Raw genomic sequence first — 144,179 nt, 5'->3', positions numbered from 1 at the left:
TCTAAGAAAATAAAATATTCTACAATTCTAAGAAAGTAACAATATAAATACTGAATATAAACTTTTTCAAGAGAATTTTATATAAAACCAGTTCCATGGTTTTAAATGAACATGAAATGAAGTATTGGGAAGTATGAGAGTCTCATTTTAAGTAGTTTGCAGTCTTGACTAAGGTGATATGACAACAACAGTAAACATGGCAACAAGAATAATAATAGCTAAATTTAAATAATGGTTTAAGATTTGCAAAGTGTGTTGCACAGATTATCTCATTTGATTCTCACAACAACCCTTAAGGTACATGCCATTATTATAAATGAGGAAAATGAGATTGAGAGAGATTCAATGACTTTCCCTGAGTTACACAATTAGTAAGGATCTGGGAAATGATTTGAACATAGGTTTTCTTGACTCCAAATCCAACACACCTGGAAAGACTTATAAGCTTCAGGGGAAAAGGTTGACAATCTAACTGCCCAATGAGAGATGGACCAGACCAAGTACAAAGTAGAGTAGATGGAAATCATATGAAACAACTAAGGAGAAATCCAAGATAATGAGCAACTGGGACTATGTGTGTGCTATGTGCTGGGTAGCTTGAAAAACACCAAGTTTCCTTAATCCTCCAGTTCCTAGGAGGACACTCTACACAAAATAGATGTTTGATTTTTTCATATATATATATATACATATACATATGTATATATAAATGTATTTATTTTAAGTATTTGTTTGCTATATTAAAATACCCAGTTAACTCCCTCACTCCCTTCCCTACCCACATTAAAGAAGGCATCATTTGACCAAAAAGTGTTATATGCATATATAAAGTTGTGCCTTACTTATTTCTATTTATCAGTTCTTTCTCTGGAGGTGGATATACACAAGTTGTTTTGTAAATAATATTCCTCTTGCTCTATGTAATGTTCTATTTGTTCTGCCCATTCTACTCTTCATAACTTCATGTAGGTCTTTCCATGTTTTTCCAAAATTAATCTGTTTGTAATAATTATTTCTCAGATAAATATAAAAAGATGATCACCATAAAAACATGTGCAGTCCTTGCCTGAACCATTCCTTTGTTGCCAAGCAGACTCTGATTGGCTCTTAAAGTTCTTCACGATCTTGGTCCAGTCTACCTTCACTCACTCTTTTTCAGCCAAATCGACTTGCTTCTCTTTTAACTGTTATGATATTCCATTGATATTCCATCTCCCATCTCTTGCACAAGCTGTTCTTCACACGTGGTATTCTATAAGGCAGAGGTGAGAAAGAAGGTCAGTCTAAGTTTCCTTCCAAATTCATTACTACCAACTTATAAGAAACTTACGCTAAGCCTTTGACTTGGTGTCACCTTTCCCTTGGGCAACTACTTTGCATATATCTTACTTCCATGTATATATTGTTCCTTCTACTCTGCAGGAAATTTTAATCAGGTACTATTTCATGTATATTTTCATAGCCTCTGTGCCTGGCACACAGTAGTACATGGCACATAGTAGACTTTTTTCAAACTTTTTAATTCTAAACTTAAATACTAAAAATATATTTCCTTATATAGATGGAATTGTATATTAAACTACAAATATCCATTTAACAACACTTGTTTCATTTTTTTGAAAGTATATAATAGATTTTACATGTACTTTTGAAACTATTCTGCTTATTTTGGATTTTATCAAAATTTCATTCTGTTATCTTCTAGATATTTTTAAAAGATTAAAATGGCATTCTCTTTTTTCACATTATTATGTCTAACCTCCCCTCCAATACCTGTTCAATTCCCTATTAGTTGAAAGAATGTATGCAAGTTGTGTCTGTCACCTCTCTATCAGGAAATATGGTCAGTTCTTGCTTTGTTCACAGTTGTTTTTTCTTTAAAATATTGTTATATTTTGTATGATTTGTCCTCCTATTTTCAACTCACTTCATGCTTTGTCAGTTTATACTAACGAAGATTCTCAGAAATGATCTTTTTCATTATTTATCATACCTCAAAATTCTGTTATATTTGTATACAACAATTTGTTTAGCCATTCCCATGTTGTCTAAAAGTTAATCTAAGCCATCTTACATTCCATGTGTTTTTTTTCTCTTCCATTTTAAACCTTTGTAGAGCTAAATTAATTAGGTAAATAAATATCACATGAATTCAGAGAAGGTGGAATCTCCAAGCACTCTAGTGATAAGGGGATCTCTGTATATAAGGAAACTGAGGTACACAAAGGCTAGGTGATTTATTCAAAGCCATAAATCACCTAACCTTTGTGTATCTCAATTTCCTTATATTTAAAATAATGGAGATGGTCTAAATTTCTTCTATGAGTCCAGTCTCTTCCTACTCTAGTTAAAAGGTGATTGGAATAAATCACAGCTGGATTAGCTCAAAGTAATGATAATATGAATGGAAAGGAAGGAAAAGATGAAAGAGTAAAGCAAAACTAAACAGATCTACATGATTTTTTGGAGTCAAAAGAGAAAAAGAAAGTCAAAAATAATTTTCAAAATTGCCAGTTAGATAAATGTAATGGTGACAAATGGGACAAATGTATGGTGCAGTGGAAAGAGCCCTGGACATAGAGTAAAGAAGATGTGAATTAAAATCCTATCTTAGGCACTTACTGGATGTGTGACCCTGGGCAAATCATTTAACTCTGTTTGATTCAGTTTCCTCATCTGGCAAATGAGCTGGAAAAATGACAAACCATTCCAACATCTTTGTCACAATAACTCAAATGAGATCATGAAGAGTCAGACATGATTTGAAATGAGTGAACAACAAACAATAGCAACAAGCAGTGATAAAAGGAAAACTTAAAATAAACATGGAATTCTAATTCAACTACAACTGATGCTACTGATGCCTACAAGTGTCAAGACCAAATTTAATTCTTTTGGCTCTATGCCTTTGCAATTTGCTCAGCTAATTTTGTCCCTTGAGTGAAGTCTTTGGGAAAAAGATGAGAAAAGCATGAATGTCCTGGAGATCTTATAATACTGGGATAATGGGTAACGACCCTCAGCCTCTATCTTGATTAGATTTAGGCAAGGATAGAATATTGGCCTTGGGATTTCCATTTACCTAATTACATAATCAGAATGAGATACTTTATGTTGATAACTGTACTTGTTTTAGAGGTTCTTGGGAAATTAAATTAAAGAGAAAACTAGGTTTTATTCCTTTATGAAAAAAAAAAACAGGAAAATCTACCAAATTGGCTAAAATTGGGGTTGAGATAACAGAGCTATATTCATAATTACTCATAATTCTGCCAGTGCAATGGAGTTACTTGTTTTAAACTCTGTGCTAAAGATTATTATCTCAAGGGATGATGGCATGTAAATGATTTCCAATGAAGTGGAGTAAACAAGTGTCAAGACAATAAAGTCTTTCTTTCAGTTCTAATAATGGAATGCAGTCATCCTAGGTGCCCACAGGCCATACCAGTTGAGTAAAAGCTCTGGAAGTTTCTACCCCTTCGATTTAGAAAAACAAGTATAACAATAGTTTCTATCCTCAAGATTACATTCTACTGGTGGGAGAGTGTGACAAGGAAATCACTTTAAAAGACTGATATATATTAATTTAAGGTCGCCAAGGAATTCAGCTATGTAATTCCTAAATGAAAACTCAAGTCAGCAGTCAACCTTTTTATGGAGTTTAATTACAAACAGGAAGAAGAAAGGTATTAGAGAGAGAGAGAGAGAGAGGGAAGGAGGGAGGGAGAGAGAAAGGGGAGAGAAGGGACTAGGGCTTAAATACCCCTTCTGTTTAGGCTGGGTCAAAAGGCCCAAGCCCTTAGATAGCTGAGGCAAAGAAAAGAGATCAGTCCCTATCACTCACGTGACCAAAATGGAGAAACAGTCTCAGGGGCCTCCACCTCCAGCTTCCTTCAGAGCCGACTCCCAAAGCACCACCTCTCAGACCAAAAACCTCTCCAACCAACCACCTCCAGTCCTCAGACCCCTCTCTCTTTAAGGAAACCATCCAAGTTCCCTCCCCTCAGTTCTCACATCTACCAATCACTGTCCATGTCTTCCCTGTGCCAATGGTGGCTCTAGCTTAACCCAGGACCTCCCAGAGGTCTGTGGCTTTGCACATGTCTGTTGAAGGTCATATTCTCAAATAATTAAATCTTGATCCTTTGCTGCAGCCCTTCCTAAATCCTGTTACCCTGAGTAGGGTGGAGATTGGAATAATTAAATTTTGATCTATGCTACAGCCCTTCCTAAATCCTGTTAGGACTGAGTAGGGTGGAGATTGTAAGTTCCAAGACCTGGTTCTGTCATTCCAAGTATCTCTATTGTATCAATTCTAAAATCAATCATGACTCAAAGAACTTCCTGTTCTATGCTTAAGCATAGGTCAAAGCCCTTTCCATTGTTTAGCAAAAGGTTTCTGTCCTAAAGTAATCTTAAGAAGGGAGGAGGAGGAACCTCCCATGCCAATGGGGTTCACATTCCAATAGAGTTCCCACTATCAGTAGGAAATTTTCCAAGTATGAAATTTCCCAATGGTGAAATTTCCAACATTTATAAGTCTAAGAAATTTAAGGTTTATAAGAGTAAGTGAAGAATGAATTCAGTATATAGACAAGAAAATATAAAGTAAATGGGGGTCATGGCCCCTAGTAGCAGAAAAGGACTAACCTCTGTGGGATTGTAAACTGGGCAAATCCCTGCTCATGATGCTGCACTTGGAGAAAGTTTTAGAGAATTCTTAGGAGTCCAAGAAGTAAAAATCAGAAAGGAGAGCATTCCATTCATGAATGGAGCAAATATAACATCTTATTAAGAAATAGTAAGCTGGAGAGGTTTCATGTACAGGCTCACTGACCAACTGTGTGTCAACTGTTTGAAAATTAGACTAGCTAAAGTCAATGAGTACCATCAACAGATTGTTAAAAGATAATTGGCAATAGGATGGTGTATTAAGGACATTTTCCAGGGCACTTAAATTTAAGTGATGAGGATAGCCCTTGAAGCCTAGAAACATAGAAATCCTAGCTCTAGCAGCACAGAAACAACTATGTTAAAAACAATAATTAGCTAAAATAGAAAGAGGCTGGATTCCAAGCAAGCTCTTCCCCAGCCTACTACTGTCCTCCTTGCCCCAGTAGTATACCATTTTTCTATACCACTTGACCCAGATATCATATAAAACACAGAATCAGAGCTAGAAGGATCAGTCTAACTCCTTCAGACTCCAAATGCTGCATACTTTCCACTGTAATTGATTCAGTTAGTGTTATCATTCTATTGCTGATCTTTAAGAGTTACCATGACTGAAACAAAACATTATCAATTTTGACTCAGTAAAGGGATTGTTAATATTAATGATATAGCATATTCATAGTTAATATTTCAAACCATTTCCTGATTAGTGCAAAAAGGAAACCCATATAGTGGCTATAACTATTAGAATTCATACTATTTGAAGCCATATTTATGTAAAATATGGGTCTTTTTTCTAGACCAACGTAAATATGGAATGTGAATTCAAAAAATTCAACCAATTCATGGGATTCACTATTCATACTAATTTGGGCCTAGATATATAGCATTTTTAGGTTTTTTATTTATATTTATATATTAATTTATATTAATAATTTATATAGTCATTCATTTGATCCTCACAACAATTTTGGAGGGTAAATGCTATTACCCCCATTTTACAGAAAGGAAACTGATGATGTGAGAAGTGACTTGCCCAAGGTCACACAGCTAATTTAGTGCCAAAACTAGGAAGATTCAAATTTGAATTGGGTCTCAAAGTCCCACATTCTATCCACCATGCCAAAGAGGTCAAGAATGCTTCACATTCTTAAAGTGTAAAAAGTATTAATCTGGGGTCTCCACCAAAACATTAATTTCTCACCATGGGTCCCTGAAAGCCTATGTCTTTGAATGTTCATCTCTGAGAAATCCTACTGGAAGGATTTGATTCTAGAAAGACTTCTCATATGATTCTGGTGATAGCAAGGTTGATTTGGGGATGAAAGATAGTCTAAGTTTCAACAAACTGTACATAAAACCTTTCCAGCTTACTGTTTCCTAATATAATTCCTTATATTTATGCATCATGATCACAGGGTGATCTATTTTTCAGCCATAGCAACTCTCAAAGATCAATTTCTACATAAAAGAGAGGCTGAGAGCTATGTTTATAAAGTATCCACACCATCGAAGTCCTGGATCTTTGAAGAATTGAATTGAAATAATAATTTGATATTCTGCACTATAAAATTTAAAAAAAATATTGTGACTTTTCCCTGGATTGCTAAACATTGTTAAAATTACATATATATATATATATATATATATATATATATATATATATATATGTATATATATATCACCATTAATCTAAAGATGTCGCATCATGTTTAACCCTATTTAAATGGATACATTAATGGTGTCATAATTTGGTGGTTAAACAGGTTTATTTTCTCCACATTAATCAGTACCTAAATTCTAACATATCCCAGGATAAATAAGTTTCAAATGCCTTTTTTGCCAACAAGACAGCATCAAGTTAATGAACATTTAATCACTTGTAATAAATCATTTAGTTACATATCACTTTCAGAAGCAATTTCATGTGAAAAAAATTTTTAATTATACTTGAACCTCTCTAATCCTCACTGTATATATATCCAGCACTATATGCTGAAGATTTCATGATACATGTATCCCCTAACAAAAATCCCAAGAAAGCTACTGTAATTGAATCCTCAGTTGTCCAATTGTCAGACCACCATGACATTTTGTTCACTTGTTTCAGAGAATGCCACTTAAATTTAATTATTGATGTCCATTTTTATATTGTACACTAGTAAATAAATACCCTAGAGAAGACCTTGGAAAAATAATGAAATCTCTGAAATGCAGGCTTTTGCCATAGCTCATTGTTAGTAAAGCTAAAGCTATTTGACATTTGTGTGAGAACCATTAGATTTATAGAAGAGCAGCATTGGTGATGGGGGAATGGAGAGGGGAAGAAAACATTTTTATTTGGGATGAAGGTTTTAACATACTTCATCATTTACATTTTGTAGAAAACAGAAATCAGTGGCTGCAAATTTCAGGGGTTGCCTAGGAGTGTATGTGTAACTATTTCAGGAGACACTCCGCTAAGCCAACACAAATTCATGTTAATAATACCTGTCATGTACTGTTTCACAGGACTAATTAAATAACTTCATATTATGCCTGCCATGGTTGATTATTACTCACCACAATCTGACTAAAAGTTAAAACTGTAACCTAGAAAGAAGCAGGCTGGACCCCATTTCCATGTGCCCCACAAGTGCCCCCAACAAAGAATGTACTTCTACATCTATTGCCAACTATTTATATACTTGCTAATTACCCCCTTGATGACATACACAAATCAAGTAATTATATGAATAGTCTTAAGAAGCATAAATGTGGGTTTTATGATTGTTTCTTATTTCTGCAACCCACTTCAGTTACTGCTGTGATGCAATATTTTAAAGACAATTATTTAAAATAAAATCAATCTTTCCTTTAAATCTCATTATTTTCAATAGGAAAGAAAAGTTAAAATCCAAAGATTTCATTTCTTTAGTGGCTCCTCCTCTCTCTTGTATATAAAAAATACATTCTCTCCTGAAAATTATGGTCTATTACTCAATGACTGCTTCAAAGGAATCATGATGAACTGCTGTCAAATCCCACTGAATCCAGGCTGAAATTAGGTATTGTTTGAAAGGTTTTCCCTAAAATGAAAGCCCAGTATTTTAGTGACAACTTGTAGCCATGTAGCATCACCTGAAAAAGTATTATTTGAATAAATAAATTTGAGTATTACCCAAAGAGCAATGGAGAGGAGCATGAGTAAGCTTGAATACATCCTCAACAAATAGTTATCCAGGTAACATGGTGCAGAGGAGGTTGGTCATCAGAGAGATGAATGATTGAAAAAGAAGTAAGACCAGTCATATGGCAAGAGCATGACCCATTCTCCATTGGTTATCCCTGTAAAACCAAGAGGACTAGAGAAGGACACCTGGTATATTGGGTCGATCTATTACGAGTGATCCTACAGGAAAAAAAAATGGACCGAATTCATATAGCGTAACAGGGCATGGATAAGTTGAAGTCTGCATTCCTGAATGGTAATACCAATGTTGATGAGATCAGAAATACATCAAAATTGACAGAATCTCAACACTTCAACTGATTTTGGTTTTATTGCATAAAAGGAAAGAAACTGAAAATGTCATCCAAAATAGAATCTGAGTTTTTCCACCATCGTCACTCATGAAATGAGGAAGGTTGAAGATTTATTTGTGGACAGAGTGCCTGTATCTGAATATATCAAAATATAAAAAGAATTACCAGTGGTCATAACTGGTGAGGAGTTTTTGCTAGATTCATCTAAATTGGTTGTTTTCAATCCTATACTCAAAAGTCTTCATACAGTTTCATAAGACTTGTCAAAGTTTGTGCTCCTCCAACAAGTTGTTGTTGTTCAGTCAATTGAGTTGTGTCTAACTCTTATTGACCCCATTTGGGATTTTCTTGGCAAATATAATGAAGTGGTTTTCCATTTCCTTCTCCATCTCATTTTACAGATGAAGAAAACAGAAGCAAACATGGTTATAGGTGACTCCCCCAGGATCATACAGCTAGTGTCTGAGGCCATATTTGAACTCAAGTTTTCTGGTTTCAGGCTTAGAGTTTTATCCACTGTGCCACCTACCTGAGTTGCTAATCTGGAAATGTTTTTGACAATTAGGGTGATTTCATATTCCTTATAGCAAGAACATATAGAGAGATTTAACAGAAAAAAGAAAGTTATGTTGCATTTTTATCTTCTCTACCTTCCCCTGGCTTAATAATTAAAAACTCAATGTACATGCCTAGCAAATCAGACAAAAAGATAGAAAAATTCAGACTGATTGCCTCCAATGCCAATGGCTCCAGATGTCTTTGACATCTGAATCAAAATTATTCTCTTCTACCAAAATATCATGCTGCTTGAGCCCATTTTCTCAGGTTTTTCTCTAATAGAATGTAGGACCTTCTGATTATTTCTCTCTGATATACCTCTAACATTAGTATGCAGACATTTTAATAACCAAAAACGATGGCATATTTTATCTGCAAAATGTATGTCCATAAATTCACAATTTAATCAGTTTTGCAGTTCACTTCTATTGCTGAAACATTATTTTGCTCTCTGGTTGTACCTATATAAATCTTTTTTCCTCTGTTGGCTGTTTCCATAAAGTTTGCTGCAACATACAAACACATAGCACCACTGCCAATCCATCTCTGTGGTTCATTCTTTTTTCCACATGATCAAGTTCTTGTTCTAGATTAGAACTTGGGGGTCACACAGCAGACCCTGGATCAGTGAGAATGGAGAACATGTGGTATCTCATTATTGAAAATGTTGCTGAAAAAACCCTGCTAAATTAAGGTCATAGCTTGCCTGATTTCATCTGATTATAATTCTTTCCTTCATACCCCAGTGCAAAGGAGGATGTAAGAATGAGAGTGCAAGAAGAGAAAGCTAATACAAGAGAGGTCTCTTCATTCTTTCTTAAAGGGTTTCTTTAAGGTTCCCAAACTAAGATTTCATTACAGGAGGGGCCATACACCACTGAAGTTGTTCATTCAATTTTATCTGATCTCAGACCCTGGATAGTTCTATTGCACTAAAGCAATAAAGTTTCTGGATTCTACATTCATTTCTTCTCTGCAGTATTCTTATTTCCCAAGCTTCATCCAAAACAGACAACTTGCTATTAACTTGACATTACATCATATTCTTTTTTATTTTTTCTTTATTTTTTTATTTTATTTTATTATTTATTTATTATTTTATTTATTTATTCTTTATTTACAGAATTATATACAGAATATATTTTTACAGAATATTTGCAGAAGTATTACAGGTCTTTATTTACAGAAAACATTTGCCAAGCCCAGATAATGATTTACAATGCTGAGCAACATTTGATACAACAAAAGCTCAATACAGCAAAAGAATCTGGTTGTGTCCTTTGAGGTTCCTTGCTACATAATATGGGTTAGGAAGCCATATCTGAGTATTAAGCAAAATTGTTTTCTTGCTCCTATAGGGTGAAAACTTCACAAAGTTCCACTCCTAAAATTGACAATAGATAGTAGATAGGGATGAAAATATAATTATTAAATGTGAATATTCTATAGGGAGATTAATAATCAATATATAAGTGGAAGTCAATTTTACATATGTTACCTAAAGACTAGCATTTCCAAATTCTAGGTTCCCTTATTCCTAGGATTCAGCAAATATATTGCCTTATTCATTCACTTATTTAGTACTAATTTTAAGACAGAAGGCAAGGATTTAAAGGTGTCAGTTCTAAGACAGAAGAGCAGTAAGGGCTAGGCAATAGAAGTTAAGTGATTTGCTTCAGGTCACACAGCTGTATCTGAGGTCAGATTTTAATGCAGGACCTTCTAGCTCTAGTCCTGGCTCTGCTGAACTACCTCACTGCCTATAGTTAACTTCCTTTTCAGGAAGTACAAAAGAATAACTCACACATAGGTGATATTAGAAATACCTTCATACCAACTCCATTTGTGGTAAATGAAAAGCAATCTTCCTACTCAAAAAGAATGAAGAAAGATTTGAATAATGCTGTTCTTTATTCCATCTGGCTAAAGTAAAGATGCTGAAATCCTAGACAGAATTATACTCTGTCCGAGTCAGATATCTAGATTATTGTGTTCATTTGTGGGTAATCTAGTTTGGACATTGACAAACTCGACAAAATATTCAGGTGGAGCAACCGGGGTGGTGAGAGGAATGTGCCCCTTGAAGACTTAATGAACATATAGCTACTCAGATTTGAAGTGCTGTCATATGAAAAAAGAAATTAAATTTGTTCCACCAAGTCCTAAAGGAAAAAAAAAAGAAAAAACTGGGAGCAACATGTATAAATTCCAAAATGAGATTTTGCATGTATTAATTGCAAAATGAGATCCTAATCTTACAGAAAATTTCCTACCTTTATAACCTCATCATCTTGCAAGATCACATCTACCTTGACTCTCAAACTTCAACAATACCCGATACCCCTGAGAAAACTCTCATTGGAAAAATAAAGTAGAAAACTAATTCCAAACCCTTCATTTAAGAAGGGAGTCCATGCTCCGATTGAGGAATGGCTGAGCAAATTGTGGTATATGTTGGTGATGGAATACTATTGTGCTAAAAGGAATAACAAACTGGAGGAATTCCATGTGAACTGGAACAACCTCCAGGAAGTGATACAGAGAGAAAGGAGCAGAACCAGGAGAACATTGTACACAGAGATGAATTCACTGTGGTACAAGTGAATGTAATGGATTTCTTTATTAGTAGCAATGCAATGATCCAGAACAATTTGGAGGGACTTATGAGAAGGGATGCTATCCACATTCAGAGGTAGAACTGTGGGAAAAGAAACACAGAAGAAAAACAACTGCTTGATCACATGAGTGGATGGGGATATGATTGGGAATGTAGACTCTAAATGATCACCCTAATGCAAACATCAATAATATGGAAATAGGCTTTGATCAAGGACACATGTAAAACCAGTGGAATTGCTCATCAGCTATGGGAGGGGGTGAGGAGAGAGGAAGGAAAGAACATGATCCTTGTAACCAAAGAAAAATATTCTAAATTGATTAATTAAATAAAATTTTCAAAAAAAAAAAAGAAGGGTATACAGTTCTCTCCTCATTGCCCACTTGGCTGTGTACTCCTTCAAACTTAACCATTATGCCACCAGAAACTGCATCATCCTTAAAGATCAAATCAGTGCCTTTTGATTGGAGGGCAGAATGTGGAACTCTTCCTCAAACTTCCATTTAAAAAAGGTACTCAAGCTAGCCATCACCTCATTTCCCACCTGGCTAAATTCCTTTGAACTTTTCATATAGTGTGGCTGAAGACATCAATAATGTTTGTTTGGAAGAAGCAATTTATGAAAAGTCTTAGAACCAGAGTCTTAAAACTAATGGATAATTTACACTGAGGCAGGGCAGCACTACCACAACTCTCACACTGGGATCCCTTTCAATGGGATCACAGGAATTGGGCTGGTATACTTGATACAGTAGAGAAGCTTATAATAGGTCTGTATAATAACTTAATCATATTTTGGTACTGAAAGTTACTTTGATAAAGTCACAATCAAAAGGTAGTAGCTCAAAAATAATTCTATTTTCTTTTTGGGCTCTTGCAAGCTTCTCATGTTCATAATATTAAACTTTGTTTTTCCAGTCCTAAGCCTGCCATCCATCATCATGTGATTTTGCTGAATCCTTAGAGAGGGGGCACAAACAGGTAGCTATAAAATTGCCCTGAAATATTCCCCAAGAAATGTTGACAGAAATTTTGTTCTCCTCTTATACTATTATCAGAGGATCATGGCCCAGCAGAGCTGAGTATAGAATCAGGAAAATCTAGGTTCAAATCTCGGCTCTCACATATTGACTATGTTTCCCTGGACAAATCACATGGTTTTTCAATGGACAAAGCAACTCTCTAAGACTGTTTCATAACAGTTATCAATCTGCATCAGTGGACATTTTTCTTACGAGGTGCTCCCAATTCCATGAAATGATAGGTCTAGACCAAAAATGTCAACTACTTCTGAAATTTATATAGTACTTAAAGTTTGCAAATCATATTACATTTATTTGATTTAAGTCTCACAATGATCCAGAAATTGGGGGGGGAGGGGAGATACAGAAAAGCATCATTTCACATTTATTTTGTCAATTCCTATATGAAACCAGGTGAAATCCATTAATATAGCTTAGAATGTGGAGGAGCCTTTCTATTCCAAAGTTTTGTCTTATCTAAGGCAGACAAAATTAATTCCCATGCTTAAGACATCAGAATGGGCAAAAGACATGATATTATTTACTGGATTTTATTTCTAGTTTTTAACAGAAATTTAACTAAATTTCTGGTACACATGAAATAAGTAAAGAACATTTAAATGTCTACTTTCTCTGTTGACTAGAACATTTGCCAGTCCTCCCACAGGAACTGAAGAGCTACCATCTTAATAGACAGATTTGGAAATCTGCTCCTGAAGCCACAAAATGCTGGCTCTGTAAATTAAGAAGAGAATTTCAGAGACACCCTCTATGAAACACATTTTGTTTCAAGTTCTCTGGATACAGAAACCTCCTGATCACAAACACAATTATTCTAGTTAATGGGGATTGGGGGGGGGGGAAGGAGGAGAAGAATAAAAGACACAGAGACATACAGAGAGAAGCAGAAAGACAAAGTTAGAGATAGAGACACAGACACAGAGTAAGATAAAGAAATAATGAGGACCAGACAGAGAGAGTCAAACAGATACAGTGAGAGATAGACACAAAGAAATAGAGATAGCGACAGACAAAAAAGGGGGAAGTGAAAGAAACATATTTAAGATAATATTTCTACTTTGTAGCAAAGGAACAACACTAGCATATTGATCACACATATGACCAAATAAAGGATGAACTTAGGATCACATTTAGTAATGCAGGAAAGATTTTCAAAAACTAAAATTTCAAAGTAATTTTAAGTACTTACTATATGCCAGGGACTACACCAAGGCTACTGAAACAAAGAAGAGGATAGCTTTAAAGGTATCTCGATAAACTTATTACAGGTTTAAAAAAACAACTTTCTTTAGCATTCTTCTGTACAGCTCTCTCACTCTGACATATGAAAGTTCTCATTTAAATTGATGTCAAAGTTGAGAATATTTTTAGAAGTAAGGGGGTGGGGGGAAGCAAGCAGGATCATCCTGCTTTTAGGCAAGTTGTACTTTAAGGGAGGGGGGACAACACATAAAGACTTGAAAAGAGAACAGAACATGGTGTGGAAGAAGCCTATATATCATAAATAGCCTGACTGGGGAACAAGATGACCACCAGATAACTCAGGAGGCCACCCAAAGTCATCATAGATGGACTCTTTGGTATATTTGCGATTATCTAGGGCTTCCAATGCATATTATTAAAGGGAAGGGACCATCTCAGATTCTTTACACAGTAAAGAATAGTAAAGCCTAAACTCTGCTTCAAGAATTATATGCTCATATAGGCATGATTCCACTGAAGAGTACCTTATCTACCACTTGTTTGGGATAGGTACCACACATTATTTTGTTAAACAAGTTGCCTTTGCTGGGGAAGAAGAGGCCAGAACACCTAGATATATCATCAAGAGAATCTCCAGAGAAACTCCCATAGTCTCCATATCTCTCCTAAGCTCTACTTCCCTAAATCTACTGAGTAAATGCCTCTCTCTAATGAGAAGTCAATTCAAATACAACAGAACTGTGGCTAGCTTTATAACCAGGAATAATACTAGAATTCCCTTTCTTCTTATTAAATACTCCAGATGTGTGCTTGGCCTTCACAATCTGGAATGGTGGTTTCCTTAGTTGTGATATCACTCAATTATTCTGCATTTCTCCTCTAGGTTTTCCTCTAGTTTAACACTAACAATGGAATTAAGATGAGAAAGTTATCCTGTCCAAAGTAAAATCTGCATTTTAAAAGACTTCTTTTCTAAAGATACACCATCAAAAATAATTTTTTTAGATTCTATTAAACTATTAGGGAATGCATTATTATTAATATAATTCCTTTGTTATCAATGAATGTAATAAGTCTTATAATCTACTTATCAGACTATAATTTTTGTTGGAATAACCTACATCACAAAAAGGGGTGGGGAGGATATATAGGCTATAGTTAGGAAGAAAATAGAAGGGATGGGGATATGGAATGTTTAATCCTAAAGTGAAATTCCAGAATAGACTTGAAATAAACAAAGATCTATGGGCAAATTTCTAGAAAGGAGAAGTCCAAGGTGCTTAGTCTTCCTTCATTTTATGAAGTGTTAACAAGCTTGCTAGAATTGGGGCAAAATCCTCAAATGGAGCTATCATTGAGACAGTTGTACCCCAATAATCTTTTAGGGAAAAATAACTCTTGAGATTATTAGCCTTTGGCTCTAGTAGCACTGGCAGATGAATCATATAAAGGAGACAGTTGTACTGTAGAGATGAGTTATTTAGTAGGAAATATGAAACACATGAACTATTTAGGAAATTCTTAGTTTGTAACAAACACAAAAACCTATTATAATTTGAATAACCAAGCAATATCAAATGACCTACTAAGTTAACAACAAACATGAAAATGTATTAAAATTGACTTCTACATGGTGAAAGACAAATTCTCAGGACCAAGGACACCTGGATTCACACCCAGTATCTGATACATACTGGCTGTGTGGCCTTAAGCAAATTACTTAGCCTCACCCTGGGCAACTCTCCAAAGCTATAAATTATAAAAAGTTGCCAACCTGCATTGTTAAAAGGATTATCGTCATCCGGGTGGTTTCTTATACCAATTAAATTATAAGTCCAATATCTAACTCTTTTTTCCTAATAATAACAGGTCACCATCCTCTTTGCAAATTAAAAATGTACAGTTTTTCAGAGCAATGAATTTTAATTTACCCAGGGTGATATATCCAGCATGCAGGGTAAGACTTAAACCCAAATAATTTTAGTTTTAAGGATAATTCTATATCCACTATGCTATGCTGACTCTAAAGAATAATACTCAACAGTGACTATAAAATATATTTAAGAAAGATGACTACCATAGATTATAGTCAATATTTGTCCTAGATTCCATGTACTCAGACTGGGGATGAAACTACTTGAATTTCCCATTGCTGAGAGAGATGGTAAAAGGCAGGTGAGAAGGAAAGAGAAGGAAGGAAGGAGAGGAGAGAGAGAGAGACAGAGAGACAGACACAGGGACAGAGAGACAATAAATAAAGAGAATGGATTAATCCTCCACTCAAATCTAGGAAAGGGAATGGAGGAAGTCATTACTCCTCTTTTCATTCTGAGAGAGAGGAAATATTGGAATATAGCCAAAAAACGAGTCCCTATTTATCATCTAAAAAAAAAAAGATACAAGCAACAGAGCCAAGATCAAGTAAGACCCATATGAAGCTAATTGGTTTCAGTTAAATTAGACCACTTACTTCTAATCACATAACTTCAGTTGGCTTCTCAATCACTTCCAAGTGATTGAGGACAAGATGGGGACAGTACCTGACTACATGGTAAGATCTGCCAGTCAGCAGTTTGGAAGAAAGAGGTTCTGATCTGTTTTATGAACAGAAAGCCATCTCCTTTCATGCAGTTCCTAGGATTTCCTTGAGAACCACATTTTTGCATCCACATTTATTATAGAAAGTTATCTCCTTAAAACCTCAATTCTGTGACCCATTTGGAGACCATATCTGTACAGATGCAAGGCAGTTTGGTGAAAGCACACTATCAAATCCCTTTGTAAATAGATACTCAAAATCCTAAATAAAGGAAAGACAAAGCAAAGGAGAATCTTAATATTTAGTTTTCCATTTTAAATGAATCCCTTTCAAATTAACTACAACAATTTATCCAAAAAATCATTTTTTATTATGAAGTTGTATTCATCAATGCAAAGATGTTTGAAAATAAGGAAAATTTGCACAATTGTAATTTTTAAAAAATTCAAAAATTACAGGATTTCTCAATAAATATCAAGAAAAACCTTTGACAAAGTAAAATACTCATTTGTGCTATAAAAATAATAAAGCATAGAAATAGATTTTGAAATATAAAAAGTATCTAAAAATAAGCATCTTCTACAACATGGATACATTAAAAGCTTTCTCAATAAATATGAATAAAACAAGGATGTCCATTCTCTCTTTTTAATATATTTCTTTAGAACATTAGCAAAAAGACAATAGAAAAATTAAAAGTGTAAAGATAGTCAAAAAGGAGATAAAATCAACCTGATTTGCTGCTGATCATTTAAATATTAAATTCCAGGGTATTAGCAAAGAAACTAATTGAGAAGATAGCTTCAAGTCACAAGCTACAAAATAAACCCACAAAAATCAACATCATTTTTATAAGATAATAACAAAATCTAAGAAGCATTAACTGAAAGGAAAATCCTATTTGCAATAATTTCACAATGCATATAATATTTGGAAGTCAATCTATACATGAATAGATTCAATTACAAAAGCATTCTTTAAAGAAATGAAGACAAACTTAAGAGGCTGGAGAAATATTCAGTGTTCTTAATCAGGCCATGCCCATATAATTTTAAAAAATAGCATTTCCTACCAAAGGTAATTACAATTTTAATCCGAGGGCAATTAAACCAACAAAGGGATATTTTACAAACCTCAATAGAATAACAATAAAGCTTATGTAGAGGAACATAAGATATTAAGGGAAAGGATGAAAAAGAGTATTTATACATTCCTTGTAATTCTAGATCTCAAATCAATATTCTAAGGTAGCATCCTTTAAACACTTTTTGTATTTTCTTTGAAAAAATGGAAGTTTGTCAATGGAACAGACAAACTCAAAGAGAATTAGAAACAATGAAATAATAATCTAATGTTAAATAAACCTAAAAAATAAATTACATGGGGGAAATCTCCCTATTTATCAAGAACTGGAGAGGGCACTAGAAATGTGTCTGGAAGAAATTAGTCTTGGGAGAACATCTTACACTATATTATACAATAAAATTTTTAAAAGATATAAAACCTTAATATTAAAGATCATATAAAAATTAGAAGAGAAGCAGACCATATACATACTCCAACTATGTGTAGTGTATATATATATATATATATATATATATATATATAAACATATAATACAATCAAGTAAGGGAAGGACACAATTACAAAATATGAAACTCATAACTTTCATTACATGAATCCCAAATGCTTTTGCAAAGACAAAATTAATGCATTTAAGAAGAAAGGAAGCAATTGAATTAGGAAATTTTTCATAAAGTGTCTATAATCAATCAATAAATATTTACAAGTGTCTACTATTTGCCAAGCCCTGTGCTAAGTTCTGTAAGTACCAAAAGAGGCAAAAGACAATCCCTGCTCTTGAGCTCACAGTACAAGTGGAGAAATAATATGCAAACAGATACAAAGATATATATATATATACAGGATAAATAGTTAAATAAGAGAAGTAAAGCATTGAAATTAAAAATGGTTATGTAGAATTTCCTATAGAAAAATGGGGCTTTAATTAGAGGTAGCCAGAGATGCCAATAGTCAGAGCAGAGAAGAGAGAGCATTCAAGGCATGGGACACAGCCAGTGAAAAGAACTAGTGTTGAGAGTTAAGAGTGTCTTGTTCATGAAACAATCAGGAAGTGATAGTCACTGTAATAAAAAGTATGTGATGGGGCAAAGGGTAAGAAGACTGGAAAGGTAGAAGTGGGTTAATTTATCAAAGTCTTTGAATCCAAAAGAAAGCATATATTTTCTATTTGTTCCTGGTAACAATAGGAAGTCATTGGAGTTTTCTGACTATGAGAGTGATTGGATCAGATATATATTTTAGGAAAATTGCTTCAGTGACTGTATGGAGAAAGCAGGAAGGGAAGAGACACTTGAGGCAGGCATTCACCAGCAGGCTATTATAGTAATCAAGGTGTGAGGTCATGAAGCCCTACAAGGTTGAAGTGTCAGATGAAAGAAGGGAACATATTCAAGTTTTAAAGGTAAAATCATCAAGCCTTCCCAAAAGATTGAATTTAGGGTTAAGAAACAAATGAGAAATCCCAGATAGCTTCCAAGTAGTGAGAGTCATCCTACATTCACTCCTAAGGAACTAGGAGAATAGCATTGCCTTCTCTAGTTATAGAGAAAGTGGAGAGGAGAGTTTAGGGGGAAAGATGATGAGTTCTCTTTTGGATATATAGAGTTTAAGATATCTACTGGACATCCAGTCCAAGTTGTCTGGAAGGCAATTGGAGATGCAAGATTGAAAATCAGCAGAGAACCTGGGACAGAATAGGTAGATTTGAGAATCATCAGCATAAAGATGACAATTAAATTAATGGGAATTAATGAAATCATTAAGTGAAATAGTATAGAGGGAGAAGAAAAAAGGACCCAGGACAGGATTTCTTATCTACAAACACACACACACACACACACACACATGCACAACTAACAGGTATTCCTCAAAGAATAAATGATCAAAAGATATGAACAAACAATTCACAACCACATAAAAGAATGCCTGAAATAACTAATAAGAGAAATATAAATCAAAAGCAAAAAAAATTCATAGCACATCCTTTAAATTGGCAAAGATAATAAAAAAGGCAATGATCAATGTTGAAGGGGCTATAGAAATATAGACACACCATTGGTGGAGATGTGAACTGGAACAATAATTTGGAAAGCATTTTGGAAATGTGTAATTAAAGTACCTAAAATATCTATACCTTCAGACACATGTTTCATGACCAAGAACATATCTTAAGCATAACATTAACAAAAAGAGTGGTTCCATAGAGGCAAAAATATTTACAGCAGTACTTTTTGGGTCAACAAAGAACTGGAAATAAAGTAGATGTCCCTCAATTATAGAATGACTAAGCACAATATATTGCATTTCTTGTCAGATTTTTCAATTTACTGATCAATTTTGATGATGATTATTATTCATTTATTATTACATATTATGCTATTATTCATATTTTTCTTTTTTAAATTATTTGTTACATGGAATGACTGGCAGAGGAGAGAAAAAGGGATACACAGGAGGGGTCAGATTATATAAAAACTAAAGATATCAATAAAATTTATTTTTTAAAAAAGGCAGAGGTAGGAGATAGAATGTTGTATAAGGAAACAATGTGTAGGTCAGTTTAACTGGAATGTAGTGAGCATAATGGAAATGTATAATCAGACTAGAAAAACTGGGAAAGGAGCCACAGGTGAAAGGTGAATGAAAGGTAGACACTAGAGGTGACTGAGTAACCCTGAAAGGGCTTCTCTCCTAGGTAACTCCCTCTATAGGACCATTATTTTAGAAATATCCCCACTCTTACTTCACCTTAACTCTCTCCAGAATGCTCTTCCTTCTCCTCGTCTCCATCCTTCCCTATATCCCTCTTTAAAGGTAAAGATTATCTAGTTTAATTGTATTTGTATCCTCAGCACTTAGGACAAGGTATCTGGCACATAGTAAGAACTTAATAAGTGTTTAATTGGTGTGTATATGTATATATATATATATATATATATGTGTGTGTGTGTGTGTGTGTGTGTGTGTGTGTGTGTGTGTGTGTGGTGTACATTTATGTGCATATGTGTGTCCCAAGCCTCAAAAACTATATGTGGGGCCTCTCCTCATTGGTGGAGACTGATTATTAAATAGTCTATACATGAGTGAAGATCTGAATTTGATGAGACCTTGAAAGAAGAGAGATCTTGGTCTTCTGGCTTTTCTCCCTTCCAGATTGTGGTTCCAGATACTCTAAGAATGCTTGAAGGAAGAGAAAGACTCTAGAAAAGACCCAAAATGTATAGAAGTGAGCACCTTGATCATATTCATATTCCTATACTCTAGAAACCTCAGACAATATCTCCTTGGGTGAGGCATGAGACCTCTGTCGGTTGAGCTACCATTTCAAGCCCAATTGGAGAGTTCATTCATCCTGTTCTCATATATCTCTACCTTTTCTGATTCTGTTTTGCTGGCAATTTGGATAAATGGATTTCCTCACTATATATACCATGTATGTTTATTGTGAAATTGGCATTTAGTGGGGAGTCAAGATTTGGATGTAAATGTTGAGGTTGTCTTTTTCCTTTTAGAGATAATGATCATGAATGTGGTTTAAATTTATTTTTTCCTGTAAGATTAATAATATTTAATGGATCAAATAGATACAACATCCTAGCCTTGTACTCTTTTTCTTAGGAGAATAGAGTGCCCAGCCTCTGGACCAAACCTCCTAATTCTCTTCCTGATAGGAATCAAACTCTGACTTAAAAAAAAGTTAGGAGAGAGGAGGGAAGGCTCTAGAGATACTTATTCTTGCTTCCCCTCAAGCCACATCTAGACAGAACCCTGTGGATAATTCAAACTACACTGGCAAAACACATACCACACAAACCTCCTCCGTGTGTGTGTGTGTATATATATATATATATATATATATATATATATATATATATATATATTTATAACCCTTTCATAATCCTTTTATAACCTTTTCATAATCTGATGCTGACTAAACAAATGAGTTTGGATTGTAATCTGGTATACTACATGAAAATTCTCAAACTCCTTAAATAACAGCTAATGGGAGCACTATTTCCTAGACAGCATTTATTTAGTACATTCCATTCATAGGAAGTCATGCTTCTCAATTGCTGTGATTGCTACATGAAGATGCCTTTATTTGACTCTCATTGAGATATACTATGCTACTTATACCTAGACCCTGACTAGTGAGAATAATGAATCCTGGGAAGAGAATAATTAAATATTTCCAGCCAGTTTCATAGAATTCATGGATTTTCCTTGTTTATACTTTGGAAGAGAACCAATTAAATTCAATTAAATTCATCAACCATTGAGGTAAATGAGGCAGTGCTGGACAAAGTTGTCTGCCTCATTTTCTTTTCTGGAGACATCAAAGTCTAGCAGGTCATGACAACTGGTCATGGCCTGGGATACAGTGGATGACCTTGGCACCTTCAAAATCCAACCAAACTCTAAGCCTTCCACTGTGCCTGCTTCATCCACCTTGATGGCCTTTGGAAAAATTGTTCATCCACTTATTCCACCAGTAGAAGTCTTCACGTGTTTGGGGGAGACATCCCCCCTAATTCACCTGTGGGGTTACTCTCAGTCTTGTCTAAACTATATGCCAGGACAATTATATTGGGCTGTGATGAACACATCTTCTTGGAGCCATAGGTGAGAGTTGAAATAAAGGTAGGCAGCAGCCCTGAAGGGGCTTTGAGGTGCTAGTACTCTCTGAACACCTCATGCACTCCCATTATTTTCATTAAATGGGATCTAGCTGCATTTGTCAGAGTAAAAATGTTCCCTCTCAATTTGTGTATTTCTAAATCTTTTTTTTTCCTTTCCTTTTCTCTTTTTCTTATTGGCCATAATTTGAGTATTCTCCCTTAAGTATTTAGGAGATTGCTAAATCAATTATGCTTGAGAGTCTGTATTGTAAAAGCCTTTCCAGATACTAGCCTCTCAGCAAACCAAAACCCCCCTCAAAATAATCTTTCATAGGGAAAATGCAAACTAGCATATCTAACTGCAAATAGCTTCAGTAGTAGACCAAGACTGCCTGTGGAGACTAAGCCAAATCCACCTTAGAATCCAGCAGTGTTACTGGTTCCCCATCATCTGGAGTGAACACTTAAAACTGTGATCTTGGCTGAGAACCAAACATAGTTTTGACTGTAGTTTTGTACTCATTTCAAGACATGAACTTTGGAGAAATCTGTTAGATTGCTACAGGGTGCCCAGTTTCTGGCCTCAAATTGTCAAAGGCAAAAATCAAATGTGTGACATCACTGCCTGTAAGCCACTCTCAGCCTTGTGCTGAACTCAGTCAAGTGTGGCTTCCTCTAACATTTAAGTGAACTTCATATTCCAATTTTAAAAAGAAAAAACGTTTTTTCCACATCCATATTATGGAATTCCTAGTTTAAAGATAGCTCAGATGCCATGTCCTACATGGGACAATTCCCAAAATACCTTAATAATTAGCAATCTTTTATTCTCTTAAAATTATTTTGCACTATTTCATAAATACTATTTTTTCCTTATTTGACCACAAATTACTTCCCTGTATAGAATACAAACTTCTTGAGGATAGAGACAATTTCTGTGAAATGGTACCCTACTGAATTCTCTAATTGTCTAAAGGTCACATATGCTAGTAGCTAATAGTCCCAAGAATCAGAGTTGGATCCCCTAACATCTGGGGATACTATTTCATCATGCTTCCCACCAGGCTCGTTAGGATCTCATTCCCATTCATAGCTCATAAACCCATGGAAGGGACCTTAGAGATTATTTAACTTGATTCTTTCATGAATTTGAGAAGTTAAATAATTTGCTTATGATCACACAGCAAGTGGCTGGGCCAGAATTTGGATCAAAATTATTAGAGGCAAGTAGGTAGTACAATGATAGAATGCCAGACCCAAAGTTGGAACTGCTTGAGTTCAAATCTGGCCCAAGATACTTACTGGCTGTGTAACCCTAGAGAAATTAAATGACCTGAGACTTCTTTAATTATCTCATCTGTAAAATGGAGGTCTATCCTACTGTCTCCTCCCAGGACTGTTGAAAAACAGATATTTGTAAAGCCCTTTGGAAAGTGCTTCAAGTGCTATGTAAATACTGGGTAGTATTATTTGATTCCTAATATACTATTCTGATACCTGCTATTATAAATGATGAGTTTACAGCAATTCTTGCATTAAATCACATTTTCCTGCCTTTAATAATGGGAAAGATTTTGAGAAACTGCAAAAAATCAGGAGATGGAAACAGTAATTTCCCATCCATCTGATCCCTGGCCAATGGGGAGTTGCTATTATTAGCTCTATGTGTTATGGTCATCAATCAATTAAGAGCTAATGTGGATTTATGTTGAACTCATTCTGTACATAGCATGGATGGCAATAAAAAATGGTTGTCAAAAGATGATTACATGACCTTAGGTTTATTCGTGATGATAAAGCAAAGACTATCAGAATATGTGATCTGAATTAATTACCCCTTGTGTTAACAAGTTTTGCAACTTGCCTACCTTGGTTAAAGTCATTTAATCTCCCAGGTTTTCATTTCCTTAATCTTTAAAATGAGGAAATTAGAATAATAAAAATATCCTCTTACATTTTTATGGTACTTTACAATGAACAAAGAACTTTTACATAAATTATCTAATTTACCCTTCCCAGAAACCTGGGAGGTAGTAGGATAGGTATTAATCTCCTTAAGCCTCAACTTCCTCGTTTGCAATATCCAACTTGCCTAATGTCACATGGCTTACCAAGTGACAATGCCAAGTCTCAAACTTGGATTTCTAAGCATTTTGTGGTACCATTATCATTAGACTCCCTATTATGCGAGGACTTTCAGGTCTAAAAAATCCCTTACATAAATAGAATTACAAGAGGCATTATTTTTCAGGGTGCGAATTTAGTTGCATTTTTATAAATGTATTTGTTTGTTACATTAAAATTCCCAGGTCTCATCTTCCCATGCTAGAGGAGGCATCATTTGATAAAAAAAAGGTATTTGTATATAAATAAAACTATGTCTTGCTTATTTCTATTTATCCTTTCTTTCTCTGGAGGGGGGCATACACCTGTCATTCTTTAAGCAGTATTTCTGTTGCTGCTAGTAATGTTCTCTTGGTTCTCCTCATTTCACTCTTCATAATTTTATGGAGATCTTTCCATATTTTTAAATAACCCTACTCATCATTTCTTATGGCATAATAGTGTTCCATCACAATCAGATGTCATAACTTGTTTAGCCATCAATTGATGTGCATCTCCTCAGTTTCCAGTTTTTTGCCACCACAAAAGATGTTATAAGTATTTTAGAACATATAGGTTCTTTTCCTTTTTTCCCTGATCATCTTGGGAAATAAACCTAACAAGTGGTATTGCTGGTTCAAAAGGTACACCGCACAGTTTTATAACTCTCTGGGCATAATTTCAGTTTGAAAAATGGTTGGATCAATTTGGAGTTCCACCAACAATCTTTTAATGTACCCATTTTCTACATTCCCTCCAACATTTGTCATTTTGCTTTTTAATAATTTTTTTTCTTTAAGCAGTATTGCAATATCTCTACCATCAAACACTGGGAATTCTAACATAGAAAATATTAATGGAACACTAGAAATTGTGTTCTCAAAACCAGGATAATCTAACTGAAATTAATTAATCCCATTAGATTTACAAAAAAAAGAATGATTTAATGACACATACAAGAAATTTATTATTTGGACCTCATTAATTCAGATCCTAGTATTTAAATTTTGCACAATTCTTAAAGATCCACATATTAAAAATGGAAAGTAAAATTATATAAATCCACAGAGTCCAAAATCATGGCTTTGCCAAAAATTGAATAGGAGGAATAAAGTAGATTGGATTGCCTTCAAAATAGAACAATAAAGTAGAAAATGCCATTTAATAGCTTGTGGAGAGGGACAGAATCAATACATAAATAAAATATTACTTATTTAGCGAGGTGGCACAGTTATTAGAGCACTGAACCTAGAATCCAGGAAGATTTGAATTCAAATCCATCCTGAGACACTCTTGTGTGGCAACGGACAAGACATTATAACATCTCTTTGCCTCAGTTTAGTGCTTTGTAAAACTTAAAGCACTATATAAGTGCCAGCTATTATTACTATAAAATAGATTATAAGTGCTAGTCACACTTGTACTAAATAGCATATATCATATCTAGGAAAATAAATAGGTGGTGTCAGAATCTATCAATGCCTATCTGGTCTATACAAGCTGGGTGACGACCCTAAGGGTATTCAGTCCCCTGAAGAATGACATTCAGGGTACAGAACAGAATAAGCAAGTTCAGGCAGAAGAAAATATACATAACAAACTGGTGGCCATTTCCTAGCACAACATTTTTATGGTGGTAATAGTAGACTAGCTCAAGGCAAAAGGGACAGAACGATTAGGGAGAGTACCAATAATAAATTTTACAATAATAGTAATAATAACTAACACTGAAATAGCAAGTACTATGTGCTAAACACTGTGCTAAGTGCTTTATAATTATCTCATTTAGTCTTCACCACAACTCTGGGAAGTAGGTGCCATTATTGTCCCCATTTTACAGATGGGGAAATTGAAGGAAACAGTAATTTAATGACTTGTCCAGAGTCACAAAGGAAGAAAAAGTCATCAGGTCTTCCTGACTCCAGTCTTGGCACTCTATCCCCTCTACCATCTAGCTGATACATTGGAGTTTAGTTGGGGGGAGGAGGGGGAAGAAGGTGTCCACAGGTTGTCTTTTTCTTATAATTAATATGCTGCATTATTAAGATATTTCAGTATCTTAAAAATGCTTGATTTACGAATGTGCCTCATTCTGTTCATATGAAAATATTACAGACTTACCCTGAATTCCATTATATCTAATTAGTTTACTGAATTTAAGTATTCTTCAGTGCTTATATGATCTTACAATGCATGCATCATTCATAGATCTATTTAAACACAGATTTTCTTCTTCAATAATATGTCTTCTGAAAAGCAGAGACTGTTTTTACTTTTCTTTATATCCCTTGAATTTAGCAGAGTGCCTAGTATATAGTAAGTGATTGACTGGGCATAGACATATCTCCAGGGCAGAAACCTACTCATGCCTTTTAATCCCCAGTGACTCTTGTACACATCTTTCCATAAACTTTCTGTTAAGGACTTGATCCAATGGGCTGGAGAACTTGCTCTAGTTATTTTTATATTTTGTGAATATTCTGACAGCATAACTGCAGAAGTAAAAAGAGGTTACAGAAGACTTGTGACCTGTCTACCTGCCTTTCCAGGCATCTATTTTCTTAGTAATAGCTTTCCCACTCATTCTTAACTTGTCATCACAGAAAATATTCCATAGACTACTTAATATCTACTGTGTAGCTTTCTTTTTCCTCCTTTGGTCATCAGAAATATTGAATCTTTTGAGATCATGGGGTTCCAGAATTTTAAGTCATCAACAAAAAAGAAGAGAGGACATTGAAATTACCGACTAATGTGATTTCCCACATATAGTCTGCTTTTTTTCATCTCTTTCATTCTGGGCTGAAATCAGTTACCTTTTGCAATACCTACCTAAGATGTAGGTACTGGTAAAATACCTCCTTTGGGACATTTTACTAAAGGAATCTCAGACTGCATCTTTTTATACCAAATGAAATGTTTTGCAAATAATGATAAATACAGGGCAATAGGTGGTTCCATGCATAGAAATCCAGGCCTGGAGATAGGAGATCCTGGGTTCAAATATGGCCTCAGACAGTTACTAGCCCTGTATCCCTGGGCAAATCACTTAACTCCAATTGCCTAGCCCTTACTGCTCTTCTGCCTTGGAATTTATATGTAGTGTCAATTCTAAAACAAAAGGCACATGGTTTTTAAAGAAAATAAAAAATAAATATAGAGTAATCTTGTATTCTTGGAACCTATTAGTCAATATGTGAAAATATAGTCTTCTTTAATAAATCATCTGTTGCTTTATATTTCATCAAGGATTCACTTGATATGTACATAGATCATTTTCATAAATATTTATGTGGATAAGACATGAAAACTCAAAACCTAGCCCAGACCAGGATTCCCAAGATGACACCCAACAGTTCTTTTCATGTTGGCAATGTCTTCAGACTATAACCTCCTCCAATTGATTAATTTCTCCCTGAATCCTCTATTTGAGGAAGTACCCATTTCTGTTATATTCACTTCAAACCTGGTCCAGCTTAAGACTCCCCAGACTACTTTCCCACCTTGTCCTTGTCTGGATATCTTTTTCCCTATTTTTCTTCTTCATTTAATGTATTGTCTTTCTCTGAGTTATACATGTATTATCATGCAAACCATACCTCCATATTAGTCATTGTTATAAGTGGGTACTCATAAAAACCAAAACACCCCAAACAAAATCACAAATAAATATGAAAAATAGTATGCTTTGATCTGCATCTGACTTCAACAGTTCTTTCTTAGGAAGTAGATATCATTCTTTGTCATAAGTCCCTCAGAACTGTCCTGGATCATTGTATAGGTGAGAGTAGTTAAGTCTTTCACAGTTGACCATTGTACAATATAACATAGTATATTCTTAATAAATTATTTTTGTATATTTCTCATCTATTTAGAAAGAACAGCCAATTCTTGATCAATTTAGGCTTGAGGTTAATAATAGTATCAGCATGATTTTTATTATTGTTTTGAAATCCTTTCCTCTTTGAATTAGCTTGAAAATAAATCAGAGGATGCCTTTAAAGTTCCATTACCCCCTGGCATAATGCATTTGACATGTATTTGGTTAGGTACAGCTACTACTCCTGACTTCATCTTTTTCTTAACATTCAAACATTTAACATTTCTGTTAGAGGTTAGGTTGGTATATTTCCGCATCTGATTATTCTAGGATCATCAATGATAAAAATAAATTGCTATAGAAATACTAACACATTTCTTATTTATATCAATTTGTTATCTTTCCAATTTCATTTGAAAGTATTTTCAGTGTCATTGAGTCTTAGGACAACATTTTTCCTTGGCTGTTTTTCTAGAGTTTGTTAGATGGCACAATGTTCTATAATTCATCTGTAGCATCTTACACTTACCTTGGATTTGAAGCCAATGTTGTATTTGACTTCCACCTTTTTCTTTTTGGTAAAAAAGATTAAATGTTTGTTGCCTAAGGCCAACTACATCTCAAGGCCTTCTCCTTGGAACTAATTACCACTATTTTAAAAATGTTATACAATATAACTTAAAAAAGGTCTTTACTTTTATCCATATTCCATTTGTCAAAGACTAGTTTAAATAGGACAGGGAAGCGGTCTCATGATCCCATGCAACATATTCTCATTTTTATCCTTTGTCCTAGTTTGTGTTTAGTTTTACCTTTGATCTGATCATGTGACTTCCATTAAAAAACAAGTTATGTATACAAAGTCAATCTTTTTTTTAAAAAAGAGAAAATAAACTGTTTTCATATAGCTATCTGAACCTTTCATATACCTTTCTTGTTTTATTTGTAGCAGTAATATCAACAAAGCTGTGACCTAGATCCTTTAGAACTATACTAACATGTTAGTTTTCTTACTGTGATATCTTTGTATAAATACTTAATTTAATGTTTTTAGATAGCATAAAAATCAGGTCTTAACATTCACTGCCACTACTTTATATTATTCTGACAGCATTATTGCAGAAGTCAAAAAAAAGGCTACAGAAAATTTAAGACTATTCTGTTTTGTCCATCTTATGGGTCACTTTAGCTGAGTAATTTGTCACCTAGTGGCCAATCAAGGCTCTGTCCTATGCCATCTTCTCTTCTCCCTTTATACTATCTCAACTCTCACATATTCAATTTTCATTTCTATATAGATGACTCTCAAATCTATTTATTCAGTCCTGATTTTTCTCCTAACATCTTGTCTTGGATCTCTAACTGTCTATTGGACATGTGCTACTAAATATCCTATAGAAATCTCAAGCACAATATTTCCAAAACTGAATTTATGCTCTTTCATTTTAAGCTGTCCTTTCTACTTCCCTGTTTGTAAGGGCACCATCATCTCCTAGACATTTAGTTCCACCACTTCAGCATCATCCTCATCTCCTCATTTGCACTCACTTCACATACCAAATAGGTCACCAAGTTCCATTGATTCTACCTTCATAGCATCTTTTGTATTTGCCCTCTCTTCTTCTCTAATATTGACCCTGAAATAGTAAAAGGCTTCATCACTTCACACTTGGAGAATTGCAATAATTTGCTGATTGGTCCCTCTGCCTCAGTTCTCTCACCATAATAATGCATCCTCCACTCAGCTATCAAAATAACCTTCTTGAAGCTCAAGTCTGCCCATGTCACCCTCTAACTCAATAAGCTAAAGTTATTTCCTATCAATTCTAGGATAAAATATAAAATCCTCTGTCTAGCTTGTAAAGCCCTTCAACAAAATGGCTCCTTAGCACTTTTTCAATCTTCTTACAATTTGATAATCCAAGTATCCTACCAGCCTACACATTTTCCTCACATGAGACACTATAACTTGATTTGATGCCTTTTCATTGACTGTACTGTATACCTGGAATACTCTCCCTCTTCATTTCTGCCTCCCAGATGCCCTGTTTTCCTTTAAGACTTTAATCATATCTCACCATTAGCAAGACATCTTTCTCACCCCACTATTTACTAGATAAACTACTTGGAAGGGATAGTTAGTACAGGATTTTCCACCAATGGGAGCTGTCCACAGTGCTAAAAACAAATTAAGCCAATATTCTCCCTTCAAGAAGCTGCTATCACATGAGTGATGTCTGCAATACTGGAAACAATGTTAATCACAGATTTTTCTAGCTGCTAGGTGAAAGGATCATATTTAGATGATAAGCTCACTAAACATCAAAACAATATTTGCTGAGCCTGTCAAGAGCCCCTAATAAGCATGCCAGCCATCAGTTAAATAAACAATTATGCTAATATCAACACTGAAGATAAGGAGGGTAATAAATTGTCTGACATTAGCCAGTTGCCAGACAAATACTTCTGCTCTATGGACATTTAGCTTTAACCTTCAGGTGTAAGTGAAGAATGAACTTTCCATACTTCCATTTACTTTTACTGAAGGATAAGCAGGCTGGATTAAATACTCTTAGGTTCCTTTCACCTCTAGATCTAAGATTCTTTATTGTAACAAACAGCATAGGGGTTGAACCACACAATTTAGTGTATCATTTAATTTATTTTTGTATAATGGAAAAATAAGAAGATTAGTAAGTATAATCCTTGCTCTCAAGGAGCTTACAAATATGCATATGGTAGCTAGAGAGACAATATTCTCATAGGCACATTTCTATATCTTTATAGGTATATGTGGATGTTTTCTCTCTTAAACTAGATATTGTTGCAATATATCCACATACATATATACACCTTGAATATATGGGTGAAGTATTCTCTGAGGCTTAAATGTATCAGGTGATACTTTTAGTAGGTACACGAAAAAATTTTTGCTTTAAAAAGAATGGTCAATGACTTCTGAGTACTTTTTTTTTTAATCTGATAATTAAGTATAATAAAGCTTTCATTTCCTGCATCAGCAGGTAAGGAAATCACTGTACTATAAAAGAAATGAGTTATTATATGATTATTATTATTATTGCTCCTATATCACTTATGACTGATAAGCCATTTCTACTGTCTAGATAGTGATTTCCTAAATTTTTCTTGATCATGAACCTCTATCAGTAAAGAACTGAAGCACATAAGCCCAAAATGGATGTGCTTATTTTAAAAATTATATTCATTACTAATATGTACATTAAAATATATACCAAAATAGACATTTTAAAGATGAAAGAGATAAAATATTTAATTTTATGGTACAAAGAAAGCTTTTTGCTCTCAATAAGATATTATAGTAATATTTTAATAAAAGCAATATGATTGGCTTTGTTTTATTTTTTGAAAATCCTGGTTTAATATTCTATCGTATTAATCATTTTAAAAACTGACATAGCTGAAAAACATAATTCATAAACCATAACAAAAGAAATTTATTGCTGTCTATACAAAATCATGATATTTATTGTTCAGTTCCATCCAGAAATTGTGTTAAAAATGTGGCTAATAAATGTTCATCTCCACTGGTAAATCACCTTACCTTTGGATTAGCAGTTGATTCATTTTAATATTTTAATAGTTTCAGGATAAGCTAGGTAGCACAGTACATAAAAGCACCAAACCTGTGGTCAGTTTGAACCTGGATTCAAATCTGGCCTCAGATACTTCCTTGCTATGTGACTCTGAGTGAGTCACTTACTCTCAATTGCCTAGCCCTTGCCACTCTTCTGTCTTAAAACTGACACTAAGACAGAAGGCAAAGATTTCTAACAATTTCAAAAATCCAAATGAAACACATCATTTGGAATTTTTAGAAACATATTCTAAAATCCATTTCCAAATTTTTGAAGTATGTGGATATGAAAATTCTTATAGGTTACCAACTTACATTATTCAGCAACCCCAAAAGAAGATAGTAAATAGAGAAGATGAAAAAGATGGTCATCAGTGTTAAATACTATGAAGAAGTCAGGAAGGATGAAGACTGAGAAAAAAGCATCAGCTTTACTAATTATAAGATCACTGATAGCTAACTCTGAAGAGCAGTTTCACTTGGTCACACAGTCAAGGATCACAAGGAGGATGAGAACCTAAGAAAAGGGATAGATGGGAGGGAAGTACGAAAGGATTTTTTTTGTAAAATGACTATAAATAGATCTGAATGCACCTAGCAACCCTTTCTTACTTAATCATCCTATGTATATTTTATTTTTCCCCAAGAAAATAAAGGGGGGGGGGGCTTACCAAACACTGCCCCAGTGTCTCAACAGCTTGAGACAGCTCTAAAGTGGCCAAGAAGGAAGAGATATCAGTGTGTAAGTACTGTGGGGGTTTAGGAGATCAGAATTTGGTCTCTGCAACTGCTGAGAGTACTGTAGTCTGGTAACGTTCTAACCACTCTTAGGGTTCAACACCAAAAGATCATCAATGAGAAGGGTTGAGTGTGAAAAGTGTCCTGATATAACTGGTGAAGGGGATAATAAATTGGGATAGGATCAGATATCAAATCCTCTCTTTAGGATTTAAAGATGTTAAGAACTTAACCCTTTTCTAATCTTAACTTTGACTTCTCACCATGTATTTTACAAGGCAGACTGGCCTTTTCAGTCCTTGAAAAAAACATTCATCTCCTGTCTTCTCTCCAGACTCTGTGCCATTTTACTACCTAGTCCTCATGCCTGTAATGCTCTCCCTTTTCACCTTTATCTCCTGGCTTCCTTTAAGACAGCTTAAATCTTCTGAAAAAAGCCTTTCTTTGCCCTCTCCCTCACCAATGCTTTCTGAGATTATTTCCAATTTGTCCTAAGTGTGTGTGTAATATGTGTGATTTAAATACATGTTTTCTACCTATTAAAATATAAAGGCAAAGTCTGTGTTTTTACCTATCTCTTGCACTTAGCATAGTGCCTGACACAAAGTAGATAATCGATGTCTGTTGGTTGACTGTTAGAGACAAGTCCATAATTGGGCACTTTAGGAAGATGCTTTCTTCCTAGTCTCTGATTGGTAGATTATGTATCCCTTTAGATCAGGTCATAGCCCCCATTTGGGGGGCCATTGGTTTAAATAAAAATTTTCACATTATGTGCTTTCATTTTAAGATTCAATTGCTAAAAATTTCTGATAAAAGTAAAAAATGGGCAGTGTCACTCAAAATAAATCAAGAATAGTAATGTTTTGATGATTGTATTATTTACACAGGAAAGTCAGTTGCTAGGAGATGGGTTTGCAAATGTGCACTTACAATCCATGGCTTTTAGCTGGATTTGAATCCCTTTGGAAGGTCAACCCTAATGGTAGCACAATAGGGCTTTGTATCAGGGTCTTTCAGTCAAACCAGATTCATGAATGGAAGCTCATCTAACTGATGGAGGGCACCATTCCTGATTTTCATGAGGATCAGGGCCAGGATGTACCTACTTCCTTCTGGGAAACGTTCCTTGGTGTAAGTTTCCAGTGGGAGTTGAGCAGCCAAAGCCTGAAAGGATGGTTTCTTGAATGTGCCTTGTCCCACATTGTTTCACACAGGGAAAATCTAGAACAGGTATGGTGTGCCCAGGAGGGGGATGGACAAAGGCACTGTTCCTGCCATGTACTTGTTTGGTGTCATATTCATTGTGACAAGAACTATGCCTGATACTGTGAACAACTTATGCCAGAATGAAATCTTTTATAAAATGTTTATATTTCTATTCAAATTCTACATTCTCTTTGAAGGGGTTTGACCCCTTGATAGCTCACCTCTGGTAAAAACTGTCTTAGTTTCTATAACTTGCAATAGGCACAGCCAAGTGAAAGAGAGAAGATAGAATAGATTTCCACCTCCACTTTTTCTTTCCTTTTTTACTTTTGGAGAAGGAATCACTCTTCTGATTGAGTAAATAAACATATCTATCTAGAGTTACATTTCTATATTTCTATCTATCTTGATTTCTCACATTCATCTACAATCATAAAAAAGTATTTTGTGAGAGGGGAGTGGGAAGTAAGAGACTTGAGCCCAGGACTTCCTGATTCCAAAGGCATCTATCTACTAAATTGCTGCTTACTACCATTATTATTATTTTTAAATCTTTACCCCCCCCACTTTCATTTTAAAATCAGCACTGTCTATTGGTTCTAAGGCCAGAAGAGAGGTAAGAGCTAGGCAGTAGTATTTAAATGACTTATCCAGGGTCACACAGGTAAGGAAATATCTCAGGCCAAACTTGAACCCATCTGTAGACCTGGCTCTTAATCCACTGAGCCACTTATCTGCCTTCACCACCATTATTATCACTATAAGAACCAGAATTTAAGAATAACAAGAAGGACTAAGCTCTATCAAATGACATAAAACATTGCTTTTGTCCATAAGGCAAAGAAAATAGAGATAGGATGACAATTTTCATTTCAAAGTAAAATTATTAAATAGTGTTTCCATCATGTAATGTCCCTAGTGGTCCTTCTAGTGTTAAGACCCATTACCAGAAACTTAGTTTTTAATTCTTGGGACATGTGGGGAAGAGCACCTCCCACTATACACCTCTTTAGGATTGATACATCCAACATCCCAGACCAAATATTTCATAGATATTGGTTTAAAATCATCATTCTTCTTTGTTTGCAGAATCCAAAGAGATTTCCTGAAAGAATGTGTTGCGAGCTTTGTTCTGCTACATTAGTGAACACTAACCTTGCCAATTGCTATAATATTTATATTGATGTAATTAAGTTAGTGTTGAGCTGCTTATAAGGACAAACTGACATGACTGCAGACTACTGACAGTTTTTTCTTCATTTTTATCTTTAAGTTTCCTAGGTGGAAAATGACTTTTTATAGCTGAGTACATATCTGTTTTATTGAGACAGAAATTATTTGTGGACTTCTGAAAATGAGTCAACTATGATAACTTCATTAGCTCCTCCTCTGATTGAGGCATATTCTATTAAAACTGTATTCCAAAGGAAAAAGAATGTGTTTACATATATGAAATATATATATTACATAATATATATCACTATGCTTATGCTTTTATTCTTTAGAAGCTATTGTTGATAAAATCGGTCTTTTCAAAATGAATCAACCTAATCCTTCTTCAACCTTCTTCTTGGCTGCTAGAAAGAAGTCTATTGTGTCTACTAAAATGAAATGAAAGTTTTCACTTAGAAACAAAAATGAATATTTAAATTAAATAGAATTCATAGCATAGTGAGCTTTCTGGGAAGTAACTGTGGCCAAGATTTTTGAAAGGAGCCTATGAGACTCACAGGGGTTTAAAGCCTCCCAGGACTGGAGAGAAATTGATCTGGAGCTGAAAGACATTGTACTGTAACCCCAATCAATTCTCACTTTTCAAAATCTTAGTACAGTGACATCTCAGTTATCTGGAAATTGTTTTTTGGAGCAACCTTGCATATGAATCTAGAGTAGTTGTGGATAATTCTCTTAAATGCTATTGTCATATATGCTTTTTGCCTTCTTTTTATCATTAGAGCACCTGGAGAATATGGAATGAATTGGGGGGTGTATGTATGTGGGCTGGCAGCTAGAACTGAGTTTCTGTACCACTCCTCTTCCTGACCCGGTATTTCCTAACCTGGTACCCATTCTCAGACCTCTTTCAGATTTTGGGTGCAGGGATGCTCTGTAGGGAACATCTCTTGGTCAGAGCAACCTTTTGCTCAATGGCCACAGATTGCCATTTCCTTAAGTTGTCCTAGTCACAAAATATGACTCAATTGGAATTTTTCTTGGATTTCCCAATTAGAATTTTATTTAGAATCTTGTATATTTTCTAGATTTTGTAAAGGAAGGGGGATGGGAGAATTAGACTGTATACTCTGCCCCATTCTCAATATTAGTCCCTTCCCTCATCTCCCTTATCTCCAATTTATCTTGTATATATCTTTTTATATATAATTATCTGCATAATATCACATCCAATTAGACTATGATGGTAAGGCAGGGAATTTTTGCATTTGTCTGTATCTCTAGCTATAAGCACAATGATTAATACATGGTAGGTTGCTGCTTGTTGATTTTCCCCCTCTCTGAACATGGAACATTTGATCACACATATATTTGGTCCCATATTCCACCCCATCTTTAAGTTTTATTCTTCAGGAATGTTTGAGAGACTTAACAGTGCTAAATTTTAATGGAAAGCAAAGGGCTACTGAATAGGGGAAGAGTTGGCATCATTGGAAGTCATAACCCAATTCACTGCTTTCCTTATCCACCCCAACTCCAGACTATGTTCCTCCCAACCCCAATGAGGACTAGTTCATGAGCAGTAGCAGTGGAATAGGGGATAGCCTGTTGCCCTTTATTCACAATGTTCCTGTGATCTCTCAATCTCTTTTAGAGAGTAGGCTGGCAGATAACCATGAACCATGTAATGTGCTGATGTTCTTCTCTAAACTTCAGTGGAAAATAGACATGTCTTTCTTATTTCCCCATCATATATTGGGGATCAATGTCCTCACCTACACCACTCTGGAGAATACTCTGCTCTTGAGTCAGGAGGAATAACTAAAAGGAGGGAAGGGAAAAGGGAATGGGAGAGAGGGGATGCAAAGAGAGAAAATTTATCTTCCCATTTCTTTCAAGTGGTAAGAACAATAGATCAAGTTGAGATTTATGGGGAACATCTCCCCTTCCCCACTCCAGAAGAAGCCTCATAAATATGTAGGACAAAGTCTTTATTTGGATTTACATATATCTTCAGGAGTAACGGTTGCTCCTTTAAGGATTTCAATTTTGCTGTCATCTTCTTTTTAAAAGATACTAGGATGAGAAGGGAAGAGTCAAGATGATGGAGAGGGCAGAAGGACCCATATTATTTCTACTAACTTATCCTCTAAAAAGCTGTAGCATAATACCTCAAGACCAGTCCTGGAATAGCAGCAGGACCCATAAAAAGACAGGGTGGGGTAATTTTCAACCCAAAATAACTTAAAAGGCTGGCATGAAGAATCTAGTACATTTGGGTGGAGGTAGAGGGAAAAGCAATGTGCCAGGGCAGGCCCCAAAGTGGCAGGGGGCCATGGCATAGCACAAGAAGCAATAAAGGCTTCTAGAGCTCTCAGTCAGAGAGAGTAAGATGTGTCAGACAGCTGCTTAAAGGGAGATTACAGGGGTCCCTTTGCTGGCTCTAGGGGCAAGACTCTTGTCTCATTGCCCATATACATATCCAGGAAGGACTTAAGGGGCACAGTCTCAGGGAAGGAGGAGCACTAGCACACATAAGTGCTTGCAGCCATAGGAGAGAAAGGGACCCTGGGTCACAGTTCCAAGGTTAAAAAGAGTGCTTGTGATTTCTCACAGGCCAGAACATGAGCTGGAAGAGTATTAAACATCCTTTCTTTACTTCATACCACATTGAAAGAACTGAAAGTAGATTCCCAGAGCCAGCTCTGAAGGCACACAAAGAACCCAAAGCTTAAAACAGTGCTCCATTCACCTCAGTAACAGAGGCCAACAGTTATTTTTTAAATTTAATTTAATAAATAAAATTAATATTTATTTAGCAGTTAATTTTTAATTAAAATAAAAGTCAGATTGGAAAATGAGAAAAAAATTCATCATAAATAGTTATTTTGGTGACAGAAAAGATCAAAATGCAAAGTCAGAAAACATTCAGTTCACCACTGCTGTATCCAAAGTCTCCAAGAAAAATATGAATTGTTCTCAAGCCCAAAAAGAAGGGAGGAGCTCAAAAAGGATTTAAAAAATCAAATAAAAGAGGTAGAAGAAAAATTGGGAAAAGAAATGAGGGTGATATGGCAAAATCATGAAAAAGGGTTAACAGCTTCCAGGGGGAAAAGGAGCTAGGACTTTCCCAGAAAAACTGAATATAATCCTTCAGGGTGGGAAATGAGTATTCAATGAAATAGAAGACTTTCAAACATTCCTGAAGAAAAGAGCAGAACTGAAAGGGAAATTTAACTCTCAAATATAAAACTCAAGAGAAGTATAAAAATGTAAACAAGAGAAATCGGAAATGTTCTATAAGGTTTAACTGAGTACAACCCTCCATGAGGAGATGAGATGATTCTTGTGACTACAAAGAATTACTAGGGCAGCTAGAAGGAATATACATAGAGGACAAGGGAAAGAGGTCAATGTGATAAAATTATATTAAAAATGAAGTTAAGACATGAAAAAGAGGAATGAATTGGGAGGAGGGGGAAGGGGAAATAGAATTTGGTAAATTATCTCACAGAAAAGAGGCATAGAAGATTTTACAATGGAGGGGAAGGGAAGATGGGAGAAGTGGGAAAAGGTACAGGTAAACCATATTCTCATCAGAATTGGCTCAGAGAAAATTATACAATTATTTGTGTATAAAATGTATTTTACCCTACAGGAAAGTAGGAGAGGAAGGGGCTAAGAGAAAGGCAGGATAGGGAGGGCTGATAGAAAAGAGGACAGATTGGGGAAGGTAGAGGTCAGAAACTAAGCAGAGGAAACAGAATGGAGAATAATACACAGTAATCATAATGGTGCAAAATCTTTCTATGAGTCTCTAATAAAAGCCTTGTTTCTCCATGGAAATGGGTTCGAATCAAGAACACATGTGATACCCAGTGGAAACGCGTGTCGGCTATGGGAGGGCTGAGGGGGGGAGGAAAAGAAAATGATTTTTCCAATGAATAATGTTTGAAAATGACCAAATAAAATAATGTTTAAAGGGGGGAGCCTTGTTTCTTAAAGGCAAAGAGAAATGAGTCAAATATAAGTATACATCATTCCCCAATTGATAAAGGATCAAAGGATATGAACAAGAGGTTCCTAAATGAAGTAAGTAAAGCTCTTTATATTCATGCAAAAAAAGTCTTAAATCACTAATTGTTAGAGAAATGCAAATTAAAACAACTCTGAGGTACCACCACACACTTATATTGGCTATTATGCCAGAAAAGAAAATTATAAAACTTGGAGGGGATAAGGGAAAATTTACACAGATGCACCATTGGAGGAGTTGTGAACTGATTCAACCATTCTGAAGAGCACTTTTTTTACTGAGTAATATATGCCTTATCATGTGAAACATATTTCCACATTATTAATTTTCTGAGTGAATAATCTTATGAAACCAAAACCCCAAAACATATACTCAAATAAATAAGTGATAAATCATACATTTTCATCTGCATTTCTACTCCAACAATTCTTTCTCTGCAGGTAGATGGCATTCTTTGTCATAAGTCCCTCAGACTTGTCCTAGACAATTGCTGTTAGCAGCAAAGTCTATCACAATGTTGGCAAATGTTTTCCTGCCCAGAGGGCAAATGCAAGCTATCTGTGAGCTCCTGCTTTATTGGAGAGAGCTGAGGGAGGAAGTAAGTGCTAGCTTTAGTTGGCTGGACAGAGGATGGGGCATGCAAAAACTGTCCTTGAGCTCTGGGAAGAGGGGGAACAGAGCAACACCCTGAGTGCCAGCTCTATATGCATGCCACATCTTCACCATCACTGGTCTATCACATTTGATTGTGATATGAAATGAAATAAATTTCAATTATTATGTATACTGTTCTCCTGGTTCTGCTTATTTCACTCTGCATCAGTTCACGTAGATCTTTTTAGCACTTTCTGAAATCATCCTGTTCATCATTCCTTATAGCATAATAGCATTCCATAACCATATTATTCCATAATTTGTTGAGCCATTCCCCAATTGAGGAACATTCCTTTAGTTTCCAATTCTTTGCCACCACAAAAAGAGCAGCTATAAATATTTCTGTACAAACAAGTCCTTTCCCATTTTTTTTATCTCTTTGGGATACAGACCTAGTAGTGGTATTTCTGTATCAAAAGATATGCATTGTTTTATAGCCCTTTGGGCATATTTCCACAATGGAGGACAATTTGAACCAATGCCCCAAAGGTTATAAAAACAGTACATACCTTTTGACCCAGGAATACTATTACTGGGTTTCTATCCCATAGAGATAAAACTAAAAAAAGGAAAAGGACCTATATGTACAAAATTATTTAAAGCAGCTCTTTTTGTGGGAACAAAGAACAGGAAAGTGAAGGAATACTCATTAATTGGGAAATGGCAGAGTAAGTTATGGTATATGATTATAATAGAATACTATTGTGTGCAAGAAATGACAAGCTGAGGAGCTCAGAAAAATCTGTAAAGATTTACATAAACTAAAGAAGAGTGAAATAAGCAGAATCAGGAGGACATTGTACACAGTGACAGGTATACTATCCATTGAACAACTGCAAATAACTTAGCTATTTTCATCAAAATAATGACCCAATACTATACTAAATGATTCATGATTTTAAAAAAGACCATCTGAATCCAGACCAAAGCAAACTTTTTTCACTTTTCAGTCTAAATTTGAGTTTTTTCCTCAAAGGGATTAATAAGGGAAAGTGTTTTAACATGATTGCACATATAAAATCTATATGAAATTGCTTACCATCTCCACAGGGATGGGGAGAGGAAGGGAAGAAGAGAATTTGAGACTTGATAGTTTTTGAAAAATATTGGAAAATTTTCCTATGTAATTGAGGGAAAATTAAATTTTAAAATTTTATCATATTGTTAACTTCATGCTTATAAGTAGCAGGTGGCTTCTTAATAAGGGGAAGAGGGTAACTATGCATTTATTTTTCCCCATATTTATTTAGTGGAGGCTACAAGCCAAAAGAGTGAGAAACTATACTGTCTGTGGGCCCTTCACATTGTAAGCCAATTTCCAACTCTTAAAGTTATGATATGTGGAGAGACCCAAAAAGAGAGAGGAACACACCTGTATTGTCACAGAAAAGAAAGAAACTGGGACCTGAGTGATTAGGAAACAGTCTAAAGATTATATCTGAGGCATTTCAAAAGGTCCATTCTGCCAATGGAAGGGAGGCATGTTCTGATTTTCCAAAGATTAAGCAATAAGTATAAACATTCCTCTTTTTACCAAAAGTCAAGAACAAGAGATGAGAGCAGAGACAGAATGGAAAAGAAAGAAGAAAGACAAAGGGACAGAGAGCTAGTGAGAACAGATGGAGCCAGTACTTCTTGTGAAGTAGGAAAAAAAGGCAGTCACAGAGAGAAATTTCAGCTAGAACAACTCTACCCTCAGGGGGAAAGTGGAGTTAGAAGTGTCAAGGAGTCCCTCACACTCATAATCTTTGACTGATTCCCCGTTCATGTGTGTGACTTTTTACACAAGAAGCAGTCAATTGCATCCCCCCTGGCTCCTGAGGGCATCACTGTCCTATGGTCAAGTCCTGCCACTTTACTCATACAGCTGAAATTGTATTACTTTACATCATTAGCCATCTAAATTTAGCAAACTTTATATAATTTAGATATAATTTCCCATTGAAAGAAGGTGCTTCCAAAGTAAAGTACCAGGAGAGCATCACATAGATGGAAGAGAGCTCTGAAGCCAGAGTTGGGAGAGAATTGGTTCTGAATCCCAGCAATGGCTGTAATATGGGTAGAGTGACTGGATCTTTTCGCCAGAGGATGAAATTTAGAGAGTGTTAACAGTATTTGTCCAGAGTATCTAGGTAGGGCAATAGATAGAATGCCAGTCCTGGAATCAAGAAGACTCATCTTCCTGAGTTTATATCTGGCTTCAGACTGTGACCTTGGGCAAGTCATTAAACTCTATTTGCTTCAGTTTCTTCATCTGTCAAATGAGCTGCAAAAAGAAATGACAAACCCCTCTAATATCTTTACCAAGAAAATAACATTGACCAAAAGCAATATACATCTTTATTATAAGCTTTGTTGTTCTATTTTTCCTTACTTAAGAGAAAGGTAGGAGGAAGGCAAAATAAATGATTGCTAAATAAAGATTATTTTTAAAGAATTATTTAAAATCTATTAGTTAAAATAAGAATCTGTTAGATGAGATTGTTTGGAATAAAAGTACCTGGAGACTGTATATTAATTTATTATTTATTAGATAACTTATTAGATATTAGATAATAATTAGATAATTATTTATTAGATAAATATTATTTATTAGATAACAAAAGCAGGTTAGAAGAGAAAAGACACATAATCCCATGACTAGTCAAGTTTTCCACTCATCTCATGTCTCTGTTTACTAGCAAAGAAAGATGCTGCTTCCCCAATCCCTAATTTAGAACCTGGTGACCTCATTCCTTCTGGGTCTACCTGGTTGGACAAACTTGACTTTAGTCTGAGCCAGAAGCCAGTCTTCTGGATGCCAGGGGTCATGTGGGATCAGAAGCCAGAGTCTTCAAGGGATCCCAGAGCAGCTGAGACCAAAATGGATTTTCAAAACTTGTCTTTTTTTAAAAGGAAAGCGGGATACAAATTTATATTAAATCCATAGAGCCTTCTCCCTTGAGGGCCTTTTTCCCTCTGCCCCAGCTGTATTGTGTTGATCTCTTAGTGTCTGTCTCCCCACCATGGCATGGTGTCCTGATATCCATCCCTTTTTACTAAAAGCACACTTCCTATTCCATGCCTGGGAATGGCTGGGATTCTTGCCCCTGGTTCAAAAATTCCAATCTATAACTCTGATCCTGAATCTGATAATAAAGATGGATGGATGTGACCTTCAAGAAATCATTTAACCTCTTTTTGCCTTCCTGTCCTCAAGACCATTCAAAGGGCATCAATCAAGCTTCTTATCCATGAAAGGAAAAGAATAATGCCTGTAGCATTTAACATATGGGGACTGCTGTGCGGACAGAATCAGATAATGTATGTAAAGTTCTTCACAAACTTGTTATGTAAATGTCACTTGTTATTATCACACATGATGCCCTGATTAAGCCCATCGAGATGAGCATTATCTCAAAAACTTTCTGATGATTTTTAAAATGTCATAAACAGCTATTCTAAGTTGTGTACTTTATGATGCTTGGGTAGAAGCCAATCCCATGGATGTTCTGTCCTCCATCACCTTCCTAGTGTGCAATAATAGTCAAAAAGATATAAAGATAGTCCAAGGAAGGGTTTGCTTCCACTCATCCCAATTTTACCTTTACTCCTGCTTTTCACCATGGAGTTTCCTCAATAGTATTCAGTCTGACTCATTTCCAGAATTTCACAGGAAGACTCAGGAGTCACACAAAAGAATACAGTTACTTGAAGGTGGATTCCCCAATAAAAAAAAAAGTTCCATTTCCCAGGAAAAGAGAATTTAAACCCATATCTATACTAATTGTAGATCACAGCAATATTCAGATAGTCTGCGACCCTGAAAGAGCCCTGGCTTTAGATCAGAGGCTATACTACTAATTCTAATCCTACCTTTGTCCCTAACTACCTCTGTAATCCTTTTGAAGGACAGTTGTCCTCTTTAGGCCTCAGTTTCCTGATTTGTAAAGTGAGAGGAGTTTGGACTTGGTTGGCTTTAAGCCCCTTCCAGCTCAATCTATGATCTGTTTAACTCTTCAAATGAATTCCTTCAAAGGCAACTGTCAGGAGAAATTTACTTCAAACATACTGAGTCTTTGTTATATGCAAAGAACTAGAATGAAAATAGTACAAATATAGTTTAATAGGAATGAATACTAACTGCAAAGTAATGTTCCTCATAGGAAGTAGCACCTGTGTGGAGACTGGGAGACAAGGCATTTTAAAGCAGAGGTGAAGAGTGAAACACAGCTTATGAAAGGAAACAGATTGGTCATGGAATGCCTCGTTCAGAAAACAATTAGGTCAATGTGACCAGAATGGAAAAATTTTGGAAGGAGAAACAAGAACCAAAAAGAAGGTCGAATCTAGGTTGCAGATGCTTTGAATTCCACACTGAGGAGTTTGTACTTTTCTTAAAAACAATAGGAAACCACTACAAAATTTTTAGTGGACCCAAAAAGATGATTTTGAGTGGGATTTAGGATAGAGCTTCAAACAGAAGTCCAGTTAGGAGGCTACTAAAATATAATTGGTGAGAGTTGAGTAAGACCCCTTTTTACATTAGGAGTCATGTAAGTAGAGAGAAGAAGACTGATATGAAAAATAGTGTGAAGGAAGAATTGGTGAGATTTGGCAACTGATTAAATATGGGGCTATTTGGAGGAAGGTGGCTTTTGGAGAGAAGATAATCAGTTTTGTTTTGGGGGATATTATTTGAGGTGTTTATGGGACATTCAAGAGGAGTTGGCCACTAAGAAGTTATTGTTATAGACTTACCTCTTCAGAGATAGCCTAGGATTGTATATATAGCTATATCCCAAAGAATGATCAATCCAAGAAATGGTCACATTATTTGAAGTCTCAGAAGTTGAAATTATAATTATATGTAAAATACAAGTAATTGCTTCCAGCTAGATGTGAGTATGCAATAAAATATTTTGAAAATCAGTTTTTATCTGTGTATTAAATAATATAACAGTAAGGGATAAGAAAAATATAGTTATGATTCTAATTTATTACAAATAATAAAAAAGTAGATAAGGCAAAAATTTTTAAACTAGTAGATATTATATAAGGATGAAACTACATTGATGATATTATAAAAATGTCAATGTTTTTACATATTAAAGGCATAGAATAAACTGTTTTATCTTTCTTAATCACTTCACACATACACTTGTAGGTATATTATAACTTTATCCACCTCTAAGCAAAATTGTACCCTCACATTCTTACAATGAACCAAGTATAGTTAGATGACTTTGATCATTAACTAAATCAGAAATGCTTTAAATGCATTATTGTCCTTGAAATATGCCAACAGCTGGACTAAAATAACTTGAAACATAGTCTTTGAAAACATCTTTAGTCCTCCATGTGTTCTTATTTCACCACCAAAAATCTGGAAACCATTAATAGGTATCGTCCCTCAGAGCAGAAGGATTTCATATCTATAAACAAAGCACTAGTTTTTGCAAAGCCCTTTTGCGTCATCTCCCAATAAAAGTGTTAGGTGATCCTTGTACACTTTAAATCCAGGTTGAGTTGGGTTTTTTTCTTGCTTTTACATAGGTTCTGGAAGGTGTCCTTTCCCAAATAAGGCAACTTTCCCCATATTAAACATTTGAGGATCAGTGTATCGATCTTCTTTGATCGTTTTGTTTAAAACAGGACATTTAGCTGCTGCATCTCCCTCTATACTGGCTGCTTCTCTGGTCATTTAACACTGCAATTAAACTCAATTTGTAAAGCATCTAATCCATAAATGCAGTAAAAATGTCTTCACTGTCCATTTCATTTCCATCTTTCTTTCTTCAGTGCCTTAAACAAACTTGAAGTATTTTTTCTAAAAAGCTTTTCTGCTAAGAAATAGGTATTTTTTGCTTGCAATATTCAATCCATACAGATAAAAATGCTCTACTCTTTTCATATTAACACCTTTATTCCTTGGAACTGCTTGCAAGCCACAAAGGCTACTATAGACTTTGGTTTGGGATATTATAAACATGTAGGTAAGGTAAAGGAAAAAGGCATAGATTCAGGTACCCCTTCCCAATTTGGAATTATTATTACTATATTTGTGCCATTCAATTATGTCAAAATTTTGTCAAATGGTAATAGTAATATTTTTCTTTTCAGTCCTGGGAGTATTTCCATCTGAAATATTCTTCCTCCTACCCATTTTCTTAGGAACTCTTTTTTAAAATGACTGTTGGTTGTGTTAGCCACCAATATGGTATAAAGTAGTACATCACATCATCATGAAATGATAGGCAAGAGCAGGCTGTCATGTTAAATCTCTCCACTAACTTGTATGGATTTCACTAATTGAATTTTGGCTCACCTTAAATGTGACCTTGTATCATTTGATAATTTTCACTAAGTCAAATTTTGCATTATTTGAACTCACTTGACTCTCAAGTTAGTTATATTTAGATTCAGCAGTCATCTGCATTGCTAATTAAAACTATGACAGATGAGGTCATAGAGATCAATTAACTAGTCAACATATATTTTTTAAGCATCTAATGTGTGCCAGACATTGTGTTAGGCTAAGAGAATATAGATTTCATAAAAATATGATAGCCCTTGACCTCAAAGGAGACAACATGTACAAAAAATACCATATAGAAACTAGATACAGGATAGTTGCTTTTGAGGGGACCATGGCCCCAGGAGCTGCTGGGGAAATAGGCACCAGGAAAAAATTCAGGTGGAAGCTGATTAAAGAGCAGAGTATTGAAGGAAACAGTAATTTGAAGGAGTAATGTAATAAATAGGGCATGCATTCCAAGTACAGCAAACATCTAGCACAAAGTTACAAAGATGAGAGATGGAGCATCTGAAAAAAAGGCCTTAGGACATAAACTTGGGGAGCATTCAGGATTAGATGGTGATAAATGGATGGATAATTGATGCTCCCAACAAGGGAGACTGAGATTATACTAAGGAAGGGGGTATGCCCTCTAGAACACATCTAAGAGGAAGGATTGGAGGAATAGAGATATGTCATTCAGGGAGTAGAAAGCAGTCTGAGGGTGAAGACCTAGGAAAATGAGCCATTGAGTTTGTAACCCAAACATCATTAAATGCTACCTGAACTAGATTAGAGAGGGTGTCTTTTACACCATCTACTTCAATCCCCTTAACTTACATATAAGGAAACTGAGAACTCAAGAAGTCATTAGCATTTCTTGAATATTCAGCAGCTGACCTCCAAAACCACTGCCTATCAAGGTAGAAACTATTTCCCTCATCTCCCCAAGATCTTGAACCTCTTTTAAAATACTATGTCTTAAAAAAAAAAACTGATGAGAAAATTGGAAAACAGAATGGCAAAAATTAGGTTTAGATCAACATCTCATACCCTATACCAAAATAAATCCAAAATGGGTTTTGATCATCCTCCCCTTTATTCCTTCTGGAGAACAGGATGCAAAAAAAGAGAGAGATGTCCATACAGAATGAGAAACCTCCAGACCTCAAAGATCCTCTTGCTGCTCGGAACATAAGAGAATGCTAATTGTGGGACTGAGGATCCCTTAGCAGAGAAGCTTCTAAAATGGGCTTTGACAATGCTTTGCCTGAAGTTTAATTTCCCAAATATTTAAGGAACTAAGTCAAATTTACAAAAAAGCAAACCATTCCCCAATTGACAAATGGTCAAGGGACATGAATAGGCAGTTTTCACAGTATGAAATCAAAACTATCAATAAGCACATGAGAAAATGTTCTAAACCCCTCCTGATTAGAGAAATGCTGATCAAAAGAACTCTGAGGTACCACCTTATACCTAGCAAAGTGGCCAATATGACAGGAAAGGAAAATAATAAATGTTGGAGGGGAAATGGCAAAATTGGGACACTAATGCATTGTTGGTTGTGAATTGTTGTGAATTGTGTTGTGTTGTGTTGTGTTGTGAAAAGTTGTGAATTGATCCAACCATTCTGGAAGGCAATTTGGAACTATGGCCAAAGGGCATTAAAAAAAACTGCATGTCCTTTGATCCAGCGACCCCACTACTGGGTTTGTATCTCAAAGAGATAATAATGAAAAATGTTTGGACAAAAATATTTATAGTCACACTCTTTGTGGTGGCAAAAAAATTGGAGAATGAAGGGATGTTCCTTGATTGAGGAATGGCTGAACAAATTATCACATATGATGGGGATGGAATACTATTGTGTTGCAAGGAATGACAAACTACTTAATTTCTATATGAACTAGATAGACCTCCATGAACTGATGTGGAGTGAAATGAGCAGAACCAGGAGAACCTCGTACAGAGAGACTGAAACATTTTAGGGTGATCAAATTGAATTGACTTTGCTACTAATAGCAATGCAATGATCTAGGACAATCCTGAGGGACTTATGGGAAAGAAAGAACTGTGGGAGTAAAAATGCTGAAGAAAAACATATGATCAATCACTTTTTTATACAGGTAACATGACTTGTGATTTTGGCTTTAAAAGACTACTCTTTTACAAAAATAAATAATATGGAAATGGGCATCAAGTGATAACACATGTATAACCCAGTAGAATTGTTTGCCAGTTCCAGGAAGGGGGAAGGAAGAAGGGAGGGAGAGAACATGAATCATGTAACATGGAAAAATACTTTTAAGAAAAAGATATTTGTTAAGTTTGCATGATGGCATATGTAATATCTGTAATTTAATAAATATCTAACATAAATATAAAAAATAAAATGAAAGATTATGTCATATAATCATCTTAATGTTTCAGGATTATCTTCCTTTTAAAAGAATCTTTGTTCTCCATCAGGGCTTTTCTGATTCTAAATTGAAACAGCTACATAAAATAAAATAACTATTCTAACTGGCTAAAAGCATATTTATACTTTCTACAATCTTCTTGAAATACATTCAAGCAATAATTCTTCATGCATTGGTACAAAATTGACTGCTAGCAGGGCAGCATTAGAATAAGGACCACTCATCTGTCCCAAAAAAATTCACCCTAGAGAGCATAAGTCATGTAAACAATTTTCTGCAAACCTTTCTGTAGGCCATTTCATTCCTACACTTCCAGGATGTGCTCTAATTCAGGGCTGGCATTTTTAGCTAATTGTTGTGCTAATTCTGTCTAATAGATGCATTCTCCTGTTTGTGCCTGCTCAAGGTAATAATTAGCTTTCAAATTTTTGCCTCTTTAGCTGATAAAAAATAATTTCCAGGACACATTCAGTGTGATCTGCAATGAGAGAATTCTCTTGAAACTTAAAAACATTGTATTACTACTACAGTCCCCTACCCAAATGTATATAATAAAGTCAAGGTAACTGGACATGGAGGGAAAGCAAATGTTCATGAGCCCATATCTGCCCCATATCTTTTCCTATGTGCAGGACTGTAGGTCAGTTGCTTATGAAGAATAATCCCAGACAGCTAATGCTGATTCTGACAGCCCAGACTGTCACTACAGAGGTTCATGTTTCCAAACCCTTAAAGTACTAACTATATACTAACAGACAAATGAAATGATCCAATATGACAGCCCACTCCTCTGAATTCCAGCTTGGCTATGAACCCCTTAGGTTCTCTAACATGATAAATAATTCCTTAGAGCTTCTCTGTTGGGTTGAAATGAAAGCAGTACTCCACCAGCATGGCTAAGATGCTGAAGTTAGTACAAAGAAAATGAAAGGTGACACTAGTCTCTATCTAGTTGGGAGGTAATAAGATATTTATGTGCCTTGCAATTTGTTTTGTATATATCTCATTATTTATATCTCCAACTATTAAATGTAAGCTCCTTGAGGGCAGGGACTATTTTTCTTTAGTCTGTTTCCAGCTCTGCATAATATGTACTTGATAAATGATTTCTAATTAGAATGCAAGTAACTATAATACAAATATGACACAGACACTGGAGAGGTTCAGCAGAGAAGAAACTTGGAGCAAGGGCTTACTTTAGTTTGTGGTTGGAAAAATCACAGAAGGTTCCAGAGAGTTGATGGCATTTTAAATGAGCAGTAAAAAGGGACAAGGAACACAATTCCATGCATGGATTGCTTTGCCTGGGAGCCAGGTTACCCAAGGCTCCTTCTCTGAGTATTCCCTTTCTAGGTTCTATTCCAGAACAAAACTTTACTGGGCAAAATCTGATCTATGGGTTTTCACTCTACTTCCACATAAGCTGTACATAGAGGGAATGATTGGTAATAGAGTGAGGGGAGGGAATAGTGTGATCCAGAGCTTCCCTCTCCTTTATTCACAGTGCTCCTCCATTCAATCCCATCTAATGAATCTCCCAAACTTCATGCATGATCACATTTAGCCTCTTCCATACCCCAAGTTCCAAATGGGTTTCCAAGACGTCCTGCCATTTACTCTAGTGTGTTCTAAAAGTAATGGCATATCAGATTGCTCATACATTCTAATCCTTCCTGAATGACTCTCACCACCATCACTGATATATCATCCATGCTACTGATAATAGCTTCCAGGACTGCCTTCCAAATGACCAATCAACATTTAATAGCTCCTAGTCTAGCCTTAGATACCCACATGAATTTGTTGACGCTTGATTTCCTGTGCAGCTACCTCTATATTCCAGTAAATGAGGAGGGAGTCTTTCTGGGTGAAACATACATGAGCCGTCCCTTTCCCCTCTCAGCCTCATCATGTCCCAAGCTCCTGACATCAGGAAGGGGAATGATGTCATAAAAGGACTGTGAGAGGAGATTTTAAAAAGTCCAAGATAACAGGACCATTAAGGGTATAAAAGAGAATCAATAAGGAAATAATTCAAGAAAAAGCAGTTTGGAGATAGGATAAGGTGTTGGCATATATCCTATAGGGATCAGAGTGATGGAGAAAGTATGTGGTAATTTTAAGCAGAAAAAATAACGTGGTTAGACTTGTGCATTAGGAAGATTATAGCAATGGTGGTTGCATGAAGGATGAGCTAAGTAGGGAGGAAGGTAAGAATAGAAGCAGAAAAACGCGTTAGAAAATTATTATTTCCCTAGACCAAACAATAGATAATGAGGGATCGAACAAGGGTGCCGGTAATATGAATGGAAAAGAAGAATACTTTTACCTCTGTGGTACCTCTCAAATATAACAAGCCTTGATTGAGTCTGGAGTCAAGATGATGCTGAGCTAATTTTAATAAACCTAGGTGATAAGGATAATGACATCAACACGAAGAGGGAAAATAGGGAAATTTTGAGATGACAAATCCCATTTGAAATGTGGTCCAAATAAAGCAAAACTGGAGATGTCTTATAAGCACTAGAATTGTGAGGCTGTAACTCAGAGGAGAAGTCAAAGTCCTAGATATAGAGATAGAGATAGATGTAGATGTAGATGTAGATATAGATAGATATATGATGTCACCCACACAGAAGGTAACTACTAAAGCTATGGGAATGAATGCCAAGGGGAGAGGGTACATAGAAAGAACACAAGAGACCTGAAGGCAATTTCCTTGGAAGATATCCATATATAAGGGGGATGAAAGAAGGACTGGAACTAGCAAAGAAGAGCAAAGAAGTGAAAGATGTCACAAAGGCCAAAAGAAAAGTCAGATAATAAGGAGAGAGTAGTCAACAGTGTCAGATGCTTTAGGTAAGTTGAAGAAAGAGAGCATTAAGAAAAGGCTACTGAGTAGATGGATAGCCAGACTTAGAAATGAGAGGGCCTAGATTCAAATCTGGCCTGATATCCTATCTATGAGACCCTGGGCAAGTCACTTAATCTCCATTGCCTAGCCCTTACTGATCTTCTGCTTATAACCAATACACAGTATTGATTCTAAGATTGAAGATAATAGGAAAGAAAGGAAGAAAGGAAGAGCTTCTAAAGAAAGGAAGATCTTCTAACCAGGAGGATCAGTATTAGAAAAGAGGCAGGTAGGGAAATGCACCTCCCTCCTTTCCTCACAAAAGGTGTATGCTTATGGATGGACAATAGTTTATGCTCTCTCAAACACTGCCACTGGGTCTTTGGTTTTGCTTAGCTGGTTTTTGTTGTTGTTACAGGGGAAAACTCACTGGATTGGAGTGGGCATTATCTATAATTGAAAGATAAAAAAAAAGGAATAAATAAAATTTTTCAAAGAAAATGGGAAGACAGAAGAAAATCATTTTTGTATAGCTCTGAAGATCGAAACCAACAGTTGGAGATCAGAAAGAATGCATGCAACACACAACTCTTCGTTTTCTCAAGCGACATGCTTGCTGTTATTCTAATAAGTTAAAATCACTTCAATTTTTTCAAAACAGTTTGTTTTTTTACTTTAAATCGCCTTAGGATCCAAGGAAGATGAGAAAAAATGTGTCTATTTCTCATAATAATTAACTATACAGAACTGGGTAGCATTCAAAACTAAACTAAGTTTCAAATGCATAATACAAAACATATTTTCATATCACACTGAGGATGGAATTGAGCCTGCTCAATGCTGAAGGGAATCACGGGTAAGTAGAGATATGTGATTTGGAACTAGAAGGTTGGACAGCTTGATAAAATGGGAAGAACATTGGCAAAAGACTCTCTGACTTCACATCCTGCTATATATAATTGGGAATAAACTAAAGAGATGTGGGGCAAATGATAGTAAAATTAGGTAAAGATAGGGTTGTTAATGAGTCAATGCCAACTTGGAGAAAAGACCATGATTGTTCTTTCAGTAAAAGCACTTAACATGTTCCTGTGTTGGCCTCTCCCCTGGCAATTTATGTTTGAAATTAGAACAAAATGAGTCATTTTGTTCACAAAAGGAGATCAATTTATCCACAGCAGGAGAAGGATATTCAACAAGGACAGAGACTCGGGGGATCCCTCAAGTTGATTCCAGTAAGCACAGCTGCCTTGTTTGAGAGATCTATCACTCCTGAGCAGTCATCAGAGTTCTTTGCTGCTGCTTTGTACTCAGGAAACCTGGAAATGATGTCAACAATCAGAGACTTCCACGTTTCTAGAATAGTTTTAAAGTCTTAACTTTTAGGGGAAAACCAACAACTTTCATAGTGGTAGAATATAGAATATTGTTCTTAGTATACTACTAAGTGAATAGCCCAGGTGTCTCCCCCTGGGCTATTTAATATTTTTACTGATGATTTGGTTCAAGTCATGGATGATATGCTTGTTGGATTTTTAAAAGACAACATTGGAAGGAAAATTTTAATAGGTTGAATGTCAGAGTCAGGATTCAAAAAGATCTCAGCGGGAAGAATGATAGGTCAGATATAATCAGATGGAATTAAACACAGGTAAATGTAAGGTCTATTGGGCAGCTAGATGGTACATTGGAGAGAATACCAGGCTTGGAGGTCAAAAAGATCTGAGTTCAAATCTGGATTCCGACACTGACTAGCTGTCTAAAATCAGGCATATAAGGATTTAGGGATTTGCCCAAAGTTCTTCCCTTGGAAAAAGGGAATACACTAAAGAAAGAAATGACAAATCCCTCCAGCACCTTTGCCAAGAAAACCCCATGGGGTTATGTATAGTTAAAACAAAACTGAATAACAACAAATGTCAAGTTTTATGTTTAGAATTTTATTTTTTTAATTCACAAGGTTAGGAGGGAGAAGGCATAATTATATAGCCTACATGAAAAAGGATCTGAAAGTTTTAGTGCATTACTAGCTTAATAAGGCAAAAAGTACTCAAAGCATGGTAGGGGGTGAAAAATAAAAGCAAATTTAGATTCTGCTGAATTATGGAAGGCATAGTATCTAGAAGACAGTAAATGATTATCCAGTTGTACTCTGCCCTGGCCAGACCACATCATTAGTATTATTTGTAATTTGGGATGACCTTTTCATCTGAGACAAGTAAATGAACTTGAGACATTTAACCTGGAGGAAGAGAAAACTTGTGGGAGATGAGGGGGTATTCTATAGGTCTTCAAGGATTTGAAGAGCAGTCCCATGGAAGAGAGATTGGAGTCTTTCTGCTTATCCAGTAGTCCAGAACTAGAAGTAACAACTAGAATTTTCAGGGATGCTAATTTCAATGTGATGTAAAGGAAAAAAAAAACCTTTCTAATAATTAGAGCTTTCCATACTATTTTTCACTTTATTATTTGGACTTTGATTTGGGGGTTTTGATTTTATGAGTATTCTCTTATAACAATGATCAAAATAGAAATATGTTATGCATGATAATACATGTAAAACCCAGATCAAATAGTTTGCCATCTCTGGGAAAGGAGAGAGGGAGACAAGTTGCATCTTACAACTTCAGAAAACTTATGTGGAAATTTGTTATTACATGTAATTGGGGAAAATAAAATATTTAAAAAAAACACTTAGGGCACTATAAACAAGAATAACAATAATTAGAGCTCTCTAAAAGTGTTATAGGATTCCTTTAAGATATCTCCCTGAATGTATTCAAGCAGAGGTTCAATGACCACTTGTAAAAAATGTAGAAGTGATTCTTGATCTCTGTCTAAATACGGATTTAACCAGAAGAATCTTTGTTTTTAATATATAAACATTTCAGGCACAGAAAATCTTGTTCATTGAAAGAATAGAAAAACAAACAAACAAACAAGGACAGTTATGAGAGATATGCTGAAAAAGCAGAGAAAGGGTACTTACTTATTCAAGGGAAATATTGCTAAAGCTTCCTGTTGTCTAGAATCTAATTTGCATATGACTGACATGAGGACTCCAAGGCTAATTATTGGGTAACCCTTATCTCTAGAACTGTTTGTGTCGATGGGGCCAATGTGGTCTAGCTGTTGGAAATGTGCCTTTTAATTGATCACCTTGAGATAAAAGTCAGACATCTCACAGATGATACCCCACTTTGGATCAGTAGGGCAGCTCACAAAGCAGCACTCAGGAGAGACCTTGAAATTTGTGCTGATGCCTACTGTTTAGAAGTATTGACTAGAGAGGGCTTTTAACCTTTCCCTCTAACCATTCTCCACCTACTACCTGACAACATGGAATCTAGAAACCCCAAACTTGTAGCCTAGTAAGATCTGATGAACCCCAAGTTTTAGGACAGCTTGTGTGTCCTAAATGAACCCCAAAGCTTGTCCTTGTTCCCTGTTCCTGTGAGAGTCCACCCTGAAGAGAATCTCAGCCTAGCAGTTTCAGACTGAATAATGGACCCCAAAGTAAAGATAATCCACTTGAGGTGGAGGCTAAGCCCAAGCCAGGTGACCCTTTTTAGTGCAGTAGGCAGTGCAGCAGTGCTTCAAGTCCTGAGTTTGATCCTCAGAAGGAGGGTGTAATATATGGGGAGAGGCTTCTGGAGACAAGAAGAGTCACTGGGCTTGGGCTTAGCCTCAGCCTCCACCTCAAGTGGATTGTCTTTTACCTTGGGGTTCATTATTCAGTCTGAAACTGCTAGGCTGAGATTCTCTTCAGGGTGGACTCTCACAGGAACAGGGAACAAGGACAAGCTTTGGGGTTCATTTAGGACACACAAGCTGTCCTAAAACTTGGGGTTCATCAGATCTTACTAGGCTACAAGTCTGGGGTTTCTAGATTCCATGTTGGCAGCCCAATAGGTAGAAGTTCATCAGAGCCTAGTTAAGGGGACTGAATTTGATCTACTGATACTATGCTGAGACTTTCTTCTTTTGCAGAAAGAATATGGCAGCAACCCAGATGAGGAGCAGCCCAAGTATACACCCAGAAGAGTAGTAGTCTTGCATAAGAGGAGATTGGAGAGGACCAGAAGAGGACTGGCTCATGTGAAGCAGACAGAGAATGAACTGCCCTGTGCATGTGCAAATTGTTGTCAAGCTATCACAGAGGAAAACAAAGGTCATTGTGGATGAAGTCCAGAGTTTGGAGTTTTTCAGAGCACATGAGGTCCTTAACATTTGCATGCCTCATAGAGACAATTAAGTCCAGGTGCACTCTTCCCCAAGAACACTATGTGCTTTGATGAGAGAATTTGACTTACCCCAATTATGGCTAGAACATTATCCTACTATTTCTTTATCTTGTGCTTAATAAATGTTTCTAAATAAGAATTCATTGGAACTTCCAGTCAAGATGGCAGCTTAGAGAAAGCTAAAGTTCAGATCTCCTGAAACCCTTCCTTACCAATCTCAAACTGAATGCTCCTAGGGCACCGAAATTCAAAACGATCAACAGCATAGACCCCGGGAGTCCTCCTCCTGGACCTGGACCTGGATCAAAAGGTACCCCCCCCCAAAAGCCAGAACCCAAGACCACTCGGACCTAAGGAGTAGGCAGAAGGAAGGTCCTAGGACCCATCCCCCCAACCCAGAGCACTGAGTCCAAGGCCGAGGCAGCAGAGGCAATCTCAGAGCCCCACGGCCTGCTATTCTGAAGGCCACATCCTGAAAACAACCTAAGCCAGTCAAGGGGGCACCCAGACAGCAGGGAAACAGAGAGGGAAGGGGAGCTCGTAACCCCCTGGGAGGAGCCCTCAGAGCTCTGGGAAGCCGTGGCCCCTCCACCTCAGAGAGCAGGGTCTTCTGAAACAATAGCAACTCTCAGGGCTGGCAAAAGGGCCTCGGGAGCCGGCTATTTGGAAGGCCACATCCTGAAAACAATCTGACCCAGTTGAGGGGGCACCCAGACAGTAGGGAAACAGAGAAAGAGGGGGGAGCTTGTAACCCCCTGGCTGGATCCTTCCATAGGAGTCTCACGAAAAAAGTCCCTGCCTCAAGGCATACTAAATTCAACCCAGGGAAAGCTAATCTCATTAGGAGCCCTAGAAGCTCCAGGAAGCCGCGGCCCCTCCCCCCGCAGAGTGCAGGCACTGGCCGGCTAAGGCACAGGAACAAGGGCCAAGCTAGGCTTAGAGCGTGGAAGTGAGGCAACGGAGAAGCATCAGGAGGGTGCTGAGGAGAGGAGGGCAGTAACAGGGACACACCAGCAACTCCTGGCTTCCCGGGAAGACAGAGCAACAACTGCATAGAATGGACAATCTGCCTAGGGCTAAAACCTCTGAACACCAGACAGAGATAAGAAAAGATAGTCCCCACACACACTCAGATAGAGATGGCAAACTCCACAGAAGCACAAAAGTCCCAAAATTAAAAAAAAAAAAAAACAAGAAGAAGGGGGCGACTTTGGACACATTTTATGGAGCAAAAATACAAAACACAGAGGAGAAAGAAGAGGAAACACAAGCAGATGCTCCGAAACCTTCCAAAGGAAATGGAAACTCTCCACAAACCCATGAAGAATTTGAATCTGAAATGATCAAAAAGATGGAAGCCTTCTGGGAGGAAAAGTGGGAAATAATGCAAAAGAAATTCACGCATCTATAAAACCAGTTTGACCAAACTGTAAAAGAAAACCAGGCTTTAAAGCAAGAACTAATGAAGCAAAGCCAAAAGACCAAGAAATTAGAAAAGAACATAAAATATCTCACTGACAAAGTGACAGATTTGGAAAATAGAGGGAGAAGAGATTATTTAAGAATAATTGGACTTCCAGAAAAGCCAGAAATAAACAGCAAACTCGACATCTTAATACAAGAGATAATCAAAGAAAATTGCCCAGAGATTCTAGAACAAGGGGGCAATACAGCTCACAGAACACCTTCTACACTAAACCCCCAAAAGACAACTCCCAGGAATGTAATTGCCAAATTCCAAAGCTCTCAAACAAAAGAAAAAATCCTACAAGAAGCCAGAGAAAGACTATTTAGATATAAAGGAATGCCAATCAGGGTCACACAAGACCTTGCAAGTTCTACTCTGAATGATCGTAAGGCATGGAACATGATCTTCAGAAAGGCAAGAGAGCTGGGTCTTCAACCAAGAATCAGCTATCCAGCAAAACTGACTATATACTTCCAAGGGAAAGTATGGGCATTCAACAAAATAGAAGATTTCCAACTTTTTGCAAAGAAAAAACCAGAGCTCTGTGGAAAGTTCAATATCGAAAATCAAAGAGCATGGAATACCTGAAAAGGTAAATATGAAGGAAAGGGAAAAGCAGAAAAATGTTATCTTCTTCTTTTACTCAAACTCTCTTCTATAAGGACTACATTTATATCCATCTATGTATACTAACATGTGGGGAAAATGTAATGTGTAATTGGGGGAAAAGAAAGACCAAATAGAATAATCTTTCTCACACAAAGATTCACATGGGAAGGGGAGGGGAAGAAAACTCCTATAAGAAGGAGAGGAAGAGAGTTTTTACTATAACCTTACTCTCAGGGAAATCAACTCTGAGAGGGAAAAACATCTAGATCCATTGGGATCTTGAATTCTATCTTACCCAACAAGGGTAGGGAGAAGGGAAAACCAAGGGGGGGGAGGGGGGAGGGAGTATAGAAAGGAGAGGGAAGGGAAGGGATCATAAAAATGGAGGGGCTAGAAAGCGAAGCATCTCAAGGGAGAGGACTAGGGGGACTGACCTAAAGTAAATCACTGGTTCAAAAGGAGATAGCTAAAGAAGAAAGGTCAGAACTAGGGGAAGATATCAAAATGCCAGCGAATCCACAAATGACAATCATAACTTTGAACGTGAATGGGATGAACTCACCCATAAAATGTAGACAAATAGCAGAATGGATTAGAATCCAAAACCCTACCATATGTTGTCTTCAAGAAACACACATGAGGCGGGTTGACACCCACAAGGTCAGAATTAAAGGATGGAGTAAGACCTTCTGGGCCTCAACTGACAGAAAGAAGGCAGGAGTGGTAATCACGATATCTGATAAAGACAAAGCAAAAATAGACCTGATCAAAAGGGATAGGGAAGGTAATTATAATTTGTTAAAAGGGACTTTAGATAATGAGGAAATATCACTAATCAATATGTATGCACCAAATAATATAGCACCCAAATTTCTAATGGAGAAACTAGGAGAATTGAAGGAAGAAATAGACAGTAAAACCATATTAGTGGGAGACTTGAACCAACCATTATCAAATTTAGATAAATCAAACCAAAAAATAAATAAGAAAGAGGTGAAAGAAGTGAATGAAATCTTAGAAAAATTAGAATTAATAGACATATGGAGAAAAATAAATAGGGATAAAAAGGAATACACCTTCTTCTCAGCACCACATGGCAAATTCACAAAGATTGACCATACATTAGGTCACAGAAACATGGCACACAAATGCAGAAAAGCAGAAATAATGAATGCAGCCTTCTCAGATCACAAGGCAATAAAAATAATGATCAGCAAAGGTACATGGAAAACCATATGAAAAACTAATTGGAAATTAAACAATATGATACTCCAAAATCGTTTAGTTAGATAAGAAATCATAGAAACAATTAATAATTTTATCGAGGAAAATGACAATGGTGAGACATCCTTTCAAACCCTTTGGGATGCAGCCAAAGTGGTAATCAGAGGTGAATTCATATCCCTAAGAGCAGAGATCAATCAATTGGAAATGCAAATAAAAAAAACTCAAAAGCAATCAAATTAAAAACTCCCAGCAGAAAACCAAACTAGAAATCCTAAAAATTAAGGGAGAAATTAATAAAATCGAAAGTGATAAAACTATTGATTTAATAAATAAGACAAGAAGCTGGTACTTTGAAAAAACAAACAAAATAGACAAAGTACTGGTCAATCTAATTTAAAAAAGGAAGGAAGAAAAGCAAATTAACAGCATCAAAGATGAAAAGGGAACAGCACCTCCGATGAAGAGGAAATTAAGGCAATCATTAGAAATTACTTTGCCCAATTATATGGCAATAAATACACCAATTTAGGTGATATGGATGAATATATACAAAAATACAAACTGCCTAGACTAACAGAAGAGGAAATAGAATTCTTAAATAATCCCATATCAGAAAATGAAATCCAACAGGCCATCAAAGAACTTCCTAAGAAAAAATCCCCAGGGCCTGATGGATTCACCAGTGAATTCTATCAAACATTCAGAGAACAGTTAATCCCAATACTATACAAACTATTTGACATAATAAGCAAAGAGGGAGTTCTACCAAACTCCTTTTATGACACAAACATGGTACCGATTTCAAAACCAGGCAGATCAAAAACAGAGAAATAAAATTATAGACCAATCTCCCTAATGAATATAGATGCAAAAATCTTAAATAGGATACTAGGAAAAAGACTCCAGCAAGTGATCAGAAGTGTCATCCACCATGATCAAGTAGGATTTATACCAGGGATGCAGGGCTGGTTCAATATTAGGAAAACCATCCACATAATTGACCACATCAACAAGCAAAGCAACAAGAACCACATGATTATCTCAATAGACGCAGAAAAAGCCTTTGATAAAGTACAACACCCATTCCTATTAAAAACACTAGAAAGCATAGGAATAGAAGGGTCGTTCCTAAAAATAATAAACAGTATGTATCTAAAACCATCAGCTAATATCATCTGCAATGGGGATAAACTAGATGCATTCCCAATAAGATCAGGAGTGAAACAAGGATGCCCATTATCACCTCTACTATTTGACATTGTACTAGAAACACTAGCAGTAGCAATTAGAGAAGAAAAAGAAATTGAAGGCATCAAAATAGGCAAGGAGGAGACCAAGTTATCACTCTTTGCAGATGACATGATGGTCTACTTAAAGAATCCTAGAGATTCAACCAAAAAGCTAATTGAAATAATCAACAACTTTAGCAAAGTTGCAGGATACAAAATAAACCCACATAAGTCATCAGCTTTTCTATATATCTCCAACACAACTCAGCAGCAAGAACTAGAAAGAGAAATCCCATTCAAAATCACCTTAGACAAAATAAAATACCTAGAAATCTACCTCCCAAGACAAACACAGGAACTATATGAACACAACTACAAAACACTCACCACACAACTAAAACTAGACTTGAGCAATTGGAAAAACATTAACTGCTCATGGATAGGATGAGCCAATATAATAAAAATGACCATCCTACCCAAACTTATTTATCTATTTAGTGCCATACCCATTCAACTCCCAAAATATTTCTTTACTGATTTAGAAAAAACCATAACAAAATTCATTTGGAATAACAAAAGATCAAGGATATCCAGGGAAATAATGAAAAAAACACATATGATGGGGGCCTTGCAGTCCCAGACCTTAAACTATATTACAAAGCAGCAGTCATCAAAACAATTTGGTACTGGCTAAGAAACAGAAAGGAAGATCAGTGGAATATACTGGGGGAAAGCGACCTCAGCAAGACAGTATATGATAAACCCAAAGATCCCAGCTTTTGGGACAAAAATCCACTATTCGATAAAAACTGCTGGGAAAATTGGAAGACCATGTGGGAGAGATGAGGAATAGATCAACACCTCACACCCTACACCAAGATAAATTCAAAATGGGTGAATGACTTAAACATAAAGAAGGAAACCATAAGTAAATTGGGTAAACACAGAATAGTATACATGTCAGACCTTTGGGAGGGGAAAGGCTTTAAAACCAAGCAAGACGTAGAAAGAATCACAAAATGTAAAATAAATAATTTTGACTACATCTAATTAAAAGGCTTTAGTACAAATAAAACCAATGTAACTAAAATCAGAAGGGAAACAACAAACTGGGAAAAAATCTTTATAGAAACCTCTGACAAAGGTTTAATTACTCAAATTTATAAAGAGCTAAATTAATTGTACAAAAATTCAAGCCATTCTCTAATTAATAAATGGGCAAGGGACATGGATAGGCAGTTCTCAGATAAAGAAATCAAAACTATTAATAAGCACATGAATAAGTGTTCTACATCTCTTATAATCAGAGAGATGCAAATCAAAACAACTCTGAGATATCACCTCACACCAAGCAGACTGGCTAGCATGATAGCAAAGGAAAGTAATGAGTGCTGGAGGGGGCATGGCAAAGTACGGACATTAATTCATTGCTGGTGGAGTTGTGAACTGATCCAACCATTCTGGAGGGCAATTTGGAACTATGCCCAAAGGGCGACAAAAGAATATCTACCCTTTGATCCAGCCATAGCACTGCTGGGTCTGTACCCCAAAGAGATAATGGACACAAAGACTTGTACAAGAATATTCATAGCTGCGCTCTTTGTGGTGGCCAAAAACTGGAAAACGAGGGGATGCCCATCAATTGGGGAATGGCTGAACAAACTGTGGTATATGTTGGTGATGGAATACTATTGTGCTAAAAGGAATAATAAAGTGGAGGAATTCCATGGAGACTGGAACAACCTCCAGGAAGTGATGCAGAGCGAGAGGAGCAGAACCAGGAGAACATTGTACACAGAGACTGATACACTGTGGTACAATCGAGGGTAATGGACTTCTCCATTGGTGGTGGTGTAATGTCCCTGAACAACTTGCAGGGATCTAGCAGAAAAAACACCATTCATAAGCAAAGGATAAACTATGGGAGTGGAAACACCGAGGAAAAGCAACTGCCTGACTACAGCGGTTGAGGGGACATGACAGAGGAGAGACTCTAAACGAAACTCTAATGCAAATATTAGCAACATGGAAATGGGTTCGAATCAAGAACACATGTGACACCCAGTGGCATCACGTGTCGGCTATAGGGGGTGGGGGCGAGGAAAAGAAAATGATCTTTGGATTTAACAAATAATGCTTGGAAATGATCAAATAAAATATTATTTAAAAAAAAAAGAATTCATTGGCTTCGTCTTAGTTGATTTGTTCAACAGGAAGCACAGTGGTAGGCACTTCAGAGCTACAATGTACAATGTAGGAGAGTAGTCAACCCACCAGGATTATTGCTAGACTACCATGAGTTAATTGTCGCTGTCTGCCACCTTAGTGACCAATATTCTGCTAGAGTGAAGGTACAATGTGGGAGAGCAAAGCAACCCAGAAAACGAAGCCTGTCCATATCCCTACTGATATTAAATCCTCACTGAGTAAGGGGGACATTTTGTCCTCAACTTCCTCATTTATAAAATGAGAAAGTTAGGCAATACAATCTGTAAGGTTCCTTCCCATTATAAACTCTACTCTTATGAGAGAAACATTAAAGCAAGGTTAAGGGAGGGAATTCATATCTAAGCCTTGTAGAGATAGCCAGCCTAAAGGAAGAGCACTTGATGCACCAGCACAACATATAGTATTTTAAATTTGGCAAAGCATTTTTCAAATATATTATTTTCAAAAAAACATGGGGTATATGTGCTATTATAACCCCCATTTTAGAGAGGATAAAATTTCCACTAAGAAAAGTTCGATGGGTTGCCCATGATCACACAGTTAATAAGCATCTGAGACTGGATTTGAACTGAAGTCTTTCTACAATTCGGGTCCAGTCTTCTGTCCATTGCACTATCTTGTTGCCTCGCTAAAATGATCACAGGAGCTCAAAGTTTCTCTGTCCCCCCATTGCATAAACTTCTTTGTAAATACTCAATCAGTCCATAATTATTGTCCAAGAATAGTGAAGTGCTTAGATAGCACTTACATTTCAACAGAAGGAGTCCAACTTCAAGCCTTTTTTCTGCTCTCTTGTCAATGAGGGAAGAAAATGCCCTAATATATCCCTAAGAGGCTGAATTCAGGATCCTGGAATTTGACATCCTTTTCTTTTATTGCAGCAAGATTGGAAAGATTAGTGACTAAGATAAAAATGTGGGAGGAGAACCCTAAATCATATACATCAATTCAATACCTATCAGTCACAAATTTCCAGTCCTAGAATCGGAGGGAAGAGCCTGGCTTAAGAGGAATAGCCCTTATGCAGAAGAGAAAATTTAAAGAACCTAAAGAGACAGAAACCTGAATGCCTTAATTTACCTATAAATCTACTAGCTCTGGAGGTGACCTGAAATGATGATAACAACAGTACATTCACATAGTGGTCTAAGGCTTACAAATGCTTTACAATAGTCAAATAATTTACCTTTAAAGTAGCCCTGAGGGGGCAGCTGGGTAACTCTGTGGAGTGAGAGCAAGGCCTAGAGATGGGAGGTCCTGGGTTCAAATCTGGACTCAGATACTTCCCAGCTGTGTGACTCTGGGCAAGTCACTTGACCCACATTGCGTAGTCCGTAACACCACTCTCCTTCCTTGGAACCAATACACAGTATTGACTCCAGGATGGAAGGTAAGGGTTTTAAAAAAATAAATAAAAATAACCCTGAGAGGTAGACACTATTATTATCCTCATTTTATAGACGAGAAAACTGAATCAGACAGTTTGAATAAAATGCTCAGGGCCACATAGTAAGAGACAAGAAAATCTGAGTTTCAAATCCTGCCTCCAAGTCCAGAACTCTATTCACTAAGCCACCTCAACGCCTTAGGCATGATTGAAATGGGTATTAAGTGATAATTATAAATTCACATGCAGCATGAGACCAATTCCTGTGCTAAGTCATATTAGCCTTTTATTTACAGTCTCATTATTTTAAAAATTATCGTCACCTTTCATATACTGAGCCTGAATTTTGCAATAAGTCTTATTAGCTTTTCACTTACGGCATTATTACTTTCAAAATTATACTCAATTGTCATATAAAGTGTTTAAGTGCTTTAATGTGTAATATTCCTTTTTCATGATTACTCTAATTTTATCCTCACTTGTTTTAGGTAAGAGATCCTTCTTTATCCATTTTATATTTGGGGAAACTGAGTCACAGAGAGTTGCCTAAGGACACACAAATAGTAGAGCTGGGCTTCTAGTCTGGTATTCATCTAAATAAAAAAATTTTGTCTGACAAATGTGGCAAATGGTACTAGGTCAGCTTAGGAGGCAGCTGTCACAATGGCAATAATTGGCACAGAGAACCAATGTGCTCCACCATTCCTCCCTGGAAGACCTTGAGCAAATCCCCTAGTCACTCATTGTTTCTCTTTAAAAATGTGAATAGAGAAGGGTGACCATAAAAGTTTTCCCTAAAAAATATGGATTGAGCTGGATAACCATAAAGTAATTTCCAAATATCTATGCATGATACTTTGAACTCTCATGAGACTGCTTTAACAAGAGAGAAATAATTCCCAGGGGCATATGAAATAACATTTTAAGAGACTATTTACTAGTTATCTAATGCGTTTTATTTTTTTTTCAAAGTGTATTGGTTAGTAAAATCTTTGATTTAATTCTTTTATTGATTTTTGAAAGGGGAAGCACTTTCTATCAAAATAATCAGAATTTGTTTCAGGGTACAACATAGACTATAGGAAATGTCACAGAATCAGAAGAAAGCTTGCAGTTTTAGACTATTATACTTCAGTTGAATAGAGGTGTCAATGATGTGAACATTCTCTCCCTGAGAGAAATCTACCAGTGCCTTCTTGTCCATCTTATCTTATAAATGATCCAAAGAAAATTTACCTAACATTAAGAGCTTCCTCCAGTTGTTCAAATTTAATAGGTACTAGTGCTGGACCAAGCAATTCAATTACCATCCCTGGCTCTTTCTTCTACATTAATGTCCCACCTTTTCTGTCTAAGCATATTCTAAATGATTTATTCTATTTCACTACTTGTGGGTAATATGTAGGCTACTTGATTTTTTTATTAATAGAAATCTATTTTATTTCCATCCCACCCCATTGGGAAAAAATTAGAGAAAAGAAAAAAATTAGAGGAAAAAAATATCCATAACCAAAACAAATTTCCTCACTGGCCATGTCCAAATAAATTATGTCTCATTCTGCACCCTGAATCATAACTTCTCTGTCAGGAGTTGAGTAGAATGCTTCATCAGTTCTCTGGGATCATAAGTGCAATTGCATTAATGAGACTTCTGAAAGCTTCCAAAGTCATGGCACAAATTTAACATTAGCAAAGGCACTGTAAAAAATATTATTCTTGCCATTCTTCATTCACTTATGCATCTTTTCTAATTATTCATTTTTAATGTTCTTGCTTTTTATTAATTTTTTATTTTATTATTTTTTATTTTTTATTAATTTTATTATTATTAATTTTATTAATTAATTTTATTAATTAATTAAAAAACAATTAAATTATTCTTCTGATCACTTCATTCTTTATCAGTTCATACAAGTCTTTCTGTGTCTCTTTAAAATCTTTTCCCTCATTTTTCCAACACAACAGCATTCTGTTGACATTCATCTATCATGATTTGTTCAGATATTCCTTAACAAAAATGTCTCTATAATTTCCAATTTTGTCACCACAAGAAGAGATATTATAGATATTTGTTTATATATAGAACCTTTTTTCCCTTTCTTTGGTCCTCATCAAAACACTGGGAAAGAGGTAACACATATATTATTATCCTTGTTTTACAAATGAGTTTAAAAGACCTTCTAGCCCAACTCCCTCTTTTTACACATGAGGAAGCCGAGACTGAGGCAGAGTGACTTGCCCATGTTTATACAAATAGGAAGTGTCACAGGTAGGATTTGACAGTGAGTAGGCTAAGACCAGAAAATTAAATAATTAAATAGCAAGGTTGGATTGAGACTTGGTAGACAATTTTGGATGAAACTGGAGAAATTTGAAGGCTGGAAGTATGAGTTCAAGTCTTACATCTATCACTTAACTGACTGTAATTCTGGGCAAATTTCTTACCCTTTCATTGTCCACAGGAAACTGTAAGTTGCAGAGATAATATTGTTCTGTGGTGTATAATTGAAAATGTTACCCTAAAAAAGAACACACATCCCAGGAGTCCACTGCCTTCCTGTCATTACATACTTCCTGTAGATAGGGGATATTAGGTGGGGATGTGTATAAAGATTAAAATGAACACCCAGTACTCCAAGTATTATATTTAATAATATTTATTAAACATTTATCTTGAAGTATAAGGAGGTAAGGCTAGCAAAAACCAAAATCTGCTCTTCCCTCTTCCACCATGGAACCCATGTGGGAGGAAACAGAAACTCAAAACTCCCCTCACATGTGAGACACACAAACAAAGGAAAAGAGGATTGTGGGAAATGTAGTCTCTAGGGTTCAAGATTCTAAATCAATACACGTGGAAGGTCTCACATCTTTACTTCCAGTCCCAAGCTTAGTGGTGGTAACGCAAGTGTTTAAACTGGCTGATCAGTCATAGGCATGTGGTCTTTATTTTATATCTTCTTTATTTCTTGATTTCTAATGATCATTAATAAATCTTGTAAAATATATTTTATTATTGAGATTTTTAAGTTTTACATTGATGGCAACCAGTAGTTGGAGAAGAACCTCTCAATTTTTAAGATAGCCTAGATAAAATTTTTTAAAGCCATATTTCTCCTGCCAAGGCTTTTTGCCCACTCCACTCACCCTCACAAACTCCAACTCTCTTTGGAGCTGCTGCATTTTTCTCTTCCTACTTTTTGCCTGATTCCTTACTCTCCCTACTGGATGGGCTATTTTCAGCCAGGGTACACTTGGCAAAGAAGAGATAAACCACTTCTCTAGTCCAACTGATTGAGTCCTTTGTTCCTCATTCCTTGCTGCTAACTCTAGCATTGCTGATACTGCCTGCTTCCTCCTGGTCTTCTCGACCCAGATCACTCACCCAGCCACAGTCCCCAGAAATCCTCCTCCTGATCTCTGGCTTGCTCCTAAATCTGGCCTCCACCCCCAAGAAGCTAGGAGTCCTTGGAGTCATTCCTTAGGGCAGATGGTAAAAACAAACAAACAAACAACAACAACAACAAAAACAGTCTTTTTTCCTTAGGCAATTATTAGCTTCCTGACTCCCAACTCCTAATGTGGGAAGGGATAGGGAGAAGGAAGAGATTCTTCTAAACAGGAAGTTGATTACAAGCATGGCGTATTCTATGAAAGGGTAGTGTATTGCCTATTTCAAACACCTTCTACCATTCATTAGTGCACTGATCCTTTTACTTATCTTACCTGAGATTCAGGGGAGAAATTTATCTCCCTGTAATTCTTTGCCATTTGGACCTGCCCAGTTTGAGATTCCTAAAACCCAAGTTCTCCCTCTCTATGGGAGATTCCACAGTACTGACAAAAGGAATCTCAACAGATTAAAAATAAAAGAACTTTAAAGAGAATGGAGGTGAAATTTTTGAGCCTTTTCAGAGTCCAGTGTTTTATAAAAGCCTCTGTATTTTATTGTAGCTTTCTGATTGTTTTGTTTAAGATTTAATTTTCTGGCTTTAAGTTTATATATTAATGTATTCAATACTATTCTATTACACTGAATCATTTTAATGTACTGGATTTTAAATACTATTATATTCTGTTGCCTTTCCCCTATAACTATACTGAACAAAATATTGCAAAGCCCATGAACAGCTTTTTCTTCCATTTTGCATTTGTTAAGTGTCACATAGATGATGGATGAACTCAACCTGGCTAACAGCCTTTGGACAATTTAATGAGCTAAGAATCTAAATGGTAATTCTAAGGGGTCTTCAGAAATAATTTTAATTAACTAGTAGTTTCTGAATGGATGATTTTAAAAATATTTATATTATAAAGCATGTTGTATTAAAGATAGAGAAACAAAGAAATGTTCCTATGAATGTGTTTCTATGAAGGAGGAAGCCAAAAAGAGCTCCTGAAAAAATTATTCAGTTTAATTTACTTCCACCAGAACAATCTAGATTTCTTAGTAATGTTTTAGATCCAAATAAGTTTTATTTTGTTTAAAAATGTATTTGCCAAGATTGAAAGATTTGCTATGTCTGTAAAAATTGTGATGTATTAAATACAACATATATAAAATATGATAGTGGGTTTGTTTGCTATTGTAATTAAATGGGCTATTATAACTCTGGGGATATTGATACTTTTTAAAAGTACATTAGCTATGTACTATTGTTCTTTATAAAAAAAACTGTTACTTGTGAAAATCATTTGCTTTACTTTGCACTCACAGTGGATCATGGCCTGGTATGAAGAGGAAATGTTTCTCATTTTTGTCAATAAACCTTGTATTCTACATTTCCTTAGCTGATACAGTGTGTCAGTGATTATAAGTTATATATTTTTATTTTTTAATTATTTTATTATTGTTTTTGCTTACATGTGCAATATACTATTTCAGTTTTTTTATTTTTTCTCTCTTTTTTGTATTTGAAGCCCATCACGAGTATTGAGAAGATTTTCTTTAACTTTTTTGAATTTGCAGCAATATAAGTTTAAAATATATTTGCTATAATGTTAGTACATACCCCAAAAGCCTCAGACTATAGTAAATGATGCCACTGATTGTTTTAAAAAAATTATGGGACTTTGCTTAATGGTTCTGTCTGATGCCAGGAGAGGGGAATACAAAAAGAGCCATTGCACAGTGCCAAAGAAGCACAAAGCTACTTGCATAGTGTCAATCGAGCGCAAGGTCAAAAAAGGCCAAATCAATCCAGGTAGGACTGATGAACTTCTAAGCAAATACAAAAGGACTTGAACCTAGTGTGAGACTTGAGGTTGCAAAACTTGACATATGCTTAGACATAGAACTCCTTGTATCCACACTCTGTGTTAAATACTTACAGACAAGTGCTGAAGTATGGTTATCATCCTGGCTTCCCCTATCCCTGAGAGTGAAAGTAAAATCATACCAAGGAATGACACTTCCCTATCATGCAAAAATCTAGTCCCTATTCTTTCATAATGTGGCAACTTTCTGTAGTCTTTGCAACTGATTGGGTAAGTGCATAATTACATTTATCACTTTAATTGGGCCCTGATTCAAGGGCTTGTTATGGATTTATTTTTCCTTTACTTAGAATTTTTGCACATAAGACTTTGATACTTTTTATTATATCCAGAACTTATTTTTTATTTGGATTTTTTAATATTTTTTTTAATTTCTCTCATCAATTGATTCATATACCACATAACTCAGCCATGCATCCCTAAGTGATCCCTGTGTTTTTCAACACCCTCTATGGGGGGGGATGTATAATTATTTAAAATTGCAAACTTTAAATTATTTTGAGAGTAATTTTAGGTTAAGAAAATCACTACCTCTCTGAATCCAGAAAGTGAACTGTTTGGAGAAAGCACCATGAAGATGCCTCGACAGACCATGTGCTGCACCAGAAGATCCAGAGTGAACTTTGGGATGTGGTGATTTGAACTGTTTTGTTTTGTACATATACTCTTATATGGAAGAGGACTGCCCCTCACTGGCTTTTTGTCAATGTGCCTATCAATCATTGGTTTTGTTCTCTTTTCCTTTTATTCCCAAATTATTGTAATTTCAAAGTTGGTTATGTTATAAGATCCATTGGAGAGACCAGTCTTCCATGGATCTCTGGGGGGAGGGGGGATGTATAATTAAAAATCTGTTACACTAAAAAAGAACTACATTTCCCAGGAGCCCAATGACTTCCTGTCATTATATACATCTTCTAGATAGGGGATATTAGGCAGGGACATGGAAGGTCCCACATCTATACTTCCAGTCCCAAGCTTGGTGCTGATAAAAGGCAGGTGTTTGAACTGGCTGATCAGACATTGGCACGTGGTCTTTATTTTGTATCTTCCTTATTCCTTGATTTCTAATGATCATTAATAAATCTCTTAAAATATAATATTTTATTATTGAGATTTAATTTTAACTTTTACATTGAAGAGAATTTCCTTTTTAATTCATTACAATGAATGAAATTCATCCTCCTCCCAATCCACCCCCTCCAAAAAAAAAAAAACCCAAGATAGCATAGATATCAGAAGAAGCAGATAATTAATTTCTAAAGTTATAGCAGTAGACCAGATATGAGATAAGCATCTGCCTGAACTTCAGTGGTTAGTGCTGGAATGAGAAAGAGGTGATGACCACAAAAAGCATTGTAAAGGAATATTTATCAAAATTTCACAATGATACCAATGTTCCTTTTCAGGGACCTCCATGATGATCTTGGATTTTAAAAGACTGTGGATCAAAGATAGAAATAACATATAATCAAAGCTAAATACAAATGAGTGAATAATAAACAAAGAGAGAGTTCTACCAAATTCCTTTTATGACACAAATATGGTACTGATTCCAAAGCCAGGCAGGTCAAAAACAGAGAAAGAAAACTATAGACCAATCTCCTAAATGAATATAGATGAAAAATCTTAAATAGAATACTAGCAAAGAGACTCCAGCAAGTCATTACAAGGGTTATTCACTATGACCAAGTGGGATTTATACCAGGAATGCAAAGATGGTTCAATATTAGGAAAACCATCCACAAAATTGACCATATCAACAAGTAAACCAACAAAAATCACATGATTATCTCAATAGACTCAGAAAAAGCCTTTGACAAAATACAACACTCATTCCTATTGAAAACATTAGAAAGTATAGGAATAGAAGGATCTTTCCTAAAAATAATAAGCAGTATTTATCTAAAACCATCATCCAACATCATCTGCAATGGGGATAAACTAGATGCATTCCCAATAAGATCAGGAGTGAAATAAGGATGCCCATTACACCTCTATTATTTAACATTGTACTAAAAACACTAGCAGTAGCAATTAGAGAAGAAAAAGAAATTGAATGTATTAATATTTGCAATGAGGAGACCAAGCTATCAGTCTTTGCAGATGATATGATGGTCTATTTAAAGGATCCTAGAGAATCAACTAAAAAGCTAGTGGAAATAATCAACAACTTTAGCAAAGTTGCAGGATACAAAATACAAATGCCACATAAGTCATCAGTATTTCTGTATATCTCCAACATATCTCAGCCGCAAGAATTGGAAAGAGAAATTTCATTGAAAATCACCCTATGCAATATAAAATACTTAGGAATCTATCTGCTGAGACAAAGACAGGAACTATATGACCACAACTACAAAACACTCTCCACACAATTAAAATTAGATCTAAACAATTGGAAAAACATTAACTGCCCATGGGTAGGATGAGCTAACATAATAAAAATGACCATCCTACTCAAACTTATTTACTTATTTAGTGCCATACCCATCTAACTACCAAAAATCTTTTTTACTGAATTAGAAAAAACATAAAAAAGTTCATTTGGAAGAACAAAAGATCAAGGATATCCAGGGAAATAATGAAAAAAAACATGCGAAGGAAGGTGGCCTTGCTGTACCAGATCTCAAAGTATGCTATAAAGCAGTGGTCATCAAAACAATATGGTACTGGCTATGTGAACCCTAAAATTATCCTTACAGCTAAGAGACAGAAAGGAGGATCAGTGGAATAGATTTGGGGTAAGTGATCTCAGCAAGACAGTCTATAAGCCCAAAGATCCCAGATTTGGGGACCAAAATCCACTCTTTGATAAAAAACTGCTGGGAAAATTGGAAGAAACTATGGGAGAGATTAGATTTGGATCAATATCTCATACCCTACACCAAGATAAACTCAGAATGGATGAATGACTTGAACATAAAGAAGGAAACTATAAGTAAATTAGGTGAACACAGAATAGTATACATGTCCGACCTTTGGGAGGGGAAAGGCTTTAAAACCAAGCAAGCCTTAGAAAAAAATCACAAAATGTAAAATAAATAATTTTGATTACATCAAATTAAAAAGTTTTTGTACCAAAAAAAAAAAAACCCAATGTAACAAAAATTAGAAGGGAAGCAAAAAATTGGGAAACAATCTTCATAACAAAAACCTCTGACAAAGGTCTAATCACTCAAATTTACAAAGAGCTAAATCAATTGTACAAAAAAAGCAAGCCCTTCTCCAATTGATAAATGGGCAAGGAACATGAACAGGCAATTTTCAGTCAAAGAAAATAAAACTATTAATAAGCACATGAAAAAGTTTTCTAAATCTCTTATAATCAGAGAGATGCAAATCAAAACAACTCTGAGGTATCACCTCACACCTAGCAGATTGGCTAACATGACAGCAAAGGAAAGTAATGAATGCTGGAGGGGATGTGGCAAAGTGGGGACATTTATTCATTGCTGGAAGAGTTGTGAATTGATCCAACCATTCTGGGGGGCAATTTGGAACTATGCCCAAAGGGCGATAAAAGACTGTCTGCCCTTTGATCCAGCCATAGCACTGCTGGGTTTGTACCCCAAAGAGATAATAAGGAAAAAGACATGTACAATAATATTCATAGCTGCGCTCTTTGTGGTAGCAAAAAATTGGAAAATGAGGGGATGCCCTTCAATTGGGGAATGGCTGAACAAATTGTGGTATATGTTGGTGATGGAATACTATTGTGCTCAAAGTGATAATGAACTGGTGGAATTCCATGGGAACTGGAATGACCTCCAGGAAGTGATGCTGAGCTAAAGAAGCAGAACCAGGAGAACATTGTACACAGAGACTGATACACTGTGGTATAATAGAAGGTAATGGACTTCTCCATTAGTGGCAATTCAGTGACCTGAGCAACCTGGAGGGATCTCTGAGAAAGAACACTATCAACATTCAGAGGAAAAACTGTGGGAGTAGAAATACTGAAGAAAAACAACTGCTTTATTACATGGGTTGGGGGGATATAATTGGGGATATAGATCCTAAATGAACATCCTAGTGCAAACATCAACAACTTGGAAATAGTTTCTGATCAAGGTCACATGTAATACCCAGCGGAATTGCACATCAGTTATGGGAAGGGCGGGGGGAGAGTTGGTAGGAATGGAATATGATTTTGTAACCAAGGAATAATGTTTGAAATGGACCAAATCAAAAATATACATATATAAATACATAAATAAATAAATACAAAAGAGTGGGAAAAACGCCTTTCAAAATGGTGTCAGAAAGTATAAAGCTCAGAATGAGCTAAGCAAGCATGAAATAGTAATGTCAAAAAAAAAATCCTTTCTTTTGCTGTCTTAGCCTGTCTGGACCATAGAGAACAAAGTAAAAAAGAGGGCCAAAGCTTGGGTGTAATCTTAATAATCAACAGAAAGCAGATATGTCCAATACCATTGTGATTTCATTTTCTCTGTCTAAAAGAATATCTCTTCATTATCTCTATTCCTGGTTTAAAACATTAATAGACCCTATTAATGAGTTTCAAAACATCACCTTGCCCCTTGCTAAGTTCAGGTGTCCAGATCTAGCTAATTCACATCCCAGGTTACTGAAAGAACTTGGGGATGGAAGATACCACTGAATTTCAAAGTTGAAAAGGACCTGCATAACCAGCTAATCCAACCCACATATGGAAGAAAACTCTATGAAGGTAGGGATTTTTTTTTGTCTATGGATTCTCAAAATACCCATATTTATGCCCTGTAAAGACAGATGCTTAATAAATGCATATTGTCTTGCATTTAACATGGCTATGTAACCACTTCCAGTAACCTATGAAAAAAATATGGAAAACAATAGATGCTACAATATTGGAAATGGAATTACATCCCAATAGTCTCATCACTTTCCACAGAGATAAGAAACTGGCAAAACAGTAAACTTGGCATCAATAAATAGAAATTTTCTAGTCTAAGATTATTAAACAGATGGTGTCTGAAAATTTAGAAGGGTAAGAAAGATATATTTGAAGAGTGTCAGGCAAGAAGCAGGAAACTTTTCTAGGGTGTTCCAGAAGACCGACTTAAAACCACTGATTGAAAGTTAATGAAAGCATGTTTTGGCTTAGTATAAAGAATTTTCTAATTATAGCTGCCCAACAATGGACAGACTGCCTTTAAAAATAATGAACTCTCAGCCAGCTGTGGGTTGATAACTGTCAGAGATGTTGTGGAGGGAATTCTTATATTCAGTCAGTGATTAGCCTAGGTCATAAGATTATATATTTAGAATTACAAAGGACCTAAAATGCCATATAATCCAATCCACTTACTCTACCAATGAGGAAACTAAGCCTGTGGAAGTTTAGATCACACAAGTTATTAATATAAGAGACAGGCTTTGAACTGAGGTCCTTGGACTCCAGATCCATATGTTCTGTCTTCTGTAGCATAATTCTATAGTCAGAATAGTTAGGAATTAGTAACTGACTCTGTCCCTCCCTCTTTTTCAGTTAAAGATAACTATGAGATTTTGAACTTGGAGGATTAAGAGAATGATGGCACAAAAATAGGAAGTTAAGTAGAAGAGGATGGATTGGAGAAGTAGAAGATTTAGATAAGGAGTTGAGTTTGATCTACTTGTAGAACATGTATAAGCATGCAATAGAAACAGTCCGGTACATAATATAGTAAGGAATTAGAACTGGGGAGAAGAGGAAAGGAGAGAGAATTTTGGTAGACTGGTGTAGAGACAACTGCTGAAACCAAAAGAGCAGATCAGGTCTTGGAGGGAAAGAAAAATAGAGAATGAAGAAATCAAATTAGGTAATGCCCATTCCTGGGATCAGAAATATAAATCATTAAGATCATAGGCTTCAAACTGATGGGGACCTTTGAGGTATCTGAACCAAAGGTATCTGAGGTATCTGAACCAAAGCTGATTATCTACATCTAGTGCCAAGGTGTATTGACCATTTTACAAAATATGAAACAGAGGCTAAGACAAGTGAAATGACTTGTCAGACTTTAGCAAAATCTGAGTTTGAATCCTGTCTCAAAGACAAGTGCTCTACTCACTCTACCAAAATGAGGCAGAAACCATAACAGTATAAAGGATAAGCAGAAGAGCCAAGATAACATGGAACCATGGAAACCATCAGAGTAAGAGAATTTGAGGAAGTAAATGGGATACAACTGCATTAGATATAGTAGATAGATAACATCTTTGATTTGTCAGTAATTCCTATCCATGGATGATGGTGTGAAAATCACCAAGTAGATTGACTTCAGAGAATTTTCCTGGGGAGACAAAGATCCCTCTACAGATAATATGAAAGAGACCTCTTCCTCCCAGCTTCAAATTCCCAATCAAGATGCACATAAAAGTACTTCTGGTAGTTTGTGGATCTGACCATAAGTATCCCAAGGAACTTCTCCAATGCTCCCCCATACCTGAAGTCAAACCTTTTGGAATGTCCCTAGCCTTGATGGATATTCCCTCCCCTGACCTAGGATGGTGGCTGACTTGCCAAGAAGCCTAGGATAGGAATTTTTTAAACTTCTTGCTGTAGTAATAAATCTTTCTCTAGTCCACATAATGAATGATATGCTGCATTGTACACCAAAATGCACAATCTCCTAGCTTTGGAGCTGGAAGGGGTAAGTAAAGCTTCAGGAAGGTTTTCAGGAATGCCAGTAAGAGGTCGATATATAAAGGAAATCCTAAACCAATGATACACTTCGCATCAATGGTAGCATTAAAGACCAGGAACTTGAGACTGACTCCTCCACAAGTTTACTATAAAAATTATACCAAGGCTTTTCCAGCCCCATCTCATATTCCATACAATTGCAAATGAATTCTCACACACAAAATAAAAGAACTCTTGAGATTCTACCTAACATTTATCAGTGTAGCAAAGATGACAAAAAAGGAAAATAATAAATGTTGGAGAGGGAATGTGGGAAAACAGGCATATTGATTCACTGTTGTTGGGCTAGGAATAAGTACAACCATTCTGGAAAGCAATTTGAAATGATATATTAAAAGTTATTAACCAATGTCTGCCCTTTGACCCAGTTATACCAGTGTCAAGCCTATACTCAACAGAGATGAAAGAAAGAGGAAAAGGTCCCATACATATAAAAATATTTATAGCAATTTTTTCTTGTAGTGGCAAACAAAAAAAGGAAACTTGGGATATTTCCATTAAGTAAGAATTGCTGAATAGATGGAGGTAAACAAATGTGATAGAATACTATTATACTTTTTAAAATGAAGAAATAGAGGATTTCAAAAAATCATGGAAAGATATGAACTGATATAGAAAGTAAGCAAAACCAGAACAATTTGTACTATAATGTTGATATTAAAAATGGACATTTTTGAAAACCCATATAAACTTGTGAAGAGTGAAACCAGAAGAATAATTTCTATAATGTTGCTGTCAAAACAACTTTGAAAGTCAAATGAACTAAGACCAATATAATGATCATTCATTATTCCAGAGGACATATGATGAGGCATACTATCCATGACAGAGAGGCAATGGATTTAAGGTGCAGAATACACACACACACACACACACACACACACACACACACACACACACACACATATATATATACACTCATATGTATAGAGAGAGAATTATCTAGCTATCAAGAGATTTTGTTATGTTCAAATATGTTTGTTATGAGAAATATACTTTTCTCTTCTTTTATTCTGCAATGGAGTAAAGAGGTAGAAAGGAAAAAATAGATTTTTATCTTTTTAACTAGAAAGGTGTAAGATGCTACAGATGGGGAATATTTCATGCACTTTCAGATGAGGTCATCATTAGCTTTTGGATCAATAAACATTTATTAACATGTGCTTGGCACTATGCTCATAGCAAGGTATTAAAATAGAAGAAGCAGTAAAGAGACACTGAAGCATTCTGGTGTTCTTATAGTCAAGTGCTAGATGAGAAGGAAAGTAAACATAAAAATCCATCTAGAGATTGCTATGGCTTTGAATGTATGTGAGAATGAGGGGGAGGGAGAGGAAGAGAGAGAGAAAGGGGGAGAGAGAGAGAGAGAGAGAGAGAGAGAGAGAGAGAGAGAGAGAGAGAGAGAGAGAGAGAGAGAGAGAGAGAGAGGATGAATAGACATGTATGACTGTATGAGTGTTGCTGCCACTGTGACTGTCTATGCACTCTCACAGATGACCATCAGGTATTTGCATTTCATTTCCATGATCACTGAAACTAGACAGTAAGCACCTTGAGAATACAAGCTGTCTTTTGCCTTTCTTTTCATCTCCAGCTCTGACTACAGTGTCTGGCACATAGTAGGTGCTTAATAAATGCTAGTTGACTGATGAGAGTATATTCAGGACCATTTTGCATCATGGACACCCTTGGCAATTTGGTAAAACCTATGAATCCCATCTCCAACAAATATTTGTAAATACATAAAGATACACTGGATTAGAAAAAAGGAACAAATTCTATTGAAATACAATTATACCCCCCCAAAAAAAAAACAAGTTCACAATTCCCAGTTTTGGGGAACTCTTATCTAAGACATCTCACAAAGATTAAGCACATCATTGAAGTACATGAAATAATGAAGAAATCACAACTGTGCGCTGATCATGTAAAATAAACCCTCTAGGGAACAAGGAATATTCCCCTTTCAAGTTCAAACACCAAGGACCAAAAAGAAGGACCAAGGCCCAAGGACATGACTGGGGCAAATATAGCTAAAAATGTCAAGGAAGAGTATCCTACCTTGTTTGTCATGTTAGGAAGGGCATTAAAAAGCTAACCAGATGATTTCTACATTTGATCATTGAGGTAATGGGGAATCATTAAAGTTTTGTGGAATAGTGGGTTTAATATTTTCCGACCTGAACTTCAGGAATATCACTTTGATAGCTGAGTAGATGGTGGATTAGAGCGAGGAGAGGCTTGAGGAAGAGAGACCAACTTGGAAGACTATCACAAAAGGAGTGAAGTAGATGGGCCAAAGAAAAGGGTCAAAAAGTATGAGTATACTTCTGGTGAGAAGGTGCCAAATGGAGTTCAATTCCAGGGTGAGAAGCCTACTGTAGCCTAGTAGAGAAAGTCCAGAATGTCAATAATAAAGGCCAGGACCAGTCTCTAAAAGTTTTATCCTCTTCTACAAAATCAAACTCCCCAGTGCACCCATATCCCTGAGTTCCTTTTAACCAGCATCCTCAAGGACCTTTCTAAAGACTGGCCTTCTTGCTATTCCTCAAACAAACAAGAAGTTCATCTCCCAATTCCAGGCACTATAATTAGCTGTCCCCCATGCTTGAAATGTTCTCTCTACTTACCTCTGCCTCCTGGATTCCTTCAAGTCCCAGATAAAATCTTTCCTTCTACAGGCAACCTTTCTTGGTTCTTCTTAATAGCCTATATATATATATATATATATATATATATATATATATATATATATATATATATATATATATAGTTTGTTTGTACATAGTTGTTTTCATGTTGTCTCTTCCATTTGACTATGAGTTTCCTGAGATTAGAGACTATTTTAAATTTTTTTTTGGTATCCAATAGCACTTAGCACAATGCCTGGAAGGCAGGAGTCTAATAAATGTTTATTAGAGGGGGCATCTATATGGTTCAGGGGATTGAGTGCTAGACCTAGAAACAGGAAAACCTGGAATAAAATCTTGCTTCAGATGCATCCTAGCTGTGTGACTGTGGCCAAGTCATTTAATCCCCATTGCTTAGCCTTTACCACTCTTCTGCCTTGGAATCAATATATAATATTGATTCCAAGACAGAAGATAAAGGTTTTTTAAAAATAAAAAATATTTATTGGCTATTCCAAAGATCAGTGCAACAAAAGCTAATACATAAACATATTTATCTATCTTAGAGCTCCCAATAGCTCATCAAGCCAAAAGCTTTCTTCCATTACATTTTTTCTCCACTACCAATGTAAATATCGATCCTGTCTTGCTAGAGTCATGCATAAAGCTTAAGTATTCTTTTTATCTTGTAGCCTGAAACTCAGATGAAAGATGAAAGAACATGGGGGGTGGGAGAGAGAAGATAACAGATAGCAACTACCAATACTCTGGAATCACCTTTTGTTCTCTTTTTCTTTCTTTCTTTTTTTGGGGGGTAAATTACCTAACTGTGTCCTCTCCTTTTCAGCAATATTTCTTCTTGCCATTAATATTATTCCTAAAAATTTTCCCCATTACGCTTATTTAAACAGATCCAAAGTATAATTCCTTCAATTTCAGGGCACATTGATATATTTCACTGGTCCAGAGGAAGGTAACCAGGATAGTGAAGGACCTGACAATAATGCTATATGGAAATATTTTGAAGGAACTAAGGATAGCTATGTTGGAGAAGAGAACATATGCTAGCTGCAACATCCACAGTAACTCTAAGACTCTTCTCCACAGAGATTGTCTGCCTGGTTTGACCTCTGTTCTCTTGGCCTGCCTTGTCTTGAGGCTCCCAACAATCCTTGATGACAAAGTAGAAATTCAGACCCTTAGAAAACTAATGAAGAGGTAATAAGAGACTGGGAAGGCTATGAATCCATTTTGCTGTGGGACAGCTCCACAGGCTCTCCAATACCCTTCTATAAGCTGAAGTTTATGGGAGGGGACATAGCCATAGACATGGGCACCTTTTGGTCTACTGAGTCAATTTTGTATCATCCTATTCCCAGGACAATCTTGATAGAGTCCAAGTTATTGCTCAATCTCTTCAAAGCTACTGAAAATGGGCTTTTATGTAAAAAGTTGTCAAGCTTTAATTCATAAATGCTGCTGGTATTAAGAACCCTTTAAAAAAAATAAATGGCTCCCATATCGAGTCACTTTGCCTCATTCTTTTTATAAGTGTGGAAAAAGAGATTTTCATGCAAATGCCTGGAAAAGCATTACCAATATATTCCCTGGGCAATTTTATAAGGAATAAGAATGCACATTTGTGGTTTCAACCTTAATCTCTTCCTGGTGGTCTCACTTCTTAAGGAACTGAAATTGGCTGGGCTCCCACAAGCTGCTGGCTAGAGTTCAAAAAACCATGATTGCTCTCAGGACTTTATTTGCTAAGTGAGATGACATTTAAAAAAACAGCAATAGAATTAGATACTTGTTTCAGAGACCTCCTAGTAATAGAGATTCAGCAGATAGGTAGCAGCTACGAATTAGAAAGACTTGAGAAGCAACATAACATATTGGAAAGTTCAAAGAATTTGACATCAAAAGACCTAGGTTCCATTCCTGGCTCTGACATCCTTATTCTGTAAAGATGGACCCTTTCTGAACCTGTTTGCTCATCCTCAGAATGGAAATACTAGTAACCAAGGAAGTATGATTATGTTAACTGAGAATTGACAAGATGATACAGTTGGCAATGAAGATAAGAAATTCTCCTGTCCTTTGATCTGAATAATCCAAGACAAAGGCTGTCAGTCCCATGAAGGGGAAAGACCTCTCAGGAGAACATATGCAGGCAACCCTTACCCTCAGAGCTTATTGGAGTCACCCTCTACCTCTGTACCCATCCTCTTTAACCAAGGTTACCGAGACCATGTATTCAGTGTGTACCTATGTACCACTACTAAAGAAGAGCAACCTTGGGATCCTCTATTTATAGTATTCCAAGAGCTTTATTTTGTTAAAGTTGACCAGTTCTTCTTATAAACCAGAGACAATAACACAGTAACAATGAGAGATGTCTCCTCTGCCTGAGACAAAAGTACATTGTAGCTCTAGTCTTAAGACAAGAAGTTCTCATCTCAAATCCCAACTCAGACACTTATTGGCTGGGCAAGTTAATTACCCTCTCCATACTTCAGGTTCCACATCAGTAAAAGAGGAGATAATATCATCTGCAGTTTGACAGAGTTGGTTCTTTGGAACCCTTGAAGGGCTGTTAGCATGAGCTCTCATTACCTGCTTCACTGGATGGAGAGACAAAGACAAAAAATTAAGCAATCTCTACCCTCAAGTGCCTTATATTCTAAAGGAGGACCTTATAGATACACATATTAATGAGAGGTAATTTTTATGGAAAGGGGTACCAGTATCTGGGAGAAGGGATCGGGAAAGAAGGTGCCACTTGATCGAAGAGGCAAAGGTGAGGAGGAAGAGCATTCCAAGCAGAAGAAGCAGCAAGAAAAAGGAGGCAACATGAATGAACACAATGTTTGAATTTAGCGACATCTGTATGAATGGGCATGTTAAAATCAGTCTGCTCGATCAGAGAGTCGAAAATCAAATATGGTTTTTCCGAGGAATAAAAGGTATTTTGTGACATAATAATAGTGGGACAGGATCAAACACTTGCTGTGGGCCAGCTACTTTATTAATATATTCCACTAGTAAGATTAGAATAACAGCTCAGTTAATAGTTTTGCAAATAAGAGAAGCAGTGTTGATTGCTCTGTTTCTTCTCTGTTCTAATCACGTATCCTTATGGTATTGAACCATATGATAGAGGTAGGTCATAACCTCACAAATGGTTGTTAAGTCTATACCATGTATAATTCATTTTTCTACCTGCTGGGGACTCAAAGACGAAAGGAAACAGTAAATGACCTCAAGTAGCTTACCCTCTACCAAGAGGATAGAACCTATAAACTCAAAGGCAGCTAGATGGCTCAGTAGATTGAGAGCCAGTTCAAGAGATGGAAAGTCCTGGGTTCAAATTTGAACTCAGGCAGTTCCTAGTCGTGTAAGTCTTTTAACTACCTCATTAACTAGCCCTTCCCACTCCTCGGCCTTGGAACCAATACACACAGTATTGATTCTAAGATTGAAGGCAAGGGTTTGAAAAACAAATGCAAACTCCCTGCATGGATTATCTTTGTGAGTTTCTGTGGCCATTTCAATATCCTTTATCCAAGCTATATGAACCTTTAAGAACTCAGGATGACTGGTCTTCAGACGGCAGATGCTTTGTCATATAGCTGGTTTTATAAGCTTTTACAACTGGATATCACCTACCAGAACTATTAACTATTTCATTTCTAATTTGCGTGTACCTCCTTCAATACAGAACAAAAAATTCAATTAAAGAGCACCAGAAAAGGATTAGAGATTCAAAACTGGTGGTTTTGTTGATAGTTTGCTTGCCGTGGACTGAGAGATATGGAATAAAACAAATCATTATTTCCTTAAATCATTCCTAAAAGGAGAAAGATTATATGTAACAAGATCAAGCTTCAGGAATTATTAACCTGGAAATTATGAGCTAGGAGTCTTAATTTTTTTATTTTAATAATTATTTCATTATAATTGGTTTCCTTTGCAATATAGTTTTACTTTGTGCATTTAAACATATTCTTCTGAAGATGGGCTCATGGCTTCACCTAACTACCAAAGGGGTCCGTGATATATACACAAAATTACTAGTCACCCCTGTGGGAAGTGAATGAGAGAGGCAGTTAGGTGCCTCAGTGAATAGAGCACCAGACCTAGAGAAGGATGGTCCTGGGCTAAAAACTAATCTCAGATACTTACTAGTTGTGGCTCTGGACAAGTCATTTAACCCTGATTCCTAGCATTTATGCCTCTTAGTTGATTCTAAAACAGAAGGAAGAATTAAAAAAAAAAAAGAAATTAAATGAGAAGCAATGCCTGAGATGGCACTAAAATATAGGCTCCACCATTTGGGTTCAGGGGCTTCCTGGAAGGAAAGGATCTTATAGCTGGGAGGTGCTTAGGGAGTAGCTAGAGAGAAATTCATGCCCAAAGGAAAGAATAGCCCACACACTCAATGATGGAAGGGAATAAGAGTAATATGTCTTCCCCACTAGCATAAGACATAACACCATAGCACTGCTGGAGTAGATCACAAGACTGGAATTCAAAGAATTTCAATCCTACCTCTGGCACTTAAGGTAGAAAATTTTGCCCAGGATGCCATGGGAAATCATTCAACATCTGTGCCTTATTTTCTTCATCTGTAAAACAGAAACAATAGAACCTACCTTCACAAGGTTGTTTGAGGGCTCAAATTGGATAATGGATGCAAAATGTTTTGAAAACTTTGGGGAACAAATAAAGAACATATGAATGTCTTATTTCAGGAGAGTCAGCATGATTTGCTAGAAGGAGTATTTGACTTGGGTAGGGAAGTCCTGTCTGCCTCAAGTTTAAGGTAGGAATATACCACACTTGCAAACCAAGGAGTTCAAGGCAGAAGTTAAGCACTGATTATCTCCATGAAAGACTTTTTCTCCTTTTCACCTGGTATTTTTCTTACCCACAAGCATAAAATCTACTTAGCTCAGCAATTTGTTAAAATGATTTTGCTGAGAATTTCTCTTTCCTTTTTTCCACACTGTCAGTGAAAAGAACTCAGTGTCCATTAAGAAACTAGACATGTAGGTCTCTCTCCCTCTTCTTTGCAGACTGCTGATGTGGTTAATTGTAACAGTTCTACCAATAGAATTCAGAATCTAGTGTACTGCTTCACTTGCAGCCTTTCCCCCACTTCAAGCCCAATAATTACATCATCTGGTAGATATTTTTCAGCTGCCTGCTTCTTCAGAGCTAAATTGCCAAAAGAAAAAAATGCTATGTCATTGCTCATCCTAAAATCTTTCCTGTGTGAAAGCCAAACCTGCAGGTATGTGTGGGAGAAGAACAAATAAAAGGTGGGAGAATATAGAGAACATGTACATGGCCATTTGATGAGTAAAAGAGGAATACAGACAGAAAAAAATTCCAGGAAGAATGAGCCTTTCCATATATTCAACAGAGGCAAAATTGGGCTAGGTAGAAGTCAGTTAAAGCATCCAGGGGAAGAAAAAGATTCGGGACTTTTGCAAAATGGACAACTAGAAAGAGGAGATTCATGATGCAACTGAACACAAAGTTAGCTCATTTCAGAAATCAGAGGCAGAAATGCTTTTCTGCCCCAAACCAACCTTGCTACACAGAAAGAATAAGAATAATAAAATAAGGATGGTTTGGTGATGAGCTTCCAAATGCTTTTGGGTATGATGGTGTGGATGGAGGGAGTGCAGAAGTGGATGTGAATGAGGAAGATGATTTTTAAGTCAATCCTCACTCACAGGAGGCTTTGAGATCCCAAGATGAGTTGTGGTATCCTAACTGTCCCAGGGCAAACCCAAGGGCCTAACTAGTCTAGGGAATGTGCCTTGAGTATTTGGCGAAAAGCCAGATGTTTTGTTTAGAATAGATCTATCTTCTGAATCAAACTTATATACAACTCCAACTGCTTTTGGTCTTCTTTCCCTGCAGTGAAAGAGCCAAGACAAGCTCATTTGCCAAGTCCATTGAAGTATGAAGCCCAGCTTTAGGGCACGACACTCTACCTTTTCCCTTCCACCTCAGGCCCTCCTCCAGAGGAAAGGAAGAAAATAAAATTAAGCATGGCATGTGAAGCAGAAAAAAGGAGTAAAAAAAGCTTAGGATCTCAGAATAATTAGCTTTCTGTCCTCATCCAGGACCTTCTCTTTCTGTTCCTACTTTTCAACCGACACAAGAGGTAAATACTGATTTCTGAGAAAAAGACTGGCAGCAACAATGAGGGTCTAATTGAGATGAGCCTATATTATTCATCTGCAGAGGCCATGGGGTGAATCCAGGAGGCAGCCTGGTTCAGTAGTGAAGAGAAAATAGTAATAGGTCAAAAGTCTCCAGAAGAAGCAACCAGATTACTTCCTCTCTACAACCAAAATTGATTTTTTTTTCCCCAAAGTAAGAATCCTCTTTCAAGTTATAATAGAGAAGACGTGTAGAGGATTAAGAATCTGGCTTCATTCAGTATGTACCTGGAAAGTCACTTAAAAATAATTAGCTGGAAGAGGCACCACTGGAAAGAGTGATTAAAAAAAAACAAAAACTTAAGAAGAGCATGTCCACGAGCCCATTTGCTTTTTAAAAAATTATTTTCACATGTTTTATCTAGAGGGAAATCAGCCCAATAAGCTCACTTGCTATGAGTAAATCTAGAGGAATATGAGAGAAGACAGAATGAATCCTATGACTAGAAAGTGATTTCATAGTTCCAATCCCAGGTTAAGTTTTATCTTTGACTATTTCACCAATTGCTTATAGCATTGTTATATATCTAGCTCTTTGTATAATATTTGAGCATTAAAATTATTTTGATGGGAGAAATGTTCATCAGTCAATTGAACATGCCCTGACTTTTCCTAAATTTATCGAATTCACTTCATCATACCAATATTTCTATCCAGACTCCAAGACATACCTGCATAAATGGAAAACAAATGTCTGTAAGTCAAGGGGTCAATCCAGTACAGCAAATTTTCTCACCCCACATAAAATAATTGATAAAATATCATGCCTTGGTACTTTTACTTGATGGAAATGTGTCTTGATTTAATCAAATCAAAGATAGTCATTCCCAATAAGTATGAAAAGATCTTCATTGATTAAATCTCTGATGAATCACAGCATGAACTAAAATTGATGCTACAAAGGGAAAATGTTTGTATCAGCTGAGGAAACCTAATGTCCCCTAGGGTATGGCTATTAATAAGAGAAGGCACTGATTAGAGAAATGGAGTGAGGAAGAGGAGTCCAAGATGAGTCAAAGATTATTAACATTGGTAACTAAAGGACAGAGATGTCTCTGACAAAAATAGGTGTGTTAAAAGGGAGTAGATTTAGGGGAGGAGAGTTGGAGAAGGAGAAAGATGAGCCTTGTTCTGGAAATGTTGAGTCTGAGATGCCTAGGGGATAGACAATTGAAAATGTCCAACAGGGAGTTAAAAATGCAGAAATATCTCTCAGGAGAGACTGAGCCAAATATTTATATCCAGGAGTGATGTACATAGAAGTGATGTTTAAATCCATAGTAAACTATCAAGTGAGAGAATAGTGAGAAAAAATGACCTGGGACAGAAACTTTGGGTACACTCTTAGAGGCAAAATATGAATGATAATTATTTAGTGCGGAGTCAATATGGTGGTGTAGAGGCAGCGAAAGTTTAGACCTCTGGAAATCCTTCCTCATCAATTAAAAACAAAATGCTTCTATGTAGACCTTAAAATTTCACAGACTTATGAATGTTAAAATTTTTACTCCACATAGAGGAATCCTCCAATTCCCTACTTGAAATAATTCCCTACCAGATAGTGAGAACTCTACTTGAATATGAAAACTCCTTGCTATGGGAGTCTCCCTACTCCACCTGTACTTAAGACTGCTTTAGGGCAGAAAACTCCTTGCTAAACAATGAGAGTACTTGAAACCATACTTATAAGGCAAGGAGTTCTTTGAGCCAGGCCTGTTTTTAGAATTGATACAATGGGATGCTAGGTACCTAAAAGGGTCGGGCAAGTTTTCTCTTGATGAGATTAGTTGACTCAGCTATGTTTTCTCTCGTTCAGACATACTGAGGAGATTGGTCGACACAGCAGCATTTTTTCTGATTCAGACTTACTGAGGAGATTGGTCGACTTAGTAGGAATTTAGATGGGCAGTCCTTTGGAAAGTGTCTACAGTGATTAGTAGATGTAGGGACTTAGGGGAGGTGACATGGGAGAAAAACCCCTATATAAGAAAAAGCAGAATCTCTTGAGGATGTATCCTTTTGGAGAAATCCTTTTGGAGGATCTCTGATGAGGATCGCTTGGGAAGAATCTCTTGAGAGAGGCTATGGAGAAGGGAAGCTCTTGGAGTACAATCTCTAAGGGGACTATGTCCCTCTGGAGGCTCTGGAGAGAGGCCCTTTGGAACAGTCTCTGGCTGGAAGGCTCTCTGGTGAAGTCAGCTGAGATGGAGCTGGCCTGGTGTCACTAGAATCCTTGCTTAGGCAGACCTTGTGGTGAGTGTTAAAAGACTGACTGAATGATCTCTCTCTCTTAAGACTCAGGTCTAGGACATGTTGGCTTAAGGCCCTTCATACTTATTTCTTTTTTTCTCTCTTTCTCTCTTTTCTTTAATTCCACATTTGTATTAATTAAAATCTCTATAAAACCCAGTTGAATTGGGTATTTGAATAATTGGGAATATTTCCCTGGCGACCACCTCATATTTGATTTAAAACCAAGACACTGTAGTGAAACATATTTTCTGCTGTCAAATTTACTCACCCTCTCTTATATCTATCACAATTTATATCTTCCACCATTTTAACTCACTACAGTTTATGGGCTTCACTATTTTAAATCTCACATCTAGGGGACTGAAAGACAAATCTAACAATAGGACAGAGCTAAGGAACCCTCCTGCTGGACTCAACTTATAAGGTATGCCTCCCAAAAGCCTGAATTCAAGAACACTAAGGTTTAAGGGGAAGGAAGAAGGAAGGTCCTAGGGCCCCTCCCCCACCTACAGTACTGAGCCTCTAGCAGTGGCTGGAATCTCTGAGCAGGCAAAAGTGCTAGTCTGGAGGGAGTACCTTGATGGCAAAGCTGTGCCAGGCTCAGGGTTTTGAACACAGGCAGCAAGGAGGAAGCTGGAGGAGAAGCTCAGAGAAGGCAGCCCAGTCACAGCCAAGACACTCCATAATGCGCCCCCCTTCCCAAGGTTTTGGACTCAGGGCACATTCAGCTCTGCAAGATCAACTCCAATCTGACTTAAACTTATCAAACCTTCAGAGGGCAGGGAAGCTCAAGCTCCAACACCCCTCCCCCACAGACTGCTCTGAGAGTCTTGCTGATTAAGCTCTAAGGGTGAAGGCTGACAGAAAAGACCAAATCCACAGATCCAACACATAATGAGAGGAGCAAGAGTGCAGGCAACTACAGAGGGAAAGAAGGGGCAAATATGAGCAAACACCAGAAAAAGAAAAAAAGAAGTTACAATTGACAGCTTCTATCCAGGCAATGAACAAAGAGCAATTGTAACAGAGGAGGATCAAGGAATATCAAGCAAAAACACAGACACTCCAGTGAATTGGACACAGGCTTTGGAAGAACTCAAAATACAATTCAAAACACAATTAAGAGAGGCTGAAGACAACTGGGAAAAAAGCAAGATATGTCATCTGGAAACAGAGGCACTTGAACTAAAATGAGAAAATAGTGTTTTGAAAGCTAAAATTAATCAGCTTGAAAATGAGGCAAAGGAGATGAAATATGAGGCAAAGAAAATGAAAGATGACCTCCAAAGAAAATCAGACCAGAAGGAGAAGGATGACCAAAAATCCAGGGATGAAATTCAGTTTTAAAAATTAGAATACAATAATTAGCGACTTCACAAGGCAGCAGGAAACTATAAAACAAAATTAAAAGAATTTAAAAATTGAGGAAAATATGAAATACCTCATCCACAAAACAGGAGATTTAGAAAACAGGTCCAGGAGAATATAAGGATAATTTTAGCGTTGTGACCTAAACCATACTTAATTATTGGTCACCATGGGATAACCCAAATAATAAAATACCCAAGTCAGCTGGAAATTATGGTGATTTTAATTAATATATAGAGAAGGAATTAAGGAGAAAGAGAGAGAGAGAGAGAGAGAGAGAGAGAGAGAGAGAGAGAGAGAGAGAGAGAGAGAGAGAGAGAGAGAGAGAGAAGGAAAGAGGAAAGAGTTAATGTAAATTGCTCCAGCTCAGACTGAGCCAGGCAGCTGTTAAAGGCCTTGGCCAAGTGAACCTCCCCTGAGAGCCAAGGGAAAAGGGAGTCAGTCTTATCACTCACCACAATACCATCTCGAGGAAGCTGTCTGAGTGAGCTCTTCCAGGCTCTAGTTCCAGGATCAAACTGGTGCCCAGGCAGTTCACAGGAAGTCACCAGCCAGAGCCACCTCTCTGGGGAAAGAGAGCAAAGAGAGGAAGTGACGCACCCTATATAGATGGTTTTTGTCACTTTCCTGCATCTTATCTGTACCAATGGTAGCTTAGCTTGACTTAGGACAGCCCAGGGGTCTGTCAGCTGTTTCTCCACATGTCTATCAAAGGCCATCCTCCTAGATACTTAATCCTTAAGTATGGGTGCAGACATGCCTGACCTTGTTAGACTAAGTAGGGTGGAGCAATGTAAAGTTCCCAAGACATTCCTGATTCTGTTAGTCCAAGTATCTCCATTGTTACAATCAGGAGGTAGCTCAATCAAATCTCCTAAAGTATGGTCTAAGTAGGGTGGAGTAATTTTAAAATTCACAAGAGACAACCTAAGAATCATTGGTCTACTGGAAGACCATGACAAAAGAAAAAGCCTGGGCATCATCCTATAGGAAATTATCCAAGAAAACTTCCCTGATATTCTAGAAAAAGAGGGAAAAGTGGAGATTGAAAGAATTCACAGATCACCTCCTATACTTAATCCCCAACTGACAGGACCCAGAAATGTTATAGCCAAATTCAATAACTACCAAACCAAGGAAAAAATATTACAAGCTGCTAAGAAGAAGTCATACAGATACCATGGAACTACAGTGAGGATAAAGCAGGATCTGGCTGCATCTACACTGAAGGACCGAAAGTCATGGAATATGATATTCTGGAAAGCAAGGGAACTAGGTCTACAACCACGAACTAACTACCCAGCAAAACTGACTATATTCTTATAGGGAAAGTATGGTCATTTAATAAAATAGAAGACTTCCAAGCATTAGTAAAGAAAAGACCAGGCCTGAACAGTAAAGTTGATGCCCAAACACAGAACTCAAACGAATCACCAAAAGACTCCTGGCAGCAAGAAGGAGTTTTCTGTTGAGAGTCTGCACTAATAGTATGGGCAAGCTGGAATAAAGGCCTTTGCTCGAGTGGCAGCAGTGAAAATAGAAAAGCAAAGACAAAGAGAGACCTTGTAGATGTAGAATTAGGAGGAAAAGACAAATGATTGGATATGAAAAGTGAGAGAAAAGAATCAAAGATAGCACTCAGCTATAATTATTAGTATTGAGTTTATTATAACTATAAAAGTCTTTTTTGCATGAATTTTTGTTTAGCAAATTTCTCATTCTATACTTGTGAAATTAGTTTTTTTTAACTCAAGTTCAAGATTATACTTTTAGTCCATTAAATTTTACCTTTTTGCTTCAGTCATATGTGCGACTGGATGAAATGGTGTAGTCACAAGGGGGGAAACTTTAGGGGAAAGTTAATAAACTCAGTTTTGAACTAGTTGAGTTTCAAATGTTAGTGGGACAACCAAAGGAAATGTCTTGTAGGCATTTGGCAGTGTTGATCTAGATAGGTAACAATGTATGGCAGAAAGATCAATATGTTTGGAGTCAAACGATCTGGGCTCAAATTCCAGCTTTGATACTTCCTACATGTGTGACTGAGAAAGTCCCTGAAGCTATCTATGCCTCAACTTCTTTGTCTGAAAAATTAGAGAAGTGAATTAGAATCAGGTGTTCATAACCTAGAGACTAATGTTTTTCTTTTGATAACTAATTTTAGTGTAATTGGTTTCCTTTGTAATCTTATATAATTTGTTTTATGAATTTAATATCATCATTCTGAGAAAGGACCCATAGACTTTACCAGATTGTCAAAGGAGTCCATGACACTAAGAAAAGGTTAAAAATCTCTATTTGATCCCTAAGGTCCCTTAAAAGCTCAAAATCTAGTCTGGAAGAGAGTTCTAGGAGAGAATATGTGGAAATAGATAAGGAACATGGCAAGAACCTGGGGGTATACCTACCTTTTCAAAAAAAAGAGGATGAGAAGTCAGTGAAAGAGACATAGAACAAGCTGCTAGAACAATGAGAAGAAAACCAGAATCACAGATTTAGAGCTGGAAGTGGACTTAACAGTCCTCTAGCTCAACTCCCCCATTTTATAGCTGAGGAAACTAAAGTCCAAAGAGGTCAGGTGACAGAGTAGGGATTCAAACTCACCTCTAGCCTACATCACACTGCAGTGGTTCTGAAGCAAAGATTATCCAGAAGTAATAGTTGTCAGCATCAAAGGATGCAAGAAAGCTCAAGATTCAAAAGACACTTTGGGAACAATGCAAATGAATTATGATATTTGTGGGTATTGCTGGACTTCACCAAAGCAAAACATTGTATTTCTTTACTCTCAGATATAACTACTCTGTGAGGCAATTTAAAAGAATATATTATGGGGCAAGGCAGTGGACCCCAAACTTTTTACACAGGGGGCCAGTTCACTCTCCCTCAGACTGTTGGAGGGCTGGACTATTAAAAAAATCAAACCATGAACAAATCTATATACTGCTGTCTGGGATAGTGGAGGCTGCAGGGCTGGCTGTGATGGGCCTGTCACACCTTACACAGGCCCATCACTGCCACCACTATACCGGGCAGCAGTATGCACAGTGTGGAATCCCCTCCCCCAGATTGCTGCTCACCTTGCTGACATCTTCCATTGTGCAGCCACATAATCCTTTGCACGGTGCCTCGTTCTTGTTCAGTTACTCTAAGAACAAGGTGTCACACAAAGGATTATGTCACCACAAGTAGTACTGTACATGAGCAACACCATGCTTAGCGGTGCCTCCACATATAGTACTCCAGGAGCACAAGATGCAGATGCATCCTGTTCTCCTCTCACTGACCACCAATGAAAGAGGTGCCCCTTATGAAAGTGTGGTGGAGGCCAGATAAATGACCTCAGGGGACTCCATGTGGCCCATGGGCCATAGTTTGGGGACTCCTGGGGCAAGGGATCATTGGCAAGTGACTGATATTTCAAAACCAAATGTATCAACAAAAAATAAAATAAAATAAACTTTATATGATAATACATATAAAAATATGAATGATAATTCAGCAAAAGTTATTGAGAAGGAATGGTCAAGCAGGAGAACAAAGAGTAACATTACAAAAATTCAGAAAGCTAAAGAGCAAATGAATGACCATATCAAAGGCTACAGAATAGTCAAGGAGATGGAATATTGAGAAAAAGCCATCAAAATTTGATATTTAAGGATGGAGTAAGCACTTTCATTTGAGTGATGAGGCCTTATTCCTAAAGATTGATAAAAAAAAAAGTGTAAGGCAAATAGAATAGACAGTTTTGCTCTAAAAGGAGGAAGACATTTAGAGCAGCCTCCAGGGATGATAGGGTCAAGTGAGGTCTGTTTTTTTTAATGGATGAAGAAAACTTGGAAATTTTTGAAAATTAAAAAAAAAGAAAAATCTGGTATTACTTTTAGACAGAAGAGAAACAAAACACAGGGAGAGATTAAGGATTGGAGGATGGGGGATGATTATAAATACAGTCTTCTGGAAGAAATGGAGAGATGAAATCCAGGGTACAAGAACAATAATTGGCTTTGTTGAGGTGAAGAGTCTGATTATGGAAAAATTTGTCTCTTTTTTACATTTTCTTAAACATATTTCATGAATTATCTCCAGTAAGCAAAGCATAAACAAGCCCTCCCATCAGTAAGGCTCAATAAACAAACTCCATTATAAATAAGGGTCCAAGGATAATCTTAAAATTGAATTTTTGACAACTTAAAGACTAATCCTTACTGTTCAATTTCATTTTAATTCAATTAGGGGAATCCATTTGTTTTTAAATTGAAAATGATTTAAGAACTACATTCAATTTCCTTATCCTCTAATCATTACTTGATTTATTTAGATGCTAAATAAAAATGGCTTTGATTTAGAAAATATTTTTATTCCATGGATAAGCATCACATTCATACAGATTCTCCTGCCACATTATACAATAAAAAGTGAATTCTCTAACTGATGGGCAAGGTAATTGCACAGAAATCCAAAAAATAATTCCCTCAATGTCATGTCTTATAGTAAACATATATTAAATACCACTGTGTTGTGGACAATTCCAAATGCAAAATTAGAGTCATTACATGAATAAATGAGGGGAAGTAATGGTTGGAGACATACTTCAGCATGCTTTCTCATTCAGATTTCCTCCAAACCAAACAAGTTAAAAGATTTTTCCCCAGCATCTACTAGAAAAGGGGGCCAGTGAGGTTTTTTTTTTTTTAACCTGGTTAATAAAAAGACTTTACAATGATTCCAATTTCTTGTATCTGGTATTACTTTTAGACAGAAGAGAAACAAAACACAGGGAGAGATTAAGGATTGGAGGATGGGGGATGATTATAAATACAGTCTTCTGGAAGAAATGGAGAGATGAAATCCAGGGTACAAGAACAATAATTGGCTTTGTTGAGGTGAAGAGTCTGATTATGGAAAAATTTGTCTCTTTTTTACATTTTCTTAAACATATTTCATGAATTATCTCCAGTAAGCAAAGCATAAACAAGCCCTCCCATCAGTAAGGCTCAATAAACAAACTCCATTATAAATAAGGGTCCAAGGATAATCTTAAAATTGAATTTTTGACAACTTAAAGACTAATCCTTACTGTTCAATTTCATTTTAATTCAATTAGGGGAATCCATTTGTTTTTAAATTGAAAATGATTTAAGAACTACATTCAATTTCCTTATCCTCTAATCATTACTTGATTTATTTAGATGCTAAATAAAAATGGCTTTGATTTAGAAAATATTTTTATTCCATGGATAAGCATCACATTCATACAGATTCTCCTGCCACATTATACAATAAAAAGTGAATTCTCTAACTGATGGGCAAGGTAATTGCACAGAAATCCAAAAAATAATTCCCTCAATGTCATGTCTTATAGTAAACATATATTAAATACCACTGTGTTGTGGACAATTCCAAATGCAAAATTAGAGTCATTACATGAATAAATGAGGGGAAGTAATGGTTGGAGACATACTTCAGCATGCTTTCTCATTCAGATTTCCTCCAAACCAAACAAGTTAAAAGATTTTTCCCCAGCATCTACTAGAAAAGGGGGCCAGTGAGGTTTTTTTTTTTTTAACCTGGTTAATAAAAAGACTTTACAATGATTCCAATTTCTTTATCTTAATACTTGATGAGTTAGATATGTTCAACATCAAATAAAATAGCCAGGTGTTTGGGATTGGATTAACCACTCTCAGGCGATGTCAAAGAATTCATATCAACATGGGTATTGCTTTCTTCTGTACATATTAAATAACCCCTCAATACTGTCTTCTCCAATGTAATTTGGTTCATAGTGTTCTATTGTCTCTCAGATAATCCAATAGCTTATACACATGCAGTTCTTTCTCCATTTGAAAATATTTATTTTTACCATGTGACCAGACTAACTTTCCCTAGAGGAAAAGTTATACAGGATCCTGGGTGAATATTAGGCGAGTCATGTAAGTCATCACTAGTAATAAGCTGGTCTACTTATTCCCAGATCTAGATCTTCCCATTGTTATTTAGTCTTCCTGAAATCAGAATTTTTCTAGGATCAAGGCATCCCATGATTCATTTCCAATTATAATCAGAAGGAAAATGTTGTGATTGTTAGAGGGCTTTGGTGCCAAGGAACAGAGTGAAATCCTGAAAAGTATGGTGTAATGTCCAAAACTTGATCCATTAACCATGCCAATTATCCATCTCCATTGCCTGTCCAATGCTTTGCACATGTGGACAAATGAGCACTACTGACTATCTATATAACAGATAGTTGGGGCACAGAAGATAGAGCACTGGGCCTGGAGTCAGGAAGACCTGAATTCAAATCTGATATCAAGTTATTGGCAATATAACCACAGGCATGTCACAACCCCTGCCTCAGTTTCCTCAACTGTAAAATAAGAATAATAATTATACTTATCTCCAGGGGTAATTGTGAGGATCATATGAGACATATAATATTTGTAAAAGTGCTTCAGCATTAGTGACTGGAACATACTAGGTGCTAAATAAATGCTTATTCCTTCCCTTCTTCCTATATGATTGTCCTGTGCAATCTAGTCCATGTCCCATGTGTGTCTCTGTGCCCTTGATCTGTATTGAAACCAGTGTAGGAATTGGGGAACAAACATAATATACAAAATAAGACTTAAGTCTGCATGCTACTTTACTCTGAATTTACAGATAATGAAAACACCACAAATTCAATAGCATTTAACAAAGGAACAGTAAGATAAATGCACTTCTTTTATCAAGTATTAGATCTGTCACATAGGACAATAGCTTACATTTATAGAGTGCTTTAATGTTTGCCAAGTCTTTTATAAACACTATCTCATTTTACTCATATCAATCCAATGAAGTATTATCTAACTCTTCATCTGTAAAATGGGAAAAGAGTAATTAATACCCACCTCCCAAGATTATTGTAATTTTCCAATGAGATAAAAATTATAAAGTGCTTAGCCCAATGCTTGGCAAATCATAAGGGCTATATAAATGTTACTTATTTTTTAGCCTCAGTAGGTAAGCTATATACAATTATAACATCTAAATTAGTTACATAATATATAAGCACATATATAGAAACATATGACATAGTCGACCTAATATGTATGTCGCCTACAACGCACTAATTCAATCTAGCATATGTGAAAATATCATTTTGATGTTATATATGAAAATTCATTATATCCAATCTCTGAAATGTGTCAGATACTTCTTTACATCTGGAGTTGTTACTGTTGTTGGTCAGTCATGTTCAACTCTTTGTGACCCCATTTGGGGTTTTCTTGGCAAAGATACTGTAGCCATTTTCCATTCTCTTCTTCAGGTCATCTTACAGATGAAGAAACTGAGGCAAACAGGGTTGGTTAAGTGGCTTACTTGGGATTTTATAGCCAAAAGATGTCTGAGGCTGGATTTGAACTCAAGTTTTCCTGATTCCAGATCTGGTGCTTTATCCACTACAACACCTAGCTGTACATATCTAGAGTTACCCTCTAGCAAATATGTACTTTTCATCCTTTCACAAGACCCACAGTCACTATCATCTTCAGCCTCTAATAAGTCGATTCCTTAAGATAGCCTTTATTCTCTTGAGTCTACCAAAGCAGAGATATTTGGCAGAAAATGGAAAGTCATTGGGTTCAACCTTGTCCCTCATTCATTGATTCAAGTATCACTCAGGCAAAAACAAGCTCTGCATCATAGGAATGACTTGCTAGTCAGGGAAAACTGCTGTTTCTTTTCTAGCCAAATTTTAATACTGAAACTTTGTCCATGTACATCATTGACTTGTAGCAACAGTATATCTGTCACTAATAGAAGGCTATTGGTGGAAATACTGGGAAGTAGCTTCCATCAATCCTCTTCTCCCAGTTGTCTAGGATTCCTACTAACTACCCTACAGGCAGCAAGTGATTATGATGAATGATCTTTGAAGGACCCTAACCTAGGAGTTCCTAATATCTTTGTACCATGGGGCCCTTTGACAGTCTGATGGTCTATGAACCCCTTCTCAGAAAAAATCTTTCTAAATTTATAGAGTAAAATACATAAGATTACAAAGGAAACTAATTATGTTGAAATACAGTTATTAAAATAGTTGTTGAAAATAAGAGATTAGGAATCCTTGCAATCATTCTCATGAGGGCAGGGAGAAAGAGAGAGAGAGAGAGAGAGAGAGAGAGAGAGAGAGAGAGAGAGAGAGAGAGAGAGAGAGAGAGAGAGAGAGAGAGAGAGAGAGAGAGAGAGAGAGAGAGAGAAGAGACAGAGAGACAGAGAGAGACAGAGACAGAGACAGAGAGACAGAGACAGAGAGACAGAGATACAGAGAGACAGAGATTACCCAGTCTTTCCATGACTTTATGGGGTGCTCTATTAAGGTCACTATCTTGCCATTTTCTTGGAAATGAAGATTTCCTAGCATAACTTTACCCCTTAGATCATTTTCTTGACAATAAAATTTGTGTTCTTTTGTACTCTTCCAAACATGAGGTCACATCTAGAGGATAGGAACCCATTAACCAACCTTGAAACTGTAAAGTGACTGAACTTCCGTATCTTTTCCATCTTTGGAATATTAACTCGTAGATTAAAAGAGTGTTCCAAAAATCCAAGATCTTCAAGGTCAAAACAATTTCTATAATAATATGAAGACTTTATTTACCTATATAAATACATTACTTCCTCCCTCCCACCCATGTATCTTTGGGAGGCTGAATTTTCTTTATATATTTAAACCAAAACATACCAAAACAGAAATTAATGGATTCACTATCTGCTTTGGGAATTTATAAAACTAACCATTGAAAAAATTGCAAAAATGTGTGAAACAGTACCTCTCCTCTCTAAATGATTTTATTTTGGAAAATTATTATTTTTTCCACAAAACAGTGATTTATATAAACATGTAATGTGCTTATTGGGGTGTATGGGGTGCTCAGGGAGGAGTAATATCTTTGGTATGGAGGGCTTGTCGTGCCCTTCTAGGGCAGCTCTCCAGCCTCTGACCCCCACCTGACACCCAGCTCTCACTTGTGGCTCCTAGTAGCTGCTAGCATGCGGCAGCGGCCACACCCCAGGCAATGGCTTTGACGGGCCAGCCAAACCTTGTGAGGGTAGCCATCAGGTCGTCGACCCCTGGTGAACCAGGGCTTTGCTCACCCAGCATGTGAAGACTGCTTTGGCTGAACAGATGGAAGAAACCAACAAGAAGGTTCAACGGCTGAGATGGCGATACAGCAAGGCACTGTGGAGTGCTCAGGGCGTGTTGGAGCACAAAAGACAACACAGCCATCCAGTGAAGCTGAGGAAGTCTCCAGGTGTAACGACTTTTCGTGCCACTGGACCCAGGCTTCCAACGCTGAGAGAGTGGGACTGTCTGTGCATCGACTTTTCCACTTAAATATTCGTGCACAAGTGTCTTTGTGCACAAAAACACACAAAGACAATTGTCATCCTCGGTTACCAAGAGACTACTACTACTACTACTACTAATGTGCTTATTAATTTAATGATTAGCAAAATTTTTAAACTATCAGTGTTAATTCTAATACTGTAAACATCAATCAATATACTGTGAATCTTAAAATTTCTCAGACTCTACCTTGGAACATTTGGTTAAGGCTATTCACTATTTAAACAATGGAGGTACTTGATCAGGAATGTATTGAGAGCTTAACCTTACTCCACCCATATTTAGGCATACTTTAGGGGAAGATAAAGTTGTAAAATTCCTTACTGAACAATGAAAAGGTACTTAACTCATACTTATAGTGAGGCAAAAGCCCTTAAGCTAGGTCTATTTTTAGATCTAACACAAAAGGGTGCTAAGTACCTATGAAGGTCAAATTAATCACTAAAAGGTCAGGCAACTTGCAAGGGACAACTAGCAAAGAGGTGTGAAATACTCAGAAGTTTTCATCTACCCAGAGAAGGTGATAACAAGATGTGAATTAAGAATGGTCTGTCCTTTGGAAAACATCTACTGTGATTGGTAGACGTGAAAACTTAGGAGAGGTGCCATAGGAGAAAATTCTCTTTAAAAAGGAACTGTCTGAACCAGTTCAGGGGGGTTTGGATCAGTTGAGCTCAGGAGCTGAACTGGAGGGTCTCTCAGAACACTAGAGTTTTGCTTGGAAAAATCTTGTGGTGAGTGATTAAAGACTGACTTAGTTTTCTCTCTTAAAAGAAAGGCCTCGGCCCTAGCCTTCCTATTATTTCCTCTTACTCTGTCTCTCTCCCTTTCTTTAATTCCTTCATTCGTACTAATTAAAATCTCCATAAAACCCAGCTGACTTGGGTATTTCATATTTGGGAATTTTCCCCATGATGACCACTTATTTTTTATTTAAATCAAGACACTAAAAATTATCTTTACAGTTTGGCAATTCACAGTCTTGAACCCACATTTTTGCGGTCACAATACAGAAGAAATCTCTGAAGTCCTCAACAATGTTTTATTTAAAAAAATTTTTTGATCAACAAACTATGTCTCTCCCTTTCACTTTCCCATAAAATTGAAAAATAAAATACAATCTCTGTTGAAGATAATTATAGTAAGACAAAATAAATATATGTCTCATCATTAATTTTCTGGAATCATGATTGATCATTATGCTGATCAGAATCCTCAATTCTTTTTAAAACCTTTCCTTACAACATTGTTGTCATTGTATAAATTGTTCCTCTGGTTTTATTCACTTCATTCTTTGTTACTTCATATGAGGTTTCTCAGGTTTCTCTGAAACCATCCTATTCATTTCCAAAACAAAATAGTATTCCACCACATTTATAGACCATAACTTATTCAGCTATTTCCCACGTAATAAGAACTCCCTCAGCTTAGAGTTCTTTGCCACTGCAAAGCCACAAATTTTTTGTGCCTTCTAAGAGTGAGGGTAAATTAAGGGAAGGATTAGTCCTAACCCAAATGAACTCTAATTCCCTTTTTTCCACTTTCCTTTCTATTTCCCTGTTGAGTGAAATATAATTCAGTACCCAATTCTACATGTGTTTTCTTTTCTTCTTTGCTCAGATCGGATAAGAATGATGTACAAATGTTATCCACTCTTCCGAACTTTTCTCTGTAAAATTCTATTTGTGTATCCCAATTATGTGCAATAATATTTCTCTTCAAGATCATCAAGACATAACAGAACCACAATCATGTGTCATCTAATTAGTCTCCCTCTGTGACTCCTGGTGATAATAGGGTCTGGAGGTAATGCATGCATCATTTCCCCATTTTATAATTTAAACAGAATTTATTGTATCCTAGGTTGTTACTTCTTTGGCATTTGATTTTTTTCTCTGCTTTTGATCTTCCTGACTTACGCATCAGAACCCTATTTGTTTATAAAGAAGTTTGAAATGGAATGGCATTTTTAGAATGTATCTGCCTGAAGGTCTCAATAGTCATAAAAACTCTTTACCTAGTTGTTAGACTTCTGGTACCTAGACTTACAGTCTGTCCCCAAGATCATATTGCAATTCCATCTGATAAACAATAGAAAAAAATCTGCAAAATTACACTACATCATCACAATGATCAGCCAGTTTTAGCATATATATACTGACAGTGTATAAACAGTTGCCTCCTTCTGTTTTTATTAGTGGTGCCCTAGATAATAACTGAGAATGCCAAAATTCACCTGAAAGGTTTTCTGATTCCTTGGTCCAATCCCATTTGTATGTAAGTATCACATTTTTGTCTTTTTAGAGGAAAAGTGATGGGGAGAAACTTGTTTTTGTCATTAGCCCAGAGAGAACAAGAACACTAGTATGGCCAGCCCCTCTTAATGGATTTTACGCAACTATTTCTTTCCTTCAGAGTTTAACTTTGTCCCTCTTTTGTGTAGAAAAGACAAACCGTTACTTTTGTGACAAGTGGGATATTAGATATAAATGTAGCCATGCTGCCATAGCTATATTCATCATCACATGATGTTCCCCTGCTTTCTGAAATCTACAGAGTAGCAGATTATCACATAATTAACCATCTAAAAGGTTTAGTATTTATTTGCAACAGATGGCAGGATCCTAAGATACCAGTAATGGAGGATACATGTAAAGGATGTCCCAATGATTGGATCTTCCCTTACTTCTCACTGAGTAATTTTCCAACTACACACGTAACCTAAACTTTTCTACTCCCATATTTGATGTAGATCTAGAAGTATGATACAGAACAGGTATTCTTAATTTTGTTTGTAGACTTACTTTCAGAAAAAAAAATAAGATGCATTCAATTATATCTTTACTTCCATTTGGTTTCATTGGTAATTTTTCCCCCATCGAAGTTCACGGATCTCCTGAAATCTATCCACAGATCCAGATTAAGAACCCCTAACCTAAAATAGGCCTCAAAATTACCAGAAAAAGAAAAGAAATTTCCCATCTCTGCTTTTAAGCCCAAAATGAAATAAAAGAAATGAAAACAGAGATTTGTGTTTTAATGGCTATGTGATTTATTAAAATACAATAATGTGTCTACAAAATGGCAATACAGCAAAACAAAATAAAACCACAAACTTGTGTCCTCTTACCCAGTATCTTCTTGAAGTCCATGCTACAGTAAAGAAAAAAATAGGATGGAATCATCAGTTTTAAAACTCATAGCTCTTTTCCTTTGTTCTGAGTGCTTCCAGAGATGTCCTTGGTTCAGAATGCATCTACACTTTACATTTACCCTCCTCACACTTGGGGAGGTTCCAAGTGTGGTCAGTCTGATCTCTCTCACCACTCAAGCTGTATAGAGAAGCTACATGGCCCATTTCAAGTTCCCCTTTTCTCTCTGTTCCAATTTGCTTTTAGATCCATATTTAAATAGCATCCCATAACAGATGGGTTCATAACTCCTTCATTGTCCCTAGCCATAGCAGAGAAATGCTCAGAAAGTGTTCTACTGGTAACCATGCTCCCCCAAATCGCCGAGTACAATGATCAGCTGTTCCTGGGGTCAGTATGGTCATAGTCTATGTTGCTCTATCTTCCGTTTTCTCTCGTACCCTCAAACTAAAAAAATCTGTAGATCCTGGGAAATGTACACATATCTCCAATAGAGACAGAAGAGCATTGTGGAGTGGAGAGTTAGGCTTTCAGCCTAGAGAGCCTGTTTTTTTCTTATCCATTGCTGGCATGGTTTGTTGTATAGTCATTTTTCAGGCATGCCCAACTCTTTGCCAAAAACAAATGAAAAATATAAAGGAATTCCAAGAGATATTAGAGAAGGAAATGGCAGACCACTCTAACTCATTTTATAGATGAGGAAATGGAGACATAACTAAGAGACTTTCTCAGGGTGGCCATACAGCTAGTAAGTGTCTGAGGCTAGATTTGATTTCAGGAAGATCAGTCTTACTGACTACAGACTTACTGACTGGCACTATGCCCACTGTACCATCTAACTACTCTGATTTATAATACTAAGCACATATGATACAATTTGTCAGTGCTCTGGACTAGTAGTCCAGACAAACAGAGTTGCCTAGAGCTGAGGTGTTAAATGCTAAGATTACACATTGCAAAAAAAAAATGCCAATATACATTGATAGAATTTCCTTTTCTGGAAGTTCCCTATCCCAATGAAGTCATAGTCAACCTTCTGGCTTCTTTCTTGATGATTCATTATCCCTTGTTACTTACAGGAGGTAACAGAAACACCGATTACACTTTCAAAGAAAATTTGCCATGTTCTTCTGACTTAGTACTTTTTAAATGATTCTTTTCAACCCATCAACTCAAATAAAAATTGAAAAATCCTCTATTAATTTTCTTTTATTTCTAGGTTCTATAGATGTTAAAGTCCAGTCCTATGTGATTATGAGTCTTTTCTCTCTTTTTTTATTAATAGAACTTATTTCCAAGTATTTCAATTTCTCACTTCACTTTCAGATCACAGAAAGCATCATCTGGTTATACACAGATTATGCACTTTGTGCTTTCATTTTTCAGTTCATTCTCTGGGTTTGACTTTAACAAATATTCAATCTATAGCTGTCTACAATGTTCTCTTCATTCTACATATTTCACTGTTCATTATCCCATTAAAAATAAGTCTAGAATAAAAGGAGAAAAATATTGCAATGGAATCCAAAATAAAGGTTAAATCCCAGGCCATTTGTCTGGTCTATAAAGTAAAGGGTTTGGACTAGATAACATAAGGTCACTTTTAGATCTATATCTGTGAAGCTATTGTCCTAATATTCCTAAATATCTAAATATAAGATACATGGAAGTATAGCCAGAAGAATATCATTTTTCTAAGTTGGAAAAGTTGTTAAATTCTTTATGTACTAAGAAAAAATCCATTATTTAATAGATTTTTTTTCTTAGAATCCAAGCACTCCCTGGTTCTATTACATATACCCAGAACCAACTGAATTACCTTGTTACATTATGGAGTGTAGATTATCTACAAGGCAAATACCTACATTGGATAACAAAATGTTCATTAACTATCCCCTTCACTTTAGCAACAGTGCCCCATTAATAAGTAATAGTTTCAGTAGTCTCCATTCTTCAAAAAGAAATGATAATATATCAACTCTAGACAATGAGAATTTCAGCAGAAACTTTAAGGAAATGGGCAATGCCTTTAAATTGCCTATGCGGAAAAATATAGAATTGAGAAAATGGAATGCATGATCAAATTTATGTTATTTATATTCTGTTGTCTGATAGGATATATTTCATGAATTTATAGAAGGAAAATAAAGGGCACACAGAGCTAAGGATCAATGATAATAGGATATCATCATGTCACAAATTAGTGATGTTCATTAAGTCATTGCTTGTATATTATTAGTTTCCATTAAAGGAATTAATTTAGCATATGAGCTGTATTAACAACTCAGACATAAAATGGCCTGTGAATAGGCTTCACAATACAAGAATTGAGTTTATGTAATATTAATGTGGTAAAAATTTTATTAAGAATAATCATTTTTATATAAAGTAAAATTCTACAAGACAGGTAATTATTTAGGTTTTATTGGAAGAGGGCCAAGTCCTCCAATAAAGCCAGACCCCTTTTCTAAGAAGGGAAGACCCAGAGCACTGGGAGGAACTGTCTTATGTACCCTTAGAATGAGATTCTGATTTTTTTCAATACAAGTACACAAAATTATCACAAGATCAATCATGCTTTGAAAGGTCAGTCACCCAATAACAACTCTCATTGGTCAGTTCATCTAAGAAACAACCCATATTTGTCCATAGGGTAGGTCATGTAGGAAATACCCTTTATTTGGAGAGATAGATCTGATCATCTTTTGACCATTACCTATGAGTCACTTGATGGTTATCTGGGGGAAGAAGGATGTTCTCTGGGCTAAGAGTGAATGATGATGAGTGGTACCATGTTCTGAATTAAAGGTCAGGCATCCTGACATATAATGGATCACAAGTTAGTGTGCCTGATATAGCAACATTGAAGGATGTGGCTGGCACTAAGGCCTGGCAAAAGCTGTTATTTCCTTAATCCAAAACCTTAATACTTATACCAGAATATTCACAAAAGCCTATTAAATTCATGACTTATGTTAACTATCTTAGAGTTACAATTATGATTATCTCAAGATTACTAATAACATTAAAATCTAATCTTATATAAGTGGGTAGGGGTACTTTATGGTTCACATTAACCGTTTTGTTCTCCTAATTTGTTCTCCTCATTTCCAAGTGAGTTCTCTTTGACAAAAGAGATACCATTAAATGAGGTCAATACTTGAATACTACTCCCTTCTCTACCTTATCTCTGAAGATCATAGGAATTAGAGATGGATTCACTGAAAAAGAGACCTAAAGACCAACAAACTAATTTTATGAGTAAATTAAAAATCAGAGAGGTCATGGTCCTAATGTCATAAAGAAAGGCTAAAATGAAACCATCTTCATAGAAGCTTGTGTGTAGGACAAAAATCACTATTTGGAATCAGATTTTGGGTAAGGCACACATGAATACTGGCTTTTGGATATCTGCTCCCATCTCGTGTCTGATGTGACTCTTTTATTACTGTGATTGGTATTTAGTTACAGGTCAGAACACAGATGGAATACAAAACTCCAATGATCCCCTAGCTCTCCTTACTGGAAAAGTGGGGTTCCATACCCTGGATCCAAGTCCATACTGCCTTTCTGTAATTTTCACTATTTATCAAGTGCCTATTACGTATAAAACTATGCCAGACACAAAGGATAGCTCCTGCCCTCATGAACACATTTAACATTTATTAAATACCAGCTGTCTTCCAATCACTATGTTAGGTGTTAGAAATACTGTAGAGGATCTGCGGTCCCATTGTCTTTGTATAGTGACCTTTAGGATAAACATGGTTCAAATTGCAGAATTTTCATCTATGTTCTACTCATCAAGTTTGCCACAGAGGATGCACCCAACATTCTAGAGACCTACTTCACCTTCTGGCTGTCAATCCATTATTCTACCCTCATCTGGTGGTCAAATCATTTTCTCTTTCTATAATACATTATCCTGATGACATTTTCACAGGTTTCTCCTTGAAACTCTTCATTGGTTGTATGTTACAGGTTTCCCCCAATCACTATGTCTCTCTATTTGCTCCATGTGTTAATTATTTTAGATATTTCTCAGCTACGGATTTGTATTTTTAAAATGTGCCTTTATTTCTGTGAAATGCTTGATATCATTAAAGGCCCTTTTCAAAGTCCTCAGGATAATTCAATCTGCTTTCATATTATATTTTCATCCAAACACATTGTCCATTTCTCATCTTTTCCAAATTCACCAACTAATGAATAAACCTTAGCCAATGACCATCTGTTTTATGTATCAAAGTGAATTATCAGGTCTAACACTCAAGCAATTATGAATTATGAATTATGAAACCATAATTATGAAAACATAAAATTTACAAGTGGAAGAATATGTGTATATATAAACTACGAACTTTTTTTGTGTCAATCTCTCTCACTTGGTCAGGATCTCTTAACAAGCTATCAATATTGGACTTTCACAGGTAGTTAATGTTACCTTGTAGAGTAGATTGAACACATGAGCCATGGTGGGAGCACATACAATAGACCATTTATGATAAACTTTTTAGAGACCTTAGAAAACAAGTGCCCAAATGGCAATCCTCATGCCACATGCGAACCCCCTGCCTAACCCCAGAGAGGGAAGGAAGGAATAACTTCCATTAGGCTGTTGGGCAGAGGGGTGGGTCGTGTGAGAAATGTCCTCAGGTGAGTGTGGAGAGAGGAAAGAGAGCAGACCTCTCTAGCATGGGTGCCATAGCCTCAACAACCTAGCCATAGACTGTCCCATAAGGTTATTTAGAGGAGTCAGGACCAATAAAGATAAGAGCTAGTCCATAAAGAGAAAGTTTTAATCCAAGCTGAGAGAATCTTTTCAGCAAATCATACATTTATAGGCCCCTTTCCTCAGTTAGTAAAATAATCCAAAGAAATGGCTATGCTTACTGGATCAAAACCTTTTACCAGAGGCTGGAGCAAAGGTATCAGTTTAATTAGTAGCTAAAGCTGAAACCACTCTGACAATACTTCAAACCAATCTTTAAAAAGCACCTCAAAACAACAGTAGTCAAAAACCAACAGTAAGACTGAGAGAGGGTGCTCTCCCTCTGAACACAACTTGAAAGGTAAGCAGAGTTGATTTTCACAGGATGAGGGGGAACCAGCAGCAAAACTGCACACAGAGAAGTACTGGCTGACCAACCCCTACCTACTATGTCAGGTTCTGAGGTTAGACATAGGCCAACTTTGGGAACCTGGGTCCTTGCCTTTACCAACAACAGAGCACTCCTCAACCCAGACTCTCTCCTTGAAGTCCCAGATCCTAGAATCTGTCCACAATGAGAAAGTACATAGATAGAGCTTGACCTTTTTTGTGGTTAAAGCCCTTAACCCCAGGGCAAAGTACTTCAGAGTGCCAAGTCCTACAAGTCATCAGTAGAGGAGACAGAATCAGCATTTTTCTGAACTCCCAGTCCAGAGGAGTGAAAAAAGATTTGGGAAATGAGCAAACAACAAAAGAAGCAGCTAATATTAGAAAATTTCTATGGCGAGAAAGAGCAAGGCACTTGCCATCTAGTAGGGGATGGTAAGAGCCAAGCAAGCACATGAATAAGTATAAAGAAAAATTGGAACTGGTCTCAGACCCTGAAATAATTCAAAAAGGAATTCAAAAATCAAATAAGTCAAAGAAAAATTGGAAAAAGAAATGAAAGGAATGCAAAAAGAAAGTAGCTTAAAAATCAAAATTAGTCAACTGGTGTTAAAAGGAGATGTTAATACAGAGTGGAACAGCTTTTCCTGAGCTCTGGATTTTGAATCCCATCTGTTTCCCAGAAGTAATCAATTGACTTCAACACTCTTAGTGTCTATAAACAGTTCTGATTCTTATCTTATCAAGATCTTAGTGGACTGGCTAGCCATTTCAGCTTAGCCCAAGAAGGATTGTTCCCTGGAAGGCAGGCTGTGTGTCAATCCTGAATATAAAGCATCTCTGCCTCTGTGACAACATATCCTAAAGACTCAAGTTACTACTTAGACATTAATTCAAGATAATATAGCATAAGAGAGAAGGAAGAATTGGTTTCCAGACTGGTCCCAGCTATTATCCAAAGCTGGGGAACTCAGGTCCAGTCTGGACATTTTAATTTAGGAATCTCTTGCTTCCCTCTTTTCTCAATCATTCCTTTGGTAATTATATATCAAACCATCTTTGAATTAACAATCAAATGCAGTCAGATAATACTTAGAAGGTGAAGGGGGGTTTGGGGAGAAGGAGATTTAGGTGGAAAACCTTTCTTTAGCCCCAAGTAAAGTGAAATCTTAGGGTGTCTGATACTGGTTTCCCTCTGCAGATCTGTTCAGAGGAAGAGAACATCTTGAGAAGAGCTGGGTTCCTAGCCAACCATTACATGCTAATTCCTGAGGTAATCTCTTCTCTGTGACTATCTGCTACCCCTTAAAGCTCACCATCAGTGATCTAGGAAGGGATAGAGGGTGGTCATTAGCTCTCTGCCCAGGTAAGGAAGGAGTTTCTCTGGGGGTTCGTTCATCAGCTCAAATAAACTAACCTACATACCATCAACCCAGGGATTCTCCTCAATTCCCTTTCTATACTGGAAAAAGAGGTACAAAAATCCAATGAGGAAAAGAATTCCATGAAAAGTAGCATGGACCAAATGGAAAAAGGATGATCAAAAATTCATGAAAGTAATTAATTCTTTAAAAATTAGAATTGGGCAAATAGAAACTAATGACCATGAGACATCAAGAAGCAATAAAACAAAATGAAAAGAATGGAAAACTACAAGAAAATATGAAATATATCATTGACAAAAACAAGTGACTTGGAAATAGATCCAGGAGAAATAGTTTAGGAATTATTAGAGTACCTGAAAGTCATGATCAAAAACAACAACTAGACATTATATTACAAGAAATTATCCAAGAAAACTGCCCTGATATTCTTGAACAAGAGGGTAAAATAGAAATTGAATGAATCCACAAATCACCTCCTACAATAAATCCCCAAATGACAATTCCCAGGAATGTTATAGTTGAGTTCAAGAGCTTCCAGGCTAAGGAAAAACTACTGCAAACAACCAGAAAGAAATAATTCAAATATTATGGAGACCCAGTCAAAATTATACAAGATCTTGCAGTTTCTTCATTGATTTGGAATATGATATTCCAGAAAGCAAGAGAACTGGGTTTAAAGTCAAGAATCACATACCCATTAAACTGATTATATTCTTTCAAGGGTTCTGGGAGCCATCAGGCCACAGTGCCTTGACAGAGTCACACGTGGTAGCTAAGGAGGCCACAGAGTGGCCCTTGGCAAGATGTAATTGCCCACTCAGTCCCCCTTGCTTGACCTCCCTCATCAATATCCCTTACCTATGGAATTGGCATGATTATTATTGCCCCTAGTTTCAGAAGGAATAATGCAAGAGCAAAATACCTGTACCCTAATTCCCCAAAACATCACCAAAAGATCAGACCCTCAAACCCTATCCCAAAAGACTGTCGTGGGTTAACTTTAATTTAGGTACATAATCCCCAGTGAAACCACAGCTACAAGTCAAGCCCAAAACTTTCCCACTTACAGAAACCTATTCTCATGAAGCCAACACACAAATCAATCATAGAGACCCATACAATAAGTACAAGTACATCAAGCTTCAATATGCCTCAGCGATTCGATTACACAAATCAGTAACTCAGAAACTCCCTAGTGAAACCCTGAAAAATGATCAGTCTAAATTTGAATTGTGTACCCTGTACCCCTCAACCTCAATGATACGATTGTTGAATTGTCTTTTAAGAACTGTTGATTAATTATTCCATTTTATTAAAAGCAATAAGTAATTTTCCTTGATTATTTGTAAGCTTAAAACTCCTGACAGGGTAGTGAGAAAATTCAGCCACCTGTGACAAAATCATTTATCTTGTGTGGAATCTTTATGCTGTCAAGAATCTGTAATCACATTACAAGAATATAGAATGCTAATGCTAATGTTAATGTATCACTTTTCCAATTATCTCCATTTAGACATGCTTGTTAGGTAATGAATCTGTGTACCAAGAAAATGGGTATAAAAATAAAAACCAAGTCTGGGGATGACAGAGCAGCTATCAGATGCAAAGCAATCCCATGGCTGTAATGATTAAGCTGTCTTCCATTTGTTATTTTCTTGACTGATTGTTTGCCACCTGTTGGGAACCCCTGGAGTTGCAAGTGAGGCTGGACCTTGCCCATGGCACAAGGGAAAGTATGGTCATTTAATTAAATAGAAGATTTCCAAGCCTTCCTGAAGAAAAAAACTTAAACAGAAAATTTGATGTCCAAATAAGAAATTCACAAGAAAAAGGTAAATGAGAGAAAAATTTAAGGGCTTAAGTAAGGTCAAATTGTTTATATATCTATAAAGAAAGAAGTCTAACTCTTAAAAATTGTTATCATTATTATAGTAGTTAGAAGTATATATAGGCAAAGGGTGTGGTAGTAAACTGTTTTAAGATAATATACAAAAAAATAGAGGGATGAAAAGGAGGATTGTGCTAAGAGAAATGGGAAGAGAGAAGTAAAATGGCTGAAATTATATCACGTAAAGAAGCATGGAATGGTGGGGGGACATTATTGGAATGGAGGGGAGGATGAGGGTGGTGACAAGTAATATCTAACCCTTACTTGCATTGGAATTGTCTCAGAGAGGGAAGAACAGTCAGATTCATTGGGCTATAGGATCCTATATAACCCAACAGAGAAGTAGAAGGTGAATGAAAAAGGGGATTGTAGGGAGGGGTGTAATATAAGGGAGGGAGAAGTTGGAAATGATTAAAGGCCCTATAGAAAAGTAGGAGGGGAATAAAAAAGGTGGTGATGGGAAAAGGGGGCAATATAAAGAAGGAAGACTGGAGGGAGTGATTAAAAGCAAAACACTGGTATGGAGTAAAGGAGAAAGGGTAGGATTAAAAGAGGAAAACAAGATGGAGGAAAATACACAGATGGTAATCATAACTATGAATGTAAATGGGATGAACTCATACATAAAACAAACAGATAGCAGATTTTGGATTAAAAAGTAGAATCCTACCATTTGTTGTTTACAAGAAACACATGTGAGGCAGGTAGACACACATAAAATAAAGGTAAGGGGCCAAAACAAAATGTACTAGGTTTCAGCTGAGACAAAAAAACAAAAAACAAAAAAAAACAAAAAAAAACAGCTATAGCAGTCATGAACTCAGACAAAGTTAAAGCAAGAATAGATCTGATTAAAAGAGTTAAGGAATGTAATTACATCATGATAAAAGGTAGTATAGACAATGAAAAAATATTAGTACTTAAGATATCTGCACCAATTAAAGGAGATACTAAAGGAGCCTAAGGAAGAAATTAACAGTGAAACTACAATAGTGGGGGACCTAAACCTTCCCCTTTGAGAACTAGATAAATCTAACCAAAAATAAATAAGAAGGACAGGAAATGAGTGAAATTTTATAAAGTTTAGATTTAATAGATATCTGGATAAAATTGAATAGGAGCAAAAAGGAATATACCTTCTTTTCAGCAGCACATGGAACATATGCAAAAACTAGCCATGTTTTAGGGCAGGCTGGTGAACCCATGATACCCATGCTGGAGTGTGCCAGAGTGGGCTGCTCCTTTCCCCCTCTCCATACATGCCTGAGGACATTCCTCACATGATGTGCCCCTCTGCCCAGCAGCCCAATGAAAGTGCTTCCTCCCTCCACTATCTGGAGTAAGGTGGGGAATTCATCAGTTTGGGCACTTGGTCTCTAAGTTCTCTAAAAGGTTTGCCATCACTGTATAAGGGCATGAAAACTTCACAACCAAATGCAGAAAAACAAAAATATTTAAAATTTTTTTAAATTATTAGAGCACTGCCCAAGCCTGCATGAAGGCTCTAAGCCCCAGGGCAAGGCATTTTGCAGTGTTCCTGGCCTATCTAAGCCCAGAGTGAGGCCCAAAAACTCTGACCAGGCTTGAGGTAAGCCCCTGAGCCTCAACACACGGTAGTTCACAGTACCCTGACCACTATAAGTCATCAGGGATCTCAGGGGGTGATTAAATCAGCAATCGGAGTTGACTTTCAGGTCTTGCTGCCTACAGGCCATCATACCATTTCACGAGAACTGAAACTTTCAGAAACCCAGAACTATATCCCAGGATATCAGCAAGAAAAAAATTGAACTTTCAGAGATATCCCCTTCATACCTAAGAAAAGAGCCCACCTTTAAGATAAAAATAAGTTAAATGAAAAAGAAATGAAAAAGAAAAACCTGGAAAAGTAAACAGCAAAAATAAAAACAAAAACCATACACTAATCATAGGAGATTATTATGTATACAAAGAAGAGCAAGATATAAGACTCAGAAAGGAACAATGAGAACAAATCAGCCATAAGCAAAACTTCAAAGGAAGAGCTCAAAAAGCAATTAATAATATAAGGCAGGAAAAAAATTAGGAAGAGAAATGAAAGTAATTTTTTAAAAATGCCAGCTTAAAAATTGTCCAAATGGGAAAAGAGGCACAAAGAGTTCCATAAAAAGCAGAGTTGATCAAATGGAAAAGGAGGTTCAAAATTTCATGAAAGAATATCATTTCTTAAAAATTTGAATTAGAGAAATAGAAGCAAATAACATCATGAGACTTTAAGAAAAAAATAACAAAATCAAAAGAATGAAAAAAAGAAGACAATGTTAAATATATCACTAAAAAATCTGATCTGGAAAATTCATCCTGGAGACACAATCTAAGAATTATTGGATTAACTGAATGAAAGTCATGATTAAAACAAAAAAAGACTAAATATCATATTTCAAGAAATTATCAAAAAAACTGCCCTGATATTTTTGAACAAAAGGGTAAAATAGAAATCAAAAGAATGCACCAATTCTTCTTGCAATAAATCCCCAAATGACAACTCCCAGGAATATAATAGCCAAATTTAAGAACTCCCAGTCTAGAAAAAATAATAATAATAATTCAACTATAATGGAGCCACAGTCAAGATTCCACATAACTTAGAATTTCTACCTTATGGTATAGTAAGAATTAGAATATGATATTCCGGAGAGCAAAGGAGTTAGTTGTGCAGCCCAAGAATCACATTTAGAATATAATTGAGTATATTCTTTCACGGGAGAAGTGGCTATTTAATCAAATAGAAGATTTCCAAGCATTCCTAATGAAATGATAAAATCTAAATAGAAAAGCTGATGTCAAATATAAGACTCAAGAGAAGCATAAGAAGATAAATAAGAATCCCATATCAGAAAATGAAATCCAACAAGCCATCAAAGAACTTCCTAAGAAAAAATCCCCAGGGCCTGATGGATTCACCAGTGAATTCTATCAAACATTCAGAGAACAGTTAATCCCAATACTATACAAACTATTTGACATAATAAGCAAAGAGGGAGTTCTACCAAACTCCTTTTACGACACAAACATGGTACTGATTCCAAAACCAGGCAGGTCAAAAACAGAGAAAGAAAACTATAGGCCAATCTCCCTAATGAATATAGATGCAAAAATCTTAAATAGGATACTAGCAAAAAGACTCCAGCAAGTGACCAGAAGGGTCATCCACCATGATCAAGTAGGATTTATACCAGGGATGCAGGGCTGGTTCAATATTAGGAAAACTATCCACATAATTGATCACATCAACAAACAAACCAACAAGAATCAAATGATTGTCTCAATAGACGCAGAAAAAGCCTTTGATAAAATACAACACCCATTCCTATTAAAAACACTAGAAAGCATAGGAATAGAAGGGTCGTTCCTAAAAATAATAAACAGTATATATCTAAAACCATCAGCTAATATCATCTGCAATGGGGATAAACTAGATGCATTCCCAATAAGATCAGGAGTGAAACAAGGATGCTCATTATCACCTCTACTATTTGACATTGTACTAGAAACACTAGCAGTAGCAATTAGAGAAGAAAAAGAAATTGAAGGCATCAAAATAGGCAAGGAGGAGACCAAGTTATCACTCTTTGCAGATGACATGATGGTCTACTTAAAGAATCCTAGAGATTCAACCAAAAAGCTAATCGAAATAATCAACAACTTTAGCAAAGTTGCAGGATGCAAAATAAACCCACATAAGTCATCAGCTTTTCTATATATATCCAACACAGCTCAGCAACAAAAACTAGAAAGAGAAATCCCATTCAAAATCACCTTAGGCAAAATAAAATACCTAGGAATCTATCTCCCAAGACAAACACAGGAACTATATGAACACAACTACAAAACACTCTCCACACAACTAAAACTAGACTTGAGCAATTGGAAAAACATTAACTGCTCATGGATAGGATGAGCCAATATAGCAAAAATGACCATCCTACCCAAACTTATTCATCTATTTAGTGCCATACCCATTGAACTCCCAAAATATTTCTTTACTGATTTAGAAAAAACCATAACAAAATTCATTTGGAATAACAAAAGATCAAGGATATCCATGGAAATAATGAAAAAAAAACACATATGATGGGGGCCTTGCAGTCCCAGACCTTAAACTATATTACAAAGCAGCAGTCATCAAAACAATTTGGTACTGGCTAATAAACAGAAAGGAAGATCAGTGGAATAGTCTGGGGGAAAGCGACCTCAGCAAGACAGTATACGATAAACCCAAAGATCCCAGCTTTTGGGACAAAAATCCACTATTCGATAAAAACTGCTTGGAAAATTGGAAGAGAGTATAGGAGAGATTAGGAATAGATCAACACCTCACACCCTACACCAAGATAAATTCAAAATGGGTGAATGACTTAAACATAAAGAAGGAAACCATAAGTAAATTGGGTAAACACAGAATACTATACATGTCAGACCTTTGGGAGGGCAAAGACTTTAAAACCAAGCAAGACATAGAAAGAACCACAAAATGTAAAATAATTTTGACTACATCAAATTAAAAAGCTTTTGTACAAACAAAACCAATGTAACTAAAATCAGAAGGGAAACAACAAATTGGGAAAAAATCTTCATAGAAACCTCTGACAAAGGTTTAATTACTCAAATTTATAGACCTAAATCAATTGTACAAAAAATAAAATCAAGCCATTCTCCAATTGATAAATGGGCAAGGGACATGGATAAGCAGTTCTCAGACAAAGAAATCAAAAGTATTAATAAGCACATGAAGAAGTGTTCTAAATCTCTTATAATCAGAGAATGCAAATCAAAACAACTCTGAGGTATCACCTCACACCAAGCAGACTGGGTAGCATGATAGCAAAGGAAAGTAATGAATGCTGGAGGGGATGTGGAAAAGTAGGGACATTAATTCATTGCTGGTGGAGTTGTGAATTGATCCAACCATTCTGGAGGGCAATTTGGAACTATGCCCAAAGGGCAACAAAAGAATGTCTACCCTTTGATCCAGCCATAGCACTGCTGGGTCTGTACCCCAAAGAGATAATGGACAAAAAGACTTGTACAAAAATATTCATAGCTGCGCTCTTTGTGGTGGCCAAAAACTGGAAAACGAGGGGATGCCCATCAATTGGGGAATGGCTGAGCAAATTGTGGTATATGTTGGTGATGGAATACTATTGTGCTAAAAGGAATAATAAAGTGGAGGAATTCCATGGGGACTGGAACAACCTCCAGGAAGTGATGCAGAGCGAGAGGAGCAGAACCAGGAGAACATTGTACACAGAGACTGATACACTGTGGTACAATCGAAGGTAATGGACTTCTCCATTGGTGGTGGTGTAATGTCCCTGAACAATCTGCAGGGATCTAGGAGAAAAAACACTATGCATAAGCAAAGGATAAACTATGGGAATAGAAACACCGAGGAAAAGCAACTGCCTGACTACAGCGGTTGAGGGGACATGACAGAGGAGAGACTCTAAACAAAACTCTAATGCAAATATTAACAACATGGAAATGGGTTTGAATCAAGAACACATGTGACACCCAGTGGAATCATGCGTCAGCTATGGGGGATGGGGGGAGGAAAAGAAAATGATCTTTGTCTTTAATGAATAATGCTTGGAAATAATCAAATAAAATATTATAAAAAAAAGAAAAAGAAAATGCTCAACTCTTAAATAAAACTGAAGTCAATTTCTAATGTGTCCAAAGAGGATTTAGGAAAAATTCTCCAGAGACAAGGAAAAAATAAAACAAAGCAAAAACTGTAAAAAAAAAGGTAAATAAGAAAGAGAAAATTTAAGAGATTCAATAAGATTAAACTTTATATTCCTATATGGAAAGATAATATTTAAACTCAAAATATTTTTCATTATTAAAGAATTGAGATGGAATATTTATAGGCAGAGGGTATGGCAGTAAGCTATTTAGGAAGAAAAGAAATGCAAAATAAAATTAAAAATGAAAAAAGTAAACATCAAAACAATCTGGTACTGACTAAGAAATAGAAGGGGGAATCAATAGATTAGGGGTAAATGACCTCAGCAATCTAGTGTTTGATAAACTCAAAGATCCCAGTTTGGGGATTAGGAACTCATTATTTGACAAAATTGCTGGGAAAATTGGAAAATATTATGGTTATTAAATATTACATATTAAGTATACATCAATATCTCACACCCTATACCAAGATAAGATCAAAATGAGTGTGTGATTTAAACATAAAGAGTTATATAACTAAATTAGGGGAACATAGAATAGTTTAGCTATCAAATCTATGGAGAATGGAAGAATATATGACCAAACAAGAGTTAGGGAACATTATAAGGTATAAAATGCATAATTTTTGATTATATTAAATTTAAAAGGTTTTATACAAACAAAACCAGTGCAACCAAGACTAGAAGGGAAGCAATAATCTGGGGAAATTTTTTTAACAAATTTCTCTAACAAAGATCTCATTTCTCAAATATATAAAGAACTAAGTCAAATTTATAAGAATCCAAGTCATTCCCCAATTGATAAATGATCAAAGGATAAGAATAAGCAGTTTTCAAATGAAGAAATCAACACTTTCAATAATATGAAAAAACATTAAAAAACCCTCAATCATAGAAATTTAAATTAAAACAAATATGAGGTACTACCTCACACCTATGAGATTGACTAATATGAGAGTAAATGAAAATGATAAATGTTGGAGGGGATGTGGCAAAATTGAACACAATGCATTGCTGATGGAGTTGTGAACTGATCTAACTATTGTAAAATTTAAAATTAAATCCTAATAATGAAAAATATTATACTTTAGGAGAATTATTAAATGATCATTAGAATTCAAGGAATAAAGAAGATACAAAATAAAAACCATGTGCCCATGACTGTTTAGCCCAATTAAAATTCCCATCTTACCACCATCACTGCTGGCTGCATGCCGGAAAGGACATGGGAAGAGTTATAACCAGTTAAATACCAATAACCTTATCTCACCAACATGGAGCCACAGGAGAGATTATAGGGAATTTTGGGAAATACTAAGGACTTCTGGGGAGTGAAGCCAAAGGTTCAAAAATCTCCATATATACACTATTCTGGGGGGCAATTTGATATTATGCCCAAAGGATTATAAAAGAATGCACATCCTTTGATCCAGTAATACCATTACAAGGTCCATATTCCCAAGTGATTTTAATAAAATGAAAAAAGACCCATTTGTAAAAAAATATTTATAGCGCTATCTGTAGTGGCAAAAAAAAAATTGGAGAATGGCTGAACAAATTGTGGTAGATGATCGTGATGGAATATTATTGTACTATAAGAAATGATTTCATAAAGATCTGGAAGGACCTACCTGAGCTAATTCAAAGAGAAATAAGAAGATCCAAGAAAACATTGTACATAGTAACAGCAATATTGTGGAATGATCAAATGCAATTGATTTTGCTACTAACAGCAATACAGTGATCCAAGACAATTCTGAGGGACTTATGAAAAAGAATGCTATCCACATCCAGAGAAAGAACTGTGGAAGTAAGAATGCAGATGGAAGCATATGATTTATCACTTGTTTATTTGGGTATATGTTTTAAGGCTTTGATTTTATAGGATTATTAGCTTACAAAAATGAGTAATATGGAAACATGTTTTGCATGATAATAAATGTAAAATCCAGATTGAATAGTCAGCTCTGGGAGGGGGGAGGGAAAAAAGGAAGGGAGACAATTTGGATTTTTAAGTTTGGAAAACTGATATAGAAATTTGTTTTTAAAATAAATAAAAGAAACTATATGAACACAACTACAAAACACTCTCCACACAATTAAAACTAGATCTAAATAATTGGAAAAAAGATTAATTGCTAATGGGAAGGATGAGCTAACATAATAAAAATGACAATCCTACCAAAACTTATTTACTTATTTGGGGCCATTCCCATCAAACTACCAAAAAACATTTTTATGGAATTAGAAAAAAAAAACAATAACAAAGTTTATTAAGAAGAATAAAAGATCAAGAATATCAAGGGAAATGATGAAAAAAAATGTGAAGGGAGGTGACCTAGCAGGACCAGATCTTAAACTGTATTATAAAGCAGTGATCATCAAAGCCATATGGTACTGACTAAGAGACAGAATGGAGGATCAGTGGAATAGACTTAAGGTAAGTGACCTCAGCAAGAGATTCTATGATAAACTGAAAGATCCCAGCTTTTGGAACAAAAATCCACTATTCGACAAAAATTGCTGGGAAAAATTGGAAAACAATATGGGAGAGATTAGGTTTAGATCGACATCTCATACCCTATACCAAGATAAACTCAGAATGGGTGAATGACTTGAACATAAAGAAGGAAACAATAAGTAAATTAGGTGAACACAGAGTAGTATAATCGTCAGATCTTTGGGAAAGGAAAGATTTTAAGACCAAGCAAGAGTTAGAAAAAATTACAAAATTCAAAATAGATCATTTTGATTACATTAAATTAAAAAGGTTTTGTACAAACAAAACCAATGCATTCAAAATTAGAAGGGAAGCAACAAATTGGGAAACAATTTTTATAACAAAAACCTCTGACAAAGGTCTAATCACTCAAATTTATAAGGAATTAAATCAATTGTACAAAAAATCAAGCCATTCCCCAGTTGATAAATGGGCAAGGGACATGAATAGGCAATTTTCAGATAAAGAAATAAAACCTATTAATAAGCACATGAAAAATGTTCTAAATCTCTTATAATCAGAGAAATGCAAATCAAAACAATGCTGAGGTATCACCTTACACCTAGCAGATTGACCAACATGACAGCAAAGGAAAGTAATTAATGTTGGAGGGGATGGGGCAAAATTGGGACATTAATGCATTGCTGGTGGAATTGTGAACTGATCCAACCATTCTGGAAGGCAATTTGGAACTATGCCCAAAGGGCACTAAAACACTGTCTGCCCTTTGATCCAGCCATAGCACTGCTGAGCTTGTACCCCAAAGAGATAATAAGGAAAAGGGCATATTCAAGAATATTCATAGCTGCACAGTTTGTGGTTGAAAAAAATTGGAAAATAAGAGGATGCCCTTAGATTGAGGAATGGCTGTACAAATTATGGTATATGTTGGTGATGGAATAGTATTGTGCTCAAAGGAATAACCTGGAGGAATTCCATGTGAACTGGAATGACCTCCAGGAATTGATACAGAGCAAAAGGAGCAGAGCCAGGAGAACATTGTACACAGAGATTGATGCACTGTGGTAAATTCAAATGTAATGGACGTCTCTACTAGTAGCAATGCAATGATCCAGAACTATTTGGAGGGACATATGAGAAAGAACACTATACATATCCAGAGGAAGAACTGTGGGAAAAGAAACACAGAAGAAAACAATTGCTTGATCACATGGGTCGGTGGAGCTATGACTGGGAAAGTGGACTCTAAAAGATCATCCTAGTGCAAATACAAATAATAAGGAAATGGGTCTTGATTGATGTCACATGTTAAACCCAGTGGAATTGTGCATCATATATGGGAGGGAGTCAGGGGGAGGGGAGAGAAGGAACATGAGTCTTGTAACCATGGAAAATTATTCTAAATCATCTAATTAAATAAAATAAATAAAAAAGGAATCCCTGAGTATAGGTAATATGTTGAATAAAAAATAAAAGACTCTATACCAATGTTGGTGAACTTATGGCCCTTCTCCCTCTACACATGTACCTGAGGACCTAAGGACATTTCTCACATCACCCACCCAGCAGCTCAATGGGGATATTTCCTCCCTCCCCTGTGGTAAGGGGATGGTGTGTCACATGTGGCATGAGGGTTGCAGTTTGGGCACTTGATATCTAAAAGGTTCACCATCACTGCCCAATACTATCCCCAGAGCTACTCTTAATAATTATCTTTGTTGGAGGGATACCACTGAAGCAGAGGCTTGTATCAAAACTTCTACTCCATTTTCATGATTAAAACTAAGTGATCTTTTCTAACATGGTTGTAAGTTGCCATTGAGATAGTCCTTCATATTTTATATTTACCATACATTCTGAAATGGCTCCTCCATATTTATCAATTACTGGGTTTACCAACCCAATGATTATACCCACCTTTTATGTTATTCTTATTTTCTAATTATTACCAAGCAATCTTGGTGCCTTGAAGGATAATACAAATACTTTTATTTAAGGAATGTATCAAATAATTATCCAATAGTTAATGACAATTAAATGCGTAAGAGGTTTTATTTTTGCTAGTGAAAATTCCTAGACTATCTCATTTTCTAATTCCTCCAGCCTCAACCTGGTTCTAGCCCTGAAAGGTCCTAGGTATCCCATCTCCTTTTTTCCCTAGTTATCATTTCTCCCCCTCCTTGTATCTTTCTACAGGAGATGCATTGTCAGAAAAGTCTGTCTAGGTTTCACAGTATACTCTTCATACTGAGATCGTTCTAGAAGGTAATTGGAGTAACCACTCTTCCTTTACCCTACTTCTGTCATTGACCCCCCCCCCAAGACAAAGCAGTCTGGAGAGGTCTGAAACATTGCCTGTTGCCAAAACTCTAGGGCTTAGCTAAAGTTAATTCTGCTAATGCTATGAGGTAAATTTGAATCTGGGTACACAATTCTAATGTAGCTTCCAGAAAAGTCATCAACTAGTGTTTATTTGCAATGAAGATCATGACAGAGGGCCAAAATTCTGGCCAGTATACAGATTAAAATACACAAATTTATACCCATGGACTTTTTAGTGGTAGCATAAAGTTAGGATTATAGTTCAATCTAACCATAAAGGCCATTCCTAAGTGCTAAAAAGAACCCTCTTTTTATCATGAATTGCCAGTTGTCTCTAATAAAGAAAGAGTCCACTTAGAGTCTGCATTATCAAATCTAACAGCTCTCAACATGTCATGGGCTTATCCCAGAGTGCATTCCAGTGTCTCTCAACTACATCATTCCATTTTGAGACAGGCATTTGGTAGTCCTGGTAGATCAATTCCAAAAAGACCTTAGTTATCCTTTTTAGCATGGATTTGACAAGGAAAAAGTGACTACCAACAATATTTTTTTTAAATCCAGTAAAGGAACTGACCTTCCCAGAGGAGATACTGGTATATAGACATCCTCCAGTTTTCAAACTATTCAATTTTCCACCTAGAAATAAGAAATGAGGCACCCCACTCATTTGTCCTGATTAGAAATAGATTGAAATGCTCAACTTTGTCCTAGTAGAAAAAATACCAAATCAGAGCATATTTTGGTTCTGTATAAAACTCTATAGTCATCTATCCTAGTTTACCCAGTGAATGGGCAAAACTTTCTGGGTCTACAATGAAGGACATATGACAATTGGCCTCCCAAGTTTCCCTATTCCGACTGACTGCTCTGATTCCCACTTCTGCTCTGATTTCTGCCTTCTAGTCTAGCAGATACTCTTACTACCTTTAGAGTTCAGGGTCTTTGAGGGCACAAAGTAAGACCTTATATATATATTCCATCCTAGCTGAGAACAGAACTTAGGCACAAAAGTGACTTTACTCCTATCACTTGGGAAACCCAAGCTCTACATAGTATCAGGGAATACCCACAAGATACAATTTGATATAATCAGGGTCTAGTCTTCCCATGACACTGATAATGCAGGGTCTGATATTCATTTTATAACTGATATTCAGGATATAAACACTGACCACACCTGCTGAACAGCTTTTGTTGTTCACTTGGATAATAGTCTACCAGGGAGATACATTTTAGGTAAATTAAGTCCAAAGTGGTACATTTTAGGTGACTCCACATCAACAAGTTCTTGGAAAATTGCTAATAGGTGGATTTATATGGAGTCATCCTATGCATATGTTCATAAGGCAAGAAATTACATTGTATGAGACCCTCTGTGGTTGACCTTCCTTGGTTCTTCCTCTTGTTTAAAATATTTGAGTAAAACAAATAAATGGAGTTACTAATTCAAAATATAGATAGCCAAAGAAGAGAGAAGAGTAAGTTTCTGAGTATGAGTGCAGCAGTCAACTGTTTTCTTGACTTTGGTAGCATTGAAGAATGTAGCAGTGACAAAGTTATATTAGAATTGCCTTAAGTGATTAAAAGAAAGTAGGATGCTCCTCATATTTTTAGAAGTAGGCTAATCTCAGCAGGCTTATCATTATCTCCTCTTAGTCCTATTACTACCACCATACCCATCTCAGAAAAGAGTCATTCAAGCAAAATGTGAGAGGATTCTCCCTATCTCCCTCATATGATTCATCATTACTTTATAAAATTCAGTCATCTATAAAAGGAGACTACAAATGCATTTGTTGGTTATCCACCAAAGAAGAGTTTGGTTAAAGATGTCCAGGAATAGTTTTCTGAAAAGTAGATGGATTCTCACAAATCTTAACCATAATGACAATGTAATATGGATAAAGTGCTACAGGAGGCAGCTGGGTGGCTCAGTGGATTCAGAGCCAGGACCAGAGATGGGAAGTCCTGGGTTCAAATTTGGCCTCAGACACTTCCTAACTATGTGACCCTGGGCAAGTTACTTGACCCCCATCACCTAGCCCTTACCACTCTTCTGCCTTAGAACATTGACATAGTATTGATTCTAAGATGGAAGGTGAGGGTTTTAAAAATAATAAAATAAAAATAAAAAATAAAGTGCTACAAACCTATATATTTATAATTTGCTACTGTCCAAAGTTGGATGGGGTCTTAAAAATATTCTGAAACTACTTAAATTCCAACGACAAGGATCTTGGATAATTTAACAGTTAAAACATGAAATATGATTATGAAATCAACATATTATTCAATGTTATCATTAGTCACTTTAATAAGAAATTCAGTTGTGCAAGTTTGGAGATGGACAGTAATAGAAACATAATAAACATCCAAAAAAGAAGTAGGACACTGAAAAACAAAGCTTGCTTAAAAGACACATTACTCAATTATAACTTTTTACAGAATGAATTTTTAAATTTACTCCATTCAATGGCTATAAATTGAATGATCACTCAAACCTCTATTTTGCCATTTTTAGCTTCTCTTGTTCCTACATACTATTACATATAAGCATGTATATCTATAATATACATGCTGGAATGCTGGCACAGGAGTAGGGGCTACAACAGGTATGTATGAAGCCTCTAGTCACAAAATATAATTGAACAGATAACAGCTGTTCCTGTTGGAGCCAAGTAGTCAGCCACAGGTTGCCATAGATATGCCCAATGGACCGTTCACCATATGGTTGTCAACCAATAAGCATTTGTCAGAGGATCTAGATGTGTCTGTATCTGAAAGACTACATGAAAGCTGCAACACAATAAAATTTTATTAATTATGCTTTTGGAAGTGGAAGTTTTGCCTGTCATTGCATTGATGATAAATATCTTTACTATAAGTTCTCCATAAGTTTTGTAAAAATCCTTAATTTCATCTAATACTTCCTTTGAACATGAATATTAGTAATAATGATAAAAATAAAAACATGCCCCCCAAATCCCAGGAATGGAAAGAATGATATTTTCAATTTGGTAATTATCAAACCAGCTACCCAAAAGTGCCATAACACTGTGTGTATGTGTGTGTGTGTGTGTGTGTGTGTATGTGTGTGTGTGTAGACCCACACACCATTACTGTTGATTTATACAAAGGCTTTTAGTAACTTCTCCCAAGGCTTGCTCATGAAAATGCTTTAAATAGACTCAAGTATTCTGAGAACTCCAGAATTTGATGTCCTCATGGAAAAAATGATTCTTGCAATGATGCCAATGGCAATTCTATTAAGAGAAACAGCAGTGGATTTAAGATGAAGCCAAACCCAAGTGGGATTCAAATGTCTACCTAATAAATGCTTTGATTTAAATGAACTATGACTTGCAAGTTAAAAGAATTGGACAAAAGTATATTATTAACAACTTTATGACATGCATGACAGCAAGCTATGCAGTTTCCCTCCCCAAAATAAGAAACTAAACAGCATTTTCATCTCATAGAATAATTCTCTAATAATATCCAAATATCATTTGATTAAATAAGCATAAAATTTTAATATATATCAAGGAAATAGAAGCTGAGGACTTCAGGCTTAAATCAAGTTTTCATATTGAACCAAGGGATTAGTGCAGTACCAACAGTTACTTTGTACTCGCCAGGACAAATACAATAAGCATAAAAAATCCAAGAGACAGTTGTAGCTGAAAACCTTGAGACTTACTAGCACTCTGAAATCAAAGGTGAATGGGTCCCAGAGTCACCATAGCCCCAATCTTATAAAGTTGGATCTGAAAGGAAATAAAATAGCAGATGAAGTAGAACCATTCCTGGAACTTCTGGCAGCAGCTTCAGGCTCATTCATGTGGCTGAATTTGACAAACTGTGAGCTCAAGGACACCCAATTTAAAGAAATCTTTTCCTATCTATACCACTGTACCAAGCTTTCCCATCATGGTCTTCATGGTAACTCCATGTTGAGCACAAGAATGTTGGCTTTCCTGAGACAGCACCAAAACAAATTATTCAATCTGAAGTTCATATTTATTCCTTTGTTTATGAACTGTTTCAGGGACCTACCCCAACAGGATCTTCTTCCTACCTTACTAGAACCTTACACAGGCACTGAGAATTATCCCTCTGTGCTAGAAGAAATAAGGCAGTTGTCAGACAAAAGAAAGACCCCCATTGAGTTTGCTTTTTTTATGACTTTGATCATTCTGACCTGAAACTGTTGTCTTACTTACTACCAGGGATTGGGAAGGTCTCAGGGTCCATTAGGATAATAATAGTTCACATTCTCATTCTTAAGAAAACTTTTTGTTAAAATTATAACCATGAGAAATATTTTAATATACAAAATAAGGAATAAATCTCACCTAGAATCATAGCATTTTACAAAAATCAGGGATTAACAATGAACAAAATTTAATTACTATTTTTATCTCATATTAAAGGTAATGTATATCTAGTCATTCTTATGAACTCTTCATGTAATAACCCTTCACATTAGTCATATTTTGTGCTTCATTTTATTTAAGTGTGTATTGTAAAGTATTATTTTATTATATGAATATACCATCATTTATTGTTATTCTTTGTTAGATATGTTTTTAGTTTGGATCTAATACAAATAAAGCAACTATTAATACATTTTAAAAAAAGGTGAATGGGGAGAGCATTTTAATGTAATTAACACATATGCAATGCCAGTCAAGATACTTTGGGATTAATAAAAGTGAATCATAATGGATTTAGAAAGTAACAACAAAACCCCATAAAATCTTATCCCACAGATCACATCATTCTAAGGGGCCTAGAAAAAGTGTGATACTTTGCCCAAAACGAGAAAGACTGATAGATATACATAAAGTACTCAGGAAATGTATCAAAATTCTACAGAAATGTTTTTGGACAAAGCAGATATCACTTTATTTAGCAACAATAAATGCTCATATCTGACAAATGTCACTAAATTTCTCAAATTAACCAAAAGCAGTTTCTGAAAAGAATCTGCCAAGAAAGAGTGGAGCAAAATGTCTTCAAATTTGCCTTTTCATCATTTCATTCATTCACATGAATTCAACCAACAATATGTGGACAAAGATGTTGAACACAAGGCTGAGTCAAATGAATTTGTAGGAGCCTATGATGGCAGTTCAAGATCAAATCACTGTTACAGCAGAGAAAGATAAAGAAGAAGCCAAGAGAATAATCAATACAATTCATGCAAGACAACTGTGAGGACTGGAACACATTACTGAAGGATACACCAACCCAACTTGATATGCCTTCACAATTAGAATTACATCTGTTCTTCTCTCCCAACATCCTCTACTACCAACGGTCTTTGCTGTAAATCAACTCTCCTTTCAGTGTTCCATCTTTCCCTTTGCAATCTGCCCTTACACTATCAACATCTAAGTTTCACAGGCTGATAAAGGGAAAATTACCCCATCCTAAAAAGACCTCAAAATATCATGAAAAATTAAATTAGTAGAATATTTTCATTGACTAAGTTGGTGCCCACAATCTTCAAAGATTTTCATTCCATGTAGATGAAAAAAACAAGTAGTTAGAGTAGCTACATCTAATTGAAAACTATTATTCTTAAGTTTATAGAAATCCAGGTACAGTAACTTGTATTAAAAAAAAAGATAAAAAATTGTAAGGAATCAAGATGAGGAATGTAGTATCCCCCTTATCTTGCATTCTACTGGAGATATACCAAGGATGTTTTCAATGACCCTACAGAAGATAACATCTAAATACTGCTAACAACCAAAAATTGTTTTCTCCACCTGTACAATAAGCCATTGTACATTCAATATATAGGATAACTAGTGGAATAGAAACTTCTCATGCTTAAAAAGATAAGAATAAAATTATGACAATAATATCAGACAGCCCTCCAATACCAAGGATAATAGGAAGAAAAGATGCTATCACCCACTTGACCGGAAGAGATGCCCTATGGACTATCCATTATATTCTCTAAAACATTTTGTCCAACCAATATAATCAGAGAAAATACTTTGGCTCCACTGCTGTTAGGTGATTTGTAGCTTCCTATTAAATGGGCCAATGTAATTAAGGAGAGTTAAACAACCTAGTAGCTCCCAAGAAAAGGCATGGAAATTATTATAAATAGAGCTCTGTTCCAAACAAGGAGAGCTGGCCATAAAAACTATCAAGGAGACTGATGAGCCTCTCACTTATAAGCATAAATAGAAAGCAAAGGGAATTTCCTATCAATCTGCCAAGTATCTGATGTTTGTCTTTCTGTGAATAAGCAATGTCCCTACTCTCTCCCTGCCAAATACACATACATACATACATACTGGAGACTGATCTTTCTTCCCTATACCATGGATAATAATGAAGATCTTTTCTCACCTTTTCACTGATTCTTGGAGGGAGAACTGCTCCTTGAAATCACACCCCCCTCACCCTCAGGGCTGGTTCTCAAAAAAACCCTCAAGATCAAAATAAAGGATCTGAAGAGGAAGACATCTAGATTTGTGTGAGGATGTTGGAACACTGAAGAAATGTGACCCAAAAGGTCAATCAACACATTTCCAGCTTTAAGTAATAGATTTGTAGTTATTTTGATGAGGAGATTTGTGGACCTTCTGAGTATGAAGGAGTCTTCTGATGTCACCTGAGGCTTGAAATAATTTCCTAGAGCACAATTGATGAGGTCATCCAGGGAGAGATGGAGGCAGAAGCAATTAGTTGGTTGGAAACTCTCTGCTCAGGTTCACAGAATCATTGATTCATCAACAAGATGTGAAGAGAAAAGTATCTTCCTAAAGCACCCATTTATTATGTGACAAAGTTCCTACCAAGACTAGACAAACCTGAAAAACACTACCTAGTTCTAGTAATTCATACCAAAAAATAAAATTATATTGACAAAAGGAACCTAGAGAACATTACTAGAGATTATGAAAAATCCTCAAAACCTTAGAAATAAAGAGGGAATTTTCATCATTACAACAAAGTCCAGGCAAGGGTTTCAGTGGGGGAAGGATATTAAGGAAGAGAAAAGTTGAATAATATGGTATTTGAGGATGAGATTTATATTTCTGGATTATGATTTTGAAATCTATAATCATAGTGTATCTAATCAGGGCAGATAAAATATTTTTCTAAAACATTACAGATTTCATCCAATTCCATGTTGCTCATTATGTTCTGTTCTTACTTTCTAATTTGTACTTAAAAATCCTTGAAGTCTGAATGATAATAATACTGATTTCACTAACAGGGTATATGACCAAATAACTCTAATACTTGGAATTTTCCTGGCTAATCCAAAATCAGTTAGACCTAAGTCTTATACCTCTATTTCCCCTTCCCTCAAATTGATCCAAGTCCTTTATACCTATGCTTCCATATCTTATGTTTCTTTCCTTCCCAAGTGAGAGTTTTCTCCCTGACCCCCACCTTGCTCCCAAGTTGGGAGTTTCTATAGGAGAAGAATTGCCAGGAAATTCCCTCTAGATTTGGGGAACATGCCACATGTTGAGATCTTTCTGGTAAACACTTTGAGTAGCCATTCTTCTTCCATCATTCTAGTTGAATCACTGTCCAAAAATAAAGAGGTCAAGTTGTTCTGAAATGCTACCATCTTTCTTCCAGGTTATATGGTTTAGCAATGATTTTTTCACAGCTCAGTGACGGATGACCTCTAATTAGCACAATTGACTTGCGCCCTTAAGTTAGTGTGGCACTAATATTTAAATCATAACCTGGACCATAAAGCAGATCACCATTATTCTAAGCAAATAAATTAAATTATTCCATATCAGTTACATACACATACATGGGTGTGTATGTATGTATCCCTTCCATGGCACAACTTTCCCTGTCATAGTTTAGATATATCACAGGTTGGCATAAGCAATTAAATGGGAACTTTTGGGGAGTTTTGTAGAAGTCACAGGTATGCAAAGGCCAGTCAGTAACACAGAAAAAGCTTAAAAATTCATTTTTACTTAAGATTAACTTACATATACCCTATGACCAAATACTTACCTCAGATTTTACAATAAAGTACTGTAAATTCCCCACAAAAGAAAAAGGGAAAAACTTAGACTTCTTCACTGGCACAAAGGGAAGGCCAAAAAAGCTTACAGCAAATTTCCAGATCATGGGGACATGGCATCCTTATTCCCTGCAATTCCCAGCTTTTGTTCATGAAAAAAAAAGTCATACTAAACAAGTTCCAAGGCTTCCTTAGCAAATGTATAGGTTTGAAAGAGTGATGGATTAAGTTCAGGCTGCCAAATTTTATCCATTAGGTTCTCTGGTTTGTATGCTAAAAAACAAAAGATCTAAATCCATTCAGGTCTGCAGAAGGGGAACCATCTCCCTCAATAAATATTGGGCAAGGGTGGAGTCAAGATGGCGGCTTAGAAGCAGCAAAAGTTCAGACCTCTGAAAACCCTTCCTTACTGATCACAAACTGAATGAACCTAGGGGACTGAAATTCAAACTTAACAACAGGACAGAGGTGGGGAACCCTTCTTCTGGACTCAAATCAAAAGGTACGCCCACCAAATGCAGGAATCAGAGAACACTCAGGTCTAAGGGGAAGGCAAAAGGAGGGTCCCAGGACCCCTCCTCCCCACCCAGAGCACTGAGCCCCCAGCAGCAGTGGGAACATCTGGAGGAGCAAAGGAGCTGGTCTAGAGGGTGTACCTTGAGAGCAACCTGGGCCAGGCTCAGAGTGTCCAACACAGATGGCAGGGAAGCAGCCAGAGGGAGAAGAGACCAAAGAGCCTGCAGCCTGGTGGCTGGGTCCTTCCATCTGGCTCCAGTCTCACCCAAAGGTTTTTGCCTCGGGGCACATCCAGACCAACCCAGTTGAACATAATCCCATCAGGAGTCCTCAGAGCTCAGGGAGGCCAAGACCCCTCCCCTGCTAGAGGGCAGGGCCTCTCGCAAGGACAGGTACCTCTGGGCAGGCAAAGGCACTGGTGTACATTACAGACTTCTGTGCCAGGCTCAGAGCGTGAAAAGCAGGCAGCAGAGAAGCAGATGGAGAGAACCAGAGAGAGCCGGGGTGGCTCCAGCCTTCCAGGAGTCTTCGACCTCAGAGCACATACAGCCCAACCCAGTTGAACTTAATCTGATCAAAAGCCTCCACAGGATGGGGAAGCCAACATTCCTCCCCTTGAGACTGTAATAAGATATCTGACAAAGCTCCAAGAGGGGAGACTGACAGCCCCAAAAACAAACAAAAAAAATTAGAGGAACAAGAGCACAGACAAATACAGGGAGCAAAGAAGGGGTAAACACAAGCAAACAACAGAAAAAGAAGAAAGAAATTACAATAGACAACTTCTGTAGAGGCAATGAGCAAAAAGCTAATGAAACAAAGGGAGAGGGATCAACAAAGGAAGAATCAGAAATCCCAGCGAATTGGATACAGGCTTTGGAAGAACTCAAAATGCAATTCAAAACACAATTTAGAGAGGCTAAAGAAAATTGGGAAAATAACTTAAAAACTAAGATAAATCACCTGGAAACGGAAAATAGTTTCTTGAAAACCAAAATCAACCAACTGGAAAATGAGTCAAAGGAGATGAAAGATGAGGTGAAGAAGATGAAAGATGAGAAAAAAGAGATTAAAGACGAGGTAAAGAGGATATAAGATGACCTCCAAAGAAAATCAGACCAGAATGAAAAGGATGACCAAAAAGCCAGGGATGAAATCCAGTCATTAAGAACCAGAATACAACAACTAGAATTAAGTGACCTCACAAGGCAACAGGACACGATAAAAGAAAACAAAAAGAATGAAAAAAATTGAGGAAAACATGAAGCATCTCATTCACAAAACAGATGATTTAGAAAATCGTTCAAGGAGAGACGATTTAAGAATCATTGGTTTACCAGAAAACCATGACAAAAGAAAAAGGCTGGACATCATACTACAGGAAATTATTAAAGAAAACTGCCCTGATATCCTAGAACAAGAGGGGAAAATGAAGACTGAAAGAATCCACAGATCACCTCCTGTACTTAATCCCCAACTGGCAACACCCAGGAATGTTATAGCCAAATTCAAGAAATATCAGACCAAAGAAAAGATATTACAAGCTGACAAGAAGTGATTCAGATATCATGGAACCACAGTGAGGATACTGCAGGATCTGGAGGTATCCACACTGAAAAATGGAAAGGCATGGAATATGATATTCCGGAAAGCAAGGGAACTAGGTCTACAACCAAGAATCAACTACCCAGCAAAACTGATTATATTCTTACAGAGGAAAGTATAGTCATTCAACAAAATAGAAGAATTCCAAGAATTCGTAAAAAAAGACCAGACCTGAACAGAAAATGTGATGTCCAAGCACAGAACTCAAGAGAATCATCAAAAGGTAATTGAAAAAGAGGGGAAAGACAATATCCAAGGGGAATTTACAATATCCAAGATGAAAAAGGAGACCTCACCTCTAATGAAGAAGAAATTAAGGCAATAATTAAAAACTACTATGCCCAATTATATGGCAACAAATATGGCAATCTAGGTGATATGAATGAATACTTACAAAAATATAAATTGCCTAGACTAAAAGAGGAAGAAATAAATTACCTAAACAACCCCATATCTGAAAAAGAAATTGAACAAGCCATCAAAGAACTCCCTAAAGAAAAAAATCCCCAGGTCCAGATGGATTCACAAATAAATTCTATCAAACATTCAAAGAACAACTAATTCCAATATTAAACAAACTATTTGACAGAATAAGCAAAGAGGGAGTTCTACCAAAGTCATTTTATGACACAAACATGGTACTGATCCCAAAGCCAGGCAGGTCAAAAACAGAGAAAGAAAACTATAGACCAATCTCCCGAATGAATATAGATGCAAAAATCTTAAATAGGACACTAGCAAAAAGACTCCAGCAAGTCATCACAAGGGTTATCCACTATGACCAGGCAGAATTCATACCAGGAATGCAAGGATAGTTCAATATTAGGAAAACCATCCACATAATTGACCATATTAACAAGCAAACTGACAAAAATCACATGATTATCTCAATAGATGCAGAAAAAAACCTTTAATAAAATACAACACCCATTCCTATTGAAAACACCAGAAAGTATAGGAATAGAAGAGCCTTTCCTAAAAATAATAAACAGTATATATCTAAAACCATCAGAAAACATCATCTGCAATGGAGATAAATGAGAAGCCTTCCCAATAAGATCAAGAGTAAAACAAAGATGCCCATTATCACCTCTATTATTTAACATTGTACTAGAAACACTAGCAGTAGCAATTAGAGAAGAAAAAGAAATTGAAGGTATTAAAATTGGCAATGAGGAGACCAAGCTATCACTCTTTCCAGATGATATGATGGTTTACTTAAGGAATCCTAGAGAATCAACCAAAAAGTTCCTCGAAATAATCAACAACTTTAGCAAAGTAGCAGGATACAAAATAAACCCACATAAGTCATCAGCATTTCTATATAACTCTAACCCATTTCAGCAGCAAGAATTAGAAAGGGAAATACCATGTAAAATCACCCTAGACAATATAAAATACTTAGTGATCTATCTCCCTAGACAAACACAGGAACTATATGAACACAACTACAAAACACTCTCCATACAGTTAAAACTAGATCTAAACAATTGGAAAAACAATGATTGCTCATGGGTGGGACGAGCGAACATAAGAAAAATGACAATCCTACCCAAATTAATTTACTTATTTTGTTCCATACCCATTGAACTACCAAAAAACTTCTTTACTGAGTTAGAAAAAAACCATAACTAAGTTCATTTGAAAGAACAAAAGATCAAGAATATCCAGGGAAATCATAAAAAAAAATGCAAAGGAAGGAGGACTTGCAGTCCCAGATCTCAAACTATGATATAAAGCAGTGGTCATCAAAACAATTTGGTACTGGCTAAGAGACAGAAAGGAGGAGTAGTGGAATAGACTTGGGGTAAGTGACCTCAGCAAGACCGTCTATGACAAACATAAAGATCCCAACTTTTGGGACAAAAATCCACTATTTGATAAAAACTACTGGGAAAATTGGAAGACAGTGTGAAAGAGATTAGATTTGGATCAACACCTCACACCCTATACCAAGATAAATTCAGAATGGGTGAATGACTTGAACATAAAGAAGGAAACTATAAGTAAACTAGGTGAACATAGAATAGTATACATGTCAGACCTGTGGGAAGGGAAAGACTTTAAAAACAAGCAAAACATAGAAAGAGTCACAAAATATAAAACAAGCACTTTTGATTACATCAAATTAAAAAGGTTTTGTACAAACAAAAACAATGTTACCAAAATTAGAAGGAAAGCAACAAATTGGGAAACAATCTTTATAACAAAAACCTCTGACAAAGGTCTAATTACTCAAATTTATTGCTAAAGCAATTGTACAAAAGAAGCCATTCTCCAATTGATAAATGGGCAAGGGACATTAATATGCAGTTTTCGGCCAAAGAAATCAAAACTATTAATAAGCACATGAAAAAGTGCTCTAAATCTCTAATAATCAGAGAGATGCAAATCAAGACAACACTGAGGTATCACCTCGCACCTAGCAGATTGGCCAACATGACAGCAAAGGCAAGTAATGAATGCTGGAGGGGATGTGACAAAGTAGGGACATTAATTCTTTGCTGGTGGAGTTGTGAATTGATCCAACAATTCTGGAGGGCAATTTGGAACTATACCCAAAGGGCGATAAAAGACTGTCTGCCCTTTGATCCAGCCATAGCACTGCTGGGCTTGTATCCCAAAGAGATAATAAGGAAAAAGACCTGTACAAGAATATTCATAGCTGTCCTCTTTGTGGTGGCAAAAAAAATTGGAAAATGAGGGGATGCCCTTCAATTGGGGAATGGCTGAACAAATTGTGGTATATGTTGGTGATGGAATACTATTGTGCTAAAAGAAATAATAAAGTGGAGGAATTCCATGGAGACTGGAACAACCTCCAGGAAGTGATGCAGAGAGAAAGGAGCAGAACCAGGAAAACATTGTACACAGAGACTGATACACTGTAATGGACTTCTCCATTAGTGTCAATGCAATATCCCTGAACAATCTGTAGGGATATAGGAGAAAAAACACTATCCACAAGCAGATGACAAATTGTGGGAGTAGAAACACAGAGGAAAAGCAACTGCTTGACTACAGGGGTTGAGGGGATATGATTGAGGAGAGACTCTAAATGAACACCCTAGTGCAAATACCAACAACATGGAAATGGGTTCGAATCAAGGACACATGTGATACCCAGTGGAATCATGGGATCGTGGGAGGGATGGTGGGAGGGCAGGGAGGAAAAAAATGATCTTTGTTTCCCATGAATAATGTTTGAAAATTAACAAATAAAATAATGTTTAAAAGAGAAAATAAATAAATAGATATTGGGCCATTTGGAGAAAGAGCACCACAATCTTCTATTCATTGACTGAATACAGGATCAAATGACCATTTGTTTTGTTTTGTTTTTTAGCTAGCAAGGAAAGTTACCAGATCATGACTAATTTATGTACTATGCTGGGTAAACAGAGCTATGAAAGTATCTTTTCTGCCAAATACTCAGATGCTCTATGAGTATGCCTTCATAGTAGGGCCAGAAAAACTTTAGTCATCACAACTTGAACAGCTGACCTACCCATTGTCACATCTAAACAGAGCTTCTTACTACCTTTCATCATATTATTGTTAATTTTAGATTACTCCACCCTACTTAGTCTAACAAAATCAAGAATGTTTACACCCATACATAAAGATCAAGTATTTAGGAGGATGGCCTATGACAGACATAAGCTAGAAAATGACAAATCAGAAACAACTGACAGACCCCTGGGCTGTCCTAAGTCAAGCCTAAGATACCATTGGTACATGTGAGATGCAGGAAAGTGATGTAAAACCATCTATATATTTCAAGTCACTTTCTCTCTCTGGCCTTTTTTGGTGGCAGAGAGGTGGCTGGTGGCACCAGCATTGCAGCATCTTGGCATGTTGGCTGCTATTGTCTGGTTTAGTGTCTGGTTTAGAGTTTCCCTTGATACCATACTGGAGGAAGCCTAGTAACCTCGTTCAGGTGAGGCATCTTCTCTGAGCTCTCTGAGTTTAGGCTGATTCTTTCTCCTTTACCTTCCAAACACTATCCACTTAGAAGCCTCTAATCTTCTTCAGAAATCTTGTGTTGGAGGATTTTGAACTCCCCCTGGAACAGGCCAGGTGGGAGAAATCCTTTCCCTCTCTTGTCTCCTTGATATCTTCCCTCTATACTGACTAAACCACCATAGATTTTCAAAACTGACTTGGGTATTTTATTTGGGATATCCCCTGGTGACCAAAAATCAACATTAGATTAGGTCATAACCCTAAATTATCCTTACAGTCTGGCTAATCCACAAAGAGTGTTATGAGGACCCCAAATTTCTGTGAAATCTCTTTTCTTTCTCTCTTTATTACTTCCTCAAATCAGACAGTCTTTTAAAAAGCTAACACAGCTTCAAAACACAGCTGCTAGAGCAGGTGAGTCTAAAACATTTTTTCTCTCTTTTCTCTTTAATTTGAATTGAACACAGCCATTAAAAAAATAACCTAAAAGTGACAGGACTGGGGAAGCTGTTTACCTCCGAATCCCCTTTCCCTCAGGGAACAAACAACCCAGTTAGGCAACCCTCACTGACAATACTGCTTAGATTACTCTTAATTAGCACTGAGAGAAACCTGGACAATGTTTTGGCCTTGTCCTGCTCCCCACGTGTTTTGTGAGGCCTGCTAGGGAAAATCACTACAATATATATATATAAATGAATACTACATTCTCCAACATTTATATGGTGGTTGAAGAATTAGGGGCATTAATGATTTCAGGATACCTCCAATTTCTTATTTTATTAGGTAATTTCATTTTCGTACTCCTAAATACTGTGATAAGAAATGCAAACATAAAAGAATTTGAAGCTGAAATGCAGAAAAACACACAAACATCTGAAGCTAAAATGCAGGGAACCATGCAAAAATCTGAAGCTAAACTACAGAAAATCATGCAAAAATCTGAAGCTAAAGTACAGAAAAACATTAAAAAATCTGAAGTTAAAACACAGAAAAAAAAAATTGAGGCTAAACTACATGAAAAAATACAAGACCAATTGGATAATTTAAAATGCTTATTACAGGATCAATTGGCAAATATCCACCCCACCAAAAAAAAAAAACAGATCTGAACCTGACAAACCTGTTTCTGAACCTCTAAATGAGGAAATTCCCTCCCCTGAAATGGAGATGGAAAACACTTTTCCTATAGCTCAACTAACAGACATCTTCTCTCATGATCTACAAATCTTGGCTGAACTTAATCCCCAAGACCCTTCTCCTGAAACCCAAACTTCTGAAATCCCAGTTTCTCCTATTCTTTCTCCTACCCAAAAACCAATCCCAGCCCCAAGGAAATGTCCTCCTACCTAAAAACCAATAACAGCCCCAAGGAAATCTCATCCTTCTAAAGAAACTCTTTCTAGTCAAATTGGCCCACAGGTGCCAAATTCAATTACAGACCTTTTTCCTCTAAGAGGAGTACCTGAAATAGGACACAACAGGGATGTGGTGACTCTAAGGCACAATATACCATTTACTCCCCAAGAAATAAATGAATTCACATGAAATCTTCTCACATATGAACAAGATCCATTTCTGGTAACAAAAAAGATGAGAGACATATTTTTCAGTATAATCTGTCTTACAAAGACATTGAAAACTTGCCATAGGCTTTTTTAACTGAATGTGAGAAAAATAAAATAATTTCTCATGTCAATAAAACCTGTGGGGGCAGGGAGGGGGGAAGAATGCTGCACACTGGCCATCTCAGGATCCCAAATGGGACTATAAAAACTCTGAGGATTATTTACAACTATACTGTTGTAGGGAGGCCATCTTAACGGCAATGATAGAGTGTGCAGACAGTACAGATAAGTGGACAGAATTTGAAAGAATTAAGCAAAATGAGGAAGAGACACCCTCCAGATTCATGGACAGAATAATTGAGTTTGGGGTTTGATACCTAGATTTTGACCTTTCTAAAGAAATTTGCATAAGACAAATTAGAAGGCACTTTGTCAATAACTCTTGTAAAGTGATTAGGGATTATTTTAGAACACATTACCCAAGATTGCCGCAGATGGACCTTGAAGAATTGTGGAAAATGGCTATATACATTTCAAAGGGAAGCAATGAAAAGGAGGAAGAGAATAAAAATCTCGTGGAGAAAATGGAGAAACAATTGATATATTTAACAGATAAGATGGCTAAACTGGAAAGAGAGAATGATACTCAACCAATGGCACTTGCCCCTCTCCAGGAATCTAATTATCAACCCATTACCTGCCAATTCTGTGAGAAGAAGGGCCACAGAATGATAGAGCAATTATTCAAGGCAATCAGAAGGAATATACAGTTTAATAACAACTACAGAAGTGATAATTATAGAAATAACTATAATAATGATAATGGAAACTACAGCTTTAGGAATGATAACTATGGGAATAGATATTGGGAAAATGATAACTCAAACCAAATGACTCCACAAAAATATAACATAAGTGGTGCTCATCCAAAAAATACTCCTTTTATGACACAAACATGGTACTGATTCCAAAACCAGGCAGGTCCAAAACAGAGAAAGAAAACTATATTATCTTCTGTCTGCTCTGTATTTTGTATTTTGGCTCCATAGAATGTGTCCAAGGTCGCCCCTTTCTTCTTATTTTTCTTGGTATTTTGGGGCTTCTGTGCTTCTGTGGAGTTTGTCATCTCTGAATGTGGAGGATTAGCTTTTCTTATCTCTGGTGATCCGAGGCTTTAGTCCTGGGCAGATGTTGGTTCTAAGAGCTTTCCCTGGGTTAAACTGAATATGCCTCACTGGAGCTGGAATGGAAGGGTCGGACCACGAGGCCACACTCTCCCCCCCGGCTCGCTTTCCGGAAGTTGCCTTCAGAATCGCTGGCCGTGAGGCTGTTTCGTAGGCCTGCGGGGGGATGGGCTGCAGCTTTCCCAAGCTCCGGGCAAGGACTTTCACTGAGACTTGGATAGCAGGATCCAGCAGGTGAGGCTGTCTTGCCCGCCCTGAGGGTTGCTGTTGTTTCCACCAGCTCTCTGCAGCGGAAGCCCCAGGCAGTAACTTTCACCGGGACTGTAGAAGGCCCTGAGGGTTCTGCTCTCTGAGCCCGGCCGGGCTGCGGCTTCCGGGAGCCTTGGACTCTGCGCTCCTACCCCTGAGGTCCGAGGGATCTCGGGTTCTGGCTTTTAAGGGGAGCCGTACCTTTTGATCCGGGTCCAGGTCCAGGAGGAGGGTTCCCAGGGTCTGTGCTGTTGATCGTTTTGAATTTCGGCGCCTTAGGAGCTTATCGTTTGAGATCGGTCGGGAAGGGTTTTCAGGAGATCTGAGCTTTAGCTTTCTCTAAGCCGCCATCTTAACCAGAAGTCCCGAGAAAGAAAACTATAGACCAATCTCCCTAATGAATATAGATGCAAAAATCTTAAATAGGATACTAGCAAAAAGACTCCAGCAAGTGATCAGAAGGGTCATCCACCATGATCAAGTAGGATTTATACCAGGGATGCAGGGCTGGTTCAATATTAGGAAAACCATCCACATAATTGACCACATCAACAAGCAAACCAACAAGAACCACATGATTATCTCAATAGACGCAGAAAAAGCCTTTGATAAAATACAACACCCATTCCTATTAAAAACACTAGAAAGCATAGGAATAGAAGGGTCATTCCTAAAAATAATAAACAGTATATATCTAAAACCATCAGCTAATATCATCTGCAATGGGGATAAATGAGAAGCCTTCCCAATAAGATCAGGAGTGAAACAAGGATGCCCATTATCACCTCTACTATTTGACATTGTACTAGAAACACTAGCAGTAGCAATTAGAGAAGAAAAAGAAATTGAAGGCATCAAAATAGACAAGGAGGAGACCAAGTTATCACTCTTTGCAGATGACATGATGGTCTACTTAAAGAATCCTAGATATTCAACCAAAAAGCTAATTGAAATAATCAACAACTTTAGCAAAGTTGCAGGATACAAAATAAACCCACATAAGTCATCAGCTTTTCTATATATCTCCAACACAGCTCAGCAGCAAAAACTAGAAAGAGAAATCCCATTCAAAATCACCTTAGACAAAATAAAATACCTAGGAATCTATCTCCCGAGACAAACACAGGAACCATATGAACACAACTACAAAACACTCTCCACACAACTAAAACTAGACTTGAGCAATTGGAAAAACATTAACTGCTCATGGGTAGGACGAGCCAATATAATAAAAATGACCATCCTACCCAAACTTATTCATCTATTTAGTGCCATACCCATTGAACTCCCAAAATATTTCTTTACTGATTTAGAAAAAAACATAACAAAATTCATCTGGAATAACAAAAGATCAAGGATATCCAGGGAAATAATGAAAAAAACACATATGATGGGGGCCTTGCAGTCCCAGATCTCAAACTATATTACAAAGCAGCAGTCATCAAAACAATTTGGTACTGGCTAAGAGACAGAAAGGAAGATCAGTGGAATAGACTGGGGGAAAGCGACCTCAGCAAGAGAGTATATGATAAACCCAAAGATCCCAGCTTTTGGGACAAAAATCCACTATTCGATAAAAAACTGTTGGGAAAACTGGAAGACAGTGTGGGAGACATTAGGTTTGGATCAACACCTCACACCCTACACCAAGATAAATTCAAAATGGGTGAATGACTTAAACATAAAGAAGGAAACCATAAGTAAATTGGGTAAACACAGAATAGTATACATGTCAGACCTTTGGGAGGGCAAAGACTTTAAAACCAAGCAAGACATAGAAAGAATCACAAAATGTAAAATAAATAATTATGACTACATCTAATTAAAAAGCTTTAGTACAAACAAAACCAATGTAACTAAAATCAGAAGAAAAACAACAAATTGGGAAAAAATCTTCATAGAAACCTCTGACAAAGGTTTAATTACTCAAATTTATAAGGAGCTAAATCAATTGTACAAAAAATCAAGCCATTCTCCAATTGATAAATGGGCAAGGGACATGGATAGGCAGTTCTCAGATAAAGAAATCAAAACTATTAATAAGCACATGAAGAAGTGTTCTACATCTCTTATAATCAGAGAGATGCAAATCAAAACAACTCTGAGGTATCACCTCACACCTAGCAGATTGGCCAACATGACCGCAAAGGCAAGTAATGAATGCTGGAGGAGATGTGGCAAAGTCAGGACATTAATTCATTGCTGGTGGAGTTGTGAACTGATCCAACCATTCTGGAGGGCAATTTGGAACTATGCCCAAAGGGCGATAAAAGAATATCTACCCTTTGATCCAGCCATAGCACTGCTGGGTCTGTACCCCAAAGAGATAATGGACAAAAAGACTTGTACAAAAATATTCATAGCTGCGCTCTTTGTGGTGGCCAAAAACTGGAAAACGAGGGATGCCCATCAATTGGGGAATGGCTGAGCAAATTGTGGTATATGTTGGTGATGGAATACTATTGTGCTAAAAGGAATAATAAAGTGGAGGAATTCCATGGAGACTGGAACGACCTCCAGGAAGTGATGCAGAGCGAGAGGAGCAGAACCAGGAGAACATTGTACACAGAGCCTAATACACTGTGGTACAATTGAAGGTAATGGACTTCTCCATTAGTGGAGGTGTAATGTCCCTGAACAATCTGCAGAGATCCAGCAGAAAAAACACCATTCATAAGCAGAGGATAAACTGTGGGAGTAGAAACACCGAGGAAAAGGAACTGCCTGACTACAGCGGTTGAGGGGACAGGACAGAGGAGAAACTCTAAAGGAAACCCTAATGCAAATATTAACAACATAGCAATGGGTTCGAATCAAGAACACATGTAATACCCAGTGGAATCATGCGTCAGGTACAAGGGGTGGAGGGGAGGAAAAGAAAATGATCTTTGTCTTTAATGAATAATACTTGGAAATGATCAAATAAAATATTATAAAATTTAAAAAATAAAAAATAAAATATCTTAAACTTTGGACTTTAGAATAATTATACAATCCTCCCTCAAGAGGGTGCTGACCAGCACTAGAATCACCCTAAGATTCATGACTTAGCTCTGAGGTATGTGAATCAATTCTCAAATAACCCCCCCCAGAACCAAAACCAAATATAAGACAGAAAATTCAAGATTTTATAAATATACATATACATATATATCAATCAACCAAATTCCTTTTTGTATAAAATTCCAAGCAAAAATAAAATCATAACATGTCCTTGAGTCACCAGCAAGGCCCAATTAAGGTAGTTTATATCCTACAAGTATGCAGGAGAATTTCAGCAAGATTGCACTTATCCATCTGCTGCCAGGACTACAGAAAATTGCCATATTATAAAAGTCAAAAGGGGACAAAAGTCTGAGGTAAAATGGAAGTATGATTCCCAGGCGTGGTTTTTATCCTTCCTTCCCAAGGAGAGGGAAGCCAAAATGAAAGCCAAACCAAGGTATTTGTAGAAACCAGGCACGAGGAAGTCCAACCTCTGTATTTGCCAGACAGCTGCTCCCTCGATCCCCAAAACAAGACCTCGGTCTTGGCATAGATCCTTATCAACCCCACAAGGATTGTTGGTCTCCTAGACCTTGTGCTTTGGCTCATTAGCAGTTCTTTCTTCTGAAATCAGACACAGATATTAAAGTCCCATAATTCTTAACAATCAAAGTCAGGTTTCCATACTCTAACACTTTGGGGCATACAATGTTATTAGGGCTTATATGTATTGTAAATTTATTCTTCAAAATAAAAAACATTAATACTGATTCCATATACGCAAGTGTAAAAAAGAAAAAAAATTAAATTCCACTTAGAAAATCATATTGCTTATCCTATTAGACAATGGGTCAGCCAAACAGTGGTATAACAAAAGAATTTCTCACTCAAAAGTGCGACCTATTTCCTCTCTAACTTGTCCACGATCCACAGTGTGAGTATACATAATTTTTTCAACTGGTAAAAGCATATTATAAGCTGTAGTACAATAGCTAATACAAATTCTAACAAGTACCACAATTCCCAAAATTAGAAGAGTCCTTTGGTACCAAAGTTCCAGTGGATCTGTTGACAGAACCAACATCCATGGGGGCCAATGGCTTTGCCATGGGAAAGAGTTTGTCCCACTTGTCTATGGACTTTTATAATGCCATTATCTCTAGTCCAATTATAGGAAGGGGGTAAAAATAAGGACAATGTAACAGAACTTATAGCTAATACCCCAAACATACAAACAGAAGGTAACATCTTGTAACAGAACATCAATTAGATTAATATGTAAAATGAACAAGCAGCAAAATCAAGATATGTGACAGGACAGTTGCTCAGTGTCAGTAGAAAGTACCCATTTTACATGTGAGCCATGATTCCAAGAGTCCTTTTCTCTAATTTGATAGCTGTTGAAATAGTTCTATATTTAAGATTGCATTACATAGATTTCTTCACTAGGGGAAGGGGAACAGACTGAAATAGCATTAATAAGACAGTGGGGTCTGCAAAGGCATAAAATTCACCTCCAGTCTACTAGAGTTCCCTTCTCCAACTTACCATCATACATCTTGATTCCTATAACCATATCCTTGGCCACTCCTCTGGCCATTCCACTGGTCATTCTGACCATTCCTATGTGGCATCCCACAGTGATAACAAATTTCTTGAGGGGTTTCATGGTCTGAGTTATAATTTAACCTATTACAATCACTGATCTTATTTGAGGATCTACTATTAATATTTCTAAAGTTTCCCTTTTTCCTTGGTTCCTCTTTCTACAAGTCATAGCTACATGACCTTGTTTCCCACAAAAATTGCATTTTATTGGTTGCCTCATGGATTCCCTCAAAGGAGCTACAGGCTCTGCCTGTCCTTCAGCTACTTCTTTTTATTGTTCCTCTAATTTTGGCTTACCCCCTCTTTCTTCTCTCCAATTCAGCTTTTTTCCTTTCTCATTTTTTTGAATTTCTCCTCAGTTTTCTCTTTTTCTCACCTTCCATGGCCTTCAAAGACTGCTATCCTCTCTAATTTTTCTATGTCCATGCTAGGTCAGTCTGGGCAATTGGTCTCAAAATACTCCTTAATTTCTTCAGAAGAGTGATTTACAAAATGATTACTTATGATTAGGCTCGAGTCTGTAGCTCTAGAAACATCTAGGCCAAGATACCTAGACATTAGTTGAAAAATTCTGTCACAAAACTGATAATCTATCATTCTCCTCCCAATTGACCAAATTTAGTCCTTGACCTTGCAGAACAAAATTTCATACCATTTAATAGAGCATCCCTAGAGCCATATAACTGTGCATAATCTTTGACTATATTAAAATTCCATTCAGGATTTTCTAATGACAAACATACAACACTGTCATCTTTGGACCTGTTCACAATGGAAAGGACCATGTTCCACTCATCTTCCATTAACAGAAAATGAATCTATTCTATAATGTCAGTTCAACGAGGGTTATATGTCCTAAATATACCTTCAAACTTTTTAATCACTATCATAGGTTCTTCATTAGAGGTAGTAGCTTCATCAGTGAATATTTCAATATCTTGTGAAAAAAAGATGTTTGATATCTATCATTGCCATGGGCAAAGTCCACCCTTGCCCACGACTCCAAACTTTCCTAACTGGTGGCGAATAATCAGTCAACAAAAATAACAAATGGAAGACAGCTTAATCATAACAGCCATGGATTGCTTTGCATCTAACAGCTGCTCTGCCATCCCAATGTCTGGTCTTTATTTTTATACCCATTTTCTTGGCAACAGGTACATAAAATAAAAAAGAGATAATAGGAAAAGTGATACATTAACTTTTAACAAATCACTTGATTAACATTCTATATTCTTGAATTGTGATTAAAGACAGAATAAAAGTTGCACACAAGATAAATGATTTCATCACAGGTGGCTTAATTTTCTCATTACACTGTGAGAAGTTTTGAGCTTACAAACAAAAAGGAAAATTACTTATTGCTTTAAATGAAATGGAATAATTAATCAGCAATTCTTAGAAGACAATTCAACAATCATATCATTCAGGCTGAGGGGGTACTGGGAACATAATTCAAATTTAGACTGGTGGCTTCTAGGGAGCTCCTGAGTTACTGATTTGTGTTGAGTCACTGAGGCATACTGAAGCTTGATGTACTTATACTTATCACTTGGGCCTAAATTTCACATCTTTCAATCACAGCAGATGCTCTCTCCAGGACGGCCCACTCTTTAGTTCACACCTCTTTTGGTTAGATTATACCTTTTTTGGTTAAATCACACCTTTAGTGGTTAGTTCACACCTTTAGTAGTTAGTTTGTACCTTTAGTAGTTAGTTCACACCTTTAGTAGTTAGTTCACACCTTTAGTAGATAGTTACTTTTTTTTAGATTAAAATGGATCTACTTCATATACTGAGTTAACACTTTTAGAGATTAAAATTTAAAAAATGGGCTGGGGATTACAATTCTATCTTCACTATAAAGGAAGAGCTAAGTACCTTCATTTTTACAACCAGAGGATTACAATTTAATCTTCACAGGCACCACTACTTTCTGTATATATTTTCAATTTCATCATACTCTAAAACTACAAATCCAGTATACAAAATTCTACCATACTTATAACAAGATTATAGGACTTCCTATACTAACTTGTAAGTTACCCCTCAGTCTTTTATTGATTTTATCTTATTTAATCTTTAAGCTCTAGGAAAATGCATTTTGACATTTTCTAATAAAACAAATTTTGATCAGTTGGCAATTCCCTACACCTATTCATTAAATATTATTTGATAATCCAAGAAAGAGAAATCCCATTCAAAATCACCTTAGACAAAATAAAACCTCTTATTTTTCTATTTTTAGAAAATATATAATTAAGTAATAAATTCTCTGAAGAGATCAAATTTATTAAGAAATGGAAAATCATTAAAAACAAAAAATCCTGTTTTTAATAACCCTTGCCTTTCACTTTAGAATCAATATTGTGTATTGGTTCCAAGACAGAAGTGTTGGGAGGACTAGGCAGTGGTGATTAAGTGACTTGCCCAGGGTCACACAGCTAGGAAAAGTCTGAGGCCAAATTTGAATCCAAGGTCCCATCTCTAGACCTGGCTGTCAATCCATTGAACCACCCTGTATTTTCATTATGTAAATCATCACATCCAGAGTCACCTCAAACTCTCCCTATAATACCAGATGACTTCTCTTTCATCTTATAAAAACAGTCTAGTTAAATTTCTTTTAAGATACAAATAAAAGATCTTCTCAAAAATCCTCTTTCAAAGATAAAACAGTAATTTCATGAAAAAAAGTCTTCATTTCCTTTCGGACTTTGCTTGTCATGACTACAGAGAAGATAATCTCTTCAATTTCTCTTAAACTACAGCTATTAATTCAGAATTCATACGTTTTCTCCTTTATAGGTAGGATCTCCTCAAAGAAAGATGTTTTTCAACTCTCACTTCAGAGTGACAGCACAAATTCCCTTTTCTGCAATAGTCCATATGACTTAAAAATATAATAGGAGTAACTGTTGTCTATAAGGGAGAATCTGATGAAAGATACATGTCTTTTATAGGATCTCCTGTTTCTACATGGCAGAAATAAGGTCAACTTTGAACAAAACCTCAACTATATATTTCATAGAACCATGATAATGTGTCCGTTCCTTCCATCAACCATAGTAAATGTCAATCATCCAGATTAATAACCAGCCCTTGGGACAAGTAATTATTGCTTTTTGGCAGGGTAGAATAGTCCCAGATATACAACAGTTATTCTAGGAGACTGTATTTTAGTGTTCAGATTTGTTGACATTCCTTTATTGCCATTCCTTTATTGGAGCAAATGCTCAGAAACAATTTCCTTTAGAGACACCAGTGATATTTTCCATGACTATCAACAAATAAAGAACTCTGAGATGCTTGTAGAAGTTTTGAAATGTGAGGGAGTGTATGAAAGCTGAGGCAACTACGGATTACTTTTTAATGCTTTCAGAATTTGCATAGGTGCTTATGGATAAGAAATCAACTAC

This window comes from Monodelphis domestica, chromosome 5, assembly GCF_027887165.1.
Source record: "Monodelphis domestica isolate mMonDom1 chromosome 5, mMonDom1.pri, whole genome shotgun sequence".
NCBI lineage: Eukaryota > Metazoa > Chordata > Mammalia > Didelphimorphia > Didelphidae > Monodelphis > Monodelphis domestica.
This window is presented reverse-complemented; position numbering follows the sequence as displayed.